Source organism: Lepus europaeus, chromosome 7 (assembly GCF_033115175.1).
Source record: "Lepus europaeus isolate LE1 chromosome 7, mLepTim1.pri, whole genome shotgun sequence".
In the NCBI taxonomy this organism is placed as follows: domain Eukaryota; kingdom Metazoa; phylum Chordata; class Mammalia; order Lagomorpha; family Leporidae; genus Lepus; species Lepus europaeus.
In genome coordinates this window covers 81,740,567-81,884,745 of record NC_084833.1, presented here as the reverse complement: position 1 = coordinate 81,884,745, position 144,179 = coordinate 81,740,567, and the positions used below count along the sequence as shown (strand labels likewise).

The 144,179-nt window shown below is 38.8% G+C and overlaps 1 protein-coding gene across 3 annotated transcripts; it reads left to right on the top strand.

Annotated features, from left to right (window-relative positions):
• Nucleotides 1-67,711: 67,711 nt before the first annotated feature.
• Nucleotides 67,712-143,789, top strand: SLC36A4 (solute carrier family 36 member 4). Of its 3 annotated transcripts, none has more exons than XM_062196865.1 (11): nucleotides 67,712-67,729; nucleotides 97,822-97,945; nucleotides 99,051-99,141; nucleotides 106,265-106,353; nucleotides 107,979-108,074; nucleotides 113,524-113,608; nucleotides 120,440-120,667; nucleotides 122,660-122,758; nucleotides 124,956-125,125; nucleotides 132,550-132,719; nucleotides 139,282-143,788. In XM_062196865.1, the coding sequence occupies exons 2-11, from the start codon at nucleotides 97,824-97,826 to the stop codon at nucleotides 139,587-139,589; spliced, it is 1,458 nt and encodes a 485-aa protein (XP_062052849.1). In that variant the 5' UTR covers nucleotides 67,712-67,729; nucleotides 97,822-97,823; the 3' UTR covers nucleotides 139,590-143,788. The 3 variants fall into 3 exon arrangements, with proteins under 3 accessions (XP_062052849.1, XP_062052848.1, XP_062052850.1); XM_062196864.1 differs by lacking the exon at nucleotides 67,712-67,729 and adding an exon at nucleotides 83,991-84,158 and having other exon boundaries at nucleotides 139,282-143,789; XM_062196866.1 differs by lacking the exons at nucleotides 67,712-67,729; nucleotides 97,822-97,945; nucleotides 99,051-99,141 and having other exon boundaries at nucleotides 106,265-106,324.
• Nucleotides 143,790-144,179: the final 390 nt, after the last annotated feature.

Sequence of the window (144,179 nt, the reverse complement as noted above, 5' to 3'; positions counted from 1 at the left end):
AGGTCTCTCACGTGGGTGCAGGGATCTAAGCATTGGGTCATCCTCTGTGCCTTCCCAGGTGCTTTAGCAGGAAGCTTGATTGGAAGTAGAACAGCTGGGACTTGAATCAACACCCATATGGGTTGCCAGCAACAAAGGTAGCGGCTTAACCCATTACAGCACAACACCACCCCCTGTATTTTGGATCCAGCTCCCTGCTAATGTGCCTGGGAAGGCAGTGGAAGATGGCCCAAGTACTTGGACCCCTGCCACTTATGTGGGGAACCAGGATGGAGTTCCATGTTCTTGGCTTTGGTCTGGTCCAACCCTGACTTTTGCAGCCATTTGGGGAGTGACCCAGCAGATGGAAGATTCTCTCTCTCTCTCTCTCTCTCTCTATATATATATATATATATATATATATATATACACATACATATACATCCATATATGTGTGTGTGTGTGTGTGTGTCTTTCCCTGTCTCTCTGTAACTCTATGTTTGAAATAAAGAAATAAGTCCTAAAAAATACCTTTGCCCTGATTTTGGACTCCCAACCTCTAGAACAGTGAGAAGTAAGTTCTTGTTGATAAAACACTTGGCTTATCTTATTTTGTTATAACATTCTGAGTGAAGGCAAGGAGTATAGTGATGATAATCATCTCTCTTTATTTACTATTTTGTGGTTTACTAAGCACTTCTTGACATATTTTTTCATTTATTTATCCAGCAAAGATTTTACAGCACTGATTATGGGCTGTGGTAGGTAGGGGAGATGTGAATAAGATATAGGCTCTGCCCTTCTTTGCTATGGTATCCTGTGATAATCACAGTGTAAGAGCCTGTATGGCACATTGAGGGCCCCGAGGAGAGGGTGCTCAGCACCGTCATGGACAGAAAGAAGATTTTGTAGAAGTGAAACTTAGTCAAGATTTAAAAAATAATTAGGTAAAGATTAGCCTATTGAGCCACAGCAGATGGCCAAAGGAGCAACCAGGACTAGAACCCGGCGCCCATATGGGATGCCGGCGCCACAGGCAGAGGATTAGCCAATACTTAACATATACTAAATCGATCTTCTGTATATAAAGATAATTGAAAATGAATCTTGATGTGAATGGAATGGGAGAGGGAGCGGAAGATGGGAGGGGTGTGGGTGGGAGGGAAGTTATGGGGGTGGGGAAAGCCATTGTAACCCATAAACTGTACTTTGGAAAATTATATTTACTAAATAAAAGTTTTAAAAAAAAGATAATTAGGAGTTTATCAGGCAGAGGGATGGGCAGATGGGAGACACAGTTGGGGAGTAAAGAAAGACATGCACAAAGACACAGGACTCTCCTCTGCTCCTCACAAAAGCCCAGAGAGAAGGCATTTACCACTTCCTCCATTCTGTAGATTAGGAAACTGAGGCACATGGAAGGAAATGATCTTCTCAGGCTGCTTCCCAAGCATAAGGCAGAGCAGAACCCAAGACTTTTAACTCTGAATCCAATATACATAATCAATCATCCACGTAAAAGTCATATTTCATTATTTTGAACATTTACTTTGTGTTAACCCCTGGTGTAAAGTGAATGCTCACGGAAGAAAGGTTAAATGTAAAGCTTTAGGGGACTCTGCTTGTTATGTTGCAAAGTATTCACACAGGCAGAACCATGTCTCTATTCTACCATTAGGTTTCAGGCTTCTGGTACCAGGTCTGGCACATTGTAGTTTCTCCAAAACATGTGTTGAACTGAATGAATGAACACATCTCCAAGTCTTGACCTAAAACAAATGGGAGAAGCTCCCCTGATCTATTTGAAGGCTAAAGTAATCCTTCAATACGTATTTATGGCCCTTCCCTTCTGTAGCTTGCCCACTTTTCACTATTAACATAGAGCAGTTTGGGTACAGTTGTGTGGGCCACAGAGGAGCCTGGTTCAGTTTTTTGCACATGGAGACTTTCTCTAGGTGTGGGTTGAATGACTGAACGGCACACTCACATCTGTCATTATTCATCTGCAGCAACACATCTGTGTGGCTTAAGCCTGCAGAGACTGGAGATTTATTACACATTAGTGATTACTTCAAACATTGGAGATTAATGAGGCATGAGAGATTACTTCAGACTTTAGTGATCTCAGGAGTTTAGTAAACACTGCCAGCTCTTCAGTCAGCATTGAAAGGTCTGATGGAGCTACAGCAAGCTTATTTATAGCAACTCTGGTTCTGCACCAGTGGTGGGTCTGCCCTTTTTACTTCGAGAGAGGATTCAAAAGACAGTTTGGGGTGAGTGCACCCCAGTCCTTATCCCAGTGGTATATCCGAATGCTCCATTCAGTTGCCTTTAGGATTAGCCTTTTGTGTGGCTATTCAGTCTTGTATCTGAAATAAGGTGGCTGCAGTATTACCTGTCAGTCAGTTAGCAATGAGTTTTAAGCACTTACTGTATACTCAAGAGTGCATTAATCAGCCACTGAAGTGGATAGTAGACCGGCAAACAAAAGGCATAATCTTATCTCCAAAGAAGGATGCAAAGCAGTTTGGGAAATATGTAGAAAAGAATAATAAGTCCCGAATCAAACGCAAAAGAATGGGACACTAGAGCTACAAGAAAGGAGGGGCTTCAGTATGCCAAGAGCATCCAGGAAGACTTTTTAGAGGAAGCAAGACTTGAGTTGCCTGGTTTTGTACTATCACTGTGACCCGTGGACTCCTTTGAACCAGGTCCAGGATTTCAGTCCATGCCATTTCCAGAATAGGCCTCATGGAATTATTCATTGCCTGTTTACTCTGCCTGGGATAGTTTTATTTCATTTTTTTCTGTCTCGTCAAATTCCTCTTCAAGGTCCATTTTGAATATGGTTTCCTCTTCCAGACCCTTCTACCTCCTCTGGCACCTGTACAAAAATCAACCACTAATTTCTTTGCACTCACACTGTCCTTGAATGTATCTCTTAACACGTCATTCGACCACATAGTAGTGCAATGCATTGTACAGCTTTTGGATTACAGTGGCTTCCCCACCCCCATAACTTCCCTCCCACCCCCAACCATCCCATCTCCCGCTCCCTCTCCCATTCCATTCACAAGATTCATTTTCAATTATCTTTATATACAGAAGATCAATTTAGTATATATTAAGTAAACATTTCAACAGCTTGCACCCACACAGAAACACAAAGTGTAAAGTACTATTTGAGTTCTAGTTATACCGTTAATTCACATAGTAAAACACATTAAGGACAGAAATCCTACATGGGGAGTGAGTACACAGTGACTCCTGTTGTTGACTTAACAATTGACACTCTTGTTTATGGCATCAGTAATCACCCTAGGCTCTTGTTATGGGCTGCCAAGGCTATGGAAGCCTTTTGAGTTTGCCAACTCATTGGAGATTTCTTTAAAAAGTAATCCAAAAAATAAAATAAAACGTAATCCCACTTTTCAGAGATGTCTACTGTTGACATGTTTGTGTTTCTCCAGAAATTTTTCTATGCACATCAATTAATTGGTGAATTTCCCTATGATTTCTGTTCTCTCTCTTCATGTAGGAGAGTTGCCCCAAATCAAGTCAAGCAACAAATGCTTATTGTGTGCTTAGGGATTGTAAAATAATGGTAAACAAAGCAGAAACTATTCCTGCCTCCTATGCATTTTACAGAATAGTAGGTAAAATAGTATGTAAAATTATAATTTGCTAAGTAAATTGTCAAATTTCGCAAAGATTCAGCTGCAGCATTGCTGGGGATGTTTCTTAACAAAAGTATAATGTGGTGAATAGTACTTATGATTGTTAGGCTGGTAGCAGAAAAGATTGAAAAGCAGAAATACAAGCTGAAGAAAGATGTGGGAGACCTGGGCATAAGCAATGGCAATGAGAATAATGGAATGAAAGGTGAAGCTAAAAAATATTTTAAAGTAAAATTTTGTAATTTGTGATCCATGGATTTCTTTAGAGAATTCAAGAATAAATCTTGAGAATTTAGAAACCTTCAGTTTATACTATGTTACAATTTGTGTATTTGTCTGTGGAGAGTACATTTTATAGGTTTCACCAGTCTATCTGTAGGAACAATATTACCTAGTGGTTTTAAAAATTTTTTAAATTTTAATTTTAATTAGTTTTTAACAGATTCAGTGTGCTTCGTAGATATAATTCTAGGAACATAATGATATTCCTTTCCTTCCTCCCTCCTTCCCTCTTTCTCCCCTCCATCCTAGTCTCTCCCTTCTACCCTCTTTCCTTTTCTCTTTGTTTTTCTAGTTTTTGAGATAACACATTTTACATTTACAGTACAATAAAAAGGCTTAACACTTCTGTGAGTAAGAAGTTTAACAAGTAAAAAGCAAAAAGACCCTAGTTTAGTAGGAATATAGATAACAGCATTAAATAGTAATTGAATGAAAAGTGACCATTTCACCCATATACAGTAAATTTTAAAGTAATCACAGATCATTAAAGCTATAGTAGTATAACATTCTTAATGATTGGTTTCACAAAGGTATAATACAAAGTTTTACAAAACTATTTCCAGCACTACTGATACACACAGATATTTATTACCTATATTACAAATAATTGGTCATTTAATGGTATCCCATAATTTATGTAGATTTTCTTCTTTCCTTTTAATTTTCTTCTCTTTGTTTTTGTCTGATTTGGTTTTTTCAAAATTCTCGTCCTTGAGGTCAGAAATTCTCTCTTCCACTTGGTCTATTTTGCTGTTAAAGCTCTCATCCGTGTTTTTTATTTCACTGATTGAGGATTTTACCTCCAAAATTTCTATTTGGTTCTTCTTAGTGAGTTCTGTCTCTTCAGTAATATTTTAATTCATGTCACCCACTGATTTTCTCATTTCTTTAATCTGTCTATGTGTGTTTTCTTGCATCTAATTGAGTTTCCTTGCAATCATTATTTTGAATTCTGTATCTGTTATTTCATAGATTTCCTTCAGTTCAGGATCTAATACAGGAGGGTTGTTGTGTTCTTTTGAAGGCATCATGCCACCTTGCATCTTCATGTCTCCTGTGTCCCTCCATTGACTTCTGGTATACTCATTCCTTCTTCTTTATGTAGTAGGTGTTATTGGAAAAGAGTTTATAGTTTAGTTGGAATGCTGGGTATTATTTGGCTTGTTGCTTTGTTGGCTTTGGTTCTGGGTGAGCCCATGAATGTAGTCTCTGAGTGATTTCCTTGTCATAATCAGTGTCAGGTGTGTCTAAAAGTGACATAGTGGACTAGTATACTGCAGTTCATGGGGATAGAAGTGTGCATTTGAGATGAATAGTGGTTTTCTTAGCCTGTCAGGCTCTGTTGTCGTGTGGTTTCCGAAGCCATCCAATCACGGCCTGTTGCCAGGCAGTTTCTGTTGCCAGGGGCCATCTTGGCATGACCTTCTAATTCCACCACATGTATCTTTGGCCAATAGAGTTTGATGTCAGTCTGCCTGGTGAATGTGATAGCCAGGGCCTTGTTATTGGAGCTGAGGGAGACAAAGGTGGCTGCTCTCTTGTCCTACTGCAAGCCTGAGTGATGCCAGGGCTTGTGGCACCAATTGCTGTGGCTCTAGGACTGTGTGCTACAAAATGAGCATTCCTCAGCTCCTACTTGGAGAATCTAACTGATACTGTGGCTTATAATGCCAACAGCTCTGGTCCTAGGACTACAGGATGTGAAGTGAACCCTGTTCCAGTCCTACAGGGTGACTACAAAGTATACAGATTTTACTGTGAAGGACATGAGTCCAGAGAGGTACAATGCAGGTAGATTCTTCCTTATGCCCACCGGGTAGATTGCAGTGGCACCTAGAAATTTAGAATGAATTATTACAGTCCTGGTTTTGAAGACTGTAGTGAGGTCATTATCCAGATTTTCCAGGCTGGGAGCAGATTTTTTTTATGGGTTGCTTCTGGTGTTAGTACCCAGCTGCTTTGCCCTATACATTGCCCTGACTCTGACTACAATGCTGGTAGGAAAATAGAGGCACGCTTTGTGGCTTTTTGCCACCAAGTACGGCGCTATGTGTGGGTGGCAGAGGGGAGGAAAGGAAAGCAATGTACTGCTCTAAACCCTAGTCAGCTTTCCAGGCTGAGGGAAAAGTCAGTGGCTGACTGGAATTCCCTTTCAGTTAAAACTGCAAGCAGTGGAGCTGGTGGCAATTTCCTCCTACCTTAAGGTGGCAAGATGGTGGCTCACAGCAGCTGGCTGTGCTCATGGCTGGCTGTGGCAGTCTGTCTTCTCTCCTCTTGTCCTACAGAGTCAGTTTTTTTTTTTTTTTTTCGATTCTTCCTTGACAATTTCTTCACTGACAATTTCTGTCAGTCAGACCCCTGGAACCATAGTCCTTCCTTTGTTCTTTTCATATCCAAGAGTAGCTAAAGTTAGTGTGGCTATACCTTATTGAGCCATCTTGGATCTCTCAGCCTAGTGTTTTAAGAGCAATGTGTTGGTTAATTTTTTGTGTCACTTGACTGGGTTAAGGAATGCCCAGCTAGCTGGTACAACATTGTTTTCAGTATATCTGTGAAGGTGTTCCTAGGATAGGTTAGCATTTGAAGAAGCTATCTGAGGAAAGAAGATCCACCCTCACCAGTGTAGGGGGGGATCCTCCAAATCATTGAGGACCTGAATAGAACACAAAGGCTGAGGAAGGGGGATTCACTCTCCGCTAGAGCTGGAATGTTCATTTTCCCTTGCCCTTGGGCATTTGCAGTCCTGGTTCCCAGCCCTTTGGACTGGGATCCAGACTTAAATCTTTGGCTCACCAGTTCCTGGACCTTCAGACTGGGCCTGGGACTGAGATTTATGCCATGGATTTATTTGTTTCTCAGGACTTTGGATTTTGACTGGAGCTGTATTCCTGGTGTCCCTGGGCATTGAGCGTTTGACAGCTGACTATAGGACTTTTCAGCCTCTATAATGCTATGAGCCAAACATTCATAATAAATCTCTTTCTACATCTATATGCATCCTATATGTTCTGAAGAACCTAACTAATACAATCATTGTTTGTTTAGAGTGAGGAGCTCTAGGTCAAAACCCCATGGCTTAATAATTCTCAGGTCTTAGAAAGAAAGTATTTTAACCTCCTGGAGATAACAAAACAATGATAATAACAATTATTCAAAGTGTCTACCACTCAATAATTTTTATTCTATTTCAGTCTATTACCCAAAACATAAAACTCAACATTTTAAATAATAAAGAAAATAATATTATAATATTTTTAAAATAATAAAGAAAAAATAGGGAGGGTTTACATCTGACTGATAATAAAGAATGAGGAAGGAGATGGAGTAGGAGAAAAAGGACTCCAAGGTTTCTGTATAGAAGATGAAATGAATTGAGATTATGATAGGAGCATGAAGGAAAAACAGCTCCTCTGCACTGCCCAGGTTTTAGAGAGTTAGAAGAGGTCAGATTATGGACTTAGTTTAGTAAGTTTGGAGAGTTTAGGTTACTTTGCTAATTATAAAAAATTTTTGATTCTTACTTTATTGGACTGCTAAAAGCAAATGTTTGCAGAGTTTGGAAGCGAGGAGGGAGGAAGAAGAAAGCTGAGTAGGACAATGGGATTGGGTAAGAAAACGTCTAACAGATCTTCAAATTCTAAGTATTTGTAAGTAGATATTACCCACAAAACAACAGATAGAATTACTATATGCAGCTGGTCATGGAAACTGGAGGCTGGTTGTTTGGTCTGGACCTCAAGATGTTATTACGGATAATATTACACAGATTGTTGCAGAGGCATCCTGGCAAGGTTCAGAGTTGTCAATGATGGCACAAATTAGGTGATGCTTACAAGCACATTGTCAGACCATGCTGTCTACAGCACACTATAAACTAATATATTAATCTTATCATAATTTTACTTTTTGAAAATATGTGAAAATCTCAAGCTATAAAATACTGCAAATTGACTATTACAAGTATACTTCAATAGGTTTGTGCCAAAACAAAGATAGGTATTTTGGTGCAAAATTTTGAAATCCATGCATAGTTTTTTAATAATTCATATTTTCCATGAACTCTTTGAAGTTCCCTTGGATGCATGCACTTAAAAATTTTTGCACCAAAATTAACTTTAATTTCCATCTTCTACAAACTTTTGAAATAGCCTTGTACAGTTGTTTTTGTTGTATTTTCTTCATGAGTACTTATATGGATTTTAATTATCTTATACATAGGGAGTGTAAATTTCATTGTTTTGTATGTTGTGATAGCAGTTTTACTTTTTGAAAATGCTTGAAGGTAGTATTCTCAAAAATGGCAATGGCTTGACCTTCTCTTGTTCTGTGAACAATCAGACACCTGCCAAGTCACTGTGATAGATGTTGAGAGGTGCGGCACATACAGCTATGAGAGCACAGCATTTTCAAGGGGGGCTCCAAGAGAATTTCTGTTCCCTAATGCTTGGAAAAATTCAAAATGAAAAGAATGCAAGTACTTCCATTTACACTGAGAAAATATTAATTATCTTCAACAAGTCAAGTTGCAAGTGCTACTTGAAAATCTATAACTTGCCTAAGAATTTGGGTGTTAGCAAGGACCAGGAAGGGAGAGATCGTGTCTGTGTCACCAGTCCTGAGGGCAGGTCACAGAAGTGCTCTTAGTGTCCCTGAAAGATCGTCAACATTTCAGCATGTCTGAGTACCTCTCTGGCCTTCAGTTTCTGACAAACCTAACACAGAAAGCATCTTTTGCTGGGTTGAAGATCAAGTTCCTAAATAAATTGCCAAAGCTGCGAGTTAACTCTGACAACATTGCTAGCACCAACAGCGCATGGAGTGCTCTTTAATGCCAAGATGATCAGGATGTCAAGAGAATTTAGGAGGAAATTGGACTTTGTATAGTCACCTGGTGAAAGCCTGCAGGAAGCAGGTATCTGGGACTGAGTCTGAGTGATTTGTTAATTTTCCAGACCTTTAGCTTCTTGAAATCCTCTGCCACCATTAAATTAGGTCATCAAGAGTAAAGATTGAGTATTATAGTTTTTGCTGTAATAGAGAGCCATCTAAAGAATGCCATTTAAAATAATAAATTCCTTTTATGCTAAAGTAAGGAGTACAATAGGGGCCTAAGAGACCGAGGGTGGAGGATGAGTAGAGATTAGTCAATAGCTATAGAGTTACAGTTAGGAAGAAGAAGTTCTGGTATGCTAGCATAGTTAGTTTAGCCATGTTTATAGTTAATCACATTGTATTTTATATTTTGAAATAACTGGAAAAGAGGATTTTGAATGTTTTCACCATATAGGAATGACAAATGTTTGGGTTGATGGATATGCTAAGTACCCTGATTTGATCATTACACAATGTATACATGTATTGGAAAAGCACATTTCATAAACATATGCAATTATTGTGTGTCAATTAAATACAAAATAGAAAAAAATCCCTTTTTTAAATTGGAGGAATAGTTCATTTCTCCAGGTAAGCAATATATGTTTTCTGTAATTATAAAGAAGGTACAGGTAGATGTTGTGGTGTAACAGGTTAAGCTGCTGCAGCTTGGGATGCCTGTATCCCATATTGCAATGCCGGTTGAGTCTCGGCTCCTGAGATTCTGATCCAGCTTCTTGCTAATATGCCTGGGAAAGTAGCAGATGATAGCCCAAATATTCGGGTTCCTCCCCTTCACATGTGACACCTGAATGGAGTTCCTGGCTTCTGGCCTTAATCTGACCCAGCCCCGATTGTTGTAGGCATTTGGGGAGTGAACCAGTAGATGGAAGATATCTTTCTTTCTCTCTCTTTCTATGTCATTCTGCCTTTCAAATAAATAAGTAAATATTTTTTAAAAAGAAAAAAGGCTAAATTTAAAAAAAATTAAACTTATTTGAAAGGCAGAGTTACAGAGAGGCAGAGGCAGAGGCAGAGAGAGAGAGAGAGGGCTTCCATCTGCTGGTTCACTCCCCAGATGGCCACAATGGCCGGAGCTGTGCTGATCCAAAGCCAGGAGCCAAGAACTTCTTCCAGGTTTCCCATGCAGGTGCAGGGGCCTTAGGACTTGGGCCATCTTCCACTGCTTTTCCAGACCATAGCAGAGAGCTGGATCGGAAGTGGAGCAGCCGGGACTCTAACCAGCGCCCATATGAGATGCCAGCCCTGTGGGTAGTGGCCTTGCCTGCTATGCCAAATGCTTTTAAGATTTATTTTTATTTATTTGAAGGGCAGAGTTTTACAGAGAGAAAAGGAAAGAGAGACATAAAGTGAAAGAGAAGGAGGGAGGGAGGGAGGGAGAGAGAGAGAGAATCTCCCATCCACTGGTTCACTCCCCAAATGGCAACTGGCAACGGTGGTTGAGGCTGGGTCAGGCCAAAGTCAGGAGCCAGGAACTCCATATGGGTCTACCAACTGGGTGGCAGTGCATTAGTAGGGAGGTAGATTGGAAGAGGAACAGTTGGGACTTGAAATGATGCTCATATGGGATTCTGGCATTGCAGGCTGTGGCTTAACCCATTGCACCACAAAACAGGCCCCAAGGATAACATTTTTTAGAAAAATTATTTACTTGAGAGGCAGAAAGACAGAGACAGGTCCGCATACCTGCTGATTCATTCCTCAAATGCCCACAATGGCCAGAGCTGGGCTGAGTCTGGAGCCAAATCTGAGAGCTGGGACTCAATTCTGTGTCCCAGGTGGGTGGCATGAACCCAGATACTTGAGCCATCGCTGCTGCCTCCCAGGGTCTGCATTAGCAGAAAATCAGTCAGGAGCTGGAGGAGCTCTGATATGGGGTGCAGGACAAAGGCCCATCCCCACAAAGAAGATTTTAAGAACTGAATAGGTTTTTTACTTTTTCTTCCAGGAAACTCACCATCACAGTATAAAGTGCAAAGGAAGTCATCGAAGGGTCTCAGATGCCTGATACCATTTGTATATCTGTGCTTTCAACTGCTTTTCAATCTCATTTTTAAAAAAATCACCTACTCTATATATTTTACTGTCATAAATTATCCCCAGACATTTTTGGAAGTGTTAGATTGAACCATCTGAAGTTACCATTAATCATTTTTAATCTGCAAAATGAGCGGCTTCAGATGGATCAATTTATCAATGAGAAATAAATATAAGATGAGGATACGTGCATGGGCAAAAGTCCCAAAGGCATAGGAAAACTTTTCACTGGGAAATCTTGTGCGGGAATCCTGCATGTTTTCTATTTTCTTCTCCCTGATTTTTATGTATTTCTAAACTTACAATTTCCTCTATTCACCAACACAGTAGCTTCTTCCTATCAGCAGCTCTCAGAGGTAGTGCCTTATTATCCTGTACTTATGATCCCATTACACCGTGTGTGTGTGTGTGTGTGTTCCACAGATTTCTTGAGAGCAAGTACTGTATCTTCTTTATTTTAAACCATTCGGCCTGGCACATAGGATGATTCAATAAATGTTCTCTTGGTTGAATGAATAAATGTATCCAAGTTTGGCTTAAACAAATCAGAACACAATTCATATACAACTTTCTCTGCCTTGGCTTTAGTAACGGATTTTTCTAAAAATAATTGAATAAAGTCTCGTAACGACTTCTCATGCTTTATATCTTTCCTCTATTAATATATTAACCTTTGAATGACATACATTCTTTTATTCTATTCAGTGATTCTGTTCAGGTGACATTTACATTTCTTTTCAGTTTACTTTGACCTAGCAGGGGCTTTTAGCATTGCATGAAGGTAACTGTAAGATCATACTTGGATGTTTTCCAGATTTCTTCAATTGAATGGAAGTTATGTTCAAAGGATGTCCTTGACTCTTGTCCTCTCTGGCTTGCAATTGTTTCTTTTAATGAACTCGGCATCTATCCCAATTCTATAGTAGATAACCTTGAGGTCATTCTGTCTCAGGGCTCTTCTCTGTGTTTGACATCAGTCAGCCTGCTCAGAGTTGGCAGCATCCCTTTAGGAATGGCCATTTTCAGATCATAATGAAGGCCTGGACCTGCAAGGTATAAACAGCTCTCCTCTCCCAAGTACATGGGGGCAAGGGGCTGTGATAAGGCCAACACTTCTCAGTATTTTGAGTGCATACAAATTACCCTGGGGATCTTGTGAAGATGGGATGCTGATTCAGTTGGTCTGGGAGGGACCTGAGGCTCTGCAACCTAACAAGGTAATGCTGGTGTGTCTGGTCTGGGCCTACAGTCTGAGTAACAGGACTAAAAACCCTCTTGTATAGTCCCAAGCCTCCATAAGTGCTCCAATTTGGAGTCTGAAGAGGGCTCATCTTTTTATTTTTTATTATTTATTTGACAGATAGAAAGTGAGAGAGAGACAGAGAGAAAGGTCTTCCTTCCGTTGGTTCACCCCGTAAATGGCCGCTACGGCTGGCGCTGTGCTGATCCAAAGCCAGGAGCCAGGTGCTTATTCTTGGTCTCCTGTGTGGGTGCACCTGGGCCATCCTCCACTGTCCTCCTGGGCCACAGCAGAGAGCTGGACTGGAAGAGGAGCAACCAGGACTAGAACCTGGCACCCATGTGGAATGCCGGCGCCGCAGGCAGAGGATTAATCAAGTGAGCCATGGCGCCGGCCCCAAGAGGGCTCATCTTTAAAAAGTGCACAGTTCTCCAGGCTGGCAGTATTGTCTCTGAATTCTGTGGTTCTCCATTCCTTTCATTGCTCCAGATTTGTTCTGCAAGGAGCCTCGTGGAAACCCAAGGTTCTTACCATGGCGTTCCACCCAAACACAGCCTTTCTCTATGCTCTGTATTGTCCTGTTACACATCCCATTAATTTAAGTTCCCACTGGAATTAGCTGACAGAAGCTAGTTGGAAAAACCAAACAGTGCTCAACAATGTGTCAATGGAAAATATGGTTTGATGTGTTAATTTCAATTCTGAAACATAAGTACTAGGTTTGCATTTTTGTTCTCTTCCTCATCAGCTATGGACTGTATCAAGTCCGTGTCTGTGGTAGGCTGAATAAATGCTCCCCAAGGATGTGTACGTCCTTATCCCTGGAACCTATAAATGTTATCTTATTTGACAAAAAGGATCTTTGCATATGTGATTATATCAGAATCTTTAAAAAAAATATTTATTTGAAAGAGTTACACAGAGGTAGAGAGAGAGAGAGAGAGAGAGGTCTTCCATCTGCTGGTTCATTTCCCAAATGGCTGCAAGGGCTAGAGCTGAGCTGATACAAAGCCAGGAGCCAGGAGCTTCTTCTGGGACTCTCCTGAGGGTGCAGTGGCCCAAGGACTTGGATCATCTTCTGCTGCTTTTCAAGGCACATTAGCAGAGCTGGATCAGAAGTGGAGCAGCTGGGACTTGAACTGGCACCCATATGGAATGCTGGCACTGCAGGCAGTGGCTTTACCCTCTACACCACAGTGCTGGTCCCGCATCAGAATTTTGAGATGGGGAGACCATCTTGGATTATGTATGTGTGCCCGATGTGATCAGTGGTATTCATACAGGAAGGACACAATGGGAAGACAGAAGCAGAGATGGAGCAATGGGACTCTCTAGAAGTTGGAAGAAGCAAGGAGTGGATTCTCTCCTGGAGCCTCAAGGAGGACCAAGTCTTACCAACACCTTGATTTCAGCCCTAAATGACTGATTTTACATATCTGACTTCCAGAATTGTAAGTCCACACATTGTAGTGTTTTAAGCAACTAAGTTTGTGATAATTAGGAAATTAACATAAGGTCTCTATCAGTCTATAAAATATAGCTGATGATAATAATAAGGGTAATAAACACATTGATGTGAGGATGAAAAGGACTATACACACACACACACACACACATATATATATATTTGAAAATTCTAAAGCTATGGATCTCAGACCTTAGTGGATGTAAGAATCACTTGAGATAATGTGAAATGAAGATTTCCTTCCCCAGAGATTGTAATATGATATTTTTGGATTTGCACCTATAGATCTGCATTTTTAACAATCACCTCAAGCTTTCAGATTTAGTAGTTCATGGATCATGGCTACGGACATTGCTTTAATGAGTGTCTATGGGTCAGAATTCAAGCCCCCTTGTGGGATAGCTTAGGAGAATTTCAGAAAGAAGAAAGTGAAGATCCAAATGGCCGCACAGAGAGGATATCTTTGCATCTGCCTTCACTTAGGGCTAAGCTGCATCATTGCACAGGTGACATCTGAAAAATAAGGACAGTGGATTTCCATTCCAGCAGAAGCTCATGCAGGCTGCAATCGCCAGGCCATGATTCTCGCCTGTCATTCAGAGGTGTGGCATGTTTTGGGGGCAGCTTGTCTGCTCTTAAAGCTCAGGAGAACACATTGGTACTCCTGGCTAAGAATGAACTAAGCAAAATCCATCTTATCTACAAAAGAAATATTCAGAAAAGAGGGCAAGCAAACCATTTAAAAAATGTAAGTGTCATCTGCAGTCCTAGTTCATGCTGGGCACCGAGTTTCTGCTCTGAGAGAACTCACAATGCATTGTGACACAGACATGCCCCAACCACAGGGTTGCATAAAGGTCCCAAAAGACCAGAAGAGGCTTATCCTAGAAGAATAAGAACAGCCAAAGTACTACTAAAGACTTTACAGTGCTTAGACCAATGCCTTACACGGATCCTTAAATATGGGTCCTGTTTCATGAGCCCACAGGAAACGATTCTGCTTGAGCATGATGTGAAGGTTAATTTTCTGTGTCAAATTGGCTGGGCCCCGGGGTGCCCAGATATTTAGTCAAACACTTCCGGGTGTGTGCGTGAAGATACATTTGAGTGAGATTACCGTTTGGCTGAGTATAAAACAGATTGCCCTTCTCAATGTGGGTGGGCCCCCTTCAGTCAGTTGAAGGCTTGGATAGAATAGAAACGTGGGTCCTCCCCAGAACAAAAGGGAATTACTATTCTTGAGCTGGGATGTTGCTTCTTCCCGGCCTTCAGACTCAAACTCGTCATAGGCCTCAAGCTTACTGGCCTTTGAGCTGGAACTGCACTGTGGGCTCTCCTCCGTCTCAGGCCTTCAGACACTGGCTGGGACTAGCCCGGCAGCTCTCTTGAGTCTCTGGCATGCTTACTGCAGATCTTGGGTCTTGTTAGTCTCTGTGATCATATCAGCCAAGTCTTTATGATAGATCTCTTTATGTATTTGTGTTTATCTACCTATATCTGTATATAAGTCTATACTTCCTATTGGTTCTGTGTCTCTGGAGATCCCTGACTCTTAGGGATGGGAAGTCTTCCCAGGGGAGGTTACTTTTCAAGGATATGTTGCAATAATATATTATCTATTCATAACTATGCTAGTTTATACACAGTATATTCCTCATTCATTTATCCTAGCAGACATTTAGGGTTGAAATGAAATCAGTGAGTGTTTATTGCATGTCAGATCTTCTTCTAGGCATAGAGGTGAGGTCAAAGAATTAGGCTTCACCCCTGGTGCCAGTGCTGTGGTATAGTGTGTTAAAGCCCTGGCCTGCAGTGCTGGCATACCACATGGGTGCCAGTTCTTGTCCCTGCTGCTCCACTTCTGATCCAGCTCTCTACTATGGCCTGGGAAAGCAGTAGGTGATAGCCCAAGTCTTTAGGCCCCTGCACCCATGTGGCAGACCCAGAAGAAGCTCCTGGCTCCTGGTTTGGATAGGCATAGCTCTGGCCGTTGCAGCCATCTGGGGAGTGAACTAGAGGATGGAAGATCTCTCTGTCTCTATCTCTCTCTGTAACTCTACCTTTCAAATAAATAAAATAAACCTTTGAGTATAGCAGTCTCACTTTTCAACATAAAGATACACTGTCAAGTTTAAGATTTTCAGACAAAAAATCACGTGTCACTCTTAGAAAACATATTTATTTGAAAGTCAGAATGTCAGAGAGAGAGAGAGAGAGAGAGAATCTTCCATCCACTGACTAACTTCCCAAATGGCTGCAACAGCCACAGCTGAGCTATACTGAAGCCAGGAGCCAGGAGCCAGGAATTCTATCCAAGTCTCCTATTCAGGCTATCATTCACTGCCTTCCCAGGCTCATTCCAATATGGGACGTTAGCATTGCAGGTGGTGGCTTAACCCATTGTACCATAATACCAGCGCCCGTGTCATATACTTTTACTGAAATTTTATCCACTGGTTGTCTGAAATTCAGGTCTAGCTGGGCGTCCTGTGTTTTTAATTGCCAGATCTGGCAATCCTCTGCCTCCAGGGAGAGGAAGAACTCATGTGACCTGACTGTAACTCTGCTTTGCCAAAGCCCCACCTATTTACATTTAAGAGCAGGGTCTGCTTGGGAAAAAGTAGATCACTCTTCAGTTCTCTTACAGACAAGACAAGTGGAGATTGAAAGCAGGGTATTTGGAATTAGGCAGCCTGAATTCCAATTCTTGCACGGTCACTTTCTTGCTTTATGAACCCTGGAAAGCAACTTAACCTTTCTAAGCTTTTATTTTTTTCTTTGATAATGATGGGGAGATGACTTTGGTGAGGACGAGATGAAATGAGATGTGTAAGTCTGTGTGCTCTGTCACAATGGTGGTGGTTATTAACACTCTTGGGTCGCTTTTAAATCCAGTTTATGTCTAGCTTTTTGGTTTGTTTCAGAAGTGACAGAGCAAATATTTTTGTGCATTGGGCCTTTATTTTTTTGGTTTTAATTTGTTTCTTGAAATAAATCCCTAGAAGTAGTGTTTTCAGTAAAAGACTGTCACCGGCAGAGTGGAGATGCTAAGCACAGGCCCTAGAGCCAAGTCACCTGGCATTTGATCCCCACTTCCTGGCTATGTGATTTGGGGTAGGTTCCTTGGCTTCTCTGTGCTGTGATGCTGTTGAATTTAAATCTGAGTTACGGCCGGCGCCGCGGCTCACTAGGCTTATCCTCCGCCTTGCGGCGCCGGCACACCGGGTTCTAGTCCTGGTCGGGGCACCGATCCTGTCCCGGTTGCCTCTCTTCCAGTCCAGCTCTCTGCTGTGTCCCAGGAAGGCAGTGAAGGATGGCCCAAGTCCTTGGGCCCTGCACCTGCATGGGAGACCAGGAGAAGCACCTGGCTGCTGCCATCGGATCAGTGCGGTGCACCGGCCGCAGCACACCTACCACGGCGGCCATTGGAGGGTGAACCAACGGCAAAAGGAAGACCTTTCTCTCTGTCTCTCTCTCACTGTCCACTCTGCCTGTCAAAATAAATAAATAAATAAATAAATAAATAAATAAATCTGAGTTAGTTGTGATTATGAATATGTGATGGATCTTAGTACACATGGGTTACCGTCTTTAACTGTAATACTTTTCTTATTGTGTTACATATCCCATCGGTTTCTATCTATGAATCTGTTTTCTTTTATATCCTATTATGTCATATGATTATTTATTTTTGTATTTCACCATATCACTTTTTGCAGTATATACATTTCTATTATTTCTAGAATAAAAAATTGTACTATATTTGCCTTGTCTAAACACCTTCAGCTGTGGCATTTTAGGAGTGTGCAGAGATGTTCGGGGGGATAGGAGGCCTTTCTAGCATCATGTATGTAGTATGAATGATGAGAAGTTTGAGAGTAGTAGTGGGTACCAGGGGCTCAGTGAACCACAGAGGACCATCTGAGGAGAATAAGTCAAAGTAGTGCGATAGAAGAGTGGGATAAATGTCAGACTCAATATCAGAACATCTTAGTTAACAGTATGATTTCTCTTTCTAGGGGTAGCATACAGAATAATGTTTGGAACATGCAAATCACAGTGACATACTACTTCATTCTAGTTATATTAGCAATTATCAAAAAGAGAAAAGATAACAAAGGTGATATACAAAATAATAGACCAATTCCCAAACATAAACTGCCACCTGTTTTACTTTTCCTCATTCTCCAAGATTAGATAATCTTTAACAAACTTTAAAGAAATGTTCTATACAGTATATATTCAGTATGTACAGTATACATTTTCTCAGTCTCATTTTTCTTCCTGTAAAATGAGAATAACTACTAAGGCTGATTTAGTGAGATAATGTATTTTAAATTGCTTTGTGAATCACTGAAGTGCCTAAAAGTGTTAATTAGTGTTTTTATTAGCTTCAAAACCTAAGCCATAATTCCTCTTCAAGAAATTTTTATTTATTCATTCCAATTTTAGTATATGTGCTGCTGAAGTGAGCACAAGATTTATTTATTTATTTGAAGGGCAGAGTTACACAGAGGTAGAGGCAGAGAGAGAGAGAGAGAGAGAGAGACAGGTCTTCCACACGCTGTTTCACTCCCCAGATGGCCTTAATGGCCAGAGCTGGGCCAATTTGAAGCCAGGAGCCAGGAGCTTCTTCCAGGTCTCCCACATGGGTGCAGGGGCCCAAGGACTTGGGCCATCTTCTACTGCTTTCCCAGGCCATAGCAGAGAGCTAGATCAGAAGTGGAGCAGCCAGAACTTGAACTGACACCCATATAGGATGCCAGCACTGCAGGCAGTGGCTTTACCCACTATGCCACAGTGCTAGCTTCCATAATTCCTCTTAATACTAACAGAAACTAGGAAAAAAACAGATATTCAGAAACATAGTAAATATAATAAAGCAATTAACTAATGTTTATCTGATATACCTACATTATGTAAATTTAAATATTCAATTGTTATAATTAGTACATTCTTTCTATTTATTTTATTTTTAGGCATTTATTTTTTTAAAAATTTTTTAACTGACACAAAATTGCACATATTTATTTATGGGGTATCGTGTGATATATTTGTATGCAACATGTAATGTCAAGTCAGAGTAAACATATCTATCTTCTCAAATATTTATCATTTCTTTATGGTCAAAATATTCTAAATCCATTCTTTTAAGCTGTTTTAGAGAAACACACAGTACATTATCTATAGTTCCCCTACTGTGCAATAGAACACCAGAACTTTTTTTTTTTTAAGATTTATTTATTTATTTGAGAGAGAGAGTGAGAGAGAGAGAGAGTCTGTCTTCCATTTGCTGGTTTACTCCCCAGATGGCTGCAATGGCTGGAGCTGGACTGATCCGAAGCCAGGAGCCAGGAGCTTCCTGTGGGTGCAGGGTCCCAACCACTTAGACCATCTTCTGCTGTTTTCTAAGGCACATTAGCAGAGAGCTAGATCAGAACTGGAGCAGCCAGGACTTGAACTGGCACCCATATGGGATGCTGGCACTGCAGGCGGCAGCTTAACACAGTATGCCACAGCACTGGCCCTGAGAACTTCTCATTCCTGTCTATGACATGGACATGGTACCCAAACTTTCCGCCATCTCTCCCTTCCCACATCCTTCCCCAGACTTTCTTTTTTTTTTTTTTTTTTTTCCAAAAGATACCTTTTATTTAAGGAATATGAACTTCATGCATTTCGTAAGTACAATTTTAGGATATAGTGATCTTACAACCATACCTGCCCTCCCACCCATACTCCCACCCTTCCTCCTTTTCCCTCTCCCATTCCCAGTCCCATTCTCCACTAAGATCCATTTTCAATCCATGTTATACACAGAAGACCCACTCTTTACTAAGTAAAGAGTTTGTCAATTTGCATGGGGAAAAAAAAACTGTTCCTCAACAGTTGAGACAAAGGCTGTTCAAAGTCTTTGCATCTTGAAGTTAATTTCACTTCCTTTTTTTTTTTTAGAAATTTAATTAATTTTAAATAAGCACACAAGAATGATACATCTTTTGCGAGTACTTAGATATAACTATAACTTATTGAGACATAAGAATATCCTCCACTTAATACATTAAAAGAAAGTAAGTCCTTGAGAATGAATTTTATCATTATTTAAGGAAGCATCTAAGAAACAAGCAATAGAGTTGGACACTTAGGCATAATTAAAACTATGAGACATACGTATATCCTCCACTTAATACACTAAAACAAAATACATATTTGAGAAGAAGTTTTACTGTTAAGTCTCATAATACAACTCTTTGAGGACAGAGGTCCTGCATGGAAAGTTAATGCACAGTGACCCATGTTGTTAATTCAACAATTAACATTCTTATGTATGGTATCACGGATCACCCAAGGCTCTTGACATGAGCTGCCTAGGCTATGGAAGCCTTTTGAATCTACAGCCTCTGTCAATTGACTTCTTTCTGATTGGAAGCCTTTTATTTATTTCTCCTGAATAATTTCCCTGGCAAAGGCTTTAAATACATGTTGACCAAAAGGGGTGCTAGTGAACATCCTTGTCTTGTTTCAGATATTAGAGAGGAAGACTTTTCCTCATTTACTATGATGTTAGCTGTTGGTTTGTTTTGTATATCTTTTATTATGTTGAAGTATGTTCCTTCTACTTCTTTCTATACATTACTTATCCACAGCTTTATTATGAATGAATGTTGGACTTTTATTGAATGCTTTTCTACATCCATTGAGATGATTATATGAACTTTATCTTTCATTCTGTTGATGTGGCATGTCTCATTTATTGACCTTCATCTGTTTTGAACCACCCTTGTTTCTCTGGGATGAATTCCACTTGATCATGGAAAATAATATAATTTTTTTAAAAAGATCTTATTTATTTTATTTGAGAGGTAGAGTTATAGACAGTGAGAGGGAGAGACAGAGAGAAAGGTCTTCTTCCATTGGTTCACCCCACAAATGGATGCAATGGCCAGAGCTATGCTGATCTGAAGCCAGGAGTCAGGTACTTCTTCCCAGTCTCCCATGTGGATGCAGGGGCCCAAAGACTTGGGCCATCTTTTATAGCTTTTCCAAGCCATAGCAGAGAGCTAGATTGGAAGTGGAGCAGCTGGGACTAGAACCAGTGCCTATATGGGATGCCGGCGCTGCAAGCAGAGGATTAACCTACTGTGCCATGGTGTTGCCCCCGGAGAATAATACACTTCTAATTCATTTTATTTGAAAGGCAGACCAGCAGAAAGAGAAGGAGAAATCTTCCACCTGCTGGTTCCTTCTCCAAATAGCTACAATGACCAGGAGATAAGAAACTCAGTCTGGTCTCCCACATAGGTGGCAATGACCCAAATACTAGCGCCATCCTCTGCTTCCGAGGCACATTAGCAGGACGCTGGATCAAAAGTGGAACAGCTGGGACTGGAACTGGCACCTTGATACAGAATGATGACATTACAAGCAGCAGCATAACCAGCTATGCTGCAACCTCAACCCCTTAATATGATGTCAGATTCAGTTTGCTAGTATGTTGTCAGGGCTTTTTGATCTATGTTCATCAAGGATTTTGGACTGTAGCTTTCTTTATTTTCTTTCTATCTATCTACCTATCTATCTATCTGAAAGGCAGTGTTATAGAGAGGCAGAGTCAGAGAGAGAGAGAGAGAGAGAGAGAGAGAGAGAGGTTTTCCATACACTGGTTCACTCCCCCAGATGGCTGCAAAAGCAAGAGCAGCGGTGATCTGAAGCCAGGAGCCAGGAGCTTCTTCTTGCTCTCCAATGCAGGTGCAGGGCCCCAAGGACTTGGACCATCTTTTATAGCTTTTCCAAGCTATAGCAGAGAGCTGGACTGGAAGTGGAGCAGCTGGGACTCAAACCGGTACTCATTTGTGATGCCAGCACTGTAGGTGGCGGCTTTACCTACTACGCCACAGCACCAGCCCCTTTGTTGATCTTTGGTTTTGGTATTAGGATAATGCTGGCATTATGGAGTGAGCTTTAAAGCATTTCCTTCTCTGTTATTTTTTGGGATAGTTTAATAGCTGATGTGAATTATTATTATAATTTATTTATATTAACATTTATATTAATATAAAATATTATTATTGGTAGAATTCATCAGTGACTTCATCATCTGGTACTGGGCTTTTCTGTGATTAGAGACATTTCGTTACTAATCACTGCCCTTTATTGATCTCTTATGCTCTATTTCTTTATGATTCTATCTAGGTAAGGTATTTGTATCCAGCAATTTGTCCATTAATTCTAAGGTATCTAATTTGTTGTCATTAGATTGTTCCTAATGCTTTCTAAAAATCCTTTGCATTTCTGTGATGTTAGTTGTATTGTTTCCCTTTTCATCTCTGATTTTATCCCTTTCAATTTTCTCTTTTTCCTTAGAATAGCTGAGTGTTTGTCAATTTTCTGTATCTTTTCAAGAATTAGCTGCCGCTCAATAGGCTAATCCTTCGCCTGTGGTGCTGGCACCTCAGGTTCTAGTCCCAGTCGGGGTACCAGTTCTGTCCCGGTTGCTCCTCTTCCAGTCCAGCTCTCTGCTATGGCCCAGGAGTACAGTGGAGGATGGCCCAAGTCATGGGAGACCAGGAGGAAGCACCTGGCTCCTGGCTTCTGATCAGCGCGCCAGCCTCAGTGGCCACTGGGGGGTGAACCAACGGAAAAGGAAGACTTTCTCTCGGTCTCTCTCTCTCTCACTGTCCACTCTGCCTGTCAAAAAAAAAAAATTAGCTCTTCATTCATTGATTTTAAAAATTTGTTGAGACTTGCTTTGTGGCCTATAATATGATCTATTGTAGAAACTGTTGCGAGCACTGTTGAGAAGAATGTATTCTTTTTTTTTTTAACTTTTATTTAATGAATATAAATTTCCAGTGTACAGCTTATGGATTACAATGGCTTCCCCTTCCCATAATTTCCCTCCCACCCGCAACCCTCCCCTCTCCCGCTCCCTCTCCCTTTCCATTCACATCAAGATTCATTTTCAATTCTATTTATATACAGAAGATCAATTTAGTATAAATACTTCAACAGTTTGCACCCACATAGAAACACAAAGTGAAACATACTGTTTGAGTACTAGTTATAGCATTAAATCAAAATGTACAGTACATTAAGGACAGAGATCCCACATCAGGAGCAAGCGCACAGTGGCTCCTGTTGTTGACCCAACAAATTGACACTCTAGTTTATGGCGCCAGTAACCACCCTAGGCTGTCGTCATGAGTTGCCAAGGCTATGGAAGCCTTCCAAGTTCCCCGACTCTGATCATATTTAGACAAGGTCATAAAAGACAGGTTGAGGATAGTAACCAATGATCCTAAGAGTGGCCTTAACCAGGTCTGAACAATTATACAGCATTAAGTGGGGAAGAGGACCATCAGTACACACAGGTTGGGAGTAGAGCCATTGGTGGTAGAGTAGAGGTTATGATTACAAAGGAATGAGGCCCAAGTGGACTAGACAGGGTCTAGAACAAAGGACAGAGTCATTATTAGAGGAGCTAAGAAAGGTGCTGTCTAAGCTACAAGTAATTTTTCTGATTGAGAGGCAAATAGAACCTGATAGAAGGGGCTTGATAATAATCTGTTGGGCTTTAGGCCTTGTAAGTTAAGAGGCCCAGACCTATCTATCTCTTCACATGGGGTATATCCTAAGGGAGGTGTGAACCTCCTAGGGGAAGGCACTCTGTTGACTTTCATTACTTGGCTGGCCTGGGAGGAGAGCTGGCCAGGTAAAGGCAGGGGGCATCTCTAACAAGAAATTTACAGTTCTGCCTGCAATGTTGCTGACCCTACTTGGCTGTCCCCTCAACTGCAGTGGTCACTTTGGAAGTTGGGCTGAGTGAAGGGCTTTTCAGCTTGGAGCCAATAAGATCTGTGGCTCTGACCTGGGCATCCTTCGATTCCAGGGCAGGTCCATTTCCAGTGATCCAACTCTTGGCAGAGCTGCCAGGGCTCTTCACAAGCTGACTTCTGCTGAAGCCCAGGCTTACCACATTGAAAGCCACTGCAGTGGACTGGCCTGTTGGGTCTCCTTGAGGGCAGATCACTGTACAGATCAGCCATTAATAGGCCTGCCACCCATTGCTTCTGATGCTTAGCTTGCCTGTGACTATAGACTTGTAGTTCAGGCCACCAAAGATTAGAGATGGGACACGGGCACTCCCTTGACTTGCATCGTCTGGTCTGCTTTAACACAAACCAGGAGGAAAAGAGAAGAATGTATTCTGCAGCTGTTGGGTGGAGTATGCTGGAGACGTCTGGTAGGTCCAATTGATCTAGGATGCAAGGTAATTCTGCTGTTTCTTTGTTGATTTTTTGTCCATTGCAGAGAGTGGAGTATTAAAGTCCCCTACTATTATTGTGTTAGAGTATATATCTCCCATTAAGTCTGTTAATATATGTTTGATGTGTTTGGGTGCTCTGATATTGGTATGTATATATTTACAAGTGTTATTTCCTCTTGCTGGATTGTACTCTTTATCATTATATGACCTTCCTTGTCTCTTTTTACTGCTTTTGATTTGAAATCTATTTCATATGATAAATGTATTACTCTTGCTTTATTTTGGGTTCCATTTGTATGCATAGAGTATCTAATTACATCCTTTCACTCTCAATCAATGTGTGTCCTTGAGGCAAAGTGAGTTTCTTGTAAGCAGCAAATAATGGGGCCATTTATAAAAATCCATTTGTCACTTTATGTCTTTTAATTGGAGGATTTAATTCATTTAAATGCAAAGTAATTATTGATAGGTAATGTCTTACTACTGACATTTTGATACTTGTTTTCTAGTTTTATTGTGGCTCCACTTTTTTTTTTTTTTTTAACCTCTCTTAGAATCTTCCTTTGTGGTGAATTGATTTTCTCCAGGAGTGTGTTTTGTTTTCAGAAGATCTATAATAGATTTTTGCTTTGTGGTTTTTTGCCATGAGGTTTGCATGAAACATTTTGGTTATTAAAAGTTATTTTAAAATGATTTCAGTATTTATTGACTATAAAGTTAGACGTGGAAACAAAATGGCTGATCCTATGCCAGATCACACCTGGGTCTCACAGTCACTGGACATTGCACAATCTATGGTGTATATGCTAGCCCACATGAGACTGGCTGTGATACTCATTAAAATAAGTCTGGCCCACTAGGTGCAGATCTCTAATACTGAGTCAACCCTAGAGGCTTCCATTGCAAGCACTATCCTTGGGGTAGAGGCTTTTGGGCCTTATCAGGTGCTGGGTCTTGCAGTGGTGGCCCAGCTCTGAGTAAGGCAAGATCCAGAGTTCTCTTTCCTGCCCTATTCCCAGTGGCTTTTAGAATCTTGCTCTGTTGTGTACTGGAGGTTGGGGGAGGGTTGTTAGAGGCTGCCTGGCTAAAGAGTGTTCAAAGACTTAGTCTGCAGTTATGAGACTGGGTGCAGGGGCCATGGGGTCTTGTTGGGAACTGTTTTTCTTTTTTTATTTTCTCCTGGTGGGCCTGGCATATGTATCAAGGCTAAGATCTGGGCTTAATTCCTCTTTTCCTCTCCCAAGCAAGAGATGTCTCTCTCCACATTGTGCTACTTGGAGCTGAGGGACAGGTGAAACAGGCAACTCTTTTCTTCTTTCTTCAATGCATTTTTTTTTTTTACATTTTTAAACATGTTTTAATTTTAAATTTACAAAACAAAAATTGTAAGGTAGTAATACAAAGAGTTCCAATATATCCTTCACCCCATTCCCCTTATTAACAACTCATATTAGTATCTTTTTTTTTTTTTTTTTTTGGACAGGCAGAGTGGACAGTAGAGGGAGACAGAGAGAAAGGTCTTCCTTTGCCGTTGGTTCACCCTCCAATACGTTGATCCAAAGCCAGGAGCCAGGTGCTTCTCCTGGTCTCCCATGGGGTGCAAGGCCCAAGAACTTGGGCCATCCTCCACTGCACTCCCGGGCCACAGCAGAGAGCTGGCCTGGAAGAGGGGCAACCGGGACAGGATCGGTTCCCCGACCGGGACTAGAACCCCGTGTGCCGGCGCCGCAAGGTGGAGGATTAGCCTGTTAAGCCACGGCGCCGGCTCTCATATTAGTATCTTTCTCACAATTTATTATCTTACCAAAAGCACTAACTGCGGTCTCTCACCTGGCTTCTGCAGCTCTTGTGAGGATGGCCAAGAGCGTGGTTCAGTTTGGTGCCTCTTTGGGAGAGATGATCACCGGAACATCTTACTCAGCAGCCATCTTTCTCTTCCACCTCTTCTATCAATATATATATATTTTTAAGATTTATTTATTTATTTGAAAGTCAGAGTTACACAGAAAAAGGAGAGGCAGAGAGAGAGAGGTGTTCCATTGGATGGTTTACTCCTCAATTGGCTGCAACGGCCAGAGCTGCCCCGTTTTGAAGCCAGGAGCCAGGAGCTTCTTTCAGGTCTCCCACATGGGTGCAGGAGCCCAAGGACTTGGGCCATTTCTACCTTTTTCTGAGGCCATAGCAGAGAGCAGGATGGGAAGTGGAGCAGCCGGGTCTTGAACTGGCACCCATATGGGATGCCAGTGCTTCAGGCCAGGACGTTAACCCACTGTGCCATAGCACTGCCCCCCCATCAATATTTCTTTAAAAATCTGTATTAAATTTATATTCATTAAATAAAAGCTTTAAAAAAATCTGTATTAATCCCATTCTTATATTTCCTTAAAGTTTGTTTTATTGTTCTCTTTTTGTCTAATTTCTTAGGTTGAATATGTAATTCATTTATTTCCATTCATTGTTATTTAATAATGAAAGAATTAAAAATTACAAACTTACCTCTGAGCATAATTTTGGCCGTATCTCAAACATTTGATATGTAGTCTTCTTATTGGTATTTTCTAATTAGTCTATTTGATTTTCTTCTTTATCTAAATTACTTAGGGCATATATTTTAGATTTTCAGGAAATTAGATTTTCAAATTCATACTTCTGCTGATAATTTCTACCTCTACTGAATGATGATCCCAGATTGTTGATGGAAATTTTCAGTTTATTCTTCCTGTTGGAATTTATTAAGATTTTCTTGATGAGTTACTAAGTAGTGAATTTCTATAAATACTTGTATAAACACATGAAAAAGGAAAGGATTCTAACTTTATAAAGTGCAGAATTCTACATATATTTTACTATATAACTTCATTTATGAAATTATTTATCTTCTGTGTATTAAGATTTTCCAAATGAATGACCCATGAACTAACTTCAGGACATTTGTGTGTGCCTTTTGTATAAAGATAAGGTTCACAGTTTTTTCACATTTTCAGAGATCTGTGACACCCTCCCAAATATTAAGAAATTTTGCTCTGTAACCTATATGATTTGTCAAGGACTAAAAAATGGGAACAAGGGCTAAGAAACTACTGTTTAATATAACAAAATCAACATGAAAAAGTATTGTCGAACAAATAAAATTACATTTATATATAAAATGAGTATTATTATATAGGAATCCCAAGGAATAGTGATAATGATAGTCCTTATTTATCCATCCCATGAATAATGTGCTAATTGGCTTTTGCTTATTTCATTCAAGGCCTTGCAAAGAGGCCCACAAGGTGACTGGCTTCCTATAGGATGGCAGGAAAAGGGGCTACGTCACTGTATCAAAGTCACTGCATCTGAAACAAATCAGTCTCATAAATGAATATTCCATTTTCCCTGTGGGTTTTTCAGGGAGCTTGGGCAATCCCCTGTGGTGATTTCCTCATTTCTTGTCTGAATTCTTCTCTTCTGTGGATGCCCTGAGGTAATAGTCCCATTTTGGGAAGCTAATCATGTCCTTAAGGTGAATAGTTCAAAGTTATATATTTCTTTCTTTCTTTTTTTTTTTTTTGACAGGCAGAGTGGATAGTGAGAGAGAGAGAGACAGAGAGAAAGGTCTTCCTTTTTGCCGTTGGTTCACCCTCCAATGGCCGCTGCGGCCGGCGCATCATGCTGATCCGAAGGCAGGAGCCAGGTGCTTCTCCTGGTCTCCCATGTGGGTGCAGGGCCCAAGCACTTGGGCCATCCTCCACTGCCTTCCCGGGCCATAGCAGAGAGCTGGCCTGGAAGAGGGGCAACCAGGATAGAATCCAGCGCCCCGACCGGGACTAGAACCCCGTGTGCCGGCGCTGCAAGGCGGAGGATTAACCTGTTAAGCCACGGCGCTGGCCTTATATATTTCTTTAAGGGAGACAGGAAATAAAATGCACCAAATTCTAGGATGGGAATGGCAACCACTTAACAACCAACAGCCAAATTGCAGATGTACTTGGAACAGGAAGTATCTGTTGACAAAGCAGTCATGCATTTTGAAACCATGTACATAAAGAATATAAAGCCCATCTTGAAAGAAAATTAAAGTGCTCTTAAAAGAAATGATGAGAGTTGAAATTATAACCCATGCTATACAGAAATCTTTTATGCTTAATTGTGAAAGGTGGTAGAAATTCCCAGAGCTGACTTATTCATTAGGTACATATTACGGCGTTCCTAAGTTCATATGTCCTATATTACTTTTAGAATCCATAAAAATGTCTTCATTTTAATTTCTTTTAAACACAGAAAAAATAGCTATAATAATAATGAATCCAGTCTGGATTACATTTACTTTATATCAGGCAACTAAAAATATAATTTATAATTTTACTTTTTTTTTTTAAATGGAAGAAGTGCTTACTTGCCTGGAAATCATTCTCCCTTTAACATAGTGATTGGTCAGTATGTAAGAAGATGCCTTATGAAGATTGTTTAATGTGCGCTGATGCATGGCTTTGAGGCATTGTTTAGAATAATTATAATCTTTTAGCAGAATGGACACTGAGACTTATGGCCTCTTCCTGTGTGTGCTGCTTCTTGTTTGCTTCACTCTGGCTTTTTCTCTCCATAAACTTCTTTTATCCTGCTTACCTCTCACGTGTGGCCCTACAGTCCCAGACTCAACTCAGCAGCAGTTCTACTACTGATGTTTAGTCTGTTGATCTGATTTCAAATTCTCTAAAGAGTATCTTCTAGAGCATCCTTTGGTCAACGGTTCACTACATCCAATTCTCCTCTAGCAAATCTCTCCTAATACTGCATATTCCTCAACCCCTTGGTAGGTGTGGATGGCTCTTCTGCAGGATCTTTTGGGGGAAGCTAATGAGATGTCTTCTATTGAATGTTAATACGAATCTATCACACTCACAGCAGAAAATCATCAAAGAATGAGGCTAGCAGTAAGTAGTGGTCTTACTATAATTACAGTTATAATCTCTTATGCCCTTGATTGTAATTTTGGTATCTATTCAACACGTGGGAAACAGAAGGCTCCTCCCCAGGAAATGCCATTTGCAGAGACCATTCTAATCTAGGCATCTCTCAGTAAAGGGCTACACTGCATAATCAGGCAGGACTCCTGCCTGGAGACTAAGCCATTCTCAGAAGATGAATAGATACCCGCTGAGTCCTCTTTGCTGGATGAGTGACCTATCTGAGGAAGTGTCCCCATCACATACGTTTCCTGTCACTTTGGTATTGTAATAAGCCTTCTTCACTAATGAATATGTATTAGTAACATCTGAGTAGATGTGACTTTAATAGCAAGTTAAGCTTTATTTAATTATCACACTGTCACACACCTTTCTACATTTGTAGAATTCAAGTAGTCAATAAGCACAACGTTGTTTCATTATGAAGTATAATGGGTGCATAGCAATTTGGTAGTACTAAGACATATGTTGTCTATCTCAAATAAGATGAACTCAAATAAAAATACTTTTATCTGCCATATTTTCAACTTATATGTGTTATTCCTATTTAAACTGAAGAATGGCAACATTTCTTGATCAGAAGAAAGCTTTAGAGTCTGTTTCACCACTCCCACCCCCTGCCAAGACTAAGCAATGGCAGTTGGCAGTTGTTTTTCTTTTACAATTATCCTTCTAATTGAGAAATAGGGGACACTGTGGTGTTAGGGATGTTGTATCAGTAGGGTTAAGTCATGAAGAAGAAAGTCTGTTGGGCAAGTTTAAAAGAATATATATGTATATGTATGTGTTTTACCCTCCCCTTATACATGTGAGGGCTATTAAAAATTTAATGGAAAATGCATATTATGAAAAACAAATGTGTCTTTTAATTCCATTTTCCAAGACCATCATGAAATAAATACACATATAAATATGTATTTATATATTTTTGTATATATATAAATCTCAAGATAATTCTTTTTGCACACAACATATGTGACCAGCTACACTTCATGAACTTTGCCCTTTGGGAGATTTTACCTTAACTGCTTTCTTTTATAGCCATTATTTTGAAAATTTATTCATATATTTATATGAAAGACAGAGAGAGAGAGAGAGAGAGAGAGAGAGAAAGAACTCTTCCATCTGCTGGTTCACCCCCAAAATGGCTGCAATAGACAAGTTTTGGCCAAGCTGAAGCCAGGAGCCATCCTGGTCTCCCACAAGGGTGGCAGACCCTAAGTACTCGGGCCATGTTCCACTACCTTACTAGGTACATTATCAGGAAGCTAGATGGTAAGCTGAGCAGCTGGGACTTGAGCCAGCCTTCCACTATGGGATGCTAGCATCAAAAACTGTAGCTTAACCTGCTGTGCTACAACACCCGCCACTTTTATGGCCATAGTTGACTGAGACTATAGTGCAGGTACAGTCCAGTTTCAGTTTTAGCAACACACTTAGTCAACTCATCAGTGAATCTACTTCATCCTATTTTCTGTTTTACTTTTTGTACATTTTTTTATTTATTTGAAAGGCATGAACACACACACACACACACACACAGCTTGTAAGGGAGAGTTCCAGTTACATCATAACTTGTGTCCTGTGGTTAGGTTCTTTAATGACTTGCTGTGGGCCATATGCCTTGCTCCAGAACCCTGATGATCTACTTCATGATTTTTCCACTGAGGTTTACCATAAACATCACATTGCCTCTGTGCACCATGGGCACAACAGTAACATGAGGTCTGTTACATATGGCTCAAGTTATAGTGCTGCTTGCTCCACTGCCTAAACTGCTTCACATGTTCTTCCTACTATGACTCTCCTTCAGAGCTGGCGGCCTTTCATTTCAACTGGTAAATAGGTTAGAATATTTTCAAATGTGGAAGTTGCTGCTTTCAGAATCTGAGTTGGCCCTCGAGGTCCTATGCTTATTTCTTAATGGTGGGAGGTTTAATTTGCAATAATTTGTCCTTTAATTTGAAGGGCATGTCACAGGATAGCCCAGACTACTGGAATACTAAAATTTTTACTGATGTGAGTCTATGAGTCTTTGAAGAGTACGTCTCCCACTCTGTGGTAAATGTGTGTCTTTCCCAGACTTTTCAAATGTTCTGATGTAACACATCCTCATATGGTTCATTTAGCATGATGTTTTATACATGATAAGCTAATGTGAGATAACCTGTGGGATGTTCAGATTGTCTTGGTCCTTTCACACTATATTATGGGAAAAGGTGGTAGAATTAACATAGCCCTGAGCTGCAAGACTATAAATGTATACTATTATTGATCTCACTTGAATATTAGCTGGTTCTCCTTCATGATGGGGATTCAAAAGAAAGCATACACTAGATCACTATCTACCTAACATGTGCCTGAAACTGTGCCAATCTGCTTTAGCAAAGATACTGCAACTAACAATGCAGCTGAAACTAGGGCTACTACTTGGTGGGGTTTTTAATAGTCCATTCGCCACCTCCAGGATCTTGTTGGTTTTTATAGAGAGCAGACTAGAGCTTTATATTAATGAGAATGTGGTAGGGGCCACTATCCGTGTCCTGTGCATGGTGATGGGTAGCATTCTCCCTTACCAGTCCTCTCATTAAGAGATATTATTTTGATTTTACAATATTAGCTGAAGAGAAAGAAAGAGCTTACCATTTGACTTTATCCACATCGTTTATTGTTACCTCACAGGTAAAAAATTAGTAAACAAATGTGGAAGTTCAGCTAATTACCCAGATTCTATTATAGGTATATATTCAGGGACTCAGGAAAGGATCCTTGGGTGGATTTTTGGCATCAGTGAGCACATTGGTGAACCATGACCTAGACCATGATTCAATCCACTAAGGTGCCATAGGATTATAGTGGCAACAGAGGCTTCAGATGATCATATGGATATCAGTGTTAACTTAGATGTGGTGTCTAACCTTGCTTGAAATGTCTAAGTATTATCCTATCAGTATACAGCATTCAAACTAAATGTCTATAGGTCTGTTTGAAGTAAGACTGGAGCAATGGGTACCCTACACATTGTCATAGTGTTGCAGGATCCTTCCTTGTGGAGACTTGGCTTCTCATTGATCCAGTGGGTTCCTTGATTGAATGTTGGTTCTGAACTGGGCAGCTCTTCAGACAGCATCTGAATCAAAACTAGGGGCTGGGCCTTCGTACCTCCATATTGACTTGACACTTAGTACAGGGTGCCCATTGGGGAGAGGCTATACATTTGGGCAAGCTAACTATTTTCAACTGAATGCAGTTTCTACAGAAATTATAGAAGGCCCATGAACTTTAGGTTGACAGTGTTCCTAAAGCTGGGAAGTTCCTTGATGTTTGAGAGGATATCTGGGTATTGACTCATGGCATCCACTGCAGTATCAAAATTACCTTCTCTGGAGCCACTTAAGAACTATCCAAAAATTCTCTGCTTCTCTGAATCTAGGCTAGACCCTCATCAGCGAGTTCTCAGCATCTTCACCATTTCTTTGTCATCAAAATGAATTCATGAATTCCGCTTACTATCAGGGCACTAATAATAAGAGACGTTCCTTCTGAAAGAATTCATAATCAAACGAACTTGGGAAATGTGGCGTAAGTTATCCCACTCTTGCAAGATTGCTAAGCATGTAACACATGGAAAATCTCTGAAAGACATACAGTATAACAAACTGTTTCCTAAGGTCAGTATCTCTAAAACTTATTTTAACAGCTCATAAAACTAGAATTCTGGAGGACAAACTTGGGCTGAAGCTCTTTCAATACTTGAAACATTTTCTTGACTTCTAACTTTCAAACATTTTTCTAATTGATCATCCTTCAAGCAGGTAATGAATATATTCTTTTCATTCCCACTTCTCTAAGCCTGGCCTAAACCTTCATGACCCTTCAAATCTAGATTATGGCAATAGTCTTCTACCAGTGACCCTCTCACTTTCAATCTTTCACAGTGAACTGAGCAAAATCAATGATATGGAACTGCGCTCTCTCTCTGCTAAGCAGCCACTAGCCACATGAGGGAGATAAAACATGCACACATGAAGCAACTTGAATGAATAAGAAAATAATAGATCAACTAAATCATGCCTTTAAGTAGACTGTTATAGTGTGGTTCAAATTGAATATGTAAATTTGGAAGAAAAGGAGTTCTTTATTCTTTGACATCTACACACAATTTTAAAGCCAGAGGTCAGTGGACTGTTTTATGGTGATTGTGTTGCCTTGCTTAACAATAGACCCTGATGGAGGCTTAAGAAATATCTTCCCAATTCTAAAGTAGTAATATTTACAAAGGTGAAGTAGTAATTTTACAAAGGTGAATCCCACTCCTCTGATTCATCATGATCAAGGAAGAAGCAGGGGTCAAAGTCAGATTTCTCTGAACAGAATTACCTGTTGTGTACAATAGTCTAAATAAAGATCACATGGAATCAACATGAATGTCAGGAAAAAAAATTGCTCTGTGAGTTTTCTTTATTTCAGAAAGGTGCCCACCAGACCCATGTAGCTCTCTTGGCCTGTGTGAAAAATAATATAAGTCCCTGAGATTCATGAAAAAGTGATGGGGCTCTCTCCAGAAGGGGAAGGACTCAGTAAACCAGAGAAAATGGGATTCCTAACAGACAACATTTTCATTCGATTGAAATCTAGACAAAGGGAACTATGAGTTTAGTTTTCAAGGGGAGAAAAACAGGAGGGAAGAGGATCCAGAGGGTAAGACAGAGCTTGACGAATGCGAGATTAGGGATCTTAGACAGCTGATACAGTCCTAGTTCCTAATTTACCAACTTGATGTAGGTGGGAAGGTGGTGAGAGTGAGAGGAGCTGAGGTTTAACAGCAGTGCCCTGCTGCCCGGCTTTGCCTACTGTAGCCAATCACTGCTCACAGCTTGGAAACACAGCCTGAGGCACGACAGCCCTGGCCAACCCCTGTGACAGCCCCATCTGACCTGTGGGACAGCCCTAGCTGATCTGTGTGACAGATGCAGAAACCTTAGTTGGCTGGTGTGGCAGCCATGCAGGCCATGTGACAGGCCAACCTAGAATGTGACATCCTGGTCTGTGCTATCCAACCCCTTTCTGTGCACTGCATCACTCTCCTTTCCACATTCTGCTAGACACTCCCCATGTAGCAGAAACCACAGGTTCTGCCGTGTTGCAAACTCAGAACCAATGAAGCTGCAGGCTGTGTCCCTCGATGACCTTTAGGGGGTTATAATGTCATTATAATACTATTGACATGGCTGACACTCCCACTGCCATCATATACCTGATGCCATGACACTTGTGATATTTCCAAAAAAGGGCACAGAAATGAGTGACACTCATGGCCAGCTGACATGTTTTCTCTCTTTGAATATTCAGTTATAAGCCCTGCCCAAGAAACTATCCCCTAAGCCTTCTGATAGTATAAAGTGATGATTCTGAACTTTGTTGGTTGCTGTTCTTTCTCAAGTTTGCCACCACTCCTTCCTGTGTGTATATTTTCACTTTAAATAAGCCTTGCTGTCCTGCTCACCTTTATCTATGTCTCTTCCTTGAATTATTTTCATATGGGGACAAAAACCTGGACCAAGCCTTGCCAGGGGCCACCCCACAACAAACCAGACCAATAGATGCCAAGTAAGTTGAATGTAGAGTTGTGGGTAAAGTAGATGAGGGAAGTAGTCAGGTGAAATATCATACAGCCCCAGACACTGAGTTCCCAATGAGGGAGACAGCGGAGAGTAGCTGGGCATCAGGCTGCATGTGCAGTGCATGCCTCACCTACAGGGGAGGGCGGCATCTCTGTACCTATCAACTGTTGCCGAATGGGAATTCAAGCCCTGCTAGCAGAGCTTCTGATTTTACGATAAATATTCAGATTTTTATTTGAAAACTCCCATTTTTAAGATGTCATCGGGAGCTGGGGAGATTGTACTGGAGAAGGAAGGACACAGTTTGTTTAACTCCGGAACTCTTTTCATAATTCAAGCTTTGGGTCTTTTTGAGTAGCCAACAGAATCTTGATTGGATTCCTTCACAAAAGTAGAGATACGCACAGAGTCTAGGGTTGGTGTTTGGAAAATATAGATGGTTTAAGTGAATCATACATAAAGCAGACCTCTTGCAGATACAAAATCTGCCCCTTATTCTGAGAAGACTCATTGAGAATACAGTTTCCTCAATCAGGTGCCCAGTGTTTCTCTCATAGATCAAGGAAATGAGGCTTGGAAATGGTCTTCCCCCCTTTTCCAAAGTTAAGTCCCTCATAGGTACTCCTTCAGAGTGTGCGTTCTTCTCACAGTGGCCTGAACATTAAGATTGAGATCACGGATGCCAAAAGAATCCTGGGAGTATCTTCAGGCAGGAAAATCTTTACAGACACAGGGTTTGTCTACTTAATGCTGAAATAACTGGTGCTAGTTCATTCAGATCAGGTGACTGACATCACATATGCCATATTGTGCTGTGGCATGGTGCTATCATGTTGTGCAGACAGGGTCCTTTTAAAGAAAGCTGCATAGAGAGGTTTACGGCTCACTGTGTAATTCCTTTATGATTTCCTGATTCTATTAGGTTCAGGAAAATGTGGCTCAAGTTACTTTTCCTCCATAAAAACATTTCCAGGAAGGCCAATTTGAGATTTGTTTTAAGGATTCTGGAGACTTCCCAAGAACATTTACACAGCTTAAAGTCACCCACACTGAAAGTGTTCTGTGGCACTGACAGGAAGGACATAGGAGGCCTTGTCCTCTGCTGCAGATTCTCGGGCAGTGGCTGTGAAATGATTCCCACTTCCCAGATACAGAGGGGCTTCTTGAGTACAAGTAAAGAGAAAGAGAATCTAAGTCGAGAACAGTAGCTACTTCTCAAGTTGACGGTAGGATTGGAATTAGGCTTAATTTCATAGCCATAGCCCCAAGTGCCTGTAGAGCAGAGAAAAACAGGAATTGCCTTTGATGCTGTTTTTAGGGTGGGCAAGAACAGATAAGACATAACTTGAGTCACAATCACAAATTCAGGAAAACTTCCCTGATTTCCTGTTAGCTTCATCAATTGCACCTCTGTGATACTCTCTTGCTACATTAATTCCAACTACAGTTTGCCTTTCTTCCTGTTTTCTGTTTAATTCCTTTGAAAAAGGATAGTATCATTGTTCATGTAGACTAAGCTTCACCTATATAAAAATAGGGATTGAGCATAAAAATCATTTTATGAAGCCGTGCATATCTTATGACCCCTTGAGTGAGTGTTTGTTTTACAGACTGTACTCTGTATGTATGTGTGTATTATATTTGGTGTGTGTATCTGCAGTTATACTCATTATCACCCTGTACATACCCTTTGCCATTCCAACTCCCACAACTCAAAATAAACACGCACACATGTCCTTAAATAAATCAAAACATCAACATAGCTGTTTCTGGGCAGGAAAACTATAGGCAATCTTAAGACTTTTTTTTTCATATTTGTTTCTACAGCGATCATTACATAATAAACATTTTAAAAACATTATAATTAGAGACATCTCTGTCAGGCTTTGAAAGGTATATCTGTTACTTTGCCCCATAACAAATTATCTTAAAACTGAACAGCTTAAAACATTAATCATTTATTTGCTTTAAGTTCTGTGGGCCAGTAATTTGGGCTAGGTTCAGCTGGGATGGCTTGTCTCTTCACATGGTGTTGGCTGGGCTCATCATGCAGCTGGGCTCACTCATACATCTGATGGTTGGCAGGAGTGATGGAAGCAACTCAACATCAGCAGGTTAGCATAGGCCCATTACATAGTGGTGAGAGTAGAGCTGCCCAGAGCACTAAGAAAGCGTCAGTTCTAATGCACTTGTTCTTTTCAACTCTGCTTTTGTTCTACTTGCTTTTGTTCCATTGGCCAAAGCAAGTCACATGCCAAGCCTAGATTCAAAAATGGGGAAATACTCTACCTCCTGATGAGAAAATCGGCAGAGACACATTACAAAGGGGCTATTTTTTTTTTGAGAAGAAATTCTAATGACTTTTAAAATTTATTACAATAAATACATTATTCTTACTAAAGTTACTACTGAAAAAAATTGAATATACTATATATAGTTTGCTATATCTTGAGCTGAAAGATTACAAGAAACTTCCAGACCAAAGCCTATGAGATCACAGGAACCCAAGAACTATGAAAAGTGATCTAACATATTTGAAAAAGAACTAAATAAAACTAGAAAATTTAAAATAGAGCACATATAATAGCTGATTAAAGAACTCCTTGTGTGGACTTAATAGGAGATTGGAAGTAGCCGAATATAAAATTATTGAATTGGAAAATATATCTAAAGAAATGAATAAGAATGAAATACATAGAGACAAAAAGATGGAAAACATGAGAGGCTGAGAGACATGAAGAATAGAGGCCTAAAATATGAAAATGGGCCATGAGCAATATTTAATATTTAATGAGATGGCAGCCAAGAATTTTCTGAAATTGAAGAAAATAGTACACAGTCTCAAAAAGCATAAGTGAGCTTAAAAAATAACTAAAAATAATCACAAGAAAATCATAGTGAAGCTGCAGAGTACTAAAGACAGAGAAAAATCTTAAGAGCAAACATAGATAAAAGATTAAATTTAAAAAAAAATCAGTGGTTGGACCAAAAGCTGACTTCTCAGACACATAATTGGAAGGCAGAAAATCTTCAGTATTTTGAAAGCAGCTTCCAAACTAAGCATTCTACTTAACTAAATTTTCTGTCAAAAATCAAGGGAAACAAAAATTTTTTACTTAAGAAAACATGACAGGATTTAATATGACCAGACCCTCCTTAAAAAAATTTGAACAATATATTTCAGGCAGAAGAAAAATAATCTCAGATAGAAGTTCTGAGAAGCAAGAAGTTAAAATATCTAAATAGGTATATCTAAATTATAATAAGTATATCTAAATAATGCTATATTATTAGATTAAAACCAAAGAGATTTAAAATGCATGACAATAATAACATGCAACTTGAATTGGTGAGAAAATTGGATTGAAATATTCTAAAATTCTAATATTATTTATGAGAGCAATAAAAGTATCAATTAGTTTTAGAGTTTGACAACTTTAGAGTAAATGTAATATTTAAAGAGCCACTAAAATAATGAAAATAGAAGGTATATATTCCAAATGAGTAGAAGAAGATAATAAAATGATAAATAGGGGGCCGGCGCTGTGGCTCACTTGGTTAATCCTCCGCCTGTGGTGCCAGCATCTCATATGGGCACCAGGTTCTTGTCTTGGTTGCTCCTCTTCCAGTCCAACTCTCTGCTGTGGCCCAGGAAGGCAGTGGAGGATGGCCCAAGTGCTTGGGCCCCTGCACCCACGTGGGTGGAAGCACCTGGCTCCTGGCTTTGGATCGGCACAGCGCTGGCCATAGCAGTCATTTGGGGAGTGAACCAATGGAAGGAAGACCTTTCTCTCTGTCTCTCTCACTGTCTATAACTCTACCTGTCAAATAAATTTAAAAAAAAAGAAAAGAAAAAAATTATCGAATTTCAAAATGTCAATTTCACTCCTCTAGATTACCTTTTAGGTACTCTATTAGTTACTACAGATCAGGGAGAACATATGATATTTGTCTTTTGGGAACTGGCTTATTGGTTTCCACTTGCATGCATTTTGTTGCAAACAGCAGGATTTTATGTATTTTTTTTTTAACTGCGATGTACGTATACCATAATTTCTTTATCTAGTCTTCAGTTGATAGACATCTGGGTTGGTTCCATATCTTAGCTACTGTGAATTGAGCTGCAATACACATGGTTGAACAGATCATTCTTTAAAATACTGATTTCATTTCATTTGGGTAAATTACCAGGAGTGTGACAGTTGGATCATATGGTAGGTATATATTCAGATTTCTGAGGTATCTCCATATTTTCTTCCACAGTGGCTGCAACAGTTTATATTCCCACCAACAATGGATTAGGGTACCTTTTCCCCCACATCCTTGCCAGCATTTGTTGTTTGTTGATTTCTGTGTATGAGAACTATTCTAACTGAGGTGAGATGAAACCTCATTATGGTTTTGATTTGCATTTCTCTGATGGCTAGTGGTCCTGAACATTTTTTTTCATGTGTCTCTTGGCCATTTGAATTTCCTTTCCTGAAAAAACACCTTTGCAAGTCCTTTGCCCATTTCTTAACTGAGTTGTTTGTTTTTAGAGATTGAAAAGAGAAAGAGAGAGAGAGAGAGAGAGAGAGAGAGAGAGAGAGAAAGAGAGAGAGAGAGAGAGAGAGAGAGAGAGAGAGAGAGAGATTGAGAGAGGTCTTCCATCCTCTGGAATACTCCCTAGATGACACAATGACTGGAGCTGGGTTGGGCCAAATCCAGGAACCAGTTGCTTCTTCTGGGTCTCCCACATAGGTACAGAAGCCCAAGTACTCATGGGTCCATGCTCCACTCCTTTACCAAGATAATTAGATGAATAGGACTGGGACTCAAACCAATGCCCTTATGAGATGCTGACATTGCAAGTGGTTGCTTTACATGCTGCACCACAGTGCCAGCCCCTTGAGGACCTATAAATGGCAGGGATTGGGTGAGTTTCTGTCAAATCCATAAAGTCTTTTAGTGAATTTTAATTTTTTAATTTTATCAGTGATAAAGCATCTAGCTGTAAAACTACAGGATGTATCCGAGCCAGATATTTCATTGGTAATGTCACCATTTACCATTAATTCCATATGTACATATTCATTCAATCATTCATTTATCCAATAACAAGATTTATTGAGACCTACCAGGAAGTCCTTATGCTTCCTGGTACTCAGACCTCAAACAATAGTCCTAAGTTCCCCTCTACATGAGTGTGTGGTACTTAGGTTCAGAATCATTGGTTTATATCACCTAATTATTACACTGAGAACTTCATGTGAACACGTTAGGGGGACAGAGATCTGGCCACATTAGTTTAAAAGGCTGTAATAGGAAATGATCTGTGTGCACACTGATGCCTGGAAGAGATCAACTTGGTGTTTTTCTTTCAGTGCATTGTCTCTTTTTTCCTCTAGCAGCCATGATTTGTTTAGGATTCATCACAATAGGTTTTTGGTCTACTCTACTTTTTTAAAAATTAATTTAAATCTTATGTGTATTATCAAATTCATTCAGCTCTCTCCCTTCCTGTCATTTCTCAAAGAAGGTAAGAGCATGGGTTGTGTTTCAAATCTTCACTCTTCCATGAGGAACATATCTCTCTGTATCAGTGAAGACCATTTTGAATGCAAGTACTGGAAACCCCAGCTCAAACTACATTGCTAATGAAAACGGGAAGTCAAGGATGAATTTTGTTTTAGTCGCAGTTGAAATCCAGGTGCAGCTTCGTCTAAGATGTCATACAATACCATTTGTGTGCTTGCTTTCTATATGTCTTATCTTCACTTCTTACATGTTGTCTTCATTTCAATGAGATTATATCTACATGGGGCAGCAAAAGCACTGATCTGTCCAAGTTGATTCTATCAGGGTAATAATCCCAGCAGAAAGAGTGGTCTCTCGCTAAGTATCTTCATCATCAGAACATATTTCTTCTGACCTATAACATATAGAATACTGGGATAATTTTTAAAGATATATTTATTTATTTGAAAGGCAGAGTTACAGAGAGAGAGGGACACAGAGAGAGGAGAGAGAGAGAGAGAGAGAGAGAGAGAGAGAAAATCTTCCATCCACTGGTTCACTTCCCAAACGGCCACAGCAACAGAGCTGGGCCAGTCTAAAGCCAGGAGCCAGGAGCTTCCTCTGAGTCTCCCACATCGGGGCAGGGGCCCAAACACATGGACATCCTCTGCTGCTTTCCATGCTGCACCACATTAGGAGGGATGCTAATGCTGCACATTAGCAGGGAGCTGGATCAGAAGCAGAGCAGCTGGGACTCAAACTGGTACCCATATGGGATCCAGTGCTGCAACTAGTGACTTTGCCTGCTATCCCATGACATTGGCCCTGAGATAATTTTTAAAAATACAGAATTTGGCAGAGATCTTCTAGCCAAAAAACATGTTAAGAAATGTTTAGGTTACAAAGTTATACTCTTTTCAGTGTCTTCTCAGTAGTCATGTTTTTTCATCAATATACCTAAGGAGAAGTAACAAAGAAAAAGAGCATTTTAAACTACTATCTTATTATACAAAACCTTATTTTTTTCTTTGATGACTCAGGATTTCTGCCACTAAACATTAAATTTATGGGAGAAAGTACTTTTGACTTTTTACTTATCAGTGGAAGTGGCTCCTTTCGGTGGATGTTGGAGATAACAGTGCTATTCAGGAGTCAGTAATTAATTTAAAAAACACAAAAGGAAAATAGAACAATTCAGCTATTCAAAGTCATCGGCCTTTAAAAGATTACACAGAGACTGATAGAGGGAAGTGGATTCAAAAGTCTTCTGTTTGTTGAGTTAGAAACACCCTATTATTATTAATGTCAATCATTGGCATAATTGTTCATTTTATCCTTCAAAATGAGTTTTACAGTACTTGCTGGTACTTAAACATGAATATGTGTAAGGCAAATAATTAGTTATGCTATTGGAGAATTAACCTTTCTTCACCAATGTGCTATTCATGTGTTATTTGATAAATATTAAGCTCATAGTCTGTACCAAGCCATGAGGAAAGCTGGGGATAGTGTTGATTAGAGAAATGAAGTCTCTGACTTCATGGAGCTTGCATCCTGATTGGAGAAACCTAATAAAATGTCCTAGCCAAAGTGCTTAGTATGTGTGGTACTTAGGTTGAGGTGGTCTCTGAAGTTCTAGTTTCCCCCACCCTGCTGTTAATTTTTATACTTCTACATCTCACCTTAAATGCAGCTATATCTCATTCTACTTCCATCCATTTGGAAGAATTTTTCCCTTATAACCAAGCTGGTTTACAGAGTTCTCAGCCTAGGTACTTAAGATGGCTAAAATTTTAGATTTTTTCACTGTATCTATACAATTCCATCATGTGTGCTTCCAGTCCTCTTTTTTGATTCCTTTACATCATAGTAGAAACCCACATAATAGCAGGATTAGAGTTATGTACTCTGAGAATGTACTCTGAAAAAAATGCTCTTTTCCCATGAATGCCTTCTGCAAAAGATGCTATTCTCTGGCTGGTATTGTGGCATATTGGATAAAGGTACTACCTGCAATGCTAGCATCATGTGTGGGTGCCAGTTTGTGTTCAGGCTGCTCTACTTCTGATCCAGCTGCCTGCTAGTGGCCTGGGATAGCAGCAGAAGATGGCATCAGTGTATGAGCCCTTGTATGCACATGGGATACCTGATGAAGCTCCTGGTTTTGGACTGGCCTACTTCAAGCTGTTGTGGCCATTTGGGGAGTAAACTCGTGGATGGAAGTCTCTCTCTCTCTCTCTAACTCTGCCTTTCAAATAAATAAATCTTTAAAAAAGATGCTATTCTCCAAGAAGAGGGTTTTTATATGTTTTCTCAAATTAAATGGGAAAAAATATATGTCATAGGAGTGGTAGCCTGCAGATATTCTCCTTGGTCAGAAATTTTTTCCCTATGATCTCACCATAAAATGTGTTCTATTCACAGTCCTGCCCCTCTCTGTTTTGAGTTCTTTTTTCATACTCTTAGGTATCTACCCAATAGAAATTACATACTTGTCCACCAGAAGACATGGATAATATTTATAGTGGTGCTATTCACAATAGCATTAAACTGCAAATAATCCAAATGTCTATCAACAGTAGAATGGGTCCATGTATTGTGGTAGATTCATACAGTAGAATGCAACCCATCCATGAAAATGGTCAAACTATAGCTATGTGAGACCACATGGATGACTCTCACAAGCTAATAATGAGCAAAAGAAGCCATGACAGACAATGCATAAAGAATGGTTCCATTGATACAAATTTCAAAACAAGTAAAACTAATGCAGAGATCAGATGTGGTGAACTTTGGGGCAGAAGGGGTGACAGTGTTTGGAGGAGGGAATGCAAGGGGAGTTTCTGGGGGTGCTGGTAACAGTTTGTATCCTGAACTGATTTCATAGATATGTTTACTTTGTGATAATTCACTGTACTATACATTTAGGATTTGTATAGTTTTTTCTTTTTACAAAAAACCTTTTCCTCAAGAAAAGTTTTCCATTAAATACTTTGCCATAGTTTTACTTGCATCCTATTTCCACAAAGAAATTGCTGCTTATCACAAAATTTCTGGGGCCATATAGGAATGGGAGGGGTTCTGCCATTACCCCAGTAGCTAGATATATAGTGTTTGTGTGTAGGTGAGGGGGATGAAAACATATTCTAAATGGGAAAAACAAAGCAGGAAAGGAAAAAGGAAGAAAGTTCCAAATAAACTGAGACCATAAATAGACAATGAGAAAGGAGACCACAAAGAGCTGAGATCAAGCCCCAGAGAGCTTGTTGCAGAGTGTGAGAGGTTATTGAGTCCAGTGGTTATATGCTCTGACCCTGGAGCCAGAACCACTGGGTTAATATCCCAGATCCTCTAGCTTCTGTTTCACCTTGGGCAGGCTGCTGAACCTTTCTGTGACTCCAGGCTTTTGTGTACAAAATGCATGAGAAATTAAGTATGATAAATTCCCAGTCATGCCTATCCCATGATGGGGTCCAACAGGTGTATGCTACAGGGACTATAACATCTGCACCATTTTTGTTTGCATAGTTCATCACAGCAAACTTGAGAGAAACTGCTCTCTCCTTCTCATCCTAGTTCCAAAATGTCCAGGTCAGATATATTCCAGGCTTTACCAGTTATAGCAACAGAACAGGGTGGCATTATAAAATATGATGACTCACACCAAAGTTTATGAATTGTGAGTGGTAGATTCAAGAAAAGGGAAAAAGGTCAGTTTCCAGAAAAACAGAAGCAAAGAATGACTTGTATGAGACTGTAAGAAGGCATAATAGAAATTGCATATAAGTGGCCCATATCATTCAAAATACTACTGCATGCACACAACATCACAACATCAAAGTATACATTGAACTTGAACATTGCCCCACACTTAACTTTATGCTTATCCAGCTCAAGACTGGTATTTCTTTGGCTACAGAAAAAACAGGTCATGCTTCATGAGATAAACATTTTTATTTTGTTTTGTAACTCACAGAGTTTTTATTCCACTGCTTTTATCTCTGTGCTATGTTTCTTGCTTTTTTATCTCAGGGATTCTGAATGTTCTCCTCTAACAAACACTATAAACACAGTCAGTAGTGTAACAGTCAAGAACCTTGACATAGAAGTGGAGGCACATTAGTGGTAAGGCATCCAAGGACACTGAAGTAGAGAAGAGAAAAACATGAAGTAGCTGGTGTGTGGAGTTCTAATAGGAGAATGTGCAGAGTGGTGGGGTGGGAGTAGTGAGCTCAAATTCAGTGTGCTAAATTTAAGTGTCAGCAGAACACCAAATAAGTGTTTGTGGGCAATTGTAAAGAAAAGAAATACATAGAATGGTAACTTAATACAGAATAGGTGCTAAATAAATAATATCCAAGAAAATGAATGAATAAACAGAGGAGAAATCAGATATTTCCTAACATGAGCACATAGGAGTTTTGATAAATCATGGGGTTTTAGAGTTAAAAGGGAGCTGTTAACGTCCTTTGTCTACTCTCAGTAGTGGTTTCAGCTTGAATATTTTGATCTCAGGTTTGAATTAGAGAAAAAGAAAGCAACATCAATGCATAGATTTTTTTTTTAAGGCGTACAAAGTGTTCCATAATTGTTAGCTGAAAGACAGTTTTTAGCAGAAAAATAACTATCATGAGTGAACTGGAAAGGACCCCAAAGAGGTCATTTCTCATGTCATTGCCTGTCTAGTTTTAAATTCCATTGTAAGAGACCACTAGAAGATGACAACAATACTCTACATTTGTGTAATATGACTAGTTCCCAAAGTGCTTTCAAGGACATTATCTCCATTAATTCTCACAAGGTGTGGGTATAATTGCCTGTTGCTTAAAGATGAGGATATGTTCTGAGATGTATATCATTAGGTGATTTTGTCATTGTGTGCTAACATCGTAGACGGTACTTATCCAAACTTAGATGGTTTAGCCTACCACACACCTTGGCTATATGGTATAGCCTATTGCACCTAGGTTGCACCTGCACAGCATATTATTGTACTTACAATAGTGCAACACATGACAAATATTTGTGTATCTGAAAATAGAAAAGATACAATAAAAGTACTTGGTGATAGGAATTTTTAGCTCTACTACAATTGCATGGGACCACTGTGGTATATTGGCCCATTTCTAACCAAAATGCCATTATGTGGCACACAACTATCTTTTATGAGACTCAACAGAATTTAGTTCTCTAGAAATAATGGTTGCTTGTTTACTTACATTCGGTTACCTCAAGACAAAAATATGGAATGTCCTTTCAAAGGTTCCTTCGTCCATTCATTTAGTAACAGGGAGAGGTGTTGGGAATTAATTGCTTTCTTGTGTGTTTGGAAGCTGTAAATTCATTAGTACTAATCTGGAGGGTATCTTTCCCTCCTCTTCCAAAGGAACAGCAAGGAGAGCCACAAAGGTGCTTCAGATAGGCACCTAAGGGAGGGGGGAATGCTGGTGCTTGGAGGTAAAGTGGGGTGTGGCCCCATCCTGGTGACTTCTCATCGAGTAGGAAGCCTGGGTGTCTGTATGTTCTGGAACTCATTTTTCTTCTGTGCACCCTTTGCAAACAGCAAGAGAGGCAGCTCTTCAGTGGGGGCTGCTTCAAGCAGGTGTCAAAGGGATGCTGTGAGTCACCCACCTAAGGCGACATGTGAAAAGGCCTGAACTCAGCCTGTGCCTCATGACAGGCAGCAGTAAAGGCCACAGGTCTTTCCCTTTTATTTCTCTCACATGCAAACACTCTTGGATTTTGGTATGATCCATGGGAGATGGAAGGAAAGTTAAAAACTAATACTGGACTTGTTACCTATCTTGATAAGCTAAGATTTGATTTGTTGTTCCTTGCACTTGAGGTATCATGGAACAATTGGGACTCTGTTAATCTTCATTTGAAACAAGCATTTGTTGAGCACCTACTGTGGGCCAGGTAGGTGTTGGGGATGTAGTGAGGAGGGAGATACAAGCAGTTGAGTAGCTTGCTATATCAATCAGAATAGATAGACAAGTAAATAAGGATTAAAAGTGCAGTATGATGAATTTTACAATAGAAGTACAATGGTCTTCAACAACACAGGACAGGTGCCCAGAGCTTGTATAGGGGCTGAGGACAACTTTCCTGCAGAAGTTACTTTTAAGCTGAGACTTGAAGGATTCTGTCCTGCATCACACAACACTTCATCCTCACCACTGCTGTGCTAAGCACTTATCTCAGTTACATGGCATTTGTTATTTTCAAACCTGTCTCTCATTCAGAGTACCAGGAGGCCTTTGGAACATGATATTAATTATTTTTGTATCCCAAGCACCTATTGCAGGGCTCATATACAGAGAAAACTTTCAGTGCCAGGTGCTAAGTTATACAAAAATGGAATGAATGAGTGAGTGAGTGAGTGAGTGAATGAATGACAGGAGTCCTAACTGTGCTCTTCTGCAGACGGGCCAGGCGAGATGCTGTATCCTCATTAAGCAGTGCCACTACTAAGTACTTCTCTGCAGAGCCCGTGGATAGGCTCCCACTCATTAAGCCTGCACTGCCACTGTGAGGGCCATCTGGGTAGTGCCAGGATTAGATAGTACGTGAATGCCTGCTTTGGTTTTCTTTTTCTTTTCTTTTTTATAAAATGATTTTTTTAAATTTGTTTGAAAGATAGAATTACAGAGAGAGGTAAAGACACAGAGAGAGGTCTTCTATCTGCTGGTTCACTCCCCAGATGGCCGCAATGGCCGGAGCTGCGCCAATATGAAGCCAGGAGCTAGGAGCTTCTTCTGGGTCTCCCACGTGGATGCAGGGGCCCAAGGAGTTGGGCCATCTTCTACTGCTTTCCCAGGCCATAGCAGAGAGCTGGACTGGAAGAGGAGCAGCCGGAACTAGAACCGGCGCCCATATGGGATGCCGGCACTTCAGGCCAGGGCTTTAGCCTGCGGTGCCACAGCGCCAGCCCCTTGCTTTGGTTTTCCATTCCAGACTGGTGAGAGCACTAGCGATACCACCTTGATGAGGAGGGGAGGGGTACCCCCACCTTGCATGGCCCCTCTTACTCAGGCACCTCCCAGCCCACTGCATAGCAGGAGCATAAATTCTTCTCATAAAAATTCAGGCCATGGGTGGATATCTAGCCTAGTAGTTAATATACCACTTAACATGCCTGTGTCAATACCTGGCTCTGGCTCCTGACTCCAACCTTCTGCTGATGAAACCTTGGGAAGCAGGGATGGTGGCTCAAGTAATTGGGTTCTTACCACCCGTGTAGGAGACCTGGATTGTGTTCCTGGCTCCCAGCTTTGGCCCCTGGCTCAGCTCCAGACACTGGGGACTGAGGGCATTTCAGAAGTAAACCAGTAGATGGGAACTCTCTCTGTTTCTCTCTCTTTCTGTGTATCTCACTGCCTCTCAAATAGATAAAAGTTATTAAAAGATAAAAAGTGAAAGCAAGGTAAGAAAACAGAACTATTTTCATGGCATAATTTTGGGGACAAAAAGACATATGCCCCATATTCTTCTCCTTGTATATAGGCCAGAGACAACTGCAGTGGGCCCCACCCTCCCATTGCCCCAGAAGAGGCACCCCAGGTTGACCACCTTGGATGAGCTTCAGGATGACACAGTCCCATCTCATTAGAGGAGGCAGAATGCTATAACTGAGCATTCTCTACAGTAGGGCACTATTTTTCTTCCTTCTTGGGGGGCTTTATCTGCTGGTAAATTCTCATCTACACTCTTGGATGGGAATAATGCACCAGCACCCAGAACATGCATCATTTTTACTGGTCATCTGGCCAGGCTCCCAAACTTGTGTCCTACCAGTACTGTGTGTTCTGATGAACAAGCTCTGCTAACTCCTCTACTTTAGACCATAGGTTTGTTGATTAACCTCTTCAAACTTCAGCTAGTTTATCTTTACAATAAAAATTAATATACCAGATCTATTTTACAGGGCTGTTGAAAGAATCAAATGATAATATGTTGAATGCAGTTTGTAAACTTTAAAGCACTATGTATATGCAAAGTGTTATTCTTAAGTCTTATGTGTCTCAAAACATCATACAAAATAATAATTTCATAGAAATGTAATTTTATGCTGTTTAGTCCTTATTGTCTCTGCTTGTTAAGCTGCAGTGAGGGAAAACACTGAGTTATATCCTTTTCTCTGGATTGTCTCATTTCTCTCACTGATTAATTCACCCGAAATTGTTGTAAGGGAAATTTAACTTCAAAAAATATTTATATAGTGCCTACTGAATGTCAGGGACTGTTCCCAGTGCTGAAGATACCACGGAAACTAAGTGCTTGCTCTCCTGTTCTGGAGCTAGGGCTTTAGGGCTAGCACAGTCCCTGCACTTAGGGGCTTAAAGGTTACAAGGGAGGTAGAAATTAAGCAACTCTATGAGTAAATATGTATATGCATGTGTCAAAATTAAGTTCTCATGACAACAGGGAAAAACAAGAAAATGTTTAATATTCTTGCCATCTACTTGTTCTTATAAACCTTCAACCACTTGTGGGAAAGTTAATTAAATTTCTAATATCTTTAGAATTCTTTCAATCCAATGTTTTAAGCAATTCCAAATCAGGTATGTTTAGAATTTCCAGCAAAATGTCCAGCTTTTCAGGTTGTCCTTCCCTCACTCTATTTTTGTTCTAAAACTAATATCTGAGTTGGGGGCATGGGGACCGTGTGGAGAAGTGTCACAGGATTTGAGACAGAGGGGGATTATTTGAGGTCTCAAGCTGTGTGTCCCTTGCTTCTCCTGATCTCCCTATAAGTGCCTATTGTTCTCCAGTGAGCTGGTGGACTCTGAGCTAGTGCCGCCCACAGACTGTGGTCTCTCTCTTGGCCTGGTCAGATTCTCGGATTAACCCCCTGGCAGGAGTGGCCTCCTTTCTGAATCTACTGGCTATAGGACTCAGGTCTCTGCCAAGTTCACTGTCCAGCCTGTTGGCTTGACTACTGGGAAGGCCACTTTACCCTGCCATAATGACTCAGTGGCAGACACATTGACTTTCCACTCAGCATCCATTCAGACTAGTTAAGCCCCAGGGCCTATCTCTTTTGATCACAACATACATTAGGTTTGTGAGACCTGCTCCAGATCTAAATGAGAAATGTTGGTAAATCTCTCCCTGACCTGATGAGTCATCCCAGTCTAGCTCCAAATTGGAAATACTGGAATGCACACATCTGGCTTTCCTCCTGCTCTCTACCTTTGCCCCCCTTTCCACCAATGCCCAGAGCTGGAAAATGAGTGGAACTTTCTTTTACTTTCTGTAGCTGATATCTGCCTCATCATGCCACTGGTGAGTCAAAATGGCTTCACTAACCATCCTACAGGAGAACTTGCAAATTAAGTTCCTGTATCCTAAAGAATGCTTTCTTCTTGCTTGTTCATTACCTGGTCTTCTGCAGCTGTTGAACTTTCTCTGTATTGCTGTCCATGTGCCTGGATCCCACTCCTCCACCTTCAAGTCTCAAAGAACCATGGAACATGGCTTTTGTGTTGAATAAACCCTTCCTGAAGGTTAGGGGTGATGGTGAGGGACGGTAGCAAAATATAAGAAACAACAAAATCAAACGGTAGAAATCATTGGCATCAAAGGCCCTCCACTGTCCCTGATGCATTGACTCTTTTTTTTTTTATTAAACTTTTATTTAATGAATATAAATTTCCAAAGTATAGCTTATGGGTTACAATGGCTTCCCCCCTCCCATAACTTCCCTCCCGCCCGCAACCCTCCCCCCTCCCGCTCCCTCTCCCCTTCCATTCATGTAAAGATTCATTTTCAATTCTCTTTGTATACAGAAGATCAGTTTAGTATATACTAGGTAAAGATTTCAACATTTTGCCCATATAGCAACATCAAGTGAAAAAACTACCATTGGATTACTAATTATAGCATTAATTAGCAATGTACAGCACATTAAAGACAGAGATCCTACATAATTTTTTTTTTCAAAATAATTAATTTTCTATGCCATTTCCATTTTAACACCAGGTTGTTTTTTTTTTTTTTTCATTTCCAATTCTCTTTATATACAGAAGATCACTTCAGTATATAATTAGCAAAGACCTCATCAGTCTGCGCCCACACAGAAATGCAAAGTATAAAAATACTCTTTCAGTACCAGTCCTAGCATCACTTGGCTTTAGACGACACATTAGGGACAGATCCCGCATGGGGTGTAAGTACACAGTGACTCCTGTTGCTGACTTAACAATTTGACACTCCTGTTCATGGCGTCAGTAATCTCCCTGGGCTCTAGTCATGAGTTGCCAGGGCTATGGAAGCCTTTAGATTTCGCTGACTTTGATATTGTTCCGATAGGGTCATAGTCAAAGTGGAGGTTCTCTCCTCCCTTCGGAGAAGGGTACCTCCTTCTTTGAAGGCCCCGTTCTTTCCACTGGGATCTCATTCACAGAGATCATTCATTTAGGTCTTTTTTTTTTTTTTCCATGATATCTTGGCTTTCCAGATGCATTGACTCTTACTGGTGACATTTTCAGCCTTCTTACAAAACCCTGGCCTACCACCGTGTCCTGGGACTTGCTTCACCTCCTTCTATCCAAACATTTCTCTCAACACCCCCAGTCCAGAGATACTCATTTACTGTCCCTCAGTCAGGGAGGCTATCTTTCTATGATGGAGAGAAATTTAGCTTCTCTTAATTGGAGGCTAAGGTGAGAAGTAGTATAGACTGACAGCTGAGCTCATGGAGCTTAAAGCCAGTCTACCTAGGTTCCAATTTGGTCTCGGCCATTCACTAGTTACATGATTGTGAGAAGTTAGTGATCCTCTCTGCACTCCACTTTCCTCACCTGTGCACTTTGAGTGATCATAGCCCCTACTGGCCAGAGCTATTGTGAGAATTATGAGGAATACATATACGTAGGGTGTTTTTAACTATTTGATACAAAGTAGTCATGCAATGAAAGGTAGATGCTATTCTTCTTTCTTAGATTAACATAGACCAGTGATTCTCCAACTTTAGCACTCATCAGAATTAACTATTGACAGATTGTTGACCCACATTCAGAGTTTCTGATTCAGTAGATCTATGGGGCAGGGAACAGAGACTTTGCTTTTCTAACAAGTTCCCAGGTCCTGCAAGGAAGCTGGTCCAATGATCATACCTTAAGAATAACTGGCCTAGAACATCTTTTCCATTTTCAAAGACCATCATTAAGTTGAGTTTTTGTTTTTGTTTGTTTGGCTCCCTATGTTTAGGAACAGGCAGGGGTGGCAGATTTTATCTTCGGCAGGGTCTTCCTTGAGTAAATCCCATAGGCAGAAAAAATCCTTAGTATGTTTAGCATTTCATAAGAAAATATATATTTTCATAAGAAAAAATATATATATTCCTTCCTTGCATATATATATGCATATATATTTTTCCTTGCATATATATATCTATGCAAAAAGTTCATGGACAGAGGTATGTTGTGATAAAAGTAAGCATAAATATAAAAGATTTTGCAACAAAATAAACTTACCTTTTAATTTCTTTTTTCACACACTTTTTGAATTCCTCTCATATGTATCTCCACCTTTTTTTTTTTTTTCAAAAAAGAAACTTAGGAAAGTTAAACCAGAAGCTAATAGAATCCCTTACAGATAAAGGAGTGGAAAGGATGGGAGAAAGTGGCAGCCTTCTGAGTATATTATTTTTTTTTGTATATAATTTTGACTATTGGACGTATGCTAACATTTTGCATATGTAAGACATTAAACCAACAAGTGTGAAAAGAGGAGTATCGAATTGATCAAAAACAGGAACTAATATTGTATTAAGTGAATGACAAACGGTACAGAGAAAAAGATAAAATGAATTCATGTCATCTTGAATACAGCATGTAGACCTATAACCCCCCAGTCTCAAGAACAAGAGAAATACAAATAAATTTTATTTGTTAGTGATAAGGGTGTAGCAATTCTGAAACTATTTAATGTGGTTTTTTTTGTTTGTTTGTTTGTTTGTTTGTTTGTTTAGTTAAAGAGAGAAAGGGGGAAGACAAAAAATTGATCCCAACTTCTGGTCCATTCCCCAGATGTCCCCAATGTCTGGGATTATGAATTAAGTCAGGAGCTGGAAACTCAATCCAAACCTCTCAAGTGAATAAAGGACCCAATTTCTTGAGCCTTCACGACTTCCCCACTTCCCCACTGCCTTCCATAATCTGCATTGGCAGGAAACTGCAGTCAGGAGCTGGAAGTGGGTATCAAACCCAGGCATTCTGATATGGGACATTGGCATCTTAACCATCACGCAAAAACGCCTGCCCTATGTGTGCATTTTGGAGTTGATCAAATGAGTAAACAGAGGGATTCTTCTGAGAACAGGCTTCCTGTTGTGGGAGAAAGGAGATGTAATTTATGGAATGACAGAAATAAGGAAGAAACTCTGATACTGATCTAGATTGCAGTTGTCAGTATGAAGTATTGATCTTTTAAAAGAAGATTAATTAATTAATCAGAAAGAGTTACAAAGAGAGAGAGAGAGAGAGAGAGAGATTTTTCATCTGCTGATTCTCTCTCCAAATGGCCACAACAGCCAGGGCTGGGCCACACTAAATCCAGGAGCCAAAAGCTTCTTCTGGGTCTCCCAGAAGAAGGGTCCTAAGCACTTTGTCTATCTTCTGCTGCTTTCCCACGCTCATTAGCAGGGAGCTTCAATGGAAGTGGAGCAGCCGAGACTCCAACTAGTGCATACACGGGATACCAGTGTGGCAGGCAGCGGCTTAACCTGCAATGCCACAACGCTGGTCCCTGAATTTTTGATTTTTTAAATCTTGAAAATAATATGTGTATACGGCCGGCGCCGTGGCTTAACAGGCTAATCCTCCGCCTTGCGGCGCCGGCACACCGGGTTCTAGTCCCGGTTGGGGCGCCAGATTCAGTCCTGGTTGCCCCTCTTCCAGGCCAGCTCTCTGCTATGGCCTGGGAAGCAGTGGAGGATGGCCCAAGTGCTTGGGCCCTGCACCCACATGGAAGACCAGGAGAAGCACCTGGCTCCTGGCTTCGGATCAGCGAGATGCGCCGGCTGTGGCGGCCATTGGAGGGTGAACCAATGGCAAAAAGGAAGACCTTTCTCTCTGTCTCTCTCTCTCTCTCACTATCCACTCTGGCTGTCAAAAAAAAAAATAATATGTGTATACATCTATAAATTTCTTAGCTGTCTGCTGAAAGGGCCTAGATATAATGCTATCTTAGTAACGACGAGTACACCTGCACTTCCTAGATTTTGATGCCTAAAGATAATTCCCCGTAAAAATTGCTGATTCTAAAACACAAAATAAATACAAGATAACAAATAACATTTTGTTGTGCCAGAAAAACATGCTTTTTAAAAATGGAGCATACTGAAGGGACAGATGCAGCAGCCTGAAGGGTCTTCTGCTGATAAAATCACTGAAAATTTGAACAACAACAAAAAGAATAATCACAGTCATGGGTTATAAAGCGCTGGGGTGGACAGTAAGGTTTCATGCATCCTTAGTGAAACTAAAAGAGAGAAACAAAGAACGTCAGGGAAAGAGCATCAGCTCACAAATACAGAAAGAATGACAGTTAAAAAATTGCCATTTTGCAGTCATCAGAGTACTGTTTGATTTAGATAAGACCGCTGGGTGAATGTTTGTTAGGGGTGAGTATATTTACCAAGTGTGAGAATTTCTTCTCCTAGATCACTTATTAACTTCCAGAGGGAAAAAGTGCTTTCACAGGGGAACATTGTGGCTAAGGGATCCAATCAGAACAAATGAATATCCTATATTTCCTGACAAGATATACTGTGGGGGACCAATATCACTTAAGTAATATTATTGCCAAAAATACATAACCCATCTAATAAGCCTATTTTGAAAGGTAGAGGAGGAAAAGGATAGCATCTCTAGTGATAGCTGGATGATGATAGCACTTTTGTTTTCACTTTTAGAGCTAGAAGGGATGTGGGTAGAAAAGGAGGGTGCTTAGATTAGCAAGAGCCAAGAGGAACCAGAGGGCAGAGGCTCAGACTAGCTGGGACTAGCCCTGGGTGGAAGGCTGTCATATCACCCCACCCCGCGGCCCGTGAGCCCCTGTGCTTTGCCTTTCACTTGGGGCACCCCTTCTTTCCCTATAGGGTTATTCTCTCCTTTCCTCCCTCAAAAACAAACCAAACTGTTAACCTTCTTTCCTAATATCTACTCTGATAAGCCAACCACAGGATCCTGGTAGGCAGAATACTGATGAGGGTGGAGTTCAGAATTTAGAGTCAGAAAAGGGTTTTGATACATCCTCCCTCCTTCCCTGCCTCCCTCCCTCCCTGCCTCCCTCCCTCCCTCCCTTTCTTCTTTTCTTCCTTACTTTTTGACTTCCTGACCATTATCTTTTCTGAATAGGTATTATCTTTAAACTGGGAAAATTTTTTCATCTATTTTCCTGAGAATAAGGACAATATATACAACGCTTTAAAAAGGGAACTATGATTAAGTAACTTTTATTTCTGGTTTTTGTTGTTACTTTCTGTTTGTAATTATTGTGGCAAAGTTTCATTCAGCAGTTAGGTGTCGAAACCTTACCACATGCCAGACCCACTGTTTTAGGGAGCCGGCAACCTGGCATTTACCCTGCAAGTTCTCTGAAGCCATTGGTTTCTGTCTAGGCGGCTCACATAGGACTTGCTCTTTTCAGTTTTAAAAAGGTACATCCACATATACGTGGACTCTGTTAACAGAAGTTTGGGATCCTGGTTGATGCACGCCAGTAGAGGTCATTGGCAAGTACAGAAAACATGACTGACTGGGTAGACATCTCACACTGAGTTGTTATTGAGGATAGGTTACAATAACTTCACTGTCCACTAGGTGACAGCAAAGCTCAGAGTATTATCGAAATCATTGTTCCTCCTGAACAAATTAGCTCTTTTATTTTTTTATTTTGACAGGCAAAGTGGACAGTGAGAGAGAGAGAGAGAGAGAGAGAGAGAGAGAGAAAGGTCTTCCTTTGCCATTGGTTCACCCTCCAATGGCCGCCGCGGCTGGCACGCTGCAGCCGGCGCATCACGCTGATCCAAAGCCAGGAGCCAGGTGCTTCTCCTGGTCTCCCATGTGGGTGCAGGGCCCAAGAACCTGAGCCATCCTCCACTGTACTCCCGGGCCACAGCAGAGAGCTGGCCTGGAAGAGGGGCAACCGGGACTGAATCTGGCGCCCCAACCGGGACTAGAACCTGGTGTGCCAGCGCTGCAAGGCGGAGGATTAGCCTATTGAGCCACGGCACTGGCCCAAATTAGCTCTTGATGATCTTCTGTGGATCCTACCATTCTGCAGAGTAATTGTGCCTAGACCTGGGATACGTATCTTAAGATGCTATTGTTACTTCCCTGAAGTCATCAAACTCCAGTGTTAAAAAATGGGTTGTAGTGTTTGACATCCTGAGTCACTTGTATTGAAACAACTGTAACAATAATCAAAAGGGCCCCACTTCCTAAGCCCTTGCTTTGTGCAGAACACTGTTAGACATGTGCAAGCTCCTGAAACTACCGGACTTCTCAGAGGCCCCTCAGCCTTCTCCTTCAATATAGCACTCACACTTCCCCAGGCCCACTCGTATAACTGTAACACTCCTATAACAGGTAAACACATGGTCACAGATTAACTACCCTGCCTGGGAGAGGAGGGGTTGGTTACACATACAAATGGGTTAGTCAAGAGCCTTTTATAGGATTTAGGAACAATTTCCAGTTAAAGTTGATATTTGAGCACCTATCTTTTAAAATAAATTTCTTCCCTTACACTGTGTTAGCCCTTGATTGGCTCCCCTGCTGGTGGCTTGTTCACCTTGGGAATGTCTGGTGGGCTTCTGCGGTGACTCACATGGGTGGGGAGGAGTGAGGCTTAGACCCGGCAGAATCAGTTTTATTCATCATGATGCAAATCCTCCCCCCTCAGAAGGAAGTGGGAATTATAGGGAATGGCTGGTGTTTGACTCTGTCCCCTTGAATGCTTGCCGTGACCCTGAGCAGCACAAGGACTGAGGACTAAAAGGGACAGGGCTGTTCTGGAAAACACTGACACACAAGCTGGCCTGCTTTGTTGTTGCTCTCGGTATGTAACATGGGAACCAGGGAGCCCATTCTAGCTGGTCCCTACACAGCTAACTACACAGCTTTCCCTTTTCTTTTTAATTATTTCTGACTCTGAAAGAATGCTGTAGATGCATAAGACGAGGTTTTAAAAGGCACACCAGGGCATGCATATAGTTAAAAGGGAAGCTTTCCCTCCCACGCATGCTCCACAGGGAAATTACTGGTAACCACAGTTACCAGATTTCAGTACTGCTCAGCTTGCACACCCTGGGGGATCCCCTGTGCTGGGCAGGGTGGCAGTTGAAGCGCTGCCTCCTTAGCAGTTGCAGGGAGCAGCGGAGAGAGTGAAGTGAGTTAAGCACGTGTGACACTGCCAGATGATTCTCAGGGCTACATTATGGGCAAATGTGCCTGAAAGTTGTTGAAGTTAATGACAAGATGGCCTAATTTGTACTCACAGGTTGGTATGGCCTGGGGAAATTCACAGCACCATTCTAGAAATAATGTAAGTTCTCAGATGAAATTTTTAAAATAGAGGTAGATATATCTCCCTATCTAAATATGTGTTTATATACATATCTATATTTAAATAGACACATTTCAGCTTACAATGGGGTTATGGCTTGATAAACCCATCATAAGGTGAGAATGCATTCAAAACCCCTAAACCTGCCAAACATCATAGTTTAACCAAGCTTACCTTGCTCAGAACAATTACATTAGCCTACAGTTGGGCAAAATCATCTAACACAATATCTATTTTATAATCAAGTGTTAAATATCTCCCACAGGACACTATGGATTATCTGTTGTTTACCCTCATGATTGTAGGGCTGACCGGGAGCTGAGGCTTGCTCCTGCTGTCCAGTACAAGACTCTCACATCTTATATCACTAACCCAGAAAAAGATTAAAATTCAAAATTTAAAGTATGTTTTTTGTTATGTGTGCATTGCATTTGTAGTTTGAACGGCATAGTCACAAGTTGGTTAGGGGCCTTCTGTGTATACACCTAGAAACATACACTTATGCCTTCCAGATATATATCAGTTCTTCCCTGAAGAACCCAAGCCCCAGTCTGCAAGTATCATCGTAAACCAAGAATAATATAATAAAAGAATAAAAATAAAATATAATGTCTTCATGAGCGAGAAGCCCTGTCCTGGCCGTTGCGGCCATTTGGAGAGTGAACCAGTGAATGGGAGTGCTCTCTCCACCTGTCCCTCTCTCTCTGTCTCTCTCAAAAGAATAAAATAAAATAAAATAAAATAAAACTAGTTAGTAAGTAAGTAAATAAATGATGTGTGCTGCTAACTTAGGAAAGAATTTTTGTGAAAAAATATTCTCTTAAATTTACCAAAATAATTATCCTACTTGTAATTTGTAGAATAAATGGTCAGTACCCTAATCTTTGTTTTTCCCCAGATGATGACACTGGAATTTGACATTTGCTTTAATTCTTCCATCTCTTTCCTTTTACCTAACATAAAATATTTGATACATAAATCACTGAAAACATGGATTTGGGGACCTTTAAATATTTGGAGTTTAAGTCTGGCTGTGGGGCCTTCACTAACTGTTCAGAGTTTCACTTTCCTTCTCTGAAAATGAACATAATAATATTGACTTTATAGAGTTGTTAAAAGTGTATATTTCTTAGAGCATAGCAATCACTCAAAACATGTATTATTATTATTATTATTATTATTATTGGAAGAATATATACAAATATACCTCCAGTAGTATCAGAGAGAAGAAAATCTGTAAATAGACTTTTGCATTAGCAGAAATGTTCATTCTAAGGCTATCTTTTCACTGCAGTCTTTTTAAATAAATATTTATTATTGGCTGGTGCCGTGGCTCAATAGGCTAATCCTCCACCTGCGGTGCCGGCACACCGGGTCCTAGTCCCAGTCGGGGCGCCGGATTCTGTCCCCATCGCTCCTCTTCCTGTCCAGCTCTCTGCCATGGCCCGGGAGTGTAGTGGAGGATGGCCCAAGTGCTTGGGTCCTGCACCCACATGGAAGACCAGGGGAAGCACCTGGCTCCTGGCTTTGGATCAGCGTGGTGCGCTGGCTGCAGCGGCCATTGGGGGGTGAACCAACGGCGAAAAGAAAGACCTTTCTCTCTGTCTCTCTCTCTCACTGTCCACTCTGCCTGTCAAAAAAATTTTTATTATTTATTTTCATTGATTTGAAAGGTAGGAGGGGCTGAGAGAGAGAAAAAGAGAAGTAGGGAGAAAGAGACAGAAGAAATCCTTCAGGCCGGCGCCGTGGCTTAACAGGCTAATCCTCTGCCTTGCGGCGCCGGCACACGGGGTTCTAGTCCCGGTTGGGGCGCCGTATTCTATCCCGGTTGCCCCTCTTCCAGGCCAACTCTCTGCTATGGCCCGGGAAGGCAGTGGAGGATGGCCCAAGTGCTTGGGCCCTGCACCCCATGGGAGACCAGGAGAAGCACCTGGCTCCTGGCTTCAGATCAGCATGATGTGCCGGCCGCAGCGGCCATTGGAGGGTGAACCAACGGCAAAGAAAGACCTTTCTCTCTGTCTTTCTCTCATTATCCACTCTGCCTGTCAAAAAAAAAAAAAAAAAAAAAAAGAAATCCTTCTTCTACTGGTTCACTCTTCTAATGACAGCAATATCCAAAGCAGGGCCAATTTGAAACTAGGAGCCAGAAAAATTAATCTGGCTCTCCCACACAGGTGACAGGGACCCAAGTACTTGAGCCATCATATGCTGTTTCAGAGTGCATATTAGCAGGAAGCTGGAACTGGAAGCACAGCTAGGACTCAAAACACTGTGGTCTTTTCTTTTGAGGTGATAGGGTTACCAACTGTCCCGGCTCTCCAAGGGTTGAGGATTTCCTTGGATGAGGGACTTTCAGTGCTAAAGCTAAGATAGTTGAATCAGGAGAAATTGGTCAAGCAGTATGGTGATATTTGGTTCCTTTCTTGTTTTGGTTTGATCAGGCAGGCTTTTTCTGAAGACAAAAATAACATTCAAAGAAAATTAAAGTCCTGATGATTGAACCAATATTATCACCATCATATTACCATCATAATAGTAGTAATAATAAATCATATTTAGAAGTGAACTAAATGTCTTTCTAAGGAACTTCTAGCCAATCAAGAAAAATACTACTTGGATGACTTTGTAACAGAATGTTTGTCCTTGGGGAGTAAGAAAACATGAAAAAACTGGCCATTCCAATGGGGAAGGGAGTAGAAAAGAGAAGCCTCCCTCCCTGCCTCCCTCCCTCCCTCCCTCCCTCCCTTCTTTCCTCCCTGCCTCCCTGCCTCCCTGCCTCCCTCCCTCCCTTTCTTTCTCCCTCCCTCCCTTTCTTCTTTTCTTTCTTACTTTTTGACTTCCTGAATTCAGAAAGTACAAGTCCGGTGCCTTTGATCACTGGAAGAAAGTGTGGAGGTGCTCAGCCACATATTAGGAGTGAGTAACAGGAAGAGGTCTGAAAGTGAGGTGTCTGATTCCTGGCTAGAGATTTGGAGCAAGCATGCAAGGATGCTGGCTTCATGGGCTGAAGCCAGGATAGTTACCATCTACCTGTGTTCCAGCTTGGACACAGCAGGGTATGGCTGTGCCTCCACTGCTGCATAGCTGTGGAGGACAAAGAATGACCAGATGAGACCTGGGATGCCTGGCCTATGGGACTGATAGGGAAAAGAGATGAGGAGCCAAGACCAAGAGCAGAGTGGGAAACAAGGCCATCACAGATGGGTAACCTCCAAGAATTTAAGACACAGGCTGTGGACATGGCTGAGGCACTGTTTATTCCTGCTGGGTGCTGGACAGGTGGCTATGGAATTCAGTGAAATAATACATATAAATGTATAGCTCTATGCATGGCTACATACAGCTAAAGTTTAGTGTAAGTTTCAAGTTTTTGCACCTCTGAAAACTAATCACTAATTTTCCTTGCTATAAGAGTAGGTGAATTAAAATCGGTAAATGAAATGTTTTGCTGACAATGAAAGATATTTATTCTACCAATGTTTTTCTTTGACCAAAAAGGGCAGTGCAGAAAGATATATGTTAGTGCCTATAATGGCAATTGGGGACAAAAAATATGTCAATAGTGCATTTGCTAAGGGTAGGTGTTGTGGCATAGTAAGTTAAGCCACCACTTGAGAAACCCCCATACCATATAAGAGTGCCTGTTCGAGAATTCCAGTACAGCTTCCTGCTAATGTGCCTGGTAAGGCAGTGGATGATGGCTCAAGTACTTGGTTCCTGTCACCGACATGGGAAATTTCCTGGGCCCTGGCTTTGGTCTGCCCCAGTCCTGGTTGTTGCAGGCATTTGGGGGCACGAATCAGCAGATGGAAGATTTCTATCTCTTTGTCTCTCCCTCTCTATATGTCACTCTGCCTTTCAAATAAATAAATACATCTTATAAAAAAAGAGCATTTCTACTAGGAGGAGGCCACCGATGATCACTGACAAGTATCCTGAGCAGATATGAATTTACCCATGTAGGTTGAGTACCCCAATTTTATCTACCCATGCGCAGAAAACTCCTCTCTAGGAGTTAGTTCCATACATCAATGAAATTTACAAATGTGATCTACAAATAATTTATCTTTTTTTTGTAACTTTCAAATTTCATTGTCATTATTTTTGTAATACAATGAATAATTAAAGAAGGTAATGCATGAGCTTAAACAAGGATAGTTTGTCTATCTACAAGGATACCATGTGTTACTAAGCAGGGATATTGAACAGGCAATTAGCAGTGTCTGCCCCAACGAAGGCATCATTTTACTAATTTGAGAAATTACTTTCAGAATATTGGAGTCCATATGAGGAGTGCCAAATCCTTGAAAATCTAGGTGAAATGATAAGCCAATTTATTCCTTCATTCATCCCTACAGAGGAAACTACTGCACAGGGATGAGAATGAAGTCTATTTGACAATACTTTAGTGAGAGATGCTTGACTCCAATCAGGAAGAAAGCTACTGTGAACACAGAGCACAGGCACTAGAGAAAAGTCAACTGTTCAATGGTTTCAGATGAAAAAAGCGTCTCACCCACAGGACCTGAAGTACTGGCCAGGACGCTATCACTCTTGGGCAATGCTGAGATAGTGTTACTAACTTTTGCTTCAGTGACTTCTGTTTCCTGTATACTTACCAAACTCACAAAGTCAATTTCTTACCTATGCACTCTTTGTTTGGTGAAGATAATATATTAATTTTTGTTACACACAATTTCTTTGTGGCCTAGTGTCCAATTTTTCCTCTTTAAATATTTTTGGTATATATCTGTTTGATTCATAGCCTATTGATTTCATCATTTCTCTCTGTGCAAGCTCTTCAACTCTCTGACCATTTTACTGTTATCACTGTATACAGTCTTTTTTGGAAGTTCATCCTATTTTGTATAGAATATATAGGTAATTCCATAAAGTTCCTAAGAGACCGTCTACCCAATTTCTTGGTGACTGAAATACTTTGCCCATTATCCAGGTCTCTGCTCCATCATTTATCTTCTTTATTTCTTGTATCTAAACCTGTTAATCTACAGGATTTATCCTCATTCTACAAAGATAGGTAGGCCTCCCCTTCCTAAAAAGCCTGCCTTCAAGCCTGCTCTTATGCTAGGACCTCACTTCTCTGCTTCCTTTTGTAACCACAGGACTAGAAACTGTGTGACTGCCCTCTCCCACTTCTCGACATTTTGCAATCTGGCTCCCACAAGTTCCGAAATCCAGCAGAACCTGCTTGTTGGAGTAGTGCTAATCTTGAGCGACCTCTTCCTGTCATCTAGTGCTAAGCTCTGATTGGGATGATTGCCTGGCTTTCCTGGCATTGTTCTTCTGTTCATAGAGATTTTTATAGGGAGAGAGACACAGAGGTAAACTGGGCCAAATTCCCCTCTCCTGAAATTTGGAGCTTGGATTACAGACATAGAATCATCTGCAGCAGTATTTTATTAAGGAGCTACATCACCTAGAGAGATGGCTTGTGGATTCCTAGAGGGCCCCCCAAACTGCCCGACTCCTACTCTTTCTGTGCTTTGATTGCTTATTGCGCCCATCAATTCTTTGTGGGTAGTCCTAGAGTCCTTCTATAGGCACTGGCCTTAAATTCCTTCTAGAGTTAGCTAGCTGGAGTGAGCTTTAATGTTTTACAATCAAGACTTAGGAAAATCGTATTCCATCATTTTTTAACAATTTGGTAGCACCAGACGCTGAAGAACACCTTTCCCTGCCAAGAATCTTTATTCCCGTGTCTCTTCACTCTTCTATCTTTGTATTCTTGGACTCCTTCCTTTGCATATCATCTCAGTCTCCACTGTTGGTCTTCTTTCCCCTACTTCTGAGTGGGAAGTTTCCCCAAATTGTATTCATGGGACCCTTTTTTACATTCTCATTTATTCACCTCAACAAAACACAATTTGAAGGAGCTAATCCCCCCATAACCTAAATACAGAAGACTCTAAACAGACATAACCAAGCGCCAAGACACCCAGGATCTAGACATGGTTTCTGACCCATTGCCATCTGAGGTCAGCTATTGCTATCTCAACTTCAGTATGTTCACAATCAGACTCATATTTTAGCATTCAAATAAGATCTTTTTTCTATCTTCCCTTTTTTAAAGTTTTATATAAAGAGTACAGATTTCATGTATTTCATCGGTACAGTTCTAAGAAGATAACCATGCTTCCCTCCCTCCATCTCTCATTCCCTTAATCCCCCTCTTTCCCTTTCTTTTCATTAATTCTTGCAGACATAATTTCAATCCACTCTGTAACAACAGGCTTAATTCACCACTAGTCATAATATTTAACAAGTAAAAAGTAGGAAAACCACAGTTCCACAGGAATATAAATAAGGGCTAAAAATAATAATTATATTGAAGAGGTCCATTTTTTTTTTATTCTGTGTTAACTGACACATATCAGAGAAAACATAATATTTGTCTTTCTGAGAGTGGCTTATTTTGCTAAGCATAATGGTTTCCAGTTGCATCCATTTTGTTGCAAAAGACAGGATTTCATTTTTTTTTTTTTTACAGCTGGTAGTACTCCATAGTGTACATATATACTTTGTTTATCCAGTCATGAGTTGATGGCTATCTGAGTTGATTACATATCTGTTGTGAACTGAGCTACAATAAACATTGGGGAAAAGTTAACTCTTTCTTTTTTTTTTTAACTTTTATTTAATGAATATAAATTTCCAGTGTACAGCTTATGGATTACAATGGCTTCCCCTTCCCATAATTTCCCTCCCACCCGCAACCCTCCCCTCTCCCGCTCCCTCTCCCTTTCCATTCACATCAAGATTCATTTTCAATTCTATTTATATACAGAAGATCAATTTAGTATAAATACTTCAACAGTTTGCACCCACATAGAAACACAAAGTGAAACATACTGTTTGAGTACTAGTTATAGCATTAAATCAAAATGTACAGTACATTAAGGACAGAGATCCCACATCAGGAGCAAGCGCACAGTGGCTCCTGTTGTTGACCCAACAAATTGACACTCTAGTTTATGGCGCCAATAACCACCCTAGGCTGTCGTCATGAGTTGCCAAGGCTATGGAAGCCTTCCAAGTTCCCCGACTCTGATCATATTTAGACAAGGTCATAAAAGACAGGTTGAGGATAGTAACCAATGATCCTAAGAGTGGCCTTAACCAGGTCTGAACAATTATACAGCATTAAGTGGGGAAGAGGACCATCAGTACACACAGGTTGGGAGTAGAGCCATTGGTGGTAGAGTAGAGGTTATGATTACAAAGGAATGAGGCCCAAGTGGACTAGACAGGGTCTAGAACAAAGGACAGAGTCATTATTAGAGGAGCTAAGAAAGGTGCTGTCTAAGCTACAAGTAATTTTTCTGATTGAGAGGCAAATAGAACCTGATAGAAGGGGCTTGATAATAATCTGTTGGGCTTTAGGCCTTGTAAGTTAAGAGGCCCAGACCTATCTATCTCTTCACATGGGGTATATCCTAAGGGAGGTGTGAACCTCCTAGGGGAAGGCACTCTGTTGACTTTCATTACTTGGCTGGCCTGGGAGGAGAGCTGGCCAGGTAAAGGCAGGGGGCATCTCTAACAAGAAATTTACAGTTCTGCCTGCAATGTTGCTGACCCTACTTGGCTGTCCCCTCAACTGCAGTGGTCACTTTGGAAGTTGGGCTGAGTGAAGGGCTTTTCAGCTTGGAGCCAATAAGATCTGTGGCTCTGACCTGGGCATCCTTCGATTCCAGGGCAGGTCCATTTCCAGTGATCCAACTCTTGGCAGAGCTGCCAGGGCTCTTCACAAGCTGACTTCTGCTGAAGCCCAGGCTTACCACATTGAAAGCCATTGCAGTGGACTGGCCTGTTGGGTCTCCTTAAGGGCAGATCACTGTACAGATCAGCCATTAATAGGCCTGCCACCCATTGCTTCTGATGCCTAGCTTTCTTTTCCTCCTGGTTTGTGTTAAAGCAGACCAGACGATGCAAGTCAAGGGAGTGCCCGTGTCCCATCTCTAATCTTTGGTGGCCTGAACTACAAGTCTATAGTCACAGGCATGTTCTGTAGTAGTTTTTCTAAGGTAGACAATGCCCATGAGGAAAATTATATTCTCACTTTAAAACTTTCTTTCCCTTTGGTCTGAAAGGGAGGTTTTTTTTTTTACTTACTGTATACTTCGCTGATGGCGATGTGAATCTAGCTATGAGATTATTAGTTAAGTTCTTATTTTGGCTATGCTATTACAGAAAAATGTTAGCCATCTCTTATAAGGTCTAAAGATTAAATTGTGTATCCTACAGATTCCTTCATAATAGAATTAGTTCCCTACCTTGAAGAGAATAGAGAAGTGAAAGAACAAGTTGGGCTTAGAATAGAGAAATGAGGGAGCAAGTCCTAGATCACTTGCTGACAATAGCAATATTACATGAATACTTAGCAAACCGTTTCAACCCTTAGATAAGAACTTAATAAAACATTTACCGGAAGGTCCAATGCCTTCTATAAATTTTAAGAATCATGTATTTGAAAACACGTCTTAAATATCTAACATGGTGTAGTTTGTTTAACCAGTAAACTTAAGCACAACCATATAAAATGTTTTTAGTTTCTTTCTACCAACAAGTTTAAAACATATGATACACAGATTCAGGTCATACAAATTAAAATGTATCTTTGATTGATTTTTCATTTTTTTATTTCATTTCATTTGGGTAAACTCCTAGAAGTGGGATGGCTGGGTCATATGGTAGGTCTACAGATTTCTGAGGTATCAATCTTCAGAATTCAGAGGAATCTCCACACTGTCTTCTATAACAGTTATACTAGTTTACATTCCTACCAACAGTGTATTAGGGTAACTTTTACCCCCAGATCCTCACCAACATTTATTGTTTTTTGATTTTTGGATGATAGCCATTCTAATTGAAAGTGAAATATTATGAGTTTCATTTGTACTTCCCTGATGGCTGGTGATCCTGAGTATATTTTCATGTGTCAGTTGGAAATTTAAATTTCGTTTTTGAAAAATGCCTGTTCATATCCTTACTCATTTCTTTTTTAATATCTATCTATCTATCTATCTATCTATCTATCTATCTATTTAAAAGGCAGAGTTACAGAGAGGCATCTGCTGGTTCACTCTCCAAATGGCTGCAAAATGTAGAGCTGGGCCGATTCGAAGCCAGGAGCCAGGAGCCTCTTCCAGGTCTCCCTTGCAGGTACAGGGGCCCAAGGACTTGGGCCATCTTCTGTTGCTTTCCCAGGCCATAGCAGAGAGCTAGATCAGAAGTGGAGCAGCTGGGATATGAACTGGCGCCCATATGGGATGCCGGCACTGTAGGCAGAGGCTTTACCTGTTACGCCACGGCACTGGCCCCTCCACTAGTAATTTGATAATACCAGGTCATGAATTTAGACCTTTGATCCATTTTGAATTGGTTTTTACAAGGTTTAAGTAGGGGTCTTTTTTTCATACTTCTACACACGAAGAAGAGTTGGTTCATGCCCCAGATGGCTGCAATGGCTGAAGTTGGGCCGATCCAAAGTCAGGAGCCAGGAGCTTCTTCTGGGTGTCCCAACTGGGTGCATGGGCCCAAGCACTAGCCATCTTCTACTGTTTTCCCAATGCATCAGCAGGGAGCCGGATCAGAAGTGGAGCAGCTAGAGTTGAACTGGCACCCATATTGGATGCCTGCACTACAGGCAGATGCTTAACCTACTACACCACAGTGCTGGCCCCTAAAATTTCTAGAACTATATGAATAGCAATGTGAAAGTGGACTTATTGTCTAGTTCTGGATCTTAATGGGAATGCTTCCAACTTAGTCCCATTTAGTATGATGCTGACTGTGGGTTTGTCATATATTGCTCTGATATGTTGAGAAATGTTCCTTCTATACGCAATTTGCTTAGGTTTTTTTCATGAAAGGATGTTGTATTGTAACAAAGGCTTTCTCTGTATCTAGTGAGATGATCATATGGCATTTACATTTAACATTTGTTAATGTAATGTATCACAATTATTGATTTACATATGTTGTACCATGCCTGCATACCAGGGGTAAATCCCACTTGTTCCAGGTGAATGCTTTTTCCAGTATGTTGTTGGATTTGATTAGGTAGTATTTCGTTGAGGATTTTTGCATCTCTGTGCATCAGAGATATTGGTCCCTAGCTCTCTTTCTTTGTTGTATCTTGACCAAGAACAGTAATTTCCTCTCTGCATGGGCTTAAATATCGGAATCATCTTTTATTCCCTTCTCCCATGTGAACAAAGCACAGGACCCACTGATTCTGACCCTGTCACACACATGTAACATCACCTCCTTTCAAGCCTCTTCACATTTCATTACTTTTGCAGGATTTGTCTACTCAGCTCTCAGTCATCTGGCTGTGCCCTACTCAATCATTCTCCTCAATGATATCTTTCTAAAATTCAGATCGAAGCATAACTGTCTCCAGAAGAGAAACCTTTAATTCAGTGCTTCTCAACTGGGACGTTCATTACAATTGCCCAGGAGTTTTGAAAAAAGTGTAATATCCTGAAACTGCAAATAAGATTTCTTAAATCAGTTTATAGGAGTAAGGCATGGGCTTGCTTACTTTGAGATGAGGCATGGGTATGCATAATTTGAGAAAGTCCCATCTTCCCTGCCCCAGGGATTTTGATGTAGACGGGTGATTAAGAACCATTGCTTTATTGGAACTTCAGTGCCTACTGAACAGCTCTCAGAATCCTCTTGTGACATTTAAGGAACCACCTTCTTCCTTGAAGCTTATCTCCCTTTATTCCTTCTAAACTCTAACCTGTGGTGGAAAATGAATATAGTAGTTATTGTTTCCTGAATGCCTCCTGACATGGTGCCTTTTGGTAATCTGTTCTTGTCACCTAGAGTATTTTTTCTTCTGTATTTCTATTTTCCTCAATTTTACCTTCTCTTCAGGGTCAAACTTAAATGAGGCTAGTTAGATAAATATTCCCTTAAAGTATTTATATTAGATCTTGAGTCATAATTAGTTCCTGATGTGTATGAGTTAATGTTATTACCATGATGATGATAGTACATTCAATCAGGAAGTTCTTCTTACTCCCTAAGTCGGAATCATTCTTTCTTTCCTCTGTGTTCCCACTGCACAGTTTCTAGTCCTTCTAAAATACATGCCAGATTCTGCTTTGTTTTACAGTTATTTTTGCACCTGTGTTATCACTTCTGTTGAAGAGGAACCTTGTTGGTAGACTATATCTTGGTCATGGACTACATCAAATTCAAAACACAACAGGTACTCAACAAATATTTACTCTTAAATTGAATGTTAAACGATCTATGTGAACTATCACCCCAGCCAGAACCAGATGTCCAGGGGCATTCCATGCCCTCTTGCCCAGCATGTTTTGTCTCGGAACCGAGTAGTGGAGAAAACTGACTCAGAGCCCTTTAAATTAAAAGTGCATTTATCTGGCAAAGGAATTTACTGTTGGAGCTAGGGCAAAGGAGACATTAATATTTGTTGAGTATATACTGCCTTCAAGGACAGTGTCATCTGTTTGCCCTTGGAATAGCTGTGTAGCATGTGGCTGCTTCTGACCTAAACTGTATTCTTTTCCCATTGTTTGCTTAATCTAACATTTATGTCTGATATTTGCTTAGTGCACGTCTCCAGTTACTTCTGAGTGTTGTAAAGAGGAAACTGTTCATTAGGTGACAAAATCAGACATTGAAATTTTGCTGAGTATTCAAGACCAGGAGAATCATGCAGAGCAGAATTTGTGATGGATGTATTAGCAATGCTGTTTGAAAAGAATCAAAATATCTGAATAATTTGCTATTATGATATGCCAGGTGATTGTTTAAATTGCTTTATAAGGAGGTTGCATTTACAAGGATTTGGGGCCTTCTCTAAATTGATACTCCTGAGAAAAGTGAGGGTTTTAGCCTGTGGCATTATGTCTCTTTGAAAAGGATCAGAAATGTAGGTCTACTTTGCTGGAGTAAGGGACAAAAGTGGTTCTTTAGGTACATGCTCTCACACTGGATGGCGGTTTGGGCTCTGAGAAGTGTGACTGTATAGTTTATTGTTCAAACTGGGACACTGCAACAATAGAGCAAATTCAGATTGTCCTAGGCAATTTGGGACACTAGCTATCAGAGAAGATCACCCCACTGGGAATGAAGTCAGTGACAGCCCCTTCTTTCAACTCAATCTGAAGTGTCAAAAGAGAGGATGTGAATCCTGAGGCAAAGTACAAAGATACTCTGGATGTGCCAGATTCATTCTGAAGTGACTGGACAAAGCTAAGGGATTGATTAGAAAAATCACGGCAATGCTATGTAATCCAAGAGGCTTCTCAGTTAAAACAGCAAATTATGCAGTGGGTCTACTGGGGAAATTTAGGTCTCAACAATATTGCACTATTACCACAGTGATAGTCAGGAATGGATTACCTGAGTTAGTAATCACATTGATTGTAACTCATGTTTTCTACACTATGCAGACATGTGGTTACCCTAGGTCCTCTCCAAAACCCACCTTATCTTCACGGTTCACCAAAAAAGTGAATTCTCTGCTACAGAATTTGAGATTTAATTCATATGTTCCAGCTGAATTTCATCACCAGTTAGCTCAAAGGATAAATATGCATATCATGAAGTTGTTTATTCCACTGACACTTGGTAATTATAGCCTTGCTTTAGTTGTTCTTTCACATAAATTGTTCTGTTCTCCCAAATTGGGAATACACATCATATATTGTTGTTCCTCCTCCGTTCATGTTACTCAATTATCAATGAATACTTATTGATTTTGAAAATCTTAATTTGTATCTTGAACCATCTGGGTTTTGTCCTGAATAGAAGTGCTATTTACTTTAGCAAAATGTACCTGGGCTTTCCTCTCATTTCTGAAATATTGCCAAAGAAGAAAAATTTATCCTATGACATTCCCACTAGACTTCTTGGAGAAATAGTAGGATGGGAGTTAATATTTTAACTCACAAGGGTGATATTAGACAACTAAAGTATGCAATGGCAATGAAAGAATGAGTAAAAACATTGAAATCTATCAGATCAGAGCTGGCATTCTCGGTCTGGCTCTTATTGATTACTGGGTTTTGGAATGCAAATGTCTGAGTCTTTCTTTGTTCATTTGTAAACTACTGGTGACCATGTCTGTTTTCACAGGGCTGTGGTGAACATAAATAAGATGACATACACAAAGGCACTTAGCATAATGCCCAGAGCAATTCATGTTTTATGATAATTATCAACCTGGATGGGCCACTAATATTTTAGGGATTGCCAATTTGTATAATTCCAGATATTTTGGTTTCCTTCAGCCACATTTGGATGACCACCAATGAAGATAAGGTCAACCTTGTCAAACGGTGGTCTCTTGACATAAGTAATGGAAGTCCAAAGAACTGACTAGAGGATGAATTAGTAAACACTTGTCCTATGCAAAATTAACCATTCCTTGGTCAATTTATCACTTGTTTGACTTAAAATGATGGACTATCTTTGAATAATTAATAATTGATCTAATCTATTATAAAATGGATGCTATCTATTGAGAAATCTGATTAAAGAGCTTAGATATTTCCAGGAATGTTAGTGAAACTAGTGCCATCTTATCTGAGGCACCATCTTAGGCCCTGGCCCTGTTGCCATTTTGTACAATAAGCTTCAATCCTAAACCCAGCCTGGCTTACTAGAAGTCAGGTGACCAAATGGCCCATCCACAAGTATCAGCTCCACCCCCACCCTAAGGGGATTCACTGCTCCCACTTCCTTATCTCTGTAAAGCTCTATAAGACCTGTTCTCCCAGTACAGGCTGCTGTTCCTCTTGTACATGGAGAAGGAGCCTTGTCAGCTGACAATAAACTTTTCCCTTACTCTGGTATTTGGTGTGTTTTGTGGTGGTCTTTCCTTTCAATGAGGGGGAAAAAAATCAGATAAAGACCAATCATGTGGTATGATTACAAAACAGAATTGGCAGGAAGAGTACTATGCAAAGGGACCATCATGTGATTGGCTACCAGCTGGGCCTTAGAGCAAACAGGCTGGTGATATTTTCTTTTGAAATTGTATCTTTTTCTAAGGACCTCTTTCTAAGTCTTAAGAACTTCTGACAGGTTGGGCTGGAATACAACCTTCTAGCTGAAACTTCTTCCTGAATGGAATCTCTCTAACTTGTATTCCATTTCCTTTTTTTACCAAAAGCAGGTTATGTGTTGGTATTTATTTTCTCAAATCAGGTCCACCAGGGTTTTGTTTCTCTTAGGAAGGTTTTCCTAATGAGATATAGCTAATGAGGTATGGCTCTATTCCTTCCAAATATTATTAAAGTGTGAGCAAGCTCTTCTAATCACCCCAGAGAGTGTTCCAGATAGCAGGAATTCCAAGATTCTTCATGCATATCGTGTGTCTTGAGTGACCTACTTACCATAAGACAGTCTTTCACTTTCTCCCTTTGAACTGTGATGAAAGTAGGCTATACAAAATCTGACAGGTACAGCCTGTCAAATTAAATCCCAAGCTAGTCCTTGATGTTAAAATCCCGAAAGAGAGAGAACTTATTAAATTAAATTTACATGTGAGGATCATGAGTTCTTAGTATCCAAAGAAAATCCACACTTTTGTATTCAGTTGACAATAGTTTCATTTGAAGACAACACAAGTAAAATAATTTCCCTGTAGGTTAATGTTTAACCAATATATAAGCATATTCCTTTATATATATAATCAATATGTAACCAAAATATAACCAGTATATAATCTTAAATGGAAAGAAGCAAAGTTTTGAAAGCACTCTTTCTCTTGAGCCTTTGGAAACACACTTGGGACTTATCAAAATACAGGCCATTTATGTGAAATATTAAAAGGAATAAATATGTGAGAAAGCAAGAATATGGATTTCCAGCACTTGCCATATGTCACTTTTTCTATTTCCCTTCAAAGAGTAATATTTCCATAGGACAATATTTAATATATTAGTGGAACATTTATGTCAGAGTTAAGCTGCAATAGTGAACCTCAGTTACCTGATTTCACAGTGATCTTCCTAATATTTAATTAGCTAATAAGAAGGGTAGATAGAAATGTACAATGCTGTAATAACTAAATCATGTAAAAATAAAAATTGAGTCTTTTGCAGTGTACAGTATGTTTTGATACATGTGTTCATTATGAAATGATTGCCACAGTTAAGCTAATTAATGTGTGTGTGTGAAACATTTAAGATCTACTCTCTTAGCAAATTTGAAGTATATCATGTAGTATTCTTAATTATAGCCACTATGCTCTACATTGCATCTTCAGATCTTATTCATCTTACATGAGTGAAATTCTGTACCCTTACATTGGATCATAGCCAAAAAGTTGAGAAATGATAACTTGGTGTCCTTTGACAAACATCCCTTTATTTCCTGTGGCCCACAGTCTCTGCAAACCAATTTTATTCTCTGAATGTCTGAATCCAACTTTTTTTAGATTCCGCATATAAGTGACATGTAAGTGACAATGTTTATCTTTCTGTGCCTGGTTAATTTCATTTAGCATATTCTCCTGATGTCATTTACTTGTCTGCATTCTCTTGGGGCTCCTTGAGACTCTTTAAGATGATTATTTTGACTCACCAGTCAGACTATTCATAGATCTCTATTTCTCTAGGGTCAGTTACTGATAATTTATTGTTTCTCTGATTATTCATTATCCTTGTGTCCTGTGTTAGTGTTTGCACATTTGATAAAGTTAACCCTTTTCTAGTCTTTACAGAGTAACATGGACAAAGAATACCCTTCACCAATCAGTTCATCCAGACATACTGGCTGGCATGGTCTGGAGGCAGGCCTGCTCCTGGAGGCCTTGGGTGGTGGGTGGGCATTGTGGCACAGCAGGTTCAGCTGTCATTTAGGATGCCTGCAACCATATGGGAGTGCTATTTCAAGTCCTGGCTACCGCTACACTGCTTCTGATCCAGCTTTCTGTTAAAGCACCTGGGAAACAGTGGATGATTCAGTACTTGAATTTCTGTCATCCATGCAGGAAACCTGAATGGAGTTCCTGGCTTCTGGCTTCACTTGCCCCATCCCTGGCTATTGTAGCCAAATGGGAGAGTGAACTGGTGGATGGAAAAATCTCTCCTTCTTCACTCTTTCAAATGAATAAATATTAGGGGAAAAATGTATCTCTAGTAGTCTCCAGCCTAGTACCTGGGTCCATGAGGAGAGGTGGCTTGGAATCTGTTTCTACATGACTTTAAAGCTTGGGTCCACAGATACTGCAATGGCACTACTGTGGGCTTGAGCTCGACTTTGCAAGGGCCACCTTATCACTGAGGTAAGCCTGTAACCTGGAGCCATGGGCCAGCCTGGTGCTGGCATTCACCAGGGTGGGCCCAGTGCGGATGTCTATGGCAAGTAGGGTATTATTTACTTCCACCATACAGTGGCTGTCCCTCTGTGTGCTAGGCCAGCAGTCTTAGGAGGGAAAGGATGTAGGTAAAAAGGAATGTTTTTCTACTCTTTTCAGTGTATCTTTTCTTGTTTCTGTGCAATAGCCAGATGTTATAATCTCTCATCTGCATTCATTAGCTCTTTAGGAGACACTTTTGTGCACAGGTCATTATTAAAATTGATGTTTCTGGGAATGGATGAGTTCTGGAAAGTCTTGTTCTTCCACCTTGCTGATACCATGCCAATAAATGTAAGCCTCAGTGTTTTCAACTAAAAAATGGAGAAATATGTACAGCACCTACCTTACAGGATTGTTCTACCAGGTAAATGATGTGGTGGTGAAAAGCATTTAGCTTGAGGTCTAGCTCAATGAAAATTAGATTTCCTTTTTATGATATTTATCACTATTACAAAATTAACTGGTTGATTGGGATGGGAGGACTCTCATTTTTCTTATTTTTTATAAGTAAAAGATAAGAAAATCTATTTAAAGGGAGAGAGAGAGTGATACAGAAAGAGAGGGAGAGAGAAAGAGTAGGAGAGTGTGAGAGCCCATCTGTTCCCCGGTTCACTCCCCAAATGCCCGCAATAGCCTGGATTGGACCAGGCTGAAGCCAGGACCCAGGAATTCCATCTTGGTTTCCCATTTGGGTGGCAGAGACAGAAGTTCTTGAGTCATCACCTGCTGTCTCCCAGGGTGTGTACCAGCAGGCAGTTGGATTGGTAGCAGAGATGGGACTCCATCCCAGGCACTCTGATATGGGATGCTGATGTCCTAAATATTGGCTTAACCTCTGTGCCATGATGCATAACCCATTTTACCTTTTATATATGGCTAATAGAAGAAAAGTTAGAGTGAACCTAGTTAAGGGGACTAAACTGAATTAAACTAACACCACTCTCAAACTTTATCCCGTTGTAAAACCCATAGCTAACCTACTACCAAATGGCAGAAAAATAGACTCCAGGGACAAATTTTTCATGATAATTTAAACTCTGATAGTCTAGCCCTGGGAGAGTATGTCCTTAGTAGGGCTCTTCTCAGACTCGCTGGAGGTAAGGGAAAAGAAGAGAAGAAAGGATTTTAGGACATTCTGTTCCCAATTTAACAGCCTAAAGAAAGAGCAAGAGTGTGATTATAGATGGACATGAAAAGTACACAGCATATGTGAAGGAGCTGCCACTTGGCACCATTATACCACATTAACCAGGATACATTATTTTTTATTTTTTGGACAAAGGTCTGGGTGTTTGGCCAAAATCAAGACAAAACCTACTTCATTAATTGCTGTTCTACCTATTATTGGCCTATATAAATCAGCATACCCAACAGTGTTAAAGAAGTGATATTGAAAACTCATAGAATTCCAGATTTTGAGGACTCTCTGGGATGAGGATATGATTTCCCATCACTTGAATAAATTTTTCAGAAATAGTGAAGTATAGAGAAGACAACCGCCACTTAAACCCGGGTTATAATCTTGACTTTATTATTTATTTTTGGGCAAATTGCTAGATTTCTCTCAGTTTCATTTTCTTTTCTTTCTTTCTTTCTTTCTTTCTTTCTTTCTTTCTTTCTTTCTTTCTTCTTCTTCTTCTTTTTTTTTTTTGACAGGCAGAGTGGACAGTGAGAGAGAGAGACAGAGAGAAAGGTCTTCCTTTTTCCACTGGTACACCCCACAATGGCCGCTGCAGCTGGCGCGCTGTGGCCGGTGCACTGTGGCCGGTGTACCCCGCTGATCCCAAGCCAGGAACCAGGTGCTTTTCCTGGTCTCCCATGCGGGTGCAGGGCCCAAGGACTTGGGCCATCCTCCACTGCACTCCGGGGCCATAGCAGAGAGCTGGGCAGGAAGAGGAGCGACTGGGACAGAATCTGGCGCCCTGACCGGGACTAGAACCCGGTGTGCCAGCGCCGCAGGTGGAGGATTAGCCTATTGAGCTGTGGCACTGGCCTCAGTTTCATTTTCTTCACTTGTAAAACAGACATAAGATTTGGAGGGTTTTTAAAGACAAGTCAATAACATTTTGAAATTACATATGTGTGCTTATAAAGGTCTTGCTGGAAGATAGATGGACTATATGCTCACACAAACTGCTAATTAAAGGAAGCTGACTAAGGGAACTATTTACAGTGGCATGGGCAGGTACAATAGACTTAATGTGTCCCTCTAAAATCTGTGTATTGAAATCCTATTCCCTAGTGTCATGGTGTTATGCGGTAGGGCCTTTGAGAAGTAGTTAATGAGGGTAAAGCCCTCATGAATAGGATTAAAGAGATCCCAGAGAGTTCTCTTACTGTCTTTCCACCTTGTGAGGGCACAGAGGAGTTGGCAGTCTGTTGACTAGAAGAGGACCCTCTCCAGAACCTGACCTTGCTGGCACCCTGACCTCAGGCATCCAGCCTTCAAGTCTGTTAAGAAATAAATCTGTTGTTATCAGCCGCCCAAACTAGGATACTTGGTCATAGCAAATCAAAGAGACTGGCACAACAGGTTTTTAGGAAAGTCAGTAAGGGATGATGCCAACAGCAGGCGGTAGGGAAGAACATTTCTATCTCTGGTCCTGGACAGGCAACATGAGGGAGAGGGTTGCCTAACCAAAGCTGTGGTTCTGCCTGAGGGATACATCCAAGCTGTAATGAATCAGTAAGGAGACACAGGGGAATTAGTTCCTAACCTTTTTCTTCCTACTGTTTCCTTCCTCTATCTCCAATGATCAAAATTAATTTGAAGCCAGAACTCAAGGGAACCCATTGAAGCATTCTATGTGAGAATCTTGTAGTACACAGAGCAGGAAAGAAAAAGGAAAAGTGAGTCTGGAGGGACAAATGGAAAATAACTAGAGAAAGGCAGAAGGTACCTAGTATGTTCTGACTTACAGATAGTAGTTATAACTACTCTAATAATGAAAAGAATACATAGGCTTCAGATTCAAGTTCTACTTTTATGGACTACCAGTGGGTAACTCAAGAACTTTTCTGAAATATTCAAAGCTTTATAAACATAGAAATATATTTCATTTTGCTTCATGTCTTGAGATTTTTCTGATACCATTATCTTGTATGCTCAATTGTACACGTCATGTTTACAAGTTTAACAGCATTGCTCCAGAATTCTGTGAAAAGATGGTACGTGTGATGGACATTAGGGTAATGTAAAATTCTAGCGCTCACCATTTCTTCAAGTTGGACTTCCTTCTCTAGACAGTCAACTTTTTCTAGGAAACCCTCCTTTGTCAGTTAGTGAAACAACCAGTATTGCAATTTAGTGCTTTCAGATATATTCACATTGTGTGGAAAATTTTTACCTTTTCCTAAACATCTGAAAAAAGACTTGCAATATATGATTTGTGATAAAATTTTACATGGAAGTAATTTTAAAGAGGGAAGTAGTTGTGGTTAGGCAAGTTAGTAATGTTTTAAACCTATTCCTTACATATCAGTAGTCGTTAACCAGAAGGTTCCCTCTCACTTTGACTATAAAATTTCAAAGGGCTTCTCAGAAAATCCAGATTTCTTCACCATCTTTGTCAATCACCAAAAATTTACAATTTGAAACTGGTATGTCTTCAATCACAGAGATGTTTGGCACTAAATACAGAAAATCTGAAAAGAACTATGCAATAAGAAGATACATGATTTTAAAAATAATACACTTTATAGTATAGATAACTTTGTTGGATATTGTCTCAATAAAAACTAATAGTTGGGCCGGCGCCGTGGCTCGATAGGCTAATCCTCCACCTGCGGCGCTGGCACACCGGGTTCTAGTCCCGGTTGGGGCACCGGATTCTGTCCCGGTTGCCCCTCTTCCAGGCCAGCTCTCTGCTATGGTCCGGGAAGGCAGTGGAGGATGGCCCAAGTCCTTAGGCCCTGCACCCACATGGGAGACCAGGAGAAGCACCTGGCTCCTGGCTTCGAATCAGCGCGGTGCGCAGGCTGCAGCACACCAGCTGTGGCTGCCATTGGAGGGTGAACCAACGGCAAAGGAAGACCTTTCTCTCTGTCTCTCTCTCTCACTGTCCTGTTGTCACTGCCTGTCAAAACAACAACAACAACAACAACAACAACAACACTAATAGTTGGCAGAGATTGTGATTTTACTTTTGTAAATGAGAGAGACAGAGAGAAGACAGAGATGCTCGTTTACTACCCAAATGCCTACAACACAAGCTGGACAGGTCAACGACAGGAACCAGGAACTCAGCCTAGGTCTCTCATGTGAATGTTAGGGACCCAACTATTTGAGTCATCACCTGCTGCCTCCCAGCGTGTGCATTAGCAGGAAGCTGGAATTGGGAGTCGAGCTGGGACTTGAACACAGCCACTCTGATGTGGGATGCAGGAGTTTCAAGCAGCATCTTAACCAGTGAATTGAATGTCTGCACCTAAATCCCTTTCTTAAGAGGCAACCACTTTGAAATGTTTTGGTAGTTCTATTTGGTCTTTATCTCCATATTTCTAAATAACTTACTTATTGCATTATTAATTATTCAGTTTTAGATATAACTTTGTTACAATTATGAAAAGTGAGAATTTGGTTCTTTTACATTGAAATTTGTACAGAATATTTCTGCTCAGTCTACTCACATCTTTAGACATTTGTAATACTTGTTTTTTTATTACATTCACATTTTATGTTTTATTATGATTATGATTATTTATTCATTGCCAAGGTAATGTTTACTGATGTTAATTGCCCTTTTTTCTCATCTGCCTTGCTTTTTTTCAGATTTGTGGGTAAATCTTCTCATTTTTCCTAAAATTTTTTAAAAAGTCTGTCTACTTTTAACAACTTTCAGGTTATCAATTAATTTTACTATTTCTTTTATCTCTGGAGATAACCTTTCCTGGTGACTTCTCTCTTCTTGCCTCAGTTTAGACTGGCTGCTCTCTAGGCCTACTGCCATCTGTGATCCCGGAACTTCATTTTAGAATCCTATTAGGATTTCTTTTCTCCTGTGATGAATTCCTGAATCTCATGGGATTTAAATATTGAGTTGTTATATAAATTAAAATGTGTTTATTTTAACCTTTCATTATATCAATTGTTTGGTTAGGTATAGAATTCTAAGTTCCTTGTGTTTTCCTTCAGAAGTTGCAATGCAATGCTCCATTGTCTTTTAGCTTTTTTTGCTACTGAGTATTTGGAAGTGATTCAAATTCACTGTAAATTTCCTCTCTGTCCCTGTTCTGATTGTATTTTATTTTTTCATTTGGGGAAGATTTTAGGTTCTTCCTGTCATTCTCAATGTTCTAAAATTTTTACAATGGTATATCTTGACCTAGGTATGTTTTCATTTGTTTTATTGGGCACTCAGTGGATCCTTAAAATTGGAGAACAAATGCCCTTCAAATTATGTCTCATTTTTATTTTTTTTCTTCTTTCTTTAATTTCTTAGTTTCCTGAATTAAGATACTGACCTGCTGGATGGATCCTTTAATTTTCTTATTTTTTACATTTTTATTACTTTGTCATTTTGTTCTATTTTCTCTTTACTGATTATTATTTTTTCCATGGCATTCTATTCATGTTTTATAGACTTTTTAAAAGATTTTATTTATTTATTTGAGAGGTAGAGTTATAGACAGTGAGAGAGACAGAGAGAAAGGTTTTCCTTCCATTGGTTCACTCTCCAAATGGCCGCAACGGCTGGAGCTGCACCGATCCGAAGCCAGGATCCAGGTGCTTCCTCCTGGTCTCCCATGTGGGTGCAGGGGCCCAAGCACTTGGGCCATCTTCTACTGTTTTCACAGACCACAGCAGAGAGCTGGACTGGAAGAGGAGCAACGGGGCCTAGAACCGGTGCCCATATGGGATGCTGGTACCGCTGGCGGAGGATTAACCTAGTGTGCCATGGCGCCAGCCCCTATAGACATTTTTTTTAAAAGTTAACTTTCAGCCACCTGTTTCATCTCTCTTTCTTTCAGGCACTAAGCTTTCAGTTTTTTTTTTTTTTCTATCTGCCAAATCAGTCAGTAAGAGTTAAATAAAGCAAAGTTATTGGTAATGAAAGGAAGCTGTCAGTAACAATGCAGCACTGAAGCTTTTAAGAAAACCAGTGCTAGTCAGCCTGTTTGCTAGGTTCATTAACAGAATAGAGGTGCCATTAGGCAGGTATTAATTAGAAGATAAGAGAAGCTGGCCTCTATGTCCACTGGAGGCACAAGAGGAGAAAAGCGCCTTCAGATAGAAAAAGTATAATTTTTTACAAAGAGAATCAAAACAGAGTGGACACCTATGACTTAGTCTGCTCAGCCTTTCAGAAATGCTCCCTTCTCCATACCACAGGCGCTACTACAATTTGTGACTTTGTCTGCTGTTCACTTGGGTAGCCCAGGAGTGGGAATCAGATCCGAGAGATGAAATATAGATTTCTAAGATATAGAAATTGAATGTTTTAAGGAAACATATTTCTTGCCAAACAAAGCTGAGAAGGAGAGAAGTTTTACAGTGAAAATCCACACAGATGCACAAGCAGATGCCTAGAGGCAAGTGATCACTGAAGAAGCAAGACAGAATCTCACAGGCTTAGGGCTCAGTGTTGCTGAGCCCAGCCTCATCATGTCCTGGGGACTTCAATATCATCATTGAATTGTCTTTTTGATAGAAGCTAGTTTGAGTTGGTCTTACTGTTTCGACAAAAACAAAAATCCCTATATAATATGCTCAGTGTATTTGATGTTTTCAAACAAATAGCAATGTGCTAATGCTACATATACCTAATCTTACTAAATCATCACAAAAACCTCTGCAAGGTTGTTAATATTGCTTTAAATAAGAGGAAACTTTAGAATCCAACAACTCCGAATAGACAATTCTACTTAGATCTTTTACAGGTATTTGAAATCAACACATCTGACAGAACTATTTCTCCATCTGTAAAATGAAAAAGACTGTTCTTGCTGACTGAAATGCTCTTCCATCTACATATGTCCATCCTTTCCTTCTTGAAGTGTTAGCTTAATCATCCTCAGAGAAGCCTGCTCTGCCTTCCCAGTCTACAGTAGGCCCCCTGTTAGCACTGCTATTCTCCTCACCACAATTATAATTACATATGCAGGTTTTGTTTAGTTCTTTTGCACACTTTGCGTTATACAAAGAACTTTATTCATTCATTATATAATACATTTTATTTGCCATTCTAGCCCTTGCATCTAGCACAGTGCCTGAAACAGGGAGGATGTCCCACAAATGTATTTAAATAAATTAAAGATTTTTTTAGTTAAAGGTTCATTTAATTTATTTGAAAGGCAGAGTTACAGAGAGAAAGAGAGACAGAGAGAGACAGAGAGAAAGAAAGAGAGAGAGAGAGAGAGGTCTTTCATCTGCTAGTTCACTCCCCAAATGGCCCAGTCAAAACTGGGCTAGATGGAAGCCAGGAGCTTCTTCCGGGTCTCTCACGTGGGTGCAGGGGCCCAAGTACTTGGGCTGTCCTCTATTACATTCCCAGGTGCATTAACAGGGAACTGGGTAAGAAGTAGAGCAGCCAGGACTAGAATTGGTTCCCATATGGGATGCCAGCACTACAGGTAACAGCCTAACCCACTACACCACTTTTTTCTTTTTTTAAATTAGACTTCTAAATGTTTACTTTCATGTTTTCATGAGGCTAAACTCAATAACTTTCAACACCTATTTATTGAGTGATTAGTACATGCAGGGTCCTGTGTTAGGTCCTGGTATAGCTTTACTCCATATAATGTTCCCTCTGTACCTAATAGACCATCTTCTTTCTACAAGCTACACTACTTTTTCTATTTGAAATTTTTATAAACACCTTACTGTAAGAACAGAAAGCAGTTACTCCAACCATGATGGACTAGATCCATCAAGCATTAGGTTCTTTTCCCTATCCATTATATACAGTGACTTAATGGTACCACTAACAGTCCAGTGGCAGATAAGGAGCAGGTTTTCACATCTGTTTGGCAACTAATCCCTTAATTCTTTGGGTTAATGTATACCTTCAATTTCTTGTATTAAAGCGATAACAATACTAGAGTTTAAGTCATAATATTAGTAGTAATTGGATTAATCAATTGTATAGCAGTCCCCCCATTACCTATGGTTTCAGTTAGCTGTAGTAAACTGCCATGTGAAAATACTAGATAGAAAATTCCATGTATAAACAATTCATTGTTTTAACTCATGTACTGTGTTCTGAGTAGTGTGATGAAATCTGGAGTTGTTCCAGTCCCTCTCACTTGGAATAGGAATCATCTCTTGGTCCAGTGTATCTGCTATTTGTGCATTAGTCACTTGGTAGTCTTCTTAGTTATCAAATGCAGTGCTTGTGTTCAAGTAACCCTTGCAGTTGCCTAATGCCATGTCACAATGTCTACATCATTCACCTCAGTTCATTTCATCACAAGAAGGATATCATACCATAGAAGGGTGAGCACAGCACAGTAAGATATTTTGAAAGACCACATTCACATAGCTTTTATTTTAATATACTGGCATACAATTGTTTTATTTGTTAGTTGTTAATCTCTTATGTGCCTAATATATATAAAGTTTATCACAAGTAAGGAAAAACATAGTATATCTATATATACATGATGTTTTATATATATTTATATATATATACATATACAGTAATATCCAGTTTCAGGCATCTAGTGGAAATATTGTAATGTATCTACCACATATAAGAGGAGACTAGAGGAGACTACATACACTTTTTTTTTTTAAAGATTTATTTTATTTATTTGAGAGACAGAGTTACAGGGAGAAGCAGAGACACACAAGAGGTCTTCCATCTGCTGGTTCACTCCCCAGATGACCGCAATGGCCAGAGCTGAGCCAATCCAAAGTCAGGAGCCAGGAGCTTCTTCTGGGTCTCCCATGTGGGTACAAGGGCCCAAGGACTTGGGCTATCCTCTGCTGCTTTCCCAGGCACATTAGCAGGAAGCTGGATCGGAAGCGGAGCAACCAAGACTTGACGGCACCCATATGGGATGCTGGTGCTTCAGGCCAGGGCTTTAACTCGCTGTGCTACATGCCGGCCCCTACATATCCTTCTAATTTATGAAATAGTTTGCCAAAGTTAGAATAGGTATGTTTTTAAAAAGATTTATTTATTTGAAAGGCAGAGTTATAGAGACAGGGAGAGAGAGAGAGGGAGATATTGAGATCTTCCATCTGCTGGTTCACTCCCCAAATGGCTGCAACAGCCGGAGCTGAGCAAATACAAAGCCAGGAGCCTGGAGCTTCTTCTGGGTCTCCCACGTGGGTGCAGGGGCCCAAGGACTTGGGCCACCCTCCGTTGCTTTCCCAGGTGCATTAGCAGGGAGCTGGATCAGAAGTGGAGAAGCCAGGACTCCAACCAGCACCTAAAGAGAATGCCGGCACTGCAGGCGGCAGCTTTACCTGCTATGCCACAGCATCAGCCCCAGAATAAATATGTTCCTAAACAGTGACATATAAAAGACACAATTCTCTTGAATCTTATAATCCTATTTTTATTACTTGCCTTATCCCATTATGACACTATAAAGACACTGAGCCTGGCTGCTTGCTTCAACCCAGGCCTCTCCAAAGAAACCCAGGCCTATATTCAAATCAGGTCTTTTTTTCCTTCCATATTTTCAGATTAGCTTTCTCTGATGCTGAAATTAGGGGACAATAGTTTTTGATCTCCTTTAACATTCAAAAGAATGGTGTTCTTTTGAAATATAGTTCCAAGTGTTCTTATTACAATGGGTGGTTTTGAGAACAATTACTTGAGGGCTCTCACTGCTGACTCCTCTCTCCTTTCCTGATGATCTCTAACCAGATGATCACCCCAGCACGGGTTAGGGATCATTGCAGTAGTTCCTTTCCAGGATAGATTAGGTATTCTCTTTTCTCTTTTCTATCTCCCCTCCCCTCTCCCCCTGCCCTTCCCTTGTCCTCTCACTCCTACATTTTCAGTATTCATCAGGAACACTTCAAATAAAACCTCTCTATGGGACTTGCATAGGTATGTGAATGAGGGATTAGGATTGATTGAAGGTAAAAACAGTTTGGCAAACCATCACTATCATTGGTTATCTAGTGAAAATCTTCACAGAATCCAAGAGGAGGAAAGGCGTTATGTAATCCTGTACCTTTGTGATATCAGGCTTTTAAATATTTAGCACCATAACCACGCAGTGCTGCTAGGTATCAACTCGCTTAAAAAACAAAAAACAACTCTCCTAAAACGCAACAGACAAAAATTGTCTGGTCCGAGCAGAAAGAACTATGAAATGGAAAAAAGAAAGAAAGAAAGAAAGCAATTGCAAAATCAAGTGTTTTCAAACCAGAAGCATACTTCTTCCGTGGGTTCATGGAACACTGATTGGCACCCACGGTGAGGATCCAGTTTTGCATGCTGGTTGAGGCCCCCACTCTGGCTGCCGAGACAACTCCAACTCTGTTGTTCGTTCACTAGTTCGCTGTCCTCAGTAAGAGGTTCCTTATTTGTAAAACGGACAGAAGCACCACAAATTACCTCACAGGGTTGTCAGAGTTCAGTAAGACAATGTATAGTGCTTGAGAAGACTGGACACTGTTATCAGAGTCATTACTCGTAACCCCAACTTCCTTCCGGCACCGTGGTCAAAGATCTTGAAAGGCCTCCGGATCGAGTGGGTTCACTTCGTGACTGCATCCTGTCTCCAAAGAAGAGCACAGGCGACCTAAGGCAAAGGGTGGTCAGAGCCCCAACACGGAGAGGGCAGATCCCGACCTGTGAGGTTTTCCAAGGAGACTGACCAGTGCTGCGGCTTGTATATGGACGGGCGCGTCGCTTCTCGGCCTTTTGGCTAAGATCAAGAGTAAATGGACAGGCGCCCGAAATTTAAGTTCGCGAGTCTGCGCCAGCTCTACGCTCCTGCCGCGAGTCATCTCCAGAGCGTCCCCGCTCCGTTATCCCGCCCTCTGCAGCCTGACGTCGCCCTGGCCTCGCTCCAGGGCTGGGTCTTCTGCCACGCCGGCTCCTCCTCACAGGCCGCGCCCGCGGGTCCCCGGGGCAGAGCGCCCTCGCACCCCCGCGGCGCGTGGGCCAGGCCGCCCCACTGCGCATGCTCGGCGCTGCGCGGGTGGGGAGAACGGGGCCGGGAGGCGGGCGCCGGGGCTCGGGTCCCGCGGGGCTGAGGAGGCCTCGGCCTGACGCCGGCCACTCAGCGGCGAGAGAGCGGTCACCCGGGCGGCGGCGTCCTGGAGACCCCGGAGAGATGGAAGCGGCGGCGGCGCCGGCGGCGGCCGAGGCGGCGATGCACGAGGAGCTAGGTCTGTGTCGGGGTGTGGGCGGGAGGCGCCGCGGGACCCTGGCCCACTCCCGCGCTCCGTCCGTATCGGGGCGGTGTTCTCTGTGTGCGAGACCCGTGATGTGCGGGGCGTTGTGTGTGTGTGTGTGTGACGGCTCTTAGGGTGTGCGGTACCTCTCCTCGGGGTACTCGGGCTGGCCAGAGGCCTGGGTGCTGTCGGCCCCGGGCTCCGCTCCCACGCAGGAGCCGGCTGTGTGGCGGACGGGCCTGCTGGCGTCAAGCCGGGCCCAGAGCGCTCAGGAGTGGGTGTGTGCGCTGCGGCGTGGGGAGGGCGCGGGGTGTCCACGTCGGAAGCCCGCTGGAGCCTGCGCGGTGACTCTCGCGGGTTTTTTCCAGGGATGCTGTAAGGAAGTTTCCGGCGTTTGTGTCTTGCGAACGCGGCAGCCCGTGGCTGTGGCGGGAGCGCAGACCCGGACGTGCGCGCCGGGCCCAGCGGGAGGTACCTGTAGCTGGCGCACTTGACCGAGTTGTCTTCCTGCTTTCCTCTGTGCTGTCCTAGGCGACGGGGCAGAGTTTGTTTTCCCGCTGCGCGAAAGCAAATACAAGTTAAGGTCAGGGTGGGAAAAATGCCCTCCCAGTTAGGAATTCCACGCTGGATGGTTCAAAGTGAGCTTCAGTTTAAATAACAGGCTGATGATCTTGGAATAGTGTGCACTGCATATTGCAGTTGATTTCTGTTAAATCATAATAGAAGCAATAAATGAAACTTTGTTGAGTGTTTACTGCGTGCAAGCAGTGTGCTAGGTGTTACATATATGCATTGTCTCCTTTAATCCTCACAAGGATTTGGTGAGGTAGCATAGGGCCTATTATTATCCTAGTTTTATAGATGTAGTCACTTAAATTTTATTAGTGGCAGAATCAAGTTATGAATGCAAGTCTAACACAAGTTTAAATTCGCCAATAATCTTGTATTAGTGAAGATGTGGGAAGTGGGTATTCTCAGACATTGCTGGTAGGAACAGCATAATGTACCTTTTATCCTTTGACACAGAAAACATTGCATTTCTTGAGCATTTCCCAAAAGGTCATGTAACAAGTGTGTATATGTCAGGAGATTGTCATTACAGTAGTTGTAATAGAGAAAGGCTGGTAGCTATCTCAGTGTGTAATTAAAGGAAACTGGCTAGGCAGTTGTGATATACAGGGTAGCCATTAAAAGTGGCATCCAAAGATGTTCCTCATATACAATTTTATTAACTGAAAAAAGTTTCAGATTATTTCATCATTTTTTCAGGTTACGTGGGTGCATTTAGCACATATTCCTTGAGCTTCTTCAGGGCACTTGAGATACGTTGTGAACAAAGCAAGCTACCATTCTTGTTCTCATGGAGCTTGTTTTTAGTAAGGAGGAGCAGATAGTAAACATTTAAAGGCAATAATCAGCTAGTTATATGCTCTATGAAAAGTGTTGTGGAAAACAAATGCAAGGCAAGAGAAATCAGGAGTGGGCAGTTTACAGTATTTTATAACTTTTACAAGGATGGACTTCACAGAGCAAAGACTTATAAGAGGGAATTAGTCAAATGAGTATCTGGGGAAAGACTATCCAAAGAAGAAAAAAGCTGCCCAAGACCAGAATAGAAAGGAGGCCAAGGTGGCTGAAGCAGAGTGATCAAGGCAGTGATGAGGCCAGGTTTTTTAGGGTGTTGCAGTGCAGGTAAAGACCATGGCCTTCACTCTGAGGGGGTGCCCAGTGACATCAGCTGCTATACATTTTAACCAGGTTCCTCTGATCCCATTTTTTTCATATGTACAATGAGACTAATGATTTCAACCACAAAGACGTTTTGTGTTTAGGAAATGACAACGTATATGAAACATAGAGCCCAGTCATTGATATATTAAGTAATCCATAAATACCGATTTTTTCTTCCTACATAATGATATATTAGAAGCATATTATGCTGTATAGGATTTTAAAGTGTCGATCTTAGGCAAGAAATTAGGACTCATTATTAATAATAACTAATAATTCTGAGCATTTTTTAGTTACAAAGCATGCTATGACTATGCAAAGATGGGTAAAACATGTTTTGTCAGCCAGAAGGAAATGGAGACTAAAAGAAGAGACTAATACTTCAATACCCAACGTAGTAAAAGTGCTATCAGAGGGGCCAGCGCTGTGGCATAGCGGGGGAAGCCACTGCCTGCAGTGCCGGCATCCCATCTGGGTGCTGGTTAGAGTCCTGGCTGCTCTTCTTCCTTTCCAGCTCTCTGCTATGGCCTGGGAAAGCAGTAGAAGATGGCCCAAGTGTTTGGGAGACCCAAAAGAAGCTCCTGGCTCCTGGCTTTGGATCAGCACAGCTGCAGCCATTGTGGCTATTTGGGGAGTGAACCAGCAGATGAAAGGCCTCGTGTCTCTCTTTCTCTCTCTCTCTCTCCTCTGCTTCTGCCTTTCTATAAATCTGCCTTTCAAATAAATAAATAAATCTTTAAAGAAAAGTGTGACAGAGTTAAGAACATATAAAATAAAATCTGAACACTCACCTCAGAGTAATTAAAATTTGTAGGATCCAGTTTACATTACACAGAAAATATTTTATTAATGAATCTTGTTTTTTTTTTTGACCAGGTATTCAATTGTGGGGCTCTGAAAAATGCTATGATTGCTGTAGGCAAGAAAAATAGTGCCTTATAAAATAAAACACTATTAAGCAATGGTCATCAAACTACTTAGATATAATCATTTCTATTTACAACTGGAAAAATTATAGAGGAATAAGAACCACTAATGTTTCAGTTTTATAATAGTACATTAAATATGTCACACATCTGACGTATGATGTATTGTAGACTATATGTACACTATAATGAACACACAGATGGAACATTCTCAAGGTAGGAGTGCTTGTACACTCTGTTTTATTGATCAGGCAGTTCTTTCAGCCTGAATTTTATGACCTAAAATTAATCTCAATTTCTAGTTTTAGACAAAAAACCATGAATTTAGCAATGTGTACTAATGTGTTTAAAATGTTAATTCATTTGAACTATTCTGCTTCTGGCAAGCTAGTACATAGAGGAATGGATTTCTGCCCAAAGACATTAACTAAAACATAAGTGTTGAAAATCTAGCAACAAATTAAACATGTAACAATCAGGAAATTGCTGCAATAACTGTGGCATGTCCACTTTACAAAGAAATAGACATTAAATTACGGTTTTGAAATCTGAGTAAAGCAGGGAAAAGCATATCATACTGAGTAAGAAAAACCTGCATAGTCACAGTATACTTACAGTAATGTTTTAAAAAATTAAATGTAAATGTAGGCAAAGAAATATACCAAAATGTGAATATATTAATGAGGCTATAGATGGACAGTAGGATTAGGAATGTCTTTTCCTTTATCTGGAAAACATACAAAACAGAAAGCAATAAACTTGCATTACTTTTATAATAGCATAATAGAGGAAATCACTTATATTTTGCCAATGAACAAACTAAAAGAAAGTAGAAATAGTTTCTTTTAAAAAAAGATAGAAATTTTGCTACCCAGATTATTAATAACTATTTAGATGGAAAGTTCCTGGAGACAGTAAATACTTTATTCATTTTGAGGTGGAGAAAATATACATAGTAGGAAACCTTCCAGAAGTCTCTCTACAGCCTATGAAATAAAGTTCAGACCATAGCTATTTCTATTCCTAAGGGAAACCTGTGTCTTAACAGCTCTCTGCCAATGCTTTCCATCTAGACACCAATTTAAAAAAAAGAACTTTTGTGCACTGAATAACTCAGCCATAGTAGAAAATGAAAAGTGCAACAGAATTTTTGAAATTAAAAGTTATCTGACCACTCAGAAATTACTCTTGCTAATTTGGAAGGCAGACTGATGTACTAAGTGTCATATGCTCTTATTCTGTCCCATGGCTTTCCAAATTCATATCTCATAACCTGAACGCTCACTAATTTGCATAGAAATCTGATTGCCTCCATGATATTTGCACACTGATGTCTAATAAACATCTCAAGCTTAACATGCCCCAAATTGAACTCCTGATGAGCTTCACTGCCAAACCTGCTCCTCCTGTGGCTTTAGTTATCTGTGATAGTTAACTATTGCTGAATAACAATTTATGGCTGCTGTTGGGAAACCTCAGTTCCATGCTGTCCTTTTGTCAGGACTACTTTAATATTCTCACAACATGGCAGCTGGCTTCCTCATAAACGAGCGATCCAAATCAGAGAGCAAGTAGGAAGGCATAATGCCTTTTATGACCTGGTATTGAAGTCATTCATCGTCTCTTCTACCAAAACTTATTCTTTAGAAGTTGCTAAGTCCAGCCCACATTCAAATATAAGGTAATTACATTATTCCTCTTGAAGACTGAAACTTCAAAGACTTTGTAGACATTATGAAACAACCATAACATCTTAGTGAATGGCAGTTTCATTCTTGTAGATACTTAGATCCTTGAAGTCATTATTGTCATCTCAGGAAATCAGACTGGTTCTACTTACAAAATATATCCAAAGTCTAACCACTTTTCTCTGTTTCTACTGTTGCTACCATAATGCTTGAAGGACATGAACATCTTTTTCTTGAATTTTTGAAATACTCTCATGCTTCTACTTTTGCTCCTGTATAATCTTTTCTTCACAAAGCAGCCACTGTAGTTCTTTGAAATCTTGAGTCAGATCATGTCTCTCCACTGCTCAAAATTACTGCTGTGCTGTTCAGTACAGTGGTCATTAGCTATATGTGGTTATTGAACACTGAAATGTGGTTTGTCTGGATTGAAATACACTATAGGTGTAAAATAGTCTATTTAAAAAGGTAATATGGGGAACAATTGTAGAATATTTAAAATTTTAAGATTGATTCCATGTTGATAATATTTTGGATATATCAGGTTAAATATATTTAAATTAATTTTACGCAGCTGGCGCCATGGCTTAACAGGCTAATCCTCCTCCTTGCGGGGCCGGCACACCGGGTTCTAGTCCTGGTTGGGGCGCCGGATTCTATCCCAGTTGCCCCTCTTCCAGGCCAGCTCTCTGCTATGGCCCGGGAAGGCAGTGGAGGGTGGCCCAAGTGCTTGGGCCCTGCACCCTCATGGGAGACCAGGAGAAGCACCTGGCTCCTGGCTTCGGATCAGCACGATGCGCCGGCCGCAGCGGCCATTGGAAGGTGAACCAATGGCAAAAAGGAAGGCCTTTCTCTCTGTCTCTCTCTCTCACTGTCCACTCTGCCTGTCAAAAAAAAAAAAAAAGATAAATTAATTTTACGTATTTCTCTTCCTTTTTTTTTTTTTAAAAAATTTAAGCCTACTAGACAATTTCATGTTTTTGGCTCACATTATATTTTTAAATTTATTTTATTATTATTATTATTATTATTATTATTTTTTGACAGGCAGAGTGGACAGTGAGAGAGAGAGACAGAGTGAACGGTCTTCCTTTTGCCGTTGGCTCACCCTCCAATGGCCGCTGCGGCCGGCGCATCGTGCTGATCCGAAGCCAGGAGCCAGGTGCTTCTCCTGGTCTCCCATGAGGGTGCAGGGCCCAAGAACTTGGGCCATCCTCCACTACACTCCCTGGCCACAGCAGAGAGCTGGCCTGGAAGAGGGGCAACCGAGACAGAATCCGGCACCCCGACCGGGACTAGGACCCGGTGTGCCGGCACCGCAGGTGGAGGATTAGCCTATTGAGCCGTGGCGCCAGCCTCACATTATATTTTTATTGGAAGACATTGATGTGATGGTTTTTCATGTCACTGAGAACAGTTTACTATTACTTTTTTAATCTTACTCCTACTACTCTCCCTGTTGCTTGTTCCTCTCTAGCTACTGACCTACTTCCCTTTGCTTAAAGGAGAGAGAGAGAGCCTCTATAGCTGTTATCTTGTTCCTACTGCCTGGTCAAATACCCACATTGTGCAATTTTGCTCTTCCTTCAGGTCATCACTGTATATCTATTCATCTGTCTATCTGGCAGGGGGTGGGTTGGGGAGAGAGAGAGAACTTCCATCTGTTTGCTTTCTCTCTAAATGCCCACAATGACTGGGGCTGGGCCAAGCTGAAGACAGGACCCCAGAACTCAATGAGAGTCTTCTATGTGAGTGGCAGGGACCCAAGGACTTTAACCTGCTTCCTCTCACAGTTTGTATTAGCAAGAAGCTGGAATAGAGAGTAAAATTTGGACTCAAAACCCAGGCAGTCTCATATGGGGTATGGGCATCTCAAGTGGCATCTTAACTTTTGTGCCATATGCTTACCCAAGGTGGTCTTTAAAATACCACTTTCTCAGTGAGGCCTACTTTGGCTCACCTGTCTTAAATTACAGACTGTCTCCCAATCCCTGTTTTTATCCTTAGAATGTAACACTATCTAGCTTTTATTTGTTTTACTTATTGTATGTGTTGTCTCTTTTCCTCACTAGAGTTTGAATTCCATGAAGGTATGACTTATTTATTTTAGTAATGGCTGTATCCCTGGCATCTGGTAATGTGTTTAACATACTGTGTATATTGGGGCCCCATTAATTCTTGTGAAATTGAATAGCAAATGACTGCAACTTCTGCTTTTGGATACATTCAATGAGAAGACACAGACCTTTTGTGTTGAAGGACTGTTGACAGCAGATATTGGTGGGGAGGTGATGGCAGTCTCTTACATGAGACTCATAAGAAGGAAGAAAGTGATGACAGTCTTTCAAGGGGAGACTCGTGAGAAGGATCCCAAACCAATAAAATGAGGGAGGGCCTGTGCCCCTTTGTATCAGCTCCTGTAGTGTTCTGTGCCTGTAATGTTGATATGCGATAAAAACCATCTTGGTCCTTGCCACTCTGCACAGTAGCAAGTCAACCACTCCAGTTAACCCCTTTTATATACATATGTTTCTGAAGGAGATACCCAGAGAGAGTATAGACACTGATTTGTTACCCCATACCTCACTAATTTTCTTCTGATGTGACACTGTGAAATGACCAAGGGAGGGATATGGTAGTTATGATGGATATGATAGTTTATGATGGATACTGCCTTTCTTGAACCTGATCCAGAAGCTTTCTTAGGAAAAGGATTGTGGTTCTTGATAAGACTGATTTGAAAACTTTTCAAGTTTTTTGGCTTAATCTTCTTCCAGACACTTCGGCTTTCAGTTTCAGTGACATTAAACCAACCTTTTCCAAACAGCAAGTGTTCTCAAGCCTAAAATGCCCCCACTCTGTCTTGTGACCAATACCAGTGCTAATACACATCTGCTAAACAGTTAGAATTAAAAATAAGGAAAGAATTACTCTATTATTCTGTGTAATATACCTAAATTTGAGAAAAACACAGTTATACACTTTATATTCAGTATTACATGGGATTTCTTAGTTATAAATGACTAATTGACTCAATTTTAAGTAAATCTTTTCCATGGAGATCTAGGTTTAAGTGCTCTATTACAATTTAAAGATATAAGCTAGTGGTATGTAAGTGTATTACTTTCTCAGGTATTTATATTTAGCTTTCTTTTAAGTTACTCTTTAGATTTAGGAACTAGCTTGTATCATTCAAGCCAATATATTTGTTCCTAAAACTTGATTGCTTTACCTAATCTTAATTTGCTTGGTTTAACAAATAGAAGTGAAACTAAAAAAGTTTATGGAAAATGAAATTAAAGACAGAGAGTCTTCAAAAAAATTAATGGAAAATACATATTATGAAAAACATGTATTTGCATTTAAAAATTCTTTTAAACTAAAACAAATATCTCTTAATTCAATTTTCCCATGAATTTTTAAATTATGCTTAAATGTATTCTTAGTATGCAGTGTTACAATAATTTATACTAAAACTGATGAGAAAGTCTTACAGAATTTTTTTTTTGAAAGTGCAGTTCCAGGAAAATATATTTAAGCACACAACAGAACTTAAGTGTGTGTCACATTGCAAACTTCTGCTTTAATGGTAGAATCAAAGATATATATATGTATATATATATATATATATATCTTAAATGCCTAACACTTTTAAGAAATGTTTTTCTCTCAAATAGGTTCTGCTTTTAAAAAATTTACTTTTAATAATATTTTTTAAAGTCTTGTGAGAGTTGGGGTGGTTACCTGGAATAATTAAAGTTTTATTAAAGTTTTAAATGTGATGGTTTAGACAAATGCACTTAAAGCAAAGAAATATATGTGAAAAGATATTTTTTCACAATCAATAATGTTTACTGTTTCCTAAGCTATGTAACATTGCAAAATAATGAATTTTAGGGCTAATAATGAATTTTAGGGGATTATACTGTTGAACAAAATGAAATGAATAAGACATTCGTGGACAATTGTTCTCAGCTAATTTGAGCTTGGAACTCTGAGTCAATATTGTAATACCTATTTTAAAAATTTGCTTGTGTAAATTATAGAAATAGTATTCATAGATCATTTCAACTATTCCATATTTTCAGTTTTACCTAAAAAGATATTAAAAATAAGTTTTCTGATGATATTATTAAAAATAAAGTTATCATTTGGATTCATATTTTTTAAAGTTTTGAGAAAACTTACCTTTTCCCTGACTTTTCATTGTTGTTGTGATCCCTTCGGCAGTATTCTTCAAATAACAGATTCTTGGTTTTTGAAATGTTGGTAGTGATAAGTATCTTTATTGAGAACAGAAAGTGCACTTAGTATAGCACAGAACATACTGTACAGCCCTTGGTGGAAATTAGAAAGTTCAAATAGATAACAATTTGGATAAGCTGAATTAATAAAAGCAACTGAAATCAAGAGTCATCAAAGGACACATTTAGGACTGAAAATAGCAATGTGCTTCCATTTGAAGATGAAGCTAATGTAACCAATCATGGTCATTGTTATGGGTTAAATATTAGTAGTGTGCCTCATGCTCCCCATACTCCCAATTTTTTTTTTGTTGAAGTTTCAACTCCAAGTGCCTCAGGATATAACCTTATTTGGAAATAGTACAATTGTAGATGTAATTAATTAAGATGAGGTCATGCTGGATAGAGTGAGCTCCTAATCCAGTATGACTGAACTCCTTATGAAAAAGAGGTATTTTGATACAGACATGATTATAGGGAGAATGTTGAAAGAACATGAATAAGGCCGTTTACAAAATGAGAGAGGTCTAGAAGAGAGAACCTTCCATTGTACACCGCCCCCCCCTGCCCCCCCCGAAGGAACCACCTTGATTTTGGACTTCAAGAGGCCCTTGAACATTGAGATTAAAAATTTCTTACATTTAAGCAACCCATTTTGTAGTACTTTGTTATGGAAGCCCTAGCAAACTAATGCAGTGGTTTCACAGGATAAAAAATGTCACTTTACTTTGTTGAGAGTATAGCAGAAAAGGATACAGGGTCTGCTCAAACAAAAAATGATTTAATACATTTTTAGGGTAAATGTGGAATACATTTTTAGGGTAAATGTGGAATTGTAGATGTACCAATTGACCGCATACTTGGGGAGACATTTAATTTTCATTGTGCACATGTCTAGGCTGAGCCATTGTTGAGAACAAGAAACAAAAAACACTACAATAAGCAGTGCATGTGGAGTATCCTAAAGATTGCAGCACTAGGAAAAGCACACAAAAATGCAAGTTGGACAATTGAATTATGTAATTCACATTAATTGCACTCTAAGAATTTAGATAATTCAATGAATTTTATCTTACACATATTAATTACATTATTAGATGAAGAATATTTAAATGGTTTAAGAATATACTATTTGCAAGTATCTTCCAATATCTTAAAACTTCATTTACTTTAAAAATATGATATACTGGGGCCAGTGTTGTGGCGTAGCAGGTTAAACTTCCCCCTGTGACAACACCAGCATCCCATATGGGCATCAGTTTGAGTCCCAGCTACTCCACTTCCAATCCAGCTCCCTACTAATGCATCTAGGAGAGCAGCGGAAGATGGCCCAAGTACTCCATGCACCCACTTGGGAGACATGGAAGAAGCTCCTGACTCCTGGCTTTGGCCTGGCCCATCCTTGATTGTTGCAGCCATTTGGAAAGTGAATCAGCAGATGGAAGATCTTGCTCTCTCTCTGTCTCTCTTCCTCTCTCTGTAACTCTGACTTTCAAATAAAAAAAATAGCATTATACAAAAAAAAAAATTCAGCAATAAAAAAGAATGAAATACTGTCTTTTGCAACAAAATGGATGTAATTGGCGACCATTATGTTAGTGAAATAAGCCAGGTTCCAAAAGACAAATATCAAAGTATTATATATATTGACATTTTGAGATTTGATTATTGTTTACAGCTCTTATCTGTACTCTTGAGGAACAGAGATCTTTCTACTTACTAGTTTTTGAATTCTTTATTTACTTGAAGGTTAAGCTTGTGATTTTAAAATAAACCATAAGTATGTCATTGTAAAAATAAGAAAAAATGAGAAAGGAAGAAGGAGGGAAGCTGAGAGTATAGGAGGATGGGAGGGTGGGGTGGGAAATATCGGTAAGCTCTTAAATCCATATATATGAAATACATGAAATTTGTTCACCTGATACAAATAAAATAATTTATTTTTATTTTTTTTTTAATTTTTGACAGGCAGAGTGGACAGTGAGAGAGAGAGAGAGACAGAGAGAAAGGTCTTCCTTTGCCGTTGGTTCACCCTCTAATGGCCGCCGCGGTAGCGCGCTGCGGCCAGCGCACCGCGCTGTTCCGATGGCAGGAGCCAGGTGCTTATCCTGGTCTCCCATGGGGTGCAGGGCCCAAGCACTTGGGCCATCCTCCACTGCACTCCCTGGCCACAGCAGAGAGCTGGCCTGGAAGAGGGGCAACCGGGACAGGATCGGTGCCCCGACCGGGACTAGAACCCGGTGTGCCGGCGCCGCAAGGCGGAGGATTAGCCTGTTGAGCCACGGATCTGGCCAAATAAAATAAATTTTAAAAACCCTGATAACACTGTATTCCAGTTCACACTGGGCTGATGCTGGCTGCCTGAATCTTAACCTTTCAAAATATCCTTCCCTCAAAACTGTGAATTCAACAAGAGTACAAGTAAATCATTTATGAAATTAATTCTCTTAATCTTTAAGAGAGGAAAGATACTACAAACTTTAAATTATCTGAGAAAGAAATGAAAAATTTTAAACAGTTCTTATTGTTGTTGCAAGCATACAGAGTGAGGAAGTGAGTCTTTAGACTCCCTGGGAAAGAGGGCAGAGGATCAGGAGACTTGTAAGAAGCACAGTGAAAATCTTCCTGAGAAAGGGAGAGTAAATTTAAGTGTTGAAAGTCTAAATAAAGGGCCAGCGCCGTGAATCATCCACCTGCTAGTTTATTTCCCAGACAGCTGCATTGGGCCAAGCCAAAGCCAAGAGCCTGGAACTCCATCCAGGTCTCCCACAGGGTGGCAGGGGCCCAAGTAGTTGTGCCATCTTCCACTGCTTTTCCCAGGCCATTAGCAGGAAGCTGGAAAGGAAGTGGAGCAGCCAGGACTGGAACTGGCACCCATATATGGGATGCCAGAGTTTTAGGTGGCAGCTTTACCCTCTCCACCACAATACTGGCCCCTGTTTTAGCAAGTTCTGTAACTCATTCTGGTGCACACTATAGAAGACGGCAAACTTCTTCCAGCTAAGGGATGACTGGGAAAACATTGGTAGGAAACTGGTAGTGAATATATTGATACTGATTGTAGCTATATGTCTAAGAACTGGTTGAGATGTGACTGGAAGAGCAGTATGTAAAGCATCATATTTAATACCTAAATAAAAAGAATATAACTAAAAAATGAGAAAATAAGGATCAGAGATAGAGGAATCTAAAATAAGTTACTTACTATGTAGGTAATATGTAAAAGTCAGATACCATTTAAAACTGGCAAACAAAGTAGTTCAAAAAGTAAGAAGTAAAAAGAGGATTAAGGGCCTCATAAAAGATATAATGGCAAAGATAACCAGTAGAACAGCTCAGTTTGATGTGTGTGTCATCATGGACTGAAAAAATTGCTAAGACTTTCTTGGTACAAGTAAAGGAAGGGAATATGGAATATACATTTAATAATGTATTACATGAAGGCTAACATGAATTTGATAGTTGCGTTGTGAATGCACAAGAAGATATCTTTAGTTTTAACAAATACATGCTTATAATAGGGTAAAATGGCATGATGTATGTAACTCACTCTCCAATAATTCATAAAATTATTTAAGAACAAAAACAATTAAAATGTGAAACATCAAAAATTAGTAAATCTGTAAAGAATACATAGGGTTTTTGTATAATTCTTAAAACATTTAATATACATTTTAAATTATTCCAAAATAAAAGGTTAAAAATTTTATGTCAATTAGTCATTCCCAAATCAGTTATTTATTTCAGTTCCCTGTTATACAGATTTATTAAATGTGTTTGGATAAAACAAAGTTTTCACTTCTTTAAAATATTCTGTAATCAGACTTCACTGATTAAAGTCAGTCATATTAGCAAATTTGAACTTTAATGATGAGACACAATTTTGACAAGTATTGTCTTTCTCTCTGAAAGCAGAATCATGCTAAAAATTGTGAAGATATAAAAACAAATTTTGATGTTAAAATTAAAAAAAATTTAAAGCTGTATTTATTTTAAAGTTAACAGAGGGAGAGAGACAGAGAGACATAGAGACAGAGAGAGATCTTCCATTTGTTGCTCACCCCTCAAATGGCCATAGTGGCCAGAGCTGAGCTGATCTGAAGCCAGGAGCTTCCGCTGGGTCTCCCACATGGGTGCAGGGGCCCAAGGACTTGGGCCATTCTCCACTGCTTTCCCAGGCACATTAACAGAGAGCTGGATCAGAAGTGGACCAGCCATGACTCAAATTGGGACTCATATGGGATACTGGTGCTTTCAGGTTGGGGCTTTAACTGCTGCGCCACAGCATCAGCCCTGATACTAAAATTTTAAATATTGAGATGAAATTATAATTTTCTTAAAGTATTTAAAAGGATGATTACCAGTTACCTTTTTTTTCCCACTTATTTGACAGGTAGAATTAGACAGTGAGAGAGAGAGACAGAGAGAAAGGTCTTCCTTCCATTGGTTCACCCCCCAAATGGCTGCTACGGCCAGCGCTGTGCCGATCCAAAGCCAGGAGCCAGGTGCTTCCTCCTGGTCTCCCACGCAGGTGCAGACGCCCAGTCATCTGGGCCATCCGCCACTGCCTTCCCGGGCCACAACAGAGAGCTGGACTGGAAGAGGAGCAACCGGGACTAGAACCCGGTGCCCATATGGGATGCCAGCGCCGCAGGTGGAGGATTAGCCAAGTGAGCCACGGCACCGGCCCCAATTACCATTTACCTTTACAATGTGATTTGAAGCTAATCAGAGAAAAATATATTTGATTATTTCTTCACATTCCTCATCTTGTAATTCTGTGATCATTTACTATAAACTTCATGTGAATAAAGCAGAAAAAAATTTTGCATTGAGTATTTTAAGTTTTTCACTTTATACTGCATAATCTTAACAATATCTTACAAGTAAGTCTGGTTATTCTTTTAAAAATACTAACACTCAAGGTAACAATATGAATTAATTTACTCAGAGTGGAAATAGAAATGATGAGTCCAAGTGGTATTTCCTATTATTTAAGATTCGTTTATAGCAGCCTTATTCCAGTTTTTGATACAATAGTGAAATATTATGTTTTTCTTTTCTAAAGATATGGATGTCATGAGGCCCTTGATAAATGAGCAGAATTTTGATGGGACATCAGATGAAGAACATGAACAAGAGCTCTTACCTGTGCAGAAGCATTACCAACTTGATGATCAAGAGGGCATTTCGTAAGTTGTACAGTTTATAAGTGTCCATTTTGTATATATTATGTAATCATCTTGTACAGAGAAAGAATTTTACTAGATTCTACACACAAAGGTGAATAAAGCACAGTCGTCACTTTCATGGAGTCAGTAGTGTAGGTCAGAAGGGAGAAATACATTTAAATCATAGAACAGTGTGTAGGAAATGATGACATACACATACATGGATCTTGAAAGAAGGAAATTTGGGATTGAGAGTTCAGGAATGTTTGCAGAAATTGCTTCTGACATAGCTAGGTGTTGGACCTTAGGAGATGGCAAACACTTGGTAAATGAAGAGTATGAAAAACAGTCATAGGAAAGCAGTGGCACTTTTAAAAAAATATTTTTGGTATTTTGTCATCATTAATAGATTTGAATAAGTTCTTTAATTATAATTTAATGATTAAGCAAAATAACACAAAATTTAATTGATTACAACAGAAGAATATAAACTGGAGAAAAATTTAGGCACTTTTGTTTAATTTATGAATTTATGCTGAATTTTATGCTGTTCTTCTTTGTTTCATTTATTTCTTCTTGATCAAGAGACTTCCTCCAGTTACCTCCTGGAAATTATTCTGAGGTTAATACTGTTAAGGGATTCATGATATATAAGAATTAATTGTTTCTCTTTCCTGATTAACATACATACAGTTTTGAAACCTGTCTTTAGCTTTTAATTAACTTTTACTTCAGTTGATAATTACAGATCAGATATGTTTGGTACCATGATTATACAGTGTCAATGAATTGTTTAATCTTATCAGCCTAATCTTTAACATTTTTCTGAAAATCATCTCAGCAAATTATCTCATGAGAAGATGTCTTTTTATTTATTAATTTACTGCTTACAAAATACGTTCACTTAAATATATAATTTAATTTACACAATAACTCTGTTTTCTAATCTTAGTAGCAAAGCTAGGACTTGAACTAAATTTTGACTTTTGGTTCAGTGGTGGAAAGTAAATGTTACTTGGTTCCTTGCCTCGATTAATTGTCAGTTCTCCTATGATACTAGAACTATAATTATATGATCTTTAATAGTTTTTGTTTTAAAATGATTAATTTTACTTTTACTTTTCAGATTTGTCCAAACTCTTATGCATCTACTTAAAGGAAATATTGGAACTGGCCTTTTAGGACTTCCATTGGCAATAAAAAATGCAGGCATAGTGGTAAGACTTACATTTGTAATCTCTATTTAAGATACAGTAATATGCCGGCGTCATGGCTTAATAGGCTAATCCTCTGCCTGCAGCACTGGCACACCGGGTTCTAATCCCGGTCGGGGCGCCAGATTCTGTCCCGGTTGCCCCTCTTCCAGGCCAGCTCTCTGCTGTGGCCTGGGAGTGCAGTGGATGATGGCCCAAGTTCTTGGGCCCTGCACCCGCATGGGAGACCAGGAGAAGCACCTGGCTCCTGGCTTCAGATCAGTGTGGTGCGCCGGCCACAGTGCGCCAGCTGTGGCGGCCATTGGAGGGTGAACCAACGGTAAAGGAAGACTGTTCTCTCTGTCTGTCTCTCTCTCACTGTCCACTCTGCCTGTCAAAAAAAAAAAAAAAAAAGGAAAAAAAGATACAGTAATAAACCTACTTTATAGCAAAAATTATCACAAGCTCACATCAGGCTTAGTTAAATATAACCTGGGCAAGTGACTTTAGATAATCACTTAATTATGTATTGATAAAATTATATACTATAAAGCAATATCTAATGAAAAGTCAGACTTGCTTCTTAAAGTTTTTACTTAATTGTTTGTAATATTTGACAAACAAAACCCTTCAAACATAATACAGTATTTGATTTTTCCTATTTTTCTTTTGACTTAACAGGGATTTGAACAGTATACTCATAGTAGTAAATATATTTATAGAGCACTTTCTTTTTATTGTGAAGCCTTATAGTTTTTTGACTCAGAATAACATGTTGCTTTTTGGTTTAAAGAAATAATAGCTAAGAACATGAATAACAATATCTTTTTAATTGTTTTTTTACTTATATATGGTGAACAAATTTCATGTATTTCATGTATACAGATTTAGGAGCACAGTAATACTTCCCACCCTATCCTCCCTCCTGCCCATGCTTCCAGCTTTCCTCTTTCCTTTCTTATTCTTTCTTTTAATTTTTAAAATGACATACTTTCAGTTTATTATATATCATAAGCTTAATTTTCCACTAAGTAAAGAATTCAGAGAATAATTAGAAGGAAAAAAAAAGCACTGTTCCTCCACAGTAGAGACAAGGGCTATAAAGAATAATCTCCAAATGTCAGTTTCACTCATATATATTACATTTTTTTTTGTTCTCTGTTAGTTACCATAGATCAGGGAAAACATGACACTTATCTTTTTGGGACTGGCTTATTTCACTAAGTATAATGGTTTCCAGTTTCATCCTTTTTTTTTTTTTTTGCCAAAGACAGAATTTTGTTCTTTTTTATGGCTGAGTAGTGTTCCATATTTTATATAGATCACAATTTCTCTATCCGGTCATTAGTTGATTGGACATCTGGGTTGATTCCATATCTTAGCTGTTGTGAATTGAACTGTAGTAAACATGGCAGTTCAGATCACTCTTCCATATGCTGATTTCATTTCCCTTGGGTAAATTCCCAAGAGTGGGAGAACTGGGTCATTGGTACATATGTCTTCAGATTTCTGAGGAATCTCCATATTGCTTTCTACAATGGCTATACTAGTTTACATTCCCACCAACAGTGCATGAGGGTACCTGTTTACCTACATCCTTCCCAGCATTTATTGTTTTTTGATTTCTATATGAGAACCATTCTAACTGGGGTGAAGTGACATCTTTTTGGTTATTTGCATTTCCCAGGTGTTTAGTGATCCTGAGCATTTTTTTCATGTGTCTGTTGGCCATTTGAATTTCATCTTTTGGAAAATGCCTTCCTTTGCCCATTTGTTAACTGGATTTTTTGTTTTGTTGTTTTTGAATTTCTTGTGCTCTATAGGTTCTGGATGTTAATCCCCTATCAGTTGCATATTTTGCAGATATCTCCCAGTCTGTCAGTTGTCTCTTCACTTTGTTGAATGTTTACTTTGTAGTACAGAAGCTTCTTAGCCTGATGTACTCCCATTGACCTGTTTTTGTGTTGTTCTTGTGCTTCTTGGGTCTTTTCCAAGAAGTCTTTGCCTATGCCAATGTTCTACAGAGTTTTCCCAATGTTTTTCTCTAGTAGCTTGATGGTTTCAGGTCATAAATTTAGATCCATGATCCATTTTCAGTTTATTTTTGGATAAAGTGCAAAGTAAGTATCATATTTCATACTTCTGTGCAAAGATATCCAATTTTTCCAACACCATTTTTTTAAAAGACTGTCTTTTCTCCATGGATTGATTTTAGTTCCATTGTCAGAGATTGTTTGGTTGTAGATGTGTGGATTGATTTCTGGGATTTTTCTTCTGTTCCATTGGTCTACATGTTTATTTTCGTGTCAGTACCAGGCTGTTTTGCTTATAAGTGCCCTGTAGTATAGCTTGAAATCTGGTACTGTAATGCCTCTGGCTTTGCTTTCATTGTTTAAGATTGCTTTAAATATTCAGGGTCTCTTGTGTTTCCATATGAATTTTAGCACCGTTTTTTGCTAGATCTGAGAAGAATGTCATTGGTATTTTGATTTGGATCATATTGAATCTGTAAGTTACTTTCAGTAGTATTGACCTTTTTATGGTATAATTCTTCTAATCCATAAACGTGGAAGATTCTTCCACTTCTTTTGTCTTCTTTTATTTCTTTATTTGTTTGTGATTTTCATTGTATGTATCTTTCACTTTCTTTGTCAAACTTATTCCAAGGCATTCAAGTTTTTTGTAGCTATTGTGAGTGTTACTGATCTTACAGGTTTTCTCTGAGCCACAGCATTGTCTTGTATACAAAGGTTATTGATTTTTGTGTGTTGATTTTACATCTGCAACTTTACCAAACTTTTATGAGTTCCAGTAGTCTCTCAGTGGAATCTTTTGGATATATATAAAATCATGTCATCTGCAATCAGGGATAATTTGACTTCCTCCTTTCCAAATTGTATCCTTTGATTTCATTTTCTTGCCTAATGACTCTGGCTAAAACTTCTAGAAATATATTGAATATCAATGGTGAGAGTGGACATTGTTGTCTGCTTCTGGATCTTAGTGGAAATGCTTCCAACTTTTCCCCATTTAGTATGTTGCTGGCTCTGGTTTGTTGTATACTGCCTTGATTGTGATGAAGGATGTTTCTTCTATACCCAGTTTGCCTAAGGCTTTTTTTTTTTAAAATCAGGAAAGGATGTTGTAGATTATCAAATACTTTTTCTGCATCTATTGAGATAATTATATGATTTTTACTCTTCAATTTGTTAATATTATGTATCACAATTACTGCTTTTGTGTCTGTGGAACCCTTCTTGCATACCAGGGATAAATCCCACATGGTCCAGGTGAATAATCTTTCTAATGTGTTGTTGGATTTGATTAACTAATGTTTTCTTAAGGATTTTTGCATTTTTGTTCTTCAGGGATATTCATCTATAGTTCTGTTTCTTTTTTGTATATTTTCTGGTTTTGGAATTAAGGTGATGCTAGCCTCATAGAAGGAGGAGTTTGGGAGGATTCCCTCCCTTTCAGCTGTTTTGAATAGCTTAAGAATTGGAATTAGTACTTCTTTTAAATTTGGTAGAATTCATCAGTGAATCCATCTTGTTCTGGGCTGTTCTTTGTTGGGAGAGTCTTTATTACTGACTCAATATCTACCTTGGTTATTGGACTACTTAGGTTTTCTATGTCTTTATGGCTCCATTTTGCTGGATTGTATGTGTCCAGAAATCTATCAGTGTCTTCTAGATTTTCCAGTTTATTGGCATATAGCTGTTTGTAGTAATTCCTAATGATTCCTTTTATTTCATTGGTTTCCCTTGTAACATTTCCTTTTTTATCTTTGATTTTATTAATTTGAGTCCTCTCTTTTTCTTTTTAGTTAATTGTGCCAATGGTGTATCAATTTTTTTTTCCAGAAAACCATCTATTCATTTCATTGATATTTTGTGTTTTTTTTGTCTCAGTTTTGTTAATTTTTCTCTAATTTTAATTATTTTTTTTTCCTCTTATTAATTTTGGGTTTTATTTGTTCTTGTTTTCTAGGTCCTTGAGATGCATTGTTTGATCATTTATTTGATGCCTTTCCAATTTCTTGATGTAGCCACTAATTGCTATAAACTTCCCTTTAACTCTGCTTTTGTTATAGCCCATTGGTTTTAATATGTTGTGTTGTTATCTTCATTGATTTCCAGGATTTTTTAAATTTCTCTTTTGATTTACTCTTTGACCAACTGCTCATTCAGGAACATGTTATTCAGCCTCTATGAGTTTGCATATTTTCAGAAGTTCTTAAGTTAATTTCTAGTGTAATTTCATTGTCATAAAATATGCATGATATCATTTCAGTTGTTTTTGAATTTGCTGAGACTTACTTTATGGCCTAGCTTATGGTATTTCCTAGAGAAAGTTGCATGCACTGATGAAAAGAATCTGTATTCTTCAGCTGTGGGATGAAATATTATATAGATATCAGTTAGGTCCATTTGGTTCATAGTGTAGATTACCTGTGCTTTTTCCTTGTTGATTTTTTTTGTCTATTTGATCTGTCCATTGATGAAAGTGGTGTGTTGAAATCCTCATTATTGTTGTAGTGAAGTCTATGTCTCCCTTTAGATCCATTAATATTCCTTTTAAATAAACAGGGGCCCAAGTAAAGCCACAATTTCTGTTGAATTGATCACTTAATCTTTAAATAATGTTTATTAAGAAATAAGGAAAAAACAATTAAAAACCAGACGAAACGTAGGGAATTGTGGATAAACAAGGGTAAAGTCGGCAAATGAACTCACATTTTTGAAAAATTTTACCTGTTCATTTGAAACGCAAAGAGACAGAGCTCTCCCATCTACTCCTTCACACCTCAAGTGCCTGCAAACAGCTACGGGATCCAGGAGCTTCTTCCAGGTCTCTTCCATCTCTCTCTTTTTAATAGTTTTTGTGTTAAAGTCTATTTTGTCTGATATCAGGATGGCTGCCCCTCCTGTTTTTTTGCTTTCCATGAGCATAGAATATCTTTTTATGTCCTTTAGCCTTCAGTTTGTGTATATCTTTGTTGGTGAGGTATGTTTCATGCAGGCAGAAAATCGGTGAGTTTTGTGTTTGACTCCATTCATCCAGTCTGTATCTTTTAATTGGATAATTTAGGCCATTTACAAACAAGGTTGTTAATGATAATAGCAGCTTGGCTCTACCATTTTTCTGTAAATATTCCTATTGCTTTCAATTTCCTTTGTACTCTTGCTAGAAGGGTTTCTGTTTTCACATTCTTTCATGAATTTGCTTCTCATTGCTTTTGAATGATCCTATGACCATTCTTTTGAATTCCCTTTCATGCATTTCATCAATCTCTTTATTTGTACATTCTAATATTGAATTGTTATTATATTCCTTTGGGGAGCCATATTGTCTTCCTTACTCATGTTTCTCATGTTTCTGTGATTATTTTTAGGCATTGTGGAACTACTTGTTGGTTTTCTCCTCCAATGGCTTTTGTCTTTGAAATATGTCTCTGTGGCATAGTGGAGTATCTGTTCCTAAAGTGCTTATTCTGAGGCATGTGCTAGGTGGGGCCTTGGTGCTCTGATCAGTGCTTCCTGTGGTACAAACTCTTGTGTCCAGGGTGACACACCCATCTTGGAGGATATGATCATGTCATCTGGTGTGATCACTGCCTTATCTCCTCTCTACCAAGGTGTTCAATGCCCAGGGCCAGCCCACAGTTGCTGCATACCCCATCCACACATTTGCAAGGACCTCACAAAGGATATGTGTGGTCGTAAATGGGAACACAGAACTCTCTGCAATGATCCACCCCAGGTACTCAGGGAAATCTAAGCCTCTGAAGAGAGATGTAGTGATTTCCAGAGACCTATCTACACTCCACACCTCGTCATGCAGGCACAGTATTCCCACAGTCAAAGTGTGCAGGGCTCTACAGTCACAGGGAGCAGGGGATCTGCTCTCATTCCCATGAGGCTGCTCCATCCTCAGAGAGAACTGAGGCAATCCCAGATCCAGCTGCCTGTTGGTGTTCTGCCTTGGCAGTTTGAGTTTAGGCACCAGTGATATAGAGTGGAGGGCAGCCTCACAGGCTCAAGTTGGTACCCTACCTCCTGCCAACCCTCCAGACCAGACTCAAAGTCAGTAGGGATCTAGGATTTATCCCTCAGATAAAATCCTCTAGTTACATGTGTGCGAGCCATGGCAGCTATTACTCATCTTTGAAGATGGCATTTCTTTCCTACTATTTGCTGGGAGTCCTTGCTGGGTGGGATGGTGGGAAGTAGACAATGTGCTCTCGTTTCACAGGTATAGGTGGGCACCCTGCCTCCTGTTAATGCTTTCAGCCTCACTCAAAAGTCCATGTGGTCTGCAAAGCTTTCCCTCAGGCAATATCACCAGTGACACTAGCTGATATAGTCTCCTCTTATTTCTCTTTAAGAAGACAGCAAACAATATCTTTTAAAAACAATTTTTTAAACCATGGTAAGAGTTAATTGTTATAATTATAGAGAACTTTCATAGTAGAAATCATTTATGAAGGAACAAAATTATATTTAATCTTTTTTTAATAGAACAGTTTCTGAAAGACAGTTTTAACTATCATCTTTCTCTGAATTAGGCTGTTTTGTTTACCCTAAGTTGGAGCTTAAAAATTTCTGAATATAAAATTGAACGGGCAATATATATTTTAATAAATAAACACTTTAATGTTTTATGTACATGTTTTTCAAATAATTGTTTTCTGAACACAATTCTGTAATGTTAAGTGCTCAGCAGGCAGTCTGTGGAAGAAGTAGATTGCTCTCATTCCCTGTTGGATATTGTGCTTTTTAGTCTCTTGGAGAATGATGCACGGATGCATATAATTACCATAGTGGGACACTGATAGTTGCAGACTTGCCATATGATAGTAAAGATAATGTTGTATCCTACTTTGTTGAATATCTATATTGTGTATTCTTGAGTATAGGTAGCTACATTGCTGAAATGGAATAACGGAAAATGGTTTCCTTAACTATAACTTGAAATTCTTCCGGTATCAAGTTTGTTAATGTTCCTTAAGCAAGTGACTGTTTGATCATTTGTACAAAAATATTTATTCACTGCAAATGAATAGTCCAGCACTTCATTGCTTATAAGATTGTTCAAGTTTTGTTAAACTTAGATATTTAAACCTTATAAATTTTCTTCCCCACAGCTTGGACCAATCAGCCTTGTATTTATAGGAATTATTTCTGTTCACTGTATGCACATATTGGTACGTTGCAGTCACTTTCTATGTCAGAGGTAAATGTGGATTTGTTAAGTCCATTTAATTTATTTTAAAGCTATATATTTAAAGCATCAAATAATCATATTTCTACTGTGATTTGTAACTTAAAGTATTTCCTTTAACCTGTTACATAGACAAATCTAATGAATATGGAAAAATTAGCATTTCATAAGATATAAATTTGGTCAGCATATTTACTTTTCAAAAGGTAGCCTTATTAATTAAGTAGAATTTTCTTTAGTATAAACAGAAAAAATTAGGGAAGATGTAGAGGAAATGGAAGCAGCCATGCAACTTTTAGTTACGGCATAATAACCTTTCATTTATTAGTAAATCAGAATGAGATATAATGCCTTCGAAGCTCTTTACTGATATTTTGAGTTTATAAGGCAGTCGATAAAATATTTGTTTTATTTTTGTATCATAAAATCAATAGACCAACTTTTTTTCCCCCAAAATTATTGCCTATTGTAGTAGACCAGTATTCTAGTTTTGACTCTTTTTTTATTTAATTAATTAACTTATTTATTTATTGGTTGCTGTTAAATGCTGTTAAAACTTTGGGTAAGTCATTTTATGATCTTTAATAACAGTCAATACCTGTGGCTGGCAATGTGGAGAGCAGGTTAAGCTGTGCCTGCAAATTGGGCATTCCATTTTGGAGCACTGGTTTGAGTCTCTGCTGCTCTGCCTCTGATCCAGCTCCCTGCTAATGAACCTGTGAAGGCTGGCTCTCTGTCTCCCTCTCTTCTCTCTCTCTCTCTTTTGCTCTCTCTGAAACTGCCTTTCAAATAAGTAACTGGATCTTAAAAATATAATTGTATGCTTTGAAGATAGAGAGAGCACAAGGGTGTGGGAGTTGGGGAGAAAGTGAAAGAGAATGGAGAAATACCTGTCTCATGGTCCTGTTTTAAAAAATATATGAGGGGCTGACATTGAGGTGTAGAGGATAAAGCTGCTGCCTGTGATGCCAGCATCCCATATGGGCACCAGTTCGAGTCCTGGATATTCTACTTCTGATGCAGCTCCCTGCTAATGGCCTGGGAAAAGCAGTGGAAGATGGCCCAAAAGCTCCTGGCTTTGGCCTGGCCCAGCCTTGGCTATTGTGGCCATCTGGGGAGTGAACTAGCAGATAGAATATCTCTCTGTCTTTGTAACTGTGACTTTCAAATAAATAAATAAATCCTAAAAAAAAAGAATAAGGGAGATTGTATATGTGAAAATATGGAGCTCTATACAAATATATTATTTAATAATTCTCTTCTTGGAAATAATGCTCTTGGAATGAGTTAGACACGATCATTGTAGTTAATGTTTTTAGGTATTTGAAACATGGAAATCAGTAAAGAACAAATATTAGGTTGTATGAATTCTACAAATATGTAAAACTTAGTAGTAGATCAAGATAAATAAGAAGGACAGATATGTAAGATAAGTAAGAAGGACAGATATGAAATTTTAAACTATTGTACAACCTGCTTCAGCAGTGTGCAGATATTGAAATTTTGAAAACAAATCTCTCCATATATTGCCCTACATTTATTAATTCCTATTTATTTGATGTTCTTTTCAAGGAATAGTTTTTGGGCCAACTTAAAATTTTTCTTTTTTCCATCGTATGAATGTTATTAAATTACAGGTTTAAAAAGCCAACATTAGGTTATAGTGACACTGTGAGTTTTGCTATGGAAGTAAGTCCTTGGAATTGTCTTCAGAAGCAAGCATCATGGGGGCGGTAAGTATTTGATATAATATTTACATATGATTTCCAAATTACATTAATCTTTAATGTTTTAAATTAACAGTAACTGTACATTTTTATAGGCTGCATGAAACATTACAATACATGTGTACAATTTGTGCTTATCAAATCAGGGTAATCAGTATTTCCCTTTCTTTGATGTTACTTTATGATGGGAGCCTTAGGGCTACTTTTTTTCTGGTTTCTCATAAAATGCAAGATAGGTAATTACAAAGCATAATTACACCACTATACTGTGGAACACTAGGAATTTATTCCTTTGATCTAGCTGATTTCGTACCCGTTTTCCAGAACTGCTTCTATTACCTCTTCCTACTTGAGAGTCCAACAATCACTATTCTGTGTTCAGATTGAATCTTTCTAGCTTCCAAAAAAGAGGGATAATGTGATATTTGTCTTTTTTGTGTCTTGGTTATTTCACTTAACATCAGATCCTCCAGTTCCATCCATTTTGCTGCAAATGACAGAATTATTTCATGATGTGTATATCGCACTTTTTCTTTATCCATTCATCTTTTGGTGGAGACCTTGGTTGATTGCATATCTTAGCTATTGTGAATAGTGCTACAATAAACATGGTAGAGCAGGCATCTCTCTGATAGAATTATTTCATGTCTTTTGGATATTCACCTGGTAATAAGATTGCTGAATCATGTAGAAGTTCCATTTCTAGTATTTATTTTTTATTATATTGTGGAATGTTTTTTATTATAGAAGAGATTTTCCATAAGTGATTTAGATTTCAAATTCTTCTATCTGTATCTGTGATAAATCCTTTACGAAGCATTTCAAAATTGCATGTAAATAGGACAAAAATAATTTCAGACTTGATCTCCATGGAAGAAAGAATTTTTGCCCTGTGGCATTATTGTCTATACTTATAAAATAATAAACCACAATAAGCATGACCATTTTAAAATCCATTTTTTCAGATGGCATAATTAATCCGATATTCATTCCTGTGTTCAATAACAATGACTAGTCTGAAGACTGAAATACAGAAATGTTCATCTTAAATATATACCTGCAAGATATTTACTGAGAAACAACATTTTCCCCATATTTATGCTTTAAATTCACTGTATCTATTTTCCCAGGCCATTAGCAGGGAGCTGGGTCAGAAGTGAGCAACCGGGACTTGAACCAGTGCCCATACGGGATGCCAGTGTCACAGGCAGCATCTTTACCCACTGTGATACAACGCTGGTCCCAAACATTATGTTTTGAATGCTTCTGTATCTTAGTTCATCATGTGTTCTGCTAACAATCGAACAAACAACAACAAAAACCCAAAAAACTACAAAAAAACTACTGGGTATTTTATATATAAATCTGGGAAATCCAAGATCAAAGCTCTGTCAGATTTGATGTCTGCTAAGGTTGTTCTCTGCTTCCAGGATGGTGTTTTGTTGCTGTGTACATAGTATCATAGTTGCTTTGAATATTTAGTGGTTCAGTGTAGGAACATGTACAGATTTATGGCTTAGTGGTAATATGGTATAGGCATATTTCAGAGATATTGCAAGTTTGTTTCCAAATCAGTTATTTAAAAAAATTCTTTCCTAGTGAAGGGCGTTTAGTATATTCATTAAGATACCAGTGAAGATGCCTGTAATTTGAGCTGGCATTGTGATGCAGCATGTTGAGCTACTGCTTACTATGCTGGCATCCCATATCAAGTGGCAAGGATTACTCCCAAATTATGTTGGGATTGAGAGCCCTGCGGGACTCAGTGAAATCCTCAGTCCAGGTTCTTGTATTCCTATGTGTAAGAATATAACCAGAAGATGATAGATGTGAACAGAAAAGGAGGATTTACTGAAAGACAAAGGGTGGGGCCAGTGCTGTGGCACACTAGGTTAATCCTCGGCCTGCGGCGCCGGCATCCCATATGGGTGCCAGTTCTAGTCCCAGTTGTTCCTCTTCCAGTCCAGCTCTCTGCTGTCGCCTGAGATAGCAGTAGAGGATGGCCCATGTGCTTGGGCCCCTGCACCCGTATGGGAGACTGGGAAGAAGCACCTGGCTCCTGGCTTCGGATTGGCGCATCTCAGGCCATTGTGGCCATTTGGGGAGTGAACCAACAGAAGGAAGACCTTTTTCTCTGTCTCTCTCTCTCTGTCTCTCTCTCTCTCTCTCTCTCTCTGTAACTCTACCTGTCAAATAAATAAATAAAATCTTAAAAAAAAAGACAAAGGGCTAGTATACACTCAGGTATAAATGTAGCCAACCTCATGAGGGAGAATTGCTCCATTTCTAGTTTTTAAAGAAATCTCCATACAGTTTCCAATGGAGTGAGGTGATATTTCGTTGTGGCCTTGATTTGCATTTTCCTGATTGTTAGTGAGTGATATTGAACATTTTTTCGTATATTTGTTGGCCTTTTGTATTTCTTATTTTGAGAAATAGCCATTCAGTTCCTTTGGCTATTTTTGACTATACTTTTTTTTTTTTTTGATAGGCAGAGAGAGAGAGAGAGACAGAGAAAAAGGTCTTCCTTCCATTGGTTCACCCCCCAAATGGTTGCTAAGGCTGGCGCGCAGTGCCGATCCGAGGCCAGGATCCAGGTGCTTCCTCCTAGTCTCCCATGTGGGTGCAGGGCCCAAGCACTTGGGCCATCCTCCACTGCCTTCCCAGACCAAAGCAGAGAGCTGGACTGGAAGAGGAGCAACCGGGACAGAATCTGGTGCCCACAACCAGGACTAGAACCTGGGGTACCGGCGCCGCAAGCTGAGGATTAGCCTAGTGAGCTGCGGCGCTGGCCTTTTTTTTTTTTTTTTAAGTTTTTTATGTATTTTGGATATTAATCCTTTGTTAGATAAGTAGCTTACAAATATTTTCTCCCATTCTTTTGGATGTTTCTTCACACTGGTGATTGTTTCCTTTGATGTGCAGAGCTTCTAAGTTTGATATAATCTTATTTGTCTAGTTTTGTTATTGTTAACTGCACTAAATTTTAGAGTCTTATAAAAACTTATTTCCTACTCTGATGTCTTGGAGTATTGCCCCTATGTTTTCTTCTAGCGATTTCAAGTTTTGGGTCTTACATTTAGGCCTTGTTTTATCTTGAGTTGATTTTTATATATGCTGCAAGGTAGGGATCTAATTTTATTCTTAATGTGTATATCCAGTATTGCAAGCAAGAGTTACTGAAAAGACCATCCATCCTTTCTCTAGTGTGCATACTTGGTACCTTTGATAAAAATCAGTTAGCTAAATGCACATGGTTAATTTTTGAAATCTCTGTTCTTTCCCATTCATCAATATATTAGTTTTTATGCCAGTACTTTGTTGTTTTAATTACTATAGCTTATAGTGTGCTTTAAAGTTAGACATTGTGATGCCTTTAGCTTAATAAGATAAACAAATAAAAGTATGAAAAAGTTGGGATAATAAACATAAATAATCTTTGAAATTAGGTAGACTTGGATTCAAATCTCAATTCCATCAGTTTTATGATCTTTATCAAATTATTTATTATTTTAGTTTGTTTTTCTCACTATGAAATCAGATTATAATAATACTCTCTTTATAGGATTATTATTGTAGGTTAGATTAAATATTTATAAAGCACCTGGGCAACTAGTGATACAACTGTGTTCAATAATACTTTAAATAAAAGAAGAAAAGCAAGAAAAATGCTACAATCTCATTATTTCAAATAAATTTATAGTGTTTAGCTACATGTTCATAAGATGTGTTAGGCATAGGTGTATGTTATTACAACCTTAGTTTTTTTTTTTTTTTTGACAGGCAGAGTGGACAATGAGAGAGAGACAGAGAGAAAAGTCTTCCTTTGCCGTTGGTTCACCCTCCAATGGCCGCTGCGGTAGCATGCTGTGGCCGGCGCACCGCGCTGATCCGATGGCAGGAGCCAGGTGCTTCTCCTGGTCTCCCATGGGGTGCAGGACCCAAGGACTTGGGCCATCCTCCACTGCACTCCCTGGCCACAGCAGAGAGCTGGCCTGGAAGAGGGGCAACCGGGACAGGATCGGTGCCCCGACCGGGACTAGAACCCGGTGTGCCAGCGCCGCAAGGTGGAGGATTAGCCTAGTGAGCCGTGGCGCCGGCCACAACCTTACTTTTGAATGTTAACATTTCAGTATAACTTTATCATTCGAAGACATGTATAATCAATGTCAAGTGAACATAGGACTGGAAAAATAAGGAATCTGAAGCCATCAACAAAGTGCTAACTTCAGTAAAAAGGATATATGCAGTGGAATTAAAAGGAAAAGAACAATCGTAGTAGTTTATGATTCAGGTGGCTCTTCTGAGAATTTTAAGGAAATTAGATTTGTTTATGAGGTTCTCATATTTCCTGATCAGTTGAGTAGGGGAAGGAAGGAAACAGAACTTATAGTACTAGGGACCTGCCTTCATAACCCAGACTTGCAAACTACATCTTAATCATCTTAATTTATATATTAAAGGCAGCTTTGTCTGTCTGTTTTGTGAATAATGGCTTTCAGATAAAAGTGGCTGGAATAGTTGTTGGTGGAATACTAGATTCAAGGATGGATAAAAAGAGAGTAAGTCTATACTTAAATGTAATGCATCAGAGATAATTGAATCACTTCAGGGCATTGAGATAAATTGCAGATGAGATTCCTAAAAAAAAAAACCATGGAGAAATTCAGTTATAGAAATACTGAAGATAAGTAAGGGTACTTCCAATTTTGAATAAAGTACAGGTTTAATAGTTTTAGTAAGTGGATACTATAGTAGTTACTCATTGTTCCCAAACCAAAATGAAACAAATATGGAATATTTATTAATAGCATGTAGGCAAATTTATAACTTGGCAATTGGCATACCCACATAATGCTAATGTTATTGATGCCTCTGATGATGTCCCCTCCCCACTCCTGTACACTACTTTGTATAGCTAGAATTTTCTGGACTATCACATTAAAAATTAGAAAAAAGAAAAACTTTTGGAGAGCTTTCTTGTGATTAAATCATGGCCATGCCTCCATACTCTCCCATTCCATATTCTTGTTAATGATTTGGATAGTAGACAGAGTGCTTGTCATGTTTGCAAATGGCATGAAGCTGGGAGGAATGGGAACTACACTGGTTCATCTGAAAAAATTCTTGAGAAGTAAGAGAAATGGGCTTAATTTGAAAGATGAAATGTTTTTTATGAAACCACTTAATGAGCTGATTTAAACTGTTGAATTTCACAAATAATGTTGGCTAAATCTTCACCTTTTAGTGGAGCATCTTTTGCTCTGTAATAATCTTAGCAACATACTGATCATAATTACAAAATCTTAATAGAAAATAAATGTTTTAAATGCTTCTTATTTAAGAAAGTAAAAATATATGTCACTAGAAAATGTTTTTAAATGGTTAATAAGAGAAATATGTTGATATTTCAGCTATTTTTTATTGGTAATTATTTGTGGGTATCTCTTTACAGGAGTGTGGTTGATTTTTTTCTGGTGATAACACAGCTGGGATTCTGTAGTGTTTATATTGTCTTCTTAGCTGAAAATGTGAAACAAGTGAGTATTTTCTCCAGTTAGTGAAGACGTTATCTTCTAATGCCCTAGGTATGGCATCATATTTCTTTTGTGGAATTGTTGATTAGCCTTCTGTTTTGCCAGTTGCATTTCTGTTATTATTTTTTATTTTACTAGTCTTGTCATCATATCAGTAATGTTGGTTCTTTTAAGTCAGAGTATAACTTAATTTACTGATACTTTCTTGAAATTTAGGTCTCAAAATGATGTATGTAGATGCTTTGGGGGCATGTCCTTTATATTGATCATCTCTGATCAATATATAATAAATGAGGCGAAAGAGTTACTATCTGTAACTAAAATACAGTAATTATTGCCATTGCCTAAAAAGATACTGTGTCTAAAAAAGTATAATTTTGGGGGATTGTCTCCATATTATGATAGTTTGCTTTATGAGGAAAAATTTCGCAGCCTTGGTAGAGATTAAATTTTTTGGACAAAATGTAAAGCACTGAAATAAAAACTCCCATATCAAAGCAAATGCCAAAGCACGTTTCTTTGTGACTGGTATTCTTTTTCCTGTGTTATCCTCCTGCTCTTCTTTAATCATTGTTTTAATCAATAATAATTTTAATTATATAGTGTAAAAAGCATTAAATGAGGGTACTTCAAAAAGTTTATGGAAAATTTTTATTATAAAAAATTAAACATGGATTTCAAAATGATTTTGCCTTAAAACAAGCATCTTTCAGTTCCATTTTCTACAAACTTTTTAAAGTACACTTGTACAATAAATGGATTTATCTTATAGGGATTTTAATGCAAAATAATGATGTAAATATGCTTTTAAAAGAACCTATATGTATATATTAGTATATATTAGACTATATTTTCTAAGTATAAAGCATACTTCATTTTATATTTAGACCAAGAATGAGCGAACTTTTACTGTAAAGGGTTAGATAATAATTTTCCACTTTTCAGGCCATATGGCCTCTGTGCCATGAACAACAATATATGAATAAATAGAAATGATTGAATTTCAGTAAAATATTATTTGCAAAAAGAAGTGATAGGCCATATTTAATCTATAGGTATATTTTGCTAATCACTGATTTAGGCTATATGTATACACTGTATTTGAGCCATTAACTTAGATTTTTAATGTTGGAAGAGCTTATCAATCTCTTTCTTGTAGTATGTTTCTAAATTTGTATATATAAAATACGTGAAGTATGTATACCTTAAATAATAGTTTCTTAAAAAAAGGAATTCTTTCAAAGGGCCACTACTAGTTAGTAATTAGAGTTTGGATTTCCAGATCCATTTTTTTAAAGATTTATTTTATTTATTTGAAAATCAGAGTTACAAAGTGAAGTAGAGCCAGAGAGAGAGAAAGAGAGAGAGAAAAAGGGAGAGAGAGAGAGAGGTGTCCTCCATCCACTGGTTCACTCCCCAAATGATCGCAACGGCCAGAGCTGAGCTGATCCGAAGCCAGGAGCCAGGAGCTTCTTCCAGGTCTCACATGTGGGCACAGGGGCCCAAGGATTTGGACATCTGCTGCTGCTTTACCAGGCCATAGCAGAGAGCTGGATCGGAAGCAGAGCAGCCAGAACTCGATCCAGCTCCCATATAGGATGCCGGTGCTGCAGGCCGTGGCTTTAACTCGCTGCACCACAACGCTGACCCCAGATTGATTTTTTTTTCCCCAGTGTACCATGTCTCAGTACCTACAAACATTTTGTATCTGGAAAAGTTCCAAATCTACCTTAAATGTCAACGTCTCTCTGAAGTCTCCCTCAGCTCTTCCCTCCACATCTTCCTTTTCTTCATCTCTAACCACAATTCGTTGATATTTTTCCTTTTTGTGTTTATAATACTTTTAAAAATAGGCTGGATCACATTGCATTCAAATTAATTTGTAAGTTGATTTTCACCACTAGACTGCTTGTCACATCCAGGAAGAGACCACTGGGAGTAGATCTGTTGTATTCACCACTACAAATTAGCATGTTAGAGTGCCTGCCTTATATGAAGGTGCTTACATAGTTTCTTTAACCAGCCTCATTTTAATTTCCCTTTTCAAATACCCTACCTCCAAACTATTTCTTCTCTCCTTTCTATCTATATACTTACCATTAAGTTCTTATACAAAGATATAGGTGGTTCTTCAAGCATACAATAACTATAGAGTCCTTAGAGCACGTCGAGAGGAGAGATTTGGAGGGGATAGAAAAGAGTAGCAGTTAACAATGATAATTTACTAATCTGGTTTATACCCTTATCAAAATAAAGCATCTATACTTTTATTAGTATCACTCATAGACAATGTGCTTTTTGATTTTGTAAATATTTAGTTGTACCAATGTCTCATTGCTAGAACTCCTAACCATTTATGATTGTTTATAGGCAAAAACTGACAACACACCATTTTTATAATAGAATACGATGGAAATAATACTTTCCTAGGACTGTATAAGATAGTAGTACTATATCTTTTCTCATATTTTCTAAGATTGCCTACAAACTCTATTTGAATTTAGGAAAATATGAGTCTCTATAATTTTATATTTATAAGCTGTAGCATATATTATTCAGTCTTTACAACTATTCTGTAAAGTAAGTACTATACTTCTTTTATTAATGAGCAAGCAGTCTTAAAAAATAAGAGGAATGTGCCATCAACTCATATGCAATTAGACTGAAACCTAGGTCTTGTCTGAGTTGCCACCTGACATGGTAATGGTTCATCACTGGGCAGGATACTGTATGATTTTTGTTGTGTGTGATGAGAAAGTACTAAATGTTGATAAAATAGATGTCTATAATCTTTTCCTGTGAAATATTATCTGTTGCTTCCAAAGTTTAATGGAAAAAATTAACTCATTGTACATATTCTATAAATACCAGGTAGAAAAAGGGAGTCCCTCAGAGGTAAGGAGAGAGTTTTCCTTAGATAAAAAGATGAGAATTCTTTTGAGGCCAAAAGAGCAGTGTGGAAAACTACATGATCAGGCTTGAGAAGTGTTGAGAGCACTGACAAACATAACACTTGGGCAGAGCAGAGAGAGGGCCAGAAAGCAAAACAGAGTTTCACTGTCTACAGAGGTGTTCTTTTACATTCGATAGCAGTATGCAGTAGTAGACACACTAATTGATTAAACTTTACCACTTACTGTTAGTGTTGTAATTAAGAACTGTAGGATCGTTACCACCTTAATCTATATGATACTGAAAGTACAGCATTTCATTAACCTTAGGAAGTAAGGATTTTGTTACCATACAGATATAGAAACCTACTCTACAATTACTGCATGGCTATTCTTGGTCCCATTAAGTTGTTATGTACAATGGGTAGAGGAAAAGAACTCTAATACTGCCAGTGATTCTGATTCTTACTATCTTACTCTAGGATATTGCAGAAAATTTCACATAGATAAAATAATGTATATGGGTATGGAGTTTAGTTTATCAAGGTGAAAAATACCAAAGTAATACAAAAGACTATTGACTTTAGAGTCAGAAGACATGAGTTCCAATCTCTGCTTTCCCAGTTTCTATTCATACATTGGGTAAGATCTTCCTTTATTCTTGGTCAAACCTCAGTTTATTTGTAAAATATAATAACGGCCGGCGCCGTGGCTCAACAGGCTAATCCTCCGCCTTGCGGCGCCGGCACACCGGGTTCTAGTCCCGGTCGGGGCACCGATCCTGTCCCGGTTGCCCCTCTTCCAGGCCAGCTTTCTGCTGTGGCCAGGGAGTGCAGTGGAGGATGACCCAAGTGCTTGGGCCCATGGGAGACCAGGAGAAGCACCTGGCTCCTGCCATCGGAACAGCGCGGTGCGCTGGCCGCAGCGTGCTACCGCGGCGGCCATTGGAGGGTGAACCAACGGCAAAAGGAAGACCTTTCTCTCTATCTCTCTCTCTCACTGTCCACTCTGCCTGTCAAAAAAAAAAAAAATAATAATAATAACAAAATATTCCATTGTTTCTCATAAATATAACTTGAGACTCGTCTAATAAAAGGCTTGTGAAAGCCTTTTAAAGTGTAAAGCATACACAAATGTAGGGTGTTATGACGTTATTTATGCATTTAGTTTTACTAAAGAACATAATCTGTCTTTGGAATTTTAACTATTACACTAGTGGATCATTGAAAAGTCAGTAAATTTCTAATTTTAGAAAATTTGATCTCTAAATGAAAACAACTGAATTAAGTAATTTTATTTTATAATATTTATTTCAGTGTTTTACATTTTGATAAACATGTGAGATCATAGGAAGCCCTAGTAGATAGCCAATCTCTGTCTCTAGAGGGCACCAAAGGACTCAAATGTTTATCTGAATCTTGCTGTAGGTATGTATCTATATTTTTATTTAATTTTTTAATCCAAAGAATTTTTATAACCATCTTTCTGCCAAAGAATGCTAAAACATTATGAGATGTTACAATATTAGCTTCAAATTCCCAACAACCTAATGATTCAAATAGCCCCTTGACAAATTAGTTATCTTTGTTAGAGCCTGACTTGATCAATATTTAATTTAATTATCAGAGGTGCCGCTTTGTTAAGAAATATTTGGCTCTAAATAATTTGGTTACTGAGAAAATTGAGTTACTAGTGAAATATGATTTTAAGAGCCCAGGGATGTGAATTTACCAATAAATTTACCAATTTACGTATAATTTGTTTCTATTTGAAATTATAGAAAATATAGTTTTAATGGCCAATTACAAGACAGTTATTAGCTATGCATTTCTTAAATAGCATGATATAACTTGAAAATTTGTTAGTTCAGTATGAGTTATAAATTACCTAAACAGTTAAAATATCTGGTAGATATATTCTCTGCAGTTTAAAAAGATGTATACATATGTTATGATGCTAAACATTGCTTAACGTGAATTATAAGAATAAAAACAAGGAAACACTTGAATTGCTAATCATATTACAATTTGTTTTAAACTTCTAATGTGTTGGCTTTTCATACTTACACATTTAGGCAGAGGTTAAGTGGTTGGTTGGGCAGGGACTCCCTAAGTTACAGTGTTTTGGTCAGGTTAACAAATAGCTATCACAAATGGATATTGGAAACTCAGACCTGGATTTGAATCTTGCAACCATCACTTGATCTTGATACACTTGCATCTTGATACAATGCAAGGTATTTTTTATCCCCTCTAAGTCTCAGTTTCTTCAAATATAAATTGAAATTAATACCACTACTCATTTCAGAAAGTCATTTTGAAGATTAAATCAGATGTGTATAAAACAGGTATTCATTACCTGACATATAGAAAATACTCAAAAAATACCAGCTATTATTATTATAGGATCTATTTCTTAAGAATTCATATTTGCAGAGTTGATAATATCAGTGTGTTCAGAGAGGACACTTACAGTGTTTAGGGGCAAATAGGTTTACACTGATATTCAAATTACAATATGACCATCTCCTGTAAAACTTTAAGATCATTTCTAAAAGACTCTATAATTTTACTTCAATTTTAGTCTGTCAAATTGTGTGATTAATTGAATCAAGGACAGTTTAAAAATATGTGAATCCTGTAAATCAGTGTAATTCTTATGAAATATTAAAATTGGGTATCTGAATAAGTTGTAATATAAAGTATCTGAATAAGTTGTAATATAAAATTTATTTATCTTGTAGAAGTTATTTATTTATTTATTGTAGTGACAAAGAGACACAAGATAAAGCTCCCCTGATAGGAGTAAATGTGCTGGTGCACTCAAATGAGAGGGATCCAATGCTGTCATTCTAGGTGCACATAACAGGAAGCAGGAATCAGGAGTAGAGTTGAGACTCAAACTCATGCAGTCTGATATGAAATGCTAGTGTCCCAACTGGTATCTTGACCACAAGACCAAAAACCTGTCCTGATCTTGTAGAACTTTTCTTTTAATCTAACAAAAATTTACCTATTGTCTAACTGATGGCCATTAATAAATTTAGTGGATTATTTATAAATGTTTATTGACAGTTATGATAACTTATAAATAGTTGCTTTATAAATGTTTTAATATTAGGCTTTGAATTTTAAATTTGACTGCTGTATATTTCTAGGAGGTACTTAGAGCTTATTTCCTACTTCCAACAAAATAAGCTGGAGTAGAATATCCAATGGTTATTCTAGACAAGTATGTTCTCAATTTTGATGATATCAAGAGTAGATCTTTAAGTCTTTGTAAGCATCATGCGCGTGGTAGTCACATAGTTTCAAAATAAAGTAGTAAGTATTCTTTTTTTTTTTTTTTTGACAGGCAGAGTAGATAGTAAGAGAGAGAGACAGAGAGAAAGGTCTTCCTTTCTGCCGTTGGTTCACCCTCCAATGGCCGCTGCGGCCGGCGCACTGCGCTGATCCGAAGCCAGGAGCCAGGTGCTTCTCCTGGTCTCCAATACAGGTGCAGGGCCCAAGCACTTGGGCCATCCACCACTGCCTTCCCGGGCCATAACAGAGAGCTGGCCTGGAAGAGGGGCAACCGGGATAGAATCCAGCGCCCCAACCGGGACTAGAACCCGTTGTGCCGGTGCCGCAGGTGGAGGATTAGCCTGTTAAGCCATGGAGCCGGCCTTAGTAGTAAGTCTATTCTATAATTTACTAATGATCTTTGTTTTCACAGTAAGATGAAAGGAGTTATCTTGCAAAGATTATCCTATACTAATTATCCTTATATTTGGTATATGTATTTTTAGGAAGCAATATCTTGAAAAAATGTAAATAATTTATGTATTAAAATGTATCACAAGAACTTATCAAGGAATATATAGCTCATAATTTTTTTGTTTTTCATGATTATAAGTTGATGGAAGCTTTTTTTCTTTGCTTATTCTCCTGGTAATTGTCTCTAGGTTCATGAAGGATTCCTGGAGAGTAAAGTGTTTGTTTCAAATAATACCAATTCATCAAGTCTGTGTGAGAGAAGAAGTGTTGACTTAAGGATATATATGCTTTGCTTTCTTCCATTTCTAATTCTTTTGGTCTTCATTCGTGAGCTAAAGAATTTATTTGTACTTTCATTCCTTGCCAACGTTTCCATGGCTGTCAGTCTTGTGATAATTTACCAATATATTGTTAGGGTAAGTATAATGTGTTTTTAGCTAAATGCCAGATATTTCTTATATAAGTAAAATTTTTAGTTACTTTGGTGGTAAAGGTAATGAGCCCTACTTCATATATGGCACACAATTGATAATCAGTAAAAGGTTTACTTTTGGGGCATATTGTTTAGTTAGAAAAGTGTACACCAGAGGTTAAAAGCCCAGGCTTTGTAATCACACATAGTTTTGAATTTTGCAGAACTTGCTTCTGGACTTTTATACATTGCTTTAGAATATAGTGATTCATGTACTATTAGAATTAGTATGAGTTTAGGGCTGTGCTGTTAGGGATTGTGCTTAACATGACCAAGAACGTATAAAATATTTATTCCTATAAAATTTGAACCAATCACATAGTTGGGTGTGTGTGTGCATGTGTATACATTACATACTTTTTATTCAATTTTTGAACTTTTGTTGCTGTTGCCGCATTACTTTGTATCCCTTTATTTGAAGTCTGTGTGGTAACCTGAACTGATTCTACTGTCCATATTATGGGGATTCTTAAGTCAGTGTCCTTAAAAGAATCTGTTGATGGGATTCAGAGAATCTGCAAAACCCTTAAAATTTTTTGCAAAATTTATTATTTCTGAATGTATATATTTGTTATCTGTTGAGTAGCCTTATAGCTTTTTCATCTCCCAAAGTGGCCAGTGACCCTAAAAATGTTGAGAACCCCTGATAATTTTTTTTCTGATCGAATCCATGTTATATCTGACTTTTTTGATAATTGCTGTAAAATCACCATTAGCAGTTTATTACAAACTCTTATAATGGGTTTGTGTTTCAGTTTTTCCCCTACCTTTATTGCAATACCTATAATCTCCTCCATAACACCTAAGGCAGCAGGATCACTTATAAGACTTTCATGAGTTCATAGCTAACAACATCAGACTTAGTGGAGCAGAAAAGCAGGTACACTAGGTAGACCAAAAATCATGAAATGATGCATGGAGAAGTGAAATAGCATCCTGCTTGCCTTGAATAGCAGTTTTGTTTTACTGATTGATCCAAATACTTTATTATTGTTCATGCTGACCATGGTTTATGTCTTTAGTCATGTATCACCATTATATCACACAGTTCTTCTTATGCTTCAGATGTTCTAGACCTCTCTATTCCCCCATTTTACACTTGTTACTCTGTTCCATTCCCTTTTACACTGGTTACTTCGTTCACCTCTTTCCTTGGCCTTGAATGCCACTTCCAGTCATGTAAGACAGAGAATGCAGGATGGTGAGGAAGTAGGGACTGAACTTGGGCTCTTTGGAAGAAGTAGCCATTGTGGAACCAGAGATCTCAAACAAGATGCATAGTTTGGGAGTTTATTGACATAGAGAAAGTTGGAACAAGGCGATGAGTCAGAACCAAGTAGTCAAAGCCAGAGTTAGTCATCCATAGACAATAATAATGACAACTGTCATTGTAATGACAGACAATAGTAATGACAACTGTCAAATCAAAGAATAAACAATGAAACAGGAAGAGACCTGTACTAGGGAGTAGCAGAATTATGAGGTAGAAAGTCAAAGTCAGGAACCAAGTATTTTAGAGAACTAAAAGGGAAGGAAAAATAGAGAATGAATTTCTATTGAGTATCCCCTGCGATGATTGATAACTGACTACATGGCTCTCAGCTTAGACCTTGAATGTGTTTATATGTTTCCTGTTGTGGGAAGAGATATACCCATTGAGCATAGCCTGGGACTTGCAGGTAGAAACAGGTAATGAGGATGATTTCAATCTGATTAATGTATGGACATGGGAAAAAACAATTGCTTTTGACAATGAAATCCTAATGGCTTGGCTACATTTAACATAGGATGCTTAAAGTGTTAATTGAAAGATTATTCGCTCTTAAAATGCACATTTGCTATTGCAAAACTCAGAAGAATTTGATTTTGCTTCTTAATTTTAAATTTTCTAAGCAAAGATATAACCTGTGTTGTTTTTTCCCTTTCATTTGTGCAGAATATGCCAGATCCCCACAACCTTCCAATAGTGGCTGGTTGGAAAAAATACCCACTCTTTTTTGGGACTGCTGTATTTGCTTTTGAAGGCATAGGGGTGGTAAGTCTTTATGATCATTAAAAATCTTAAGTTAACACAAAGATTTAAAAACTCAGGCTGTATTTTTAAAAATACGTATTTTTCATTTTGTTTCAGTTATTTTTATTCTTAGAGCATGATTTCTTGTTTGTCATGATGGACTTGAATTCCATTTTAGTTCTTTCACTTAATAAGAGATTAATCTTGACATATCACTTTGGGCTTCTAATATTCATTTTCTTAATTTGTTTAATAAGGAAATTAGGTGACTTTTATTATGGAAAACTTTAAGCAGATGAAAAATTCAGAGAATAATGTAACAAGCTCATGTGTAAAAAGAATACGAGAAAAACAATTTTATAGTAGAGAAATCTGGCCAACTACCTTAACCAGTTGATCAAAATAAATGTCATTAAATGATAAACCATATTGATAACATGTGGGCCAAAGGGGTACTTCATTTCTGTGATATCCTTCTCTGAAACTCATAATACCAGACTAGTTACAAGTAAAGCATCAAACAAATCTAGATTAGAAGGACAAAGAACGGGGCCATCAAAGAAGGAGGTACCTTTCTCTGAAGGGAGGAGAGAACTTCCACTTTGACTATAATCCTGTCAGAATAAGATCAAAGTCAGCGAACCCTAAAGGCTTCCATAGCCTTGGCAACTCAAGACTAGAGCCTAAGGAGATTACTGACGCCATAAACAAGAGTGTCAAATTGTTAAGTCAGCAAGAGGAGTCACTGTGTACTTACTTCTCATGTGGAATCTGTCCTTAATGTGTTGTCCAATGTGAAGTAATGCTATAACTAGTACTGAAACAGTATTTTTACACTTGTGTTTCTGTGTGGGTGCAAACTGATGAAATCTTTACTTAGTATATACTGAATCGATCTTCTGTATATAAAGATAATTGAAATGGAAAAAAAAAACTTGGTTTTAAATTGGAAATTGCATAGAAAATTTCAATTTTTAAAAAATATCATGTAGGATCTCTGTCCTTAATGTGCTGTACATTGTGATTTAATGATATAACTAGAACTCCAACAGTACTTTTCACTTTATGTTGCTATGTGGGTGCAAACTGTTGAAATCTTTACTTAATATATACTAAACTGATCTTCTGTATATAAAGAGAGTTGAAAATGAATTTTGATGTGAATGGAAGAGGAGAGGGAGTGGAAAAGGGGAGGGTAGTGGATGGGAGGGAAGTTATGGGGGGGTAGGAAGCCATTGTAACCCATAAGCTGTACTTTGGAAATTTATATTCATTAAATAAAAGTTAAAAAAAAAAGAAGGACATTGTAGAAAATATCTAACCAGTACCTCCAAAAACTGTTAAGGTAATAAAGAGTGAGGAAAGATTGAGAAACTGCCACAGTAAGAAAAGACTAAGGAAGCTAATGACAAAGTACAATGTAGTATCCTACATGGGGCCCTGAAACGGAGAATGGACATTAAGGGGAAAATGAATCTAATCCAGATGAAGTTTGGAGTTTAGTTAATAGTAATGTACTGGGGCTGATGCTGTGGTACAGTATGTTAAGCCTCTGCCTGAGGCGCCAGCATCCCACATGGGTGCTGGTTTGAGTCTCAGCTGCTCCACTTCTGATCCAGCTCTCTGCTATGGACTGGGAAAGCAGTAGAAAATGGCCCATGTCCTTGGGCCCCTGTACTCGCGTGGGAGACCTGGAAGAAGCTCCTGGGTTCCAGCTAGCTCGGCTCTGGCTGTTGGAGTGAACCAGTGGATGGAAGACCTTTCTGTCTGTCTCTCCCTCTCTTTCTCTGTCTCTCTGTCTCTCAAGTAGATCAATAAATCTTTTAAAAAATAGTAATGTACTAATGTTGATTCCTGTAATAAATGTACCATGGTAATGTAAGGTGTTAACAGCAAGGGAACCTGGGAGCTGCCTGCTTTCTATGTATCTTTTCTGTAAATGTGGAATTATTCCAAAATAAAAAGATGATCTTTAAAAAAGCTGGCAGGTTTGCCTGCCAAAAGATGACTTGGAAGTCTTTATTTCAAGGATTTAAAAATATGTAGAGTAAAATATATAGTGCACAAAAAGGACTTTAGCAATTATAGATGCTATTTTAAAGGAGAAAAGATTTGAATATAGTCTATAAATTCTAGTTTGTATGTATAAGAAATATTGTGTTATTTTGAATTACTTACATTATATTCTTTTAAAAAGAGGATTGTATTCTTTTCTTAGGTTCTTCCACTAGAAAATCAAATGAAAGAATCCAAACGCTTTCCCCAGGCATTGAATATTGGCATGGGAATTGTTACAACTTTGTATGTCACATTAGCTACTTTAGGATATATGTGTTTCCGTGATGAAATCAAAGGCAGCATAACTTTAAATCTTCCACAGGATGTATGGTAGGTGGATATAAATTTGCTGTTCTTAGTCTATGTAGATATCATTTATCAATATTTGATGATAAAGTTCAGTTCTTGGATTTATGGTTTAAACATTTAAATTTTTGTTATGATTTCTTTATTTGTATAATCTAGATTATTTTGGTAATTCTCATAGAAGGCATCTGTGAATTTACAGACTCTTGTAGAATTTTTAGAAAGAGATTTAAAAATTCTTACGTTGTTCCAAGCTTGTGTCAACCATAAAACATTGATTCTTTTAATGTAGATGAATTTTAATAAAAAAGAATACCTGTCCTTGCTACCAAAGACCCAAACACTCTGAGTTCCTCATAACATAATATATCCCATAAGTTATGGTTATCATTGGCTGTCAGCTATATATTGTATGTACCTCAGATCCTTTCAGAGAACAACTGGGACATGTTATAAACAATAAAAATAGTACATGTTAATATTCTCTTTAATCTTAGAAGCATATTCTGGGGCCGTGGCTCACTTGGTTAATCCTCTGCCTGCGGTGCCAGCATCCCATCACCGGGTTTTAGTCCCAGTTTCTCCTTTTCCAGTGCAGCTCTCTGCTTTGGCCCAAAAGGGCAGTGGAGGATGGCCCAAATGCTTGGGCCCCTGCACCTGCATCAGAGACCAGGAGGAAACACCTGGCTCCTGGCTTCGGATTGTGCATCACGCCGGCCTTAGCAGCGATTTGGGGAGTGAACCAACAGAAGGAAGACCTTTCTGTCTCTCTCTCTCTCACTGTCTAACTCTGCCTGTCAAATGGAAAAAAAATATATATATATATATATATTCTGCTAAAGGAATAATTATACGATTTTTGTTTTTTTCCAGAAGTTGGTCTTGAGATATTTTTAAAAAGATATTAGCAGTGATCACCATGTAGGTTTATTCCCTTATTTATAAAATGAAAAATAACCCCTTAGTTTTGATAACTACTAAGAATAAATGTTTTAATTGATTTAATTATTATCACACATTTTCTGTGGAACCTTAAATGTCTCACCAGTTTAGTGAAAATCAGCAGTAGCAGAAATTATATCTTTAGACTGCCTTACAGAAGAGAGTTTGTCTACCATTTAGTAATCATTTGAGTCCTGGGCATTTGTTGGCGTGAAAAATATTGTTAGAACAAATGTTTGTAGGAAGCCACTCATGACAGAGGGAATGTACTTAGGATAGTTTCCAAGTCGTAGAAGAGGTGAACCTACAGTGTGTTTATCTTTTTTTTTACATAATTTTATTTAGTTGACATTTTATAAATGTATTTCAAGATGGAAAGATGTTTCAAATGTTACAAAGTGTATTTCAAGACTATAAAGTATGTGTTTTAGTATTTTTTCTTTTTATTTGAAATAATTATTTCAAAATATGATTGTTTATTACTTACTTTATTATATTGTTAAATGATTTTATTTCCTTCAAAAGGGCTGCTTTTTCCTTTTTATTATATGAAATGAGAAGCTTAATAGTCTAGAAGCTTATACAACTTAGTTTAAGAGGATCAAGGATAAAAACATGGTAACAGTTCACTTTCTCAAATACTTTAAAATGTCTAGAAAATATATTGGTATTTTTCTTGACTTAGAAATATATCTAGAATATATCTTAAAATAATAATTTTATAAATAAATTTGATAGACATATTAATGTCAAATATAAAATATAGTTGGAAACAGTTTCAAAATTCTTCCCTGGGTTTATTCACAAAAATAGTTAAGGAAAAGTATTCCTGGAGATAGCACATGGCAGTGGGAGTATGCACACATTCATGTAAAGATGTTCTTATCCCCAGACAGTTACGAACTTAGCGAAGGTGCTATGGGCAAGAATCTGAGGATATACTTTTGGCATTCACAACTCGATCCTAGGAGTGATGCTGTCCCTTCAGTAACTCTAATTAATTCTTCCCTTTTCTCACAGTTCCTTCTAGCTCTCACCTTATCCTAATTGTGTGGCTCTCCAGTTAGAATGGAAATAGTTGTGACTTGATTAAAAAGAGACTTTGAGATCATAGTTCTTATTTGAGAAGGTCTAAGTAACTTGTTTTTCATTTAGAGGAAAGTTTTGAACAAGTACCCTAAGAAACAACAAAAACCTGGAAAAAAACAAGAAGGCAAGTCAGGATAGATATTTTCCTTTAGAGCACTTCTGCTGGTAATTCATTTTAATTTTGGAGTAATCCTTAAATGGTATATATCAGTCTCATTGTGGACTGTGCAGTTGTGGGACAGTTAAAGTAGCAGTCATGATTTGGGGAATATAGGATGAGATTTGCTTATTTTACAGTTATAGTGTGTTAAATGAGAAATTTTGACTAGAACAATCATGGGGTTATATCTAAAATTTCTTTCTTAGTATATCATATGAGTTTCTTCCCTTCTCTTCCTGTGTTTCACTTGAGAGACCTTGGGAGTTAACATGCAGTATACTCTACTGTCTGAATATGAATGTCTATGACTGTTTCAGGAGCATCCTAGGAATCTAATGTTCCAACTAGGAGAGTGTATGATGAGCTTTGGTTGCTTAATTGACTTTAAGTCCCAGAGTTTATAAAGGTCATTGCTTCAAACAAAGGTTGAATTTAAAGAAGCCATAAGATACAGCAAGTATGGATTAGAGAAGTTCTGAGTTATTAACTTCAGTCATTCTGAGGCATTATCTCTAAAAACTATAATACTTTCCAATGGATTACATTTTGCTTTTGAAGTAAAGAGTATGTTTTAAGGTGATAATGAAGTAAATTGACAATTATGAACTGGAATGTCAACACGTTGAAGGCAGGGGCAGGGACCCTGTATCCTCTAGGCTTACCACATACCTCCATCATCTTGCACACTGCTTAATGCTTAGGGGACAGTTAGTATTTGTTTTCTTCTAGATTTAAAGGTATTTCCTTTGTTACTTGATAGTACAAACAAGGCACCACATTTAGTCAAAGATGAGTGATACTTTAGCAATGTTTTTTCACTAAAGTAACCCAGTAGCACAGGAGAGAAAAAACTTTCCCTTGAGAATCTTGGGCAATTTCCCAAATAGCCTACCTCCAGTGTAGCATCAGTTTATGCTTTACTAAAAGAGTAACTTTTGCTTTCTAGTTCATACTACCTGTGTTAGTTTTTATATAAAAATATTTCTCTTTCAAAAAACTTCTCAGTAAAATTTATGCTTCAGGAAGATCCAGGACAGTTAACCTATGTCCTTGAGAATTCCTAGCATACTGCCACACTCCAGAGGGAATATACATGTTCAGACGTGTACATATTCTGACAGGTTCAGTGCAGCTATTATTAGAATAACCAAGAAGAAATAATCAAGTTGTTTAATACTGGGTTTCAAAACTCCACGTGAATAAATTCATGAAGGCAACAACAACAAGATCATAAAATGATGTCTGTTTTCATTGGGACTGCTTTGATGAGTTTTTCTTAATACTTTATATAGATTGTCTTCTTTCACACAAATGATCACGTGGAGGTTTGGACATGTTACTAGGTGTTATTTTAACTTACAGAATCTCCTTACCAACAAAGAAGACTGAAACAGGAAAAGTTTGCACAAGACTGATCTAAATTCTAAAATAAAAATACGAATGTAGAGTTAGGCAGACTAGTAACAGCAGTGTTAAGTATTATCTTTTGAGTTTGTGCTCAGGAGTGAGTGCCACATGTAGTATCTTCTGTGTAGCTGGGTTCAAATTATGTCTTTTCCCAAATTTTATCTAGTGGTAATTTATAGAATTCAAAACAGAAGGTGAAGATTTTTAGCATATGGCATTGTTGCAAGGGAAGGTTGAAGATATAGAAGGTCAATGGTAATCATACCATTGATTACGTAACAAGTTCTTGAGAGGACTTCAAAGAACAAATAGTATACATTTGTATTTGTCTTACTGAGTCCTCTTGGATGATGGTATATATGTAATAGGAACATTTTCGTTCTGTTTTTTTAAAATTTGTTTATTTTATTATTAATATTTTTAATGATTTATTTATTTATTTAAAAGGCAGAGGCAGAGAGAGAGAAGTCCTCCATCCACTTGTTCGTTCCCCAAATGGCCACAGTGGCCAGAGCTGGGCTGATCCAAAGCAAGGAGCTAAGAGCTCCTTCCAGAGCTCCAAAGCAGGTGCAGGGGCCCAAAGGCTTGGACCATCTTCCTCTGCTTTCCCAAGCCATAGCAGAGAGTGCAGCAAGAGAGCTCACTGGGATATGGAGCAGCTGGGACTAGAACTGGCACCCATATGGGATGGCAGCAGCACAGGCGTCAGCTTTACTTGTTATACCACAAAGCTCACCCCCTCCCTCTTCTTTTTTTTAAAGATTATTTATTTTAATTTTATTTGAAAGGCAGAAAGACAAAGGGAGATCTTCCATCTATTGATTCACTTCCCAAGCAGCCAGGAGCCTGGAATTCCATCCAGGTCTCCCATTTGGGTTGGTAAGGACCCTGGTATTTGAGCTATCACCTGCTTCCTCCCAGGATGCCCATTAGCAGGAACCTGGGTTAGGACAAACCCATATCTTAGCCCATGATTGCACCACACAGGAGTTGGGAGCTTGAGTGCTCTGGGAAGTATTTGTAAGTGGATGAATTGTGGCAGTAATCAACTGTGTCTTAATTGATACTTTTAGCAGTTAAGGGATTGATCTCTGAGGAGATTGTTACTCAAGATGAAAGTATTTAGACAAGAATGGGGTTAACAAAAGGCACAAGAAGAGATAAAGAGATAAATGTAAGGAAATTGAAAGAAGGAATTCACAGGTTCTGGCTTGTTCAGGATCCAGAAGGGAAAGTGAATTATCTATCAGATTATTTCCATGGGTAGCTTCTGTGTTCAGCCTTGAGAGAAAGAGCAGCAGTTCAACAACTTTATTTCCCAAGTTTACTTTATAAGATATTCATACCTGAAAATTTAGATCAAGTATTGATATACTAGCTAATGTGGAGAAAAAATAAAAGTGTTGCTTGTTTTGAAGTATGTTTTCAAAACTAATATTTTCACTAGAACATTATTTGACCCTATAAACCTATTCCAGTGTATCATTAAAAATATGTTTTCCCTTTACTAAATTTCTTTGCTACCAGTATAATAGATTTTGTTTTCAAGCATGAATCAATGTATTTGTTGAATATTGTTAAATTTTTGTCACATTGAATAGATGTACTTTCAAAGAATGATCTATCAGTATTCATTTTTAGCATTGAATTTAATTTATCTAATATTCAGCAAGTATAGTCACCTACTCAGGTGCCTTGGAGAGGTTACACAGAGAAGAATAAATAAAAACTCTCAGGAGCTTTAGCAAAGAGGTGTTTCAGATGACCTTTTAATATGCACTAAACATTTTCTGAAAGTTTTTCATGTTCTTATTTATTCTGAAACAAATTGCCCTGACTTTAAAAATGATTTTTATTCTTCAGAGTTTACTAGTACATTTTTAAAAAAACTCTGTGTTTCTAAAACCTAGTGCATGAAGGACTTTTACTGTAGATGTTTGCTTAAAACTAAAATGAAAACAAAGGTTGGTAATGGCTATTGAAAAGTTAAGTAGAGAAAAATAGTTTAGAGTAGTTGAAAATGTAGATGCCTAACATAAGTAAGTAGGTTTTTGAAACAGAAAAGTAAAGAGAAAAAGTTGATTTTAAGCTAGTTGTAGCATGTTTTTAGACAGTCTCCCAATTAATTTTATTCCCCATTTTTACTGTGTGTAGCACCAAATAATAGTAATTGCATAAGGTCAATACTACTGAATAGTCTTGATGATAACCAGGTTCTTACAGTTTTACATCAGTAGGAAAGTAATTTTATTTTTATGCAGAATGTTGTATTTTTACTTTTAAATGTGCACTTAACTGTATTTTAAAAGCATATAGATGAAAAGGTAGTTAGAAAAAGCAATAGTCTTTCACTTAATAATAAACTAATAAGAATATTCACTTTACTTTTCACAGTGGTCTATCAGAGTATATGTAATAGCTATCTTTTGGTTAATTTGAATATTTCCACTAACTTGACCATTTGTGTTTAATCTGTAAAACTCAAGCTAAAAAAATCCTTAGGTAATTTTAAAATTAAGGTGTTATAGTTGCTAACCCTAATTATGCCACTTATAGTTTTAAAAATTATTCCTACTTAGCTTTTATATTTCCTCTTACTCATTTCTGTGATGACTGTGTTACAGCAGGAATTCCTTCTTGGTTGGCCATAGAGAACTGTTTATAATCCTTAACACTTTACATCTTAAGACATCAGAAGTAAGCTTAAAGCCTAAATTGATGTTGAAGATTTTCTTTACCAAATGTGTGATATTTTATATTCTTTTTAAATGATTATATATATTTTTCAAATAAAGAAAACACTATTCCCTGTGCATAGGACTCTTAGGTGGGAAAGTAGAGCTCCTACGTGGGAAGATTGTGAGTGTGGAAGATGTTTCTGCTGAAGGAAGACATAGGTGTTAAATCACTTGTCCTAACCCCAAACTACATTAGTCCACTCTCAACTTTGGTTTATTTCTTTAACATATAGGAGTGGTTGGGCTTTTCTTCTGTTTATCACAAAATATTGAGTTAATTTTATTATTTGTAACACAAGGAAGTGGGCTCTATAGTACTCCTCTGAGTCATATGTTTCTATATTTTCTCTCCAAGTCTTATCAACGTTTAAAAAATCTTTTGCCAGGCAAAAGAAATCTACCAAAGTCTTTACCAAGGCCTACATGCTGAGTTTTTTTGTTATGAGGCAGTCTACAATATAGAAGTCTAAAGATTTTATGAAACTGAAAGTTGCTTTGCTAATTTGAAGCTTAGGGCATCAGTGAGGTGTTTCCTTGGATAAGGGAACCACCACACAACGCAACAATTCTATTTCTGTTTTTCGTATAATTATAATAAAAGCAGTATATATAATCTAGAGAACTTTGCAAGTTGAAACTGTTTAGATCGCCTCCTCTTGGACTTAAAATTGATGACATTTCTGTAACTAATGATATACCTATCAGGACCTTCAAGCAAGGGGAACCAAATTCAAAGTTTAATTTGATATCTATAGAAGTTGTTCTTCTATAGATAGATCACTGAGGGTATAAATCAAAGTTTAACAAACATAAAGAATGCTCACTTTTAAAAAAGAAAATTGGGAAAATGTTAACTCTTTATGTAGCTGAGTCTAAATTTCAGAACATTGGTTTAGCCTAAGATGAAGTGTTTCCAACAATATGTACAAATTGTCCAAATAGAGTTAGAAATGTAGTTAGTGGAGAAAAGTTGGCTATTTTAATGAACATTTTTAGTTAATAAGATTATGACCTAAGTGTGTGTTCTAGATTTCTTGTCTAAATGATAACATTAAAAGGAAGAAAGCTAAATTGTATTAAGAATGACTAAACTTTGAAATTTTTTTCAACAGGTTATATCAATCAGTGAAAATTCTGTATTCCTTTGGCATTTTTGTGACATATTCAATTCAGTTCTATGTTCCAGCAGAGATCATTATCCCTGGAATCATATCCAAATTTCATGCTAAATGGAAGCAAATATGGGAACTTGGGATAAGATCCTTCTTAGTTAGTATTACTTGTAAGTATTACTGCATATATACTTCTTTTGTTATTGAATTTCTTAAAATGAAACCTGTTTAAACATATTTTAAAAATAAGTTTACTTACCTACTTTGAATGCTTTTTGGCTTAAAATTATATTTTCTCCTACTATATAAGAACAGCACAACCAGATTCTTTTTTTTTCTTTCTTTTTTTTTATTAAACTTTTATTTAATGAATATAAATTTCCAAAGTACAGTTTATGGGTTACAATGGCTTCCCCCTCCCAGAACTTCCCTCCCACCCACAACCCTCCCCTTTCCTGCTCCCTCTCCCCTTCCAATCACATCATGATTCATTTTCAATTCTCTTTATATACAGAAGATCAGTTTAGTATATATTAGGTAACGATTTCAACAGTTTGCCCCCATATAGCAACACAAAGTGAAAAAAAAATACTGTTGGAGTACTAGTTATAGCATTAAATAAGAGTGTACAGCACATTAAAGACAGAGATCCTAGATAATATTTTTAAAAAAAATTAATTAATTTTCTATGCCATTTCCAATTTAACACCAGGTTTTTTTTTTTTCATTTCCAATTATCTTTATATACAGAAGATCGATTCAGTATATAATTAGTAAAGATCTCATCAGTTTGTACCCACGCAGAAACACAAAGTGTAAAAATACTGTTTCAGTACTAGTTATAGCATCACTGCACATTAGACAACACGTTAAGGACAGATCCCACATGGGATGTAAGTACACAGTGACTTCTGTTGCTGACTTAACAATTTGACACTCCTGTTCATGGCGTCAGTAATCTCCCTAGGCTCTAGTCATGAGTTGCCAGGGCTATGGAAGCCTTTAGAGTTCACTGACTTTGATCTTATTCCGATAGGGTCATAGTCAAAGTCTAAGTTCTCTCCTCCCTTCAGAGGAAGGTACCTCCTTCTTTGATGGCTCCGTTCTTTCCACTGGGATCTCACTTACAGAGATCTTTCATTTAGGTCGTCTTCTTTTTTTTTTTTTCTTTTCCATGGTGTCTTGGCTTTCCATGCCTACAATACTCTCATGGGCTCTTCAGCCAGATCCGAATGCCTTAAGGGCTGATTCTGAGGCCAGAGTGTTGTTTAGGACATCTGCCATTCTATGAGTCTGCTGTGTATCCCACTTCCCATGTTGGATCCTTCTCTCCCTTTTTGATTCTATCAGTTCGTATTAGCAGACACTTGTCTTGTTTGTGTGATCCCTTTGATTCTTAGACCTATCAGAGCCATCGAATGTGAACTGAAATTGATCACTTGGACTAGTGAGATGGCATTGGTACATGCCACCTTGATGGGATTGTGTTGGAATCCCCTGGCACATTTCTAACTCCATCATTTGGGGCAAGTCTGATTGAGCATGTCCCAAATTGTACATCTCCTCCCTCTCTTTTTCCACTCTTAAATTTAACAAGGATCACTTTTATTAGTATTATTATTTATTAGTATTATTAGTATTTATTATTATTATTTATTAGTATTTTTGTAACTGGACTGAATAAAAAATTAATTTCAATTGAAGGAATTCAATTGAAGGAGTTTGAGAACCATACTAACAATGATCAGTCTTTTTTATATTTCATCCATTTCTACACATTGGCTAGCAGTGCTATATGGGGACTACATATATGCTGACACATGGACCACACAGCTGCTACTGTGAATTTTTTTCCCAGAAGTCAAGGGTTTTCCTCAGCAGAGTTAGTAGCACAGAGAACTGCAGGCTTTTCTTTGCTGCTTCTTTCCTTCAGTAAAAAATAGTTAAAGCTTCTTGAACATATATAAGTTGTAGTTACAGCATTATGCTTTGGGCAGAGACCAAAAACTGTGCCATGTTCCCTTAAACCTCTCTGGGACACATCATTGGGCACTCAGCTTCATTTGAATCTTTGGTAAATCCTCCCGAATTAATAAATAGCCAACTGATATTCCTGGCAGGACTGTTTTTAATTCTGTTCTGTGAAGCACTTGAAAAGATTTTGGGTTGTGCTCGTTACTGATGAGTGTGTGTGTGGACAGCTGACAGGGCCTTGTGTTTTATAGAGCAAGCTGTACTGCATGAACAATTAGAGTGGAAGCAATTTTTATAAGCCAAAACCTGTTGGTATAATTAGAAGTATGGTTTTATCTAATTGAAATTATACTTCATTTTTAAAAATGTTAGATGGGAGCCTGGCATTGTTGGGTAAAGTGTAGAGCTGGTGCCTGCAATTCCAGCATCCCATATGGGCACCAGTTCATGTCCAGGCAGCTTCATTTCCGATGCAGCTCCCTGCTAATGAAAAGCAGCAGAAGTTGCAGAAAAGGGCCCACGTGGCTGGGCCCCTGCCACCCATGTGGGAGATCCTGATGAGGCTCCTGGCTTCGGCCTGACCCAGCACTGGCCATTGGGTCCATCTTGGGAGTGATTCAGTAGATAAAGATCCCTTTCTCTGTCTCTCTTCTCTTTAACTCTGATACTCAAAACAAATTAATCTTAAAAAAAATAACTGTTGGTGGGAATGCAAACTGGTAAAACCACTATGGAAGTCAGTTTGGAGATTCCTCAGAAACCTGAATATAACCCTACCATACAACCCAGCCATCTTGCTCCTTGGAATTTACCCAAAGGAAATTAAATTGGCAAATAAAAGACTGTCTGCACCTCACTGATTATGGTTGCTCAATTCACAATAGCTAAGACATGGAATCAACCTAAATGCCCATCAACAGAAGACTGGATAAAGAAATTATGGGATATATACTCTATAGAATACTATACAGCAGTAAAAAATGAAATCTGGTCATTTGCAACAAAATGGAGGAACCTGGAAAAACATCTTTTTGAGTGAAATAAGCCAGTCCCAAAGGGACAAATATCATATGTTCTCCCTGATTGGTGACAATTAACTGAGCACCAAAAAGGAAACCTGTGGAAGTGAAATGGACACTATGAGAAACAATGACTTGATCAGCCCTTGTCCTGACTGTCGAGGAACAACTTACCACTTTATTCCTTTTAGTATTTTTTTTTGTTCTACTTAATACCATTGGTTGAACTCTTCAATTTACACACAATTATTCTTAGATGTTTAAATTTAACTGAAAAGTGATCCCTGTTAAATATAAGAGTGGGAATGAGAGAGGGAGGAGATGTACAGTTCGGCACATGCTCACTCAGACTTACCCCTAATGGTAGGGCTAGAAATGTGCCAGGGGATTCCAGTTCAATCCCATCAAGGTTGCATATACCAATGCCATCTCACTAGTCAAAGTGATCAGTTTCAGTTCACAATTGATCATAATGATAGGACTAAAATCAAAGGGATCACATAAACAAGACTAGTGTCTGCTAATACTAACTGATAGAATTAAGAGAGAACATTCCAACATGGGAAGAGGGATTCACAGCAGAATCAAAGAATGGCAGATGTCCTAAACAGCACTCTGGCCTCAGAATCAGCCCTTAAGGCATTCGGATCTGGCCAAAAAGCCCATGAGAGTATTTCAGGCATGGAAAGCCAAGACACTGGCAAAAAAAAAAAAAAAAATGACCTCTGTGAGATCCCAGCAGAAGGAAGGGGCCATCAAAGAAGGAGGTACCTTTCTCTGAAGGGAGGAGAGAACTTCCACTTTGACTATGACCTTGTCTAAGTAAGATTGGAGTTTGTGAACTCAAGAGGCTTCCATAGCCTTGGCAGCTCTTGACAAGTGCCTCGGGTGATTACTGACGCCATAAACAAGAGTGTCAATTGTTAAATCAACAACAGGAGTGACTGTGCACTCACTCCCCATGTAGGATCTCTTTCCTTAATGTGTTGTACTATGTGAATTAACGGTATAACTAGTACTCAAACAGTACTTTATAATTTATGTTCTGTGTGGTTGCAAACTGTTAACATCTTTACTTAGTATATACTAAATTAATCTTCTGTATATAAAGATAATTGAAAATGAATCTTGATGAAGAATGGGATGGGAGAGGGAGTGGGAGATGGGGTGATTGCAGGTGGGAGGGAGGTTATGGGGAGGGGGAAACCACCATAATCCAAACTTTGTATTTTGGAAATTTATATTTATTAAATAAAAGTTAAAAAAATAACAAGTATTTGATACGTGGAAATGTAATCCATAAATTCTAAAATTTTGTGATATTCTTCCACATGGTTTTTCATTTTATCAGTGACCACTTGGATTATTGAAAAAATGTTGGGAGCAGCACTGTGGAGTAATGGGTAAAGCTGCTGCCAGCAGTGCCGACATCTCATATGGCACTGGTTTGAGTGCTGGCTGTTCCATTTGCGATCTAGCTCTCTGCTGTGGCCTGGGAAAGCAGTGGAGGATGACCCAAATCTCTGGACCCCTGCACCCATGTGGGAGACCTGGAAGAAGCTCCTGTCTCCTGGTTTCGAATTGTTGCAGCTTTTCTGTTGCAGCCATCTGGGAAGTGAACCAGAGGATGAAAGACCCCACCCCCACCCCTGCCTTTCTGTAACTCTGCCTTTTTTTTTTTTTAGATTTTTATTTTTTTATTTGACAGGTAGAGTTACAGTGTGAGAGAGAGACAGAGAGAAAGGTCTTCCTTCCGTTGGTTCACTCCCCAAATGGTTGCCACAGCCGGTGCTGTGCCAATCCCAAGCCAGGAGCCAGGTGCTTCCTCTTGGTCTCCCATACGGTGCAGGGCCCAAGGACCTGGGCCATCCTACACTGCCTTCCCGGGCCACAACAGAGAGCTGGACTGGACAAGAAGCAACCTGGACAGAATCCAGCGCCCCAACTGGGACTAGAACCCTGGTGTGTCGGTGCTACAGGTGGAGGATTAGCCTAGTGAGCCACGGTGCCGGCCAACATGATTATTATTATTATTATTATTATTATTATTATTATTATTTTGACAGGCAGAGTGGATAGTGAGAGAGAGAGAGAGAAAGGTCTTCCTTTCTGCCGTTGGTTCACCCTCCAATGGCCGCTGCAGCCGGCGCATCGTGCTGATCCGAAGCCAGGAGCCAGGTGCTTCTCCTGGTCTCCCATGCGGGTGCAGGGCCCAAGGACTTGGGCCATCCTCCACTGCCTTCCTGGGCCATAGTAGAGAGCTGACCTGGAAGAGGGGCAACCAGGACTGAATCCGGCCCCCCGACCGGGACTAGAACCCGGTGTGCCGGCGCTGCAAGGTGGAGGATTAGCCTGTTAAGCCACGGCACCGGCCCAACATGATTATTAAAACTAGAAATTAACATGGATATAATGCTATGACCAGCCTGTATTCCTTATTATAATTTTGCTATTTTTTCCACTAATATCCTTTTCTGGTCCTGGCAACAATTTAAAGTTCCAGATGAATTTTGTTGTTGTGTCTACTTAGTCTCCTTCCAGTCTTGACAGTCCTTGTCTTCTTTGACCCTCCACTTTTGACATGTGAATAATTGTGCAGAATTTTCTGCCTATTGTTTTAATTCTTGATTTGATTAAAGTTAAACCTTTTTTTTTTTTGAAATAAGACTTATTTATTTGAAAGAGAGTTACACAGAGAGGGAGAGACAGAGAGAGGGTGGAGAGAGGGAGAGAGAGAATTTTCCATCTACTGATTCATTCTCCAAATGGCCACAACAGTTAGGGCTGGGCCATGCTGGAGCTAGGAGCCAGAGCTTCATCTGGGTCTCCCACGTGGGTGCAAGGCCTCAAGCATTTGAGCCATCTTCCACTGCTTTCCCAGGCAACATTAGAGGGGAGCTGGATCAGAAGTGGAGCAACTGGTTCTCAAACCAGCACCCGTAAGGAATGCAGGTGGCTACAGATGTCAGCTTAACCCACTGCGCTACAGCAAAGCACTGACCCCCAAAGTTAAGCATTTTTAACAAGAATCCCACATTAGTGATGCTGTGAACTTTCTCAGTACATTGCATCATGATATTAATAAGCCTTACTGGTGATGTTAACTTTGCTCACTTGAGTAAGTTGATCTCTGACATATTTCTCCACTGTCAAAGTACTGCTTTTCCCTTTATAATTGTCTTGGAGATACTTGAAACTGCAGATATCCTGATCTTCAGTTTCTTCCCATTAATTTTAGCATCCTTCAGTGATTATTCCTATCTAATGATTACTATCCAGTTTGCTTAATAGTGATTCTTTGTTTCCATTCTTCTATTTTAGTTATTTGAAATTCTATAAGGAGTAGCTGTATTTTCTCTCCCAGCATACTGTGTCATGTTTCATGTATTGTAGAATGAACTGTATGACAAGTGGAGTAATGCAAATGCTTTGAAAATAAACTTTCTAAATTTCTTTGTTCAGAATTTTAAAGTAAAAAAATAAAGGTTGTTTTTATAAGAAATTCTGTTGAAAAGTGAAAATCCAAGAAATGTCACCTACTGTTTCAGTTTTTTTGTTTGTTTGTTTGTTTGTTTCTTGATTTAGCTCAGAACAAAGTATGGCAGATTTTCCCACAAGCAATAGTTCAGTAGTCCAACTTATATGAATTAGTTTTAATGTACTGAAAATACCCACAGTTAATATTCATGTGAATACCAAACATTTAAGCAAGAACAAATTGTGTATTTTTACTTTTTAGGTGCTGGAGCAATTCTCATTCCTCGGTTAGACATTGTGATTTCCTTCGTTGGAGCTGTGAGCAGCAGTACATTGGCCCTCATCCTACCACCTTTGGTTGAAATTCTTACCTTTTCTAAGGACCATTACAATATATGGATGGTCCTGAAAAATATTTCTATAGCATTTACTGGAGTTGTTGGTTTCTTATTAGGTACATATGTAACTGTTGAAGAAATTATTTATCCTACTCCTAAAGCTATACCTGACTCTCCACAAAGTCCCTCTCTAAATTTTAATTCAACATGCTTAGCTTCTGGTTTAAAATAGGGGATGAAGAATTGTACGTCTTTTACTTTGGTTTTAATTCTGAAAACAATTAATATAGAAATTAGTGAAATGCATTGCCACATACTTAAAAATAGTACCAAACTCTCTTTTGTTTTACCACAATATTGATAGTTTGGTATAATTGATAATTCTTTACCAATAGTAGTAAACTGTAATAGAACCTTGGTTTTAAGTATTAGCAATATTTTTTTAAAAACTTATTTTTGAAAATTAAAATATAAAAATTAAGGGATAGAAATGTTTCTGTTGTTCTTCCTCTCAATAAGAAATACTTAAACCAAGATTTCTTTTACCTTGATGCTAGTGTTTTGCCACCTTGTTGAAGAGAGAACAGAATTTCAACAAGAAGAGAAATAAGGGCATACATACAAAAATCTCTCCCCAGGCCTTCCCAGTGATTGCCAAAGCAAACTTCATGTTAATGCAAAAAACAAACAAACAAACAAAAAACAAACAAAAAAACCCACTTTGATTACATTTTTATTATACAAATACTCCTGGAAACAGAAAACTTCTGTTAACCATAATGTAAGCAGCAGAAAATCCCAAAAATCCGGAATTATTTTTACATGACACCATTATGGTAGTTGATCTTCATAACCACATCAAGAGGCACTGTGTAAAATTCTGACTTAAACAGTTTGAGTCAGATTTCAAAGGGATTCTAAAGGTTACTGGTACAGCTCCCTTATTTCTCATGGAGGAAATGAATGCACAGAAAGGTTAAAAGTTCATTGGTCAAGAATATGTAGCCTTATGATAAGAGAACCTGATTTTCTGACTCTTAGACTAGGATTTTTAAAAATTCTCACATTACATTCAAGAGAAAGAATAACTTATGTTCAGTTGAACTTTAATGTTGGGACTATTTCATGATATTTTGATACTTTGAGAGTGGGAGTATGATCTATGAACAGTATATGTGACCTGAGCAGAAAATTGGAGAACTCTAGAAGCCTGTTCTATGGTTGGATAAGTCTCAACAAGAAAAAGAAGCATGTTCTTTTAAATCAGAACAGAAACCACTTGCTTGCCTCGCTGTTGGTTGGCGGAATGTACCCAGCTATGCTATTTGTGTCTTGCACTTTCCTCATTGTGTGTGTGTGTGTTTTGTTTTGTTTTGTTGTTTGTTTCCTTTCCTTGGTTTTGTAGGCACTGTTTTCCTTAATGGCAGAAAATAGATATCTGACAAAAACAGGATATATGGACTCTTTCAGCCCTGTGGTTTTCCTTTTCACAGCCTTTTATTGATCTGAACAAGCAGAATGAAAGAACCATGAGGGACTTGTGCTTAGGAAAAATCAAACCGATAATAAATTGTCTACTAGATATTAAGGCACTCCAGGCTTCTTCCAGAGAAATACCTTCTATTAACTCCATATTTTTCAAGCCCACTCATTAACCAAAGGAGAATCTCAGTTGAAGAGGAAGAGAAAATTGTTAAGTTAAAAACATTAAGAATAGAATTGTCTCCTGATTTTTCAAAGAGTTTGTACTTTAAAACATGAACTTTTACCATGAGCCAGGTGATACTCTATAATTTGTAATATATTTAAACATATTGTCAAGATCACTGTAAATATTCTCTATTTTTGTATTTCATTGTTAACTTAGTCCAAGTATTTTTGCTTACATCATTAACTTGTCATCAACTACTAGCCTAGAGATACAGCAGAAGCTTTGTTTTGGTACAAATTCATAAGAATCAAAAATTTTTGTCACGCTTGCATTAGATATCAACTGTAATTGTGATACTTTTATATCAAATCTGTTACTTTCATCATACTAACAGAATGTGGTTGGAGTTACAGGAAAAATAGTACTAACTAGAATGAATATAATCTTGAATCTAAGAATAAATTAGGTGTTTAAAATTTTATAATGATATAAAATGGGTTAAAATCATTATTTAATGGAAAGAAATATTAGGTTTTTGTCAGCTGTCTTCAGATAATATTTCAGTCTTTGTGTGTGATTTTCTTTTTATATATTGATGCGTTTTATTTTCCTTAGGGAATTGATCAAATGCAATACAATTTTGCATAGTTGATCATAGTAATAAATTTCCAATTTAGTACAAGCACATTGTGAACAACCTGTCAACTAGGCTTTATCTTATGCAGTAAGCATGGTGAATCGACATCTAATACTAAGTTCACTGAATTAACAATACCTTAAATACAAGAAAAAATTGAAATAGAGAAATTCTTTGATTCTTCAGAAGAGACACACACAAAGTGTAAATGCACTTAATTAAGGATTTTTTTGTTCTCTTTTATTTTCAAGATAATCAGTGTATTTTTCTCTGAAAATTTGGTTATAATGAGTTAAATATTAGGAAACCTTTGGGGAAGATACTTTGAATATTCCACTGTGCTATTCCTTGAGGGGGCCTGGAGAAATGAGAGTTCTTGCATCTGTCAGATTTTGTATCTGGTCCCTTTTGGTCCATCACACTATGGCTAAACCACCTTCAGTGTTTATTGGGCACTACAGTGAATAACTCCTCTGTGAATGTTAGTTCATGTGCTTTTTCTACTTGATGAGAGGGAAAAAGAAAAACTGTTTACCTCTGATGAGCTTTGTGCTAAGTCAGTTACTGTTCCTACATCCAGATAGTTTCATCAGAATCCACATTGGCTTGTCAAAACACTGGCTCCTAGACATTTTTAATCAGAGGGTCTTTTCTCTAAGTGGCTTTTCTTGGTTAAAGACCAGTATAGATGGTTTACATCAGATGAAAAACAAGTAGTGCATTGGCAAATGCCACATTATGCCTTTTTTTGTTGTTACCCAATCATCTTCAATGCTTTTTTCATTAAAAAATTAAGAAGCCTCTACTTGCCTCAGAGAAATTGAAGATACTGTGTACCATGAAAGATGGATTCCATGAAGGCTAGAGCCTAAGGAAGGAAGGTCACTGTATAACTGCAGTACAAGGCACTGAGATCAGCTGTGATTCAGTTCTCCAGCACGGAGCCACTCTCTGAGATTGGTGATCCTTCAGGAAGGCTTGATGTTGAAGCAACACATTGTGAACTGGGTTTTAAAGGACAGGTAGGAGTCTCCCTGTGGTGCAACCACATATAGCACTATGCTCTTTTGCCTGCCCTGGAAACAGCGTGTCAGCATTCCCCAAGCCACAGAGGAAATTGAATTCTCCTTTATTAAAACCATTTCTGTCCCTTTCTTAGAAAATAAGCTTACATTTTTACAACCTCTTTATGACAGTGTATATGTTGCAAATTTCCTAACAGGGTCCAATTTTAGTATTTTCATAATGGTTATATAAAGGTTCTTTAACTGCAACGTACTAGAAAATGCAAATTAAAGTTATGTATTAGAGCCATTTCTATCTGTGGCAAAACACAGATCATACTACAGCTTTCCTGTAATAATTGACATTGCAGATGTCAATACAGCATTTGTTTATTGATGGTGTGTACCCAAAGTAGGTCTTACCCTCACTTTTTTTTTCATTTAAAAAGGAGAAGATACAGAATAAATCTAATAAATCTATTATTTATATAATACCAGTGGCTTAACGAATGCTATCTGATGAGGTGCATAACTGTTTGGTTTGAATTTTTAAAAATGGATCAATTTTGATTTTTTCCCACTCAGCTACCTTCTTCTTCTTAAGAAAATTCGTGAAATTTTCTAACAAGTTGCTTCCTAGCAATTGGCTGGTTGTAAAGGTTAATTCTTTGCCTGTATTATGCTTGATCTTGTTTATGTCAGCAGCATTTAGTAGGCTAAATAATTCTCTGAAACTGGTTGGTTTGAACCAAGGATATAGGCAAATGTGCCTAAAACTGACTAGAAATGCCATTTTATTTCCCTATGATAAATGAAGTGACAAACCACTCTGATTTTTCAAGTCTCATATTAAAATTAGCTAGTTGCTACTTGGCATGCATGCATGCAAGGATAGAGAGACGTATATATCAGTAGTCTATGTGAACCAGATACAAATACTAATAGGTCATTTAAATTGGATCCAGAGAGAAATGTTGAAAAGATCACTCTAAAACATTGTATTCAAGGTTTCTTGATAACAAATAGTAAAATACATGTTTATACCCTGAATAAATTAAGCTGTATATTTTTATCTTTTTCAAAATGATTTTGCTGGTTTAAATGAATAATAAATATCATTGCACTTTAACTTATTTTCTTTAAAACAATGAAAATATGTCTTAAAGTACTGTAACTGTTCTGAATTTTCAATAAAATAGTTATTTTGCTTGCAAATGCCTTGTAAAATTGTTGTTTTTAAAGTTAAATACCATTGAAAAATGTCATAAACCAAAATGGCACTAGTATAACATTCTCTTGATAACATTTTAATCATCCTTTATGATTAATTCTTTGTAATAATAGAAGTTTGTATTATGTACCTCTAAGATTTAAGAGCAAAAGTTGATTAAAAGTGAAAGGACACACTCAAAACCATGACCTGAACTTCGTACAAAGTGGAAGTTAGCTGAGCAGTCTGCATGCTGCCTACATGATTTACTTAAGGTAAAGGTTAGGTACTAATACTTTTGCTTGCATTTATAATAATTT

Excerpts from the sequence above, each read along its gene's own strand:
- SLC36A4 (XM_062196864.1), top strand. The coding sequence starts at position 84,104 with ATGGAAGCGGCGGCGGCGCCGGCGGCGGCCGAGGCGGCGATGCACGAG. Across the intron at positions 99,142-106,264 it reads TAAAAAATGCAGGCATAGTG|CTTGGACCAATCAGCCTTGT; the intron begins GTAAGACTTACA and ends TCTTCCCCACAG. Across the intron at positions 106,354-107,978 it reads AGTCACTTTCTATGTCAGAG|GTTTAAAAAGCCAACATTAG; the intron begins GTAAATGTGGAT and ends ATTAAATTACAG.